We start from the raw sequence: 144,179 nt of genomic DNA, 5'->3' as shown, positions 1-144,179 counted from the left end.
GAACAACAATCAGACATTGAAGTTTGAATGATCCATAGCTGTTTTCAGGGTAAGACTTTGGAGAGTAGTTCACAAGATTAGATATCCCTGCACAAAATACACTGAGTTTGACGTTCTCCAAAAGTTTTGCCTGAGATTTAAAACAAGTTTACAATCGGCCAAAGGAATCTGTGGTACCTTTGCCAGAATGGACGTGTTTGTGGGATCTTCTCCCGCACCGCAACCGTCGACTACATACAGGCCTACATCACGAGGCGGAGATGTACGTGGGTGATCACCTTCTCCCTAACGTGGCAATATCCGGTCTCTGGTGCGGTGGATCCAAATTTTACCTTCCGTGAGTATTCGACCGATACTTGTTCATGGGTGGCAGGTTTTCAGGGTGATGAGTCATGATCATTGCTAATGGCCAATCCAAGCACCCTGAGCAATAGCATGAAGTGGTACCTTATGATTTGCCATGGAACACTTCCCTCTGCACTGCCGAGGATGTTCTAACATGATTGATTAATTTTGGGTTCCAGGTGAGATTTCTGTCCCGGCCACTGGTCACGTGTTTGATGTCTTGGTTTGTGTGTGCGTGTCAGGATACATCCTGTTTGAACCATCTGCGAAGGTTTCTAACCGGAATCCTGATATCGCTTCTGGACTGATACCACCTGCAGCTGCCACGTAAATCGGAGCAGTAATTTGAGTGAAATGTGCTCAGATTACAAATTTCAATGTTCAAGCGTACATCGATGGATTGCTTATTTTTGTAGTTGTAGACATTTGGCTTTGGTGCCTTAGATACACACAGACACACACACACACACACACACACACACACACAGAAACACATACACACACATACATACATATACATACGTACATACACACAAACACACACATACATACATACATACATACATACACACACACACATACACACACACACGTACACACAGACACACACAAACACACACACATACACACAGACACACACACACACACACATATACATACGTACATACACACAAACACACACACACATACATACATACATACATACATACACACACACATACATACATACATACATACATACATACATACACACACAGACATACACAAACAGAGCCACACATACATACATACATACATACACATACATACATACGTACAAACACACACACACATACACATACATACATACATACATACATACACACAAACACACACATACACATACAGACATACATACATACATACACACAAACACACACACACATACACATACATACATACATACATACACACAAACACACACATACACATACAGACATACATACATACATACATACATGCATACACACAAACACACACATACACATACAGACATACATACATACATACATGCATACATACACACAAACACACACACACACATACATACATACATACACACAAACACACACATACACATACAGACATACATACATACATACACACAAACACACACATACACATACATACATACATACATACACACAAACACACATACACATACAGACATACATACATACATACATACATACACACAAACACACACATACACATACATACATACATACATACATACACACAAACACACACATACACATACAGACATACATACATACATACATACATACACACAAACACACACACATACACACGTACACACAAACACACCCATACACATACATGCATACATACACACAAACACACACACACACATACATACATACATACATACACACAAACACACACATACACATACAGACATACATACATACATACACACAAACACACACATACACATACAGACATACATACATACATACACACAAACACACACATACACACACATACACATACATACATACATACATACACACAAACACACACATACACACACCAAGGGAAATGGAAAGTGCAAGTGCACTCTTTCTCAAGCTACTTACAATAAATTTGTGTGTGTATGTGTGTGTGTATGTTTGAGTTTGTTGTAGGTGCTGAAACATGAACAAGCAAGGGTGCACATGGTTTGTTTGGGTCAAACAGCTCTGATCATTTATGATAAAAGGGGGCGTTCAAGAAATTTCATATATGACATTCTTGCCATTTGAAATCCTATTCAGTATCATATTTAAGGTTAATAGTGCCGTGCTATGAGTGATGCATTGTGGAGCATGCTGTCCCTTTAATGGTGTCATAAAGCTGGATGTTACATCTGCATTTCCGATGTGGACATCTCTTTTGAAAAGAGAGACCATTGTGTTGTGGGCACCATGGCTAAATTCCCTCCTTGTGGTTCACTTTATTATTTGCACTAACGTCGATCGGCTCGCGGCGCTCGCATCACCAGCGTCACCACACGTCACTGCAGAGAGACAGGCTTGATTTAACTGAGGACAATGACCTGACTGTACTTGAGTTTCTGTGTTGACATTATTTGTTGCCAACCCTCTTCTGGTTAAACTGCCAAAATCTAGGCTCTCTGCTCACCTTCACTCTTTCATTCCTCTTTTCTCCCACCTCTGGAACAAACTCCCCCACTCCCTTCAATCCCACTCCTCCCTCCAGGTCTTTAAAACAGCTGTTCACCACCATCTCTTATCTTCCCCCATCCAAAACCTTGATCTTTTCGACCCCCACTAATTCACCCCAGATACACTTTTTTTGAAATTCCAACTTCTTTCCTGGAAGTCCTTGCAGTGTTCATATGTTTTATGCCTCTCCCACCTCCCCTCGAGCCCTCTCCCTCCCACAGTTCTCTCTGATGTCCCTGCTCTCAAATGTTGTGTTTGTGTCCTTCCCCCTCTATCCCCATCTTGTCTACCGCTCCCCTTATTTTGTGTTTTATGTGACGGTTTGACTTTTTGTGTGATTAATGTTAGCTCTTTCAGAGCCTCGATCTTGTATACAAAACATTTAATTTGCACAAATTTATTTGTAATATTGGTGAAATTATATATTTGTAATTTATTTGTAATCTAAAAAAGGTCCAAGTGGTGTAAAACTCTAAATGGTCAAGGGTCCAAACTGGTCTAATGGGTCTAATGGGTCTAATGGGTCTTTGGGGTCTTTCAGGTCTTTTGGGTGTTCTGGGTCTTTTGGGCATGCAGGGTCTTAAAGAGATTTGGGGTCTTCATGGTCTTTTGTGTCTTTAAAGTTATTTTGGGTCCTCTGGGTCTTTAAAAGTATTTTGGGTCTTTGGGGGTCATTCGGGTCTTCTGGGTCATTTTGGTCACCAGGGTATTTTGGGTCTTTGGAGTCTTTTGGATATTTTGGGTAATCTGCGTTTCTGGGGTCCTTTGGGTCTTCTGCGTCTTTTTGGGTCTTCAGGTTTTTTGGGTCTTCAAGGTATTTTGGGTCTTCAGGGTCTTTTGGGTCTTCGGAATCTTTAAGGGTCTTCGGAGTCTTTTGGGGATTGTGGGTTTTTGATATATTTTGGGTCTTCGGTGTCATTGAGGGTCTTCGGCATATTTAAGCATCTTTGGGGTCTTTTGGGTCTTTGTCCTCTGAAGGGTTTTGGGAGACTTTTAGTGTCTCCAAAGGCCTAAGAGGTCTCAGCAGTCTAAAGGGTCAAAAGGTATATTCCAACAGTATGTAATTAATAGACGTACATAATTAATAGACAGGTTGCTACGGAGTTTCAAACAGTACGTAATTAATAGACATATAATCACATGGCTTCACGAACGGCTCCACGGACTCACGGCTACCTGGCTTCTCGGTCCGTGTTTTTCAGTTTTATAGATAGAGATTACCTTTCATCGGTTAGTTTGTGCTGGGGCCTAGTTATAGTACAGGTATGACGGGCTAATAGGCCTCCTCTAGTGCCTAAGTTTCCTCGTATATTGCACCTCGTCGTGTGGGCGAATGTAAAGATGCTCATGGACTCTGTTCAAAGGAGGAGTCTAGACAAAGTGAAGAGATTTGAGACAAACCAATCCCATAATCAGCTGAATTGTGCACAGAATATATTGTTACGGATCCGGCCAAGGGAGGAAATGGAGCCTAGATTAGAATAGTTATTTAATTGTGCATGTCAGCGTAAGTGTGTTGTAATTCCTGTAATTAATGACCTGTTGTCGCGCAAAATGTGTGGAAAGCTCTTCCCTCTCCCACCAAAAAATGCCTGTTTTGAAGCCCCCATTTTCCCATCTCCTAGTGACGGAATGCCTGAGGTGTCGTCCAATCAGTGCACTCCATGAGTATGGTCCGAGAGCCTGACAGAGCGTATACAAGGAGTGATGCAGCGCAAGGTTCTCTGGTTTGTGTTCTGGACCCTCTGTGGTATCCGTGGTTTCCGTCTCTGGGCTGCTCATTCGCTCTTCCCGCTGGACTCACTGGAGCTGCACACCCTCTCTTTCCCTTGGCTGTGACTCCACCACTTCTCTCTGGATCCCACACTGCTGTGGTGTGCTGCAAACATACACGCAGGGGCGAGGCATATGGACAATCTGCATCGACCGCTAAATAAGGCCCCCACTCCTTGCCCCCCTAAAGGGTGCCAATCATTGCAGCGCGGTGCACTGAATGCGGTAAGGCCATATTTCTGAGTTACATCGAGGTCCCAAGGACGTGTTGGTTAATTATTTTTAGGATTCATTTGTTACCATTTTGTATCACCACATTCTTCTTCCCGATTCTATTTGGTAATAATAAATGCTATTTCTCAAATGAAAACCCATGTCTTGTCACCAGCCAGGGACCCCATAGCGTGTAGACAATTGGAAAGAAATCTGTTAGTCGGACAGTTTGGGGACCACACATAAGGCGCCATAAAAGCCGTTTGTGAGGGAGAGAGAGGTGTGGGAGGAGAGAGCTGCACTTTGTTGGAAGAGGGGAGGGGGATGCGGGGACAGAGAGAAGGGGTGGGGTGATGGGGTCAAGGAGAGAGAAAGGTGCGGGGAGGGGGGAAGGTTAGCATCGAGAATTAATGTTGTGTTTTGCTTTTTGACAGCGCGCGCACGCACGCACACACACACACACACACACACACACACACACACACACACACACACACATGAATATATATACACACACCTACACACACATACACAGACACACACACACACAAACACATGAATATATATATATATATATATATACAGTATACACACACCTACACATACACATACACAGACACACATATGCACACACACACACACACACACACACATATATATACAAACACAAACACACATGAACATGTTGGAAGGGAAGACGGAAGCCTCTCCTCAGTGAAAGACACATGAAAGCCCGTTTGGAGTTTGCAAAAAAGCACCTAAAGGACTCTCAGACTGTGAGAAACAATGCTGTGCAAACCCTACCCATCACCCACACCCTACGCACCACCCACACAATACCCATCACCCACACCCTACCCACCACTCACACACTACCCACCACCCACACACTACCAACCACCCACACACTACCCACCATCCACACCCTACCCACCACCCACACACTACCCACCACCCACACACTACCCACCATCCACACACTATCGACCACCCACACAATACCCATCACCCACACCCTACCCACCACCCACATCCTACCCACCACCCACACCCTACCCACCACCCATACCCTACCCACCACCCACACCCTACCCACCACCCACACCCTACCCACCACCCACACCCTACCCACCACCCACACCCTACCCACCACCCACACCCTACCCATCACCCACGCCCTACCCACCACCCACACCCTACCCATCACCCACACCCTACCCATCACCCACACCCTACCCACCACCCACACCCTACCCATCACCCATGTACTACCCATCACCCACGCCCTACCCATCGATTTTGCAAGTAATACACGTGACCATGTGAATTGTGAAAAATGGTATAAAGATGGAAATCGATGTCACCGTTCAGATTTTCATTGTATGACTTAGGTAAAGGTGTGACCCTATAAGGTGATGTTTCCAGAAGCTCAACTTGTAGCATTTCTTCGAAAAAGAGTGCTCATTGCCCAACGTTCCAGATTCCCCAATGGATGAGCCTCTTATCTTTTTCCCCAATCAATAACAACATCCCATTGAATGACATGGAAAAAATACATACATATTAAATAATGGAAACCATGGTTATAAATGTTGGGATGGCCATAATCGTGGATTTCCCTTCAAATATAATATATAGCTCAGTATTTGCATTAATTTGTCCATTGTCTCCAAATATTATTCATGCAAAAGTTCCACGGTACATGAACATCCTTGTGCCGTACGTAATATATGGACGAGCTTCTCCATACATCTTATAAGCCGAAAACCACGCGGACATTTTCCGTTGCTTCAGTCGTTTCAGGTGAACGGAAACAAGTGTTCATGAGTCGACTCCATGTGGGCACGCTGGCATCCGTAGGTGTGTGGTTTGCCAGCCACATAGATTGAGGGCAGCAATGCAGCAAAATACAACAACAACAACAACAACAACAAAATGAAATCCCAAATATAAATACTTGTGGAGTTTTACTACTCCGAATTTACATAAAACTCAGCAACTATTGGGGATGCCTCTTCGTGGTGGTTGTACCCTCCAACGCAAGTCCTGGGCCAAATCTTCCTTACAGGTAACTGGTGTGGATGATACCTGCCTATAAGGTAAGCCGTACTCTCCATTGGGCTACGGAACAGATCCTTGGAGACGAGGAAGAGTTCTGATTTGAGGAATGATGGAGAATACCCAGTGTGCGGCAGCTTTACTATATGGCTAGTCCGGAAAAGGCTGTGACTGATAGTAAGGCCTAGAAGTTCAAGAGATTGATTTTCTTCAAGTGGGTGGCAGTTGATAGGTTGGTTCATTTGATGATTCGTCATCGGTGGCAGCGGATTCGAAAAAGGTGCCACCATTCTGGCCTAATGAGCCCAATTCGACACCTGAAACATCACTTGACGTTGTATAACATTATAGTGGGGGGGGGGGGGGGGGGAGGGGGGCCTATGTACTCAATTTCAAGTTCGTGTGCAGTTCATGTTAATTTTGGCCAACCACTATAAATGTATTCTACTGGATCCTACTAATCGGAGAAATGATGTCGCCATTTTTTTCTGTTGACCTTTAGTGACCTTGACTCAAGGTCAAAGTTCAAACGTCATTACAGTGACCATACTTCATCCAAAGTATATCAACCTGGGCACCAAAATGTGGCAAATTTCACGAGGAACATTGCTTATGACATTTGTTTCGTCATTTGACCTTTCGTTTTTTTGCAATATGCAAATGAGCTAATTAGAGACAAAAAATATGCATAATTAGCATACCCCGTTAAACATATATCCCGGTTATACATATAATGGCTCGTACATCCCGTCTCCAGAAAATGTTAATTGTTAGTAATTAATCACAAATGTATCCTGGGTCCTATTAGCTGACTGATGTTGTCAATATTATTGTGACCTTGAACTAAGGTCAAATTTCAAAGAGCATATTTTGGCCACAATTCTGCATTACCATGACTGTGTTCCTATGTGCATCTAATGGTTATTGTTGACACACATTGTAAAAAAATTTGCACTGAGTAAACTGGAAACATGTTCTTGCTTTTAGATTAGCTTCTGATGTTGTTCACAACAAAGGATCTTCATAATCTTCTTCTTCTTCATCAATCCCAAAAGCATGTACGTGGTCATTGTTGGTACAGTTGTCATCATCTGCACCACACACACACGTCTCTGTGCAGTTCATATTCTGTGATCTGCTAGAGCAGTGAGAGATGCATTTTGGCATTTCACCTTGGGTCAAGGTAAGTAAAGTCAAGTACATGTCAAAGGTCAGTTAATATCAAGAACACGAAATGAAGTTAATATCAAGAACATGTCACCAGAAAACAATAAGCAACATATTTTTCCAGTTTAGGATCCAGCAGAACACATTTGAGATGGTAACTGATGATTGGCATTCGGTAATAATGCGAAGTGATGGGATTTACCTGTATGGTGAAGACTATATGTTAATTATGCATATTTTTCTCTAATTAGGTCATTTGCTTATTAATTTGCATATTGCAAACATCTGAGAGGGCAAATGACAAAACAAATGTCATAATCAATGTTCCTTGTGAAATTTGCCACATTTTGGTATCAAGGTTGATATACTTTGCATGACGTATGGTCACTGTAATGACGTTTGAACTTTGACCCTGAGTCAAGGTCACTAGAGGTCAACAGAAAAAAATGGCGACATCATTTTTCCGATTAGTAGGACCCAGTAGAATACATTTATAGCGGGTTGGCCAAAATTAACATGAACTGCACACGAACTTGAAATTGAGTACATAGCCCCCCCCCCCCCCCACTACCCCCTGGATGAGGACACCAGTGGTTCGAAATTGCCCACACAGACCCCCTTGGATGAGGGCACCAGTCGTTCGAATTTGCCCACACAGACCCCTTGGATGAGGGCACCAGTGGTTCGAATTTGCCCACACAGACCCCTTGGATGAGGGCACCAGTGGTTCGAATTTGCCCACACAGACCCCTTGGCACCAGTGGTTCGGATTTGCCCACACAGACCCCTTGGATGAGGGCACCAGTGGTTCGGATTTGCCCACACAGACCCCTTGGATGAGGGCACCAGTGGTTCTAGTTTTCCCACACAGACCCCTTGGATGAGGGCACCAGTGGTTCTAGTTTTCCCACACAGACCCCTTGGATGAGGGCACCAGTGGTTCGAATTTGCCCACACAGACCCCTTGGATGAGGGCACCAGTGGTTCGAATTTGCCCACACAGACCCCTTGGATGAGGGCACCAGTGGTTCGAATTTGCCCACACAGACCCCTTGGATGAGGGCACCAGTGGTTCGAATTAGCCCACACAGACCCCTTCGCACCAGTGGTTCTAGTTTTCCCACACAGACCCCCTTGGATGAGGGCACCAGTGGTGCTAGTTTTCCCACACAGACCCCTTGGATGAGGGCACCAGTGGTTCGAATTTGCCCACACAGACCCCTTGGATGAGGGCACCAGTGGTTCGAATTTGCCCACACAGACCCCTTGGATGAGGGCACCAGTGGTTCTAGTTTTCCCACACAGACCCCTTGGATGAGGGCACCAGTGGTTCGAATTTACCCACACAGACCCCTGGGATGAGGGCACCAGTGGGTCGAATTTGCCCACACAGACCCCTGGGATGAGGGCACCAGTGGTTCGAATTTGCCCACACAGACCCCTTGGATGAGGGCACCAGTGGTTATAGTCTAGTAGGAAGACTAGGTCCCCCTGCACCCCCCGGAGATATACTTCTAATCAGTGTTTCTAGATTGGAAAAAATGTGTAGAAAATGACTAGCTATGGCCCCAAGCTGAAAAAATGTCCCACATACCATTTTTATGCAAATTACTGCTGCCATTATCAAAAAAAGACTAGGTCCCCCTGCACCCCCCCGGAGATATACTTCTAATCAGTGTTTCTAGATTGGAAAAAATGTGTAGAAAATGACTAGCTATGGCCCCAAGCTGAAAAAATGTCCCACATACCATTTTTATGCAAATTACTGCTGCCATTATCAAAAAAACGATTTTTGACATATCTCAGCCAATATTGCAGATAATTGAAAAATGAAGGTGTCTAGACCCATGTTTTGAAGGGCATAGATCATGATAGAACTATTCATAACATGATTACATGTGTCTATGGTATACTAGTATGCTAATTAGTGCTTTATTTACAAAATAATCACAGTTTTACGAAATAATAGACTCATATTAAGGTCCGTCTACACAGACGTTAACACAAAGTTTTATTTTTCTAAATACCCTGTGAAATTCACCGAATGCCCTGTGAAACCTGGGATTCTTCTCCAGCTTTTTCAAGGGCCCGACTTTTCCCTTCCCTTTGAAGGCACTGGTGCAGTCTTCTCCGCTGAACACATAGTACCCCAGGAGAGTGGCACAGTAGTCCTCTCCCAGGGATTCTGCCAGCTCAGAGACGTTGACAAGTTGGCGATGCTTCCCTGACCCTGTATCCAGGTACACCGTCAGCTTGATGTTGTGGGCATGGTGGAGCAGGATCAGGAGGATGTCTGTGTCCGGTGTTCTGACTACAGCGTTCTTGTATCCGATGGTAGCAGCATGATGGAGGTACAGAACCACCCTGGTATCAGTCTCTTCCTGGTTGCTGTAGATCGTGGGGAGTTCACGTACCTCGACCTGAAACACAAAAAGGCACCGCATTTCAATCACCAGTCACTGCCAGTTTCAGTATATCTCCGGGGGGTGCAGGGGGACCTAGTCTTTTTTTGATAATGGCAGCAGTAATTTGCATAAAAATGGTATGTGGGACATTTTTTCAGCTTGGGGCCATAGCTAGTCATTTTCTACACATTTTTTCCAATCTAGAAACACTGATTAGAAGTATATCTCCGGGGGGTGCAGGGGGACCTAGTCTTTTTTTGATAATGGCAGCAGTAATTTGCATAAAAATGGTATGTGGGACATTTTTTCAGCTTGGGGCCATAGCTAGTCATTTTCTACACATTTTTTCCAATCTAGAAACACTGATTAGAAGTATATCTCCGGGGGGTGCAGGGGGACCTAGTCTTTTTTTGATAATGGCAGCAGTAATTTGCATAAAAATGGTATGTGGGACATTTTTTCAGCTTGGGGCCATAGCTAGTCATTTTCTACACATTTTTTCCAATCTAGAAACACTGATTAGAAGTATATCTCCGGGGGGTGCAGGGGGACCTAGTCTTCCTACTAGACTATTATAGTTTGCCCACACAGACCCCTGTGATGAGGGCACCAGTGGTTCGTATTTGCCCACACAGACCCGTTGGATGAGGGCACCAGTGGTTCGTATTTGCCCACACAGACCCCTGGGATGAGGGCACCAGTGGTTCGAATTTGCCCACACACCCCTTGGATGAGGGCACCAGTGGTTCGTATTTGCCCACACAGACCCCTGGGATGAGGGCACCAGTGGTTCGAATTTGCCCACACAGACCCCTGGGATGAGGGTACCAGTGGTTCGAATTTGCCCACACAGAACCCTTGGATGAGGGCACCAGTGGTTCGAATTTGCCCACACAGACCCCTGGGATGAGGGGACCAGTGGTTCGAATTTGCCCACACAGACCCCTTGGATGAGGGCACCGGTGGTTCGAATTTGCCCACACAGACCCCTTGGATGAGGGCACCGGTGGTTCGAATTTGCCCACACAGACCCCTGGGATGAGGGCACCGGTGGTTCGAATTTGCCCACACAGACCCCTGGGATGAGGGCACCAGTGGTTCGAATTTGCCCACACAGACCCCTGGGATGAGGGCACCAGTGGTTCGAATTTGCCCACACAGACCCCTGGGATGAGGGCACCAGTGGTTCGAATTTGCCCACACAGACCCCTTGGATGAGGGCACCGGTGGTTCGAATTTGCCCACACAGACCCCTGGGATGAGGGCACCAGTGGTTCGAATTTGCCCACACAGACCCCTGGGATGAGGGCACCAGTGGTTCGAATTTGCCCACACAGTCCCCTGTGATGAGGGCACCAGTAGTTCGAATTTGCCAACACAGACCCCTTGGATGAGGGCACCAGTGGTTCGAATTTGCCCACACAGACCCCTGGGTTGAGGGCACCAGTGGTTCGAATTTGTCCACACAGACCCCTTGGATGAGGGCACCAGTGGTTCGAATTTGCCCACACAGACCCCTTGGATGAGGGCACCAGTGGTTCGAATTTGCCCACACAGACCCCTTGGATGAGGGCACCAGTGGTTCGAATTTGCCCACACAGACCCCTTGGATGAGGGCACCAGTGGTTCGAATTTGCCCACACAGACCCCTTGGATGAGGGCACCAGTGGTTCGAATTTACCCACACAGACCCCTTGGATGAGGGCACTAGTGGTTCGAATTTGCCCACACAGACCCCTGGGATGAGGGCACCGGTGGTTCGAATTTGCCCACACAGACCCCTGGGATGAGGGCACCAGTGGTTCGAATTTGCCCACACAGAACCCTTGGATGAGGGCACCAGTAGTGTATATATGTTGCTTCTGGGACACTCTCATTTTCCCATTGACTTACATGTTAATTTTTCCCCTCCCTCATTGCCCCTAAACACCTCTATTTCTCTCACCCTGTTCTTTACGAACCTTCTAACCTTTTGACATGTTATCCTTATTCATTAGACCACTTAAACAATGGTCCTTCTGTGTGAACCTGTGATCCTTCTGACCTTATGGACCTTTTAACCTTTTACTCTTAATATCATCTGGTGAATCATCTTTGGCCCACTCAAACAACGACCCTACAAATATTTGTTTATGTGTGGGAAATAATTTAATTCTCCTACAACTCTCCTCACCGTCTAATACATTAACAAAAAATATGTTTGAGTTTGGTTCTTTCTCAAGATATTTTAACTGAGCTAAGATAAAATGGTAAACCTCCCTCAATGTTCTTGTTTGAGCGCCTCCAGTGCCACATACCATTTTTAAATTAAAGTATATATTTTCCTGGCAACCATCAAAGTTTTCCGTCCACTCAAAAATATTTCCATCTTTTTTACCCAATTCACCGGTATTTAAATTAATTCTCTTATTTGTTTTGTAAATTTTTTTACCAGTTGTCTTTTCAATTATACCTATTTGATATTTTTCACATTCGTTATGTTTACCATTTATATACCAAGGTTGATTACACCTCCACTCTTTAGTCTGGTTGGTACTTGGTTCTATCATTTATATAATAGTAAAAAGGCGGCGGTAGCCCGTTAAAATCCCTAACCCCCCTTTTTAACTTATCACTTATATATATCTTCTTTCTTTGTTGTTAAACAGTTATAATAATCCTTAAAGTTTATTGTTTCTTTAATGACATTTTTCTTTATGCCTTTTAACTTCTTATCAGTTTTTTCAACGTTATTCACAATGTATTTATAAGCACTAGGGCATGCCCGTACGTGGGTGCCCGTTCGGAAAAACATTCCAAACCGCGTGGCAGTAACGACCACAGAACCCCCCCCCCCCCCCTCTATTTACATGAAATGGTTTGGTCCATTCGCAAAGCCAAAGCGAACGACCACAGAACCCCCCCCCCCCCCCCTCTATTTACATGAATGGTTTGGTCCATTCGCAAAGCCAAAGCGAACGGCGAACGGCTAAATCGCCATAGCTCGGTAACTACTTCTCCGATTAATATGAAACCTTGAAAAGGCACATCCTCAGGTCCCCAGCAATATACGTGCCCGTACGTGGCGTACCCGTAACCGTACCGTACCCGGTACCGTACCCGTACCCGTGACGTGCCCGTAATGAATATGTACAAAATATAAATATGTATGTACTACAATCGATCGTACCTTACAACAATCAACACAGATTGCAACGTCAAATAAATGAATACGCTCTCAAATGTGCCGTCCGAGGCAGCGTCTGCTCGCCACGTTCAGCGTCACTATGACTATCCGTAAGTCCGGAAGTGACGTCCTCATTTGACTGTCCGGAAGGTCGCAAATCGCAGTTACGATGAATCGCAAATTAGTTTTAATTAGTTTTAAAACATAGTTTAACGGCAACATAGTTTTCCAACGTGAAATAAATGAATACGCTCTCAAATGTGCCGTCCGAGGCAGAGTCTGTTCGCCACGTTCGGCACACGTGATAGCTCGCTGCTCTCTGATTGGTTGAATCGTTTTTTGGACATAGCTCGGTAACTACTTCTCCGATTAATATGAAACCTTGAAAAGGCACATCCTCGGGTCCCCAGCAATATACCTGGCAAGTTTCAAGTATATCGGACCGGTAGTTGTCGAGAAACAGCGGTCACAGACAAACATACATACATACATACATACATACATACATACATACAAACATACAAACATACACACAGAGATTACTGGAATTATAGATAGATAGGCCTTAGACCTCAATCCCACAAATTCACTCATGACATTTCCTCCTAATTCATCCTTAAACTTTCCAATCACCTTTTTATTTTTAGAAGAGAACAACTCACTCTCTGGACTGTAATTACTAGTGTCATAGATATTAATGTCCTTTTTCATGTCTGAATAAACATCATCAGTATTAATTTGCAAAATAAAACTATCTGTATCCATATAAAGTAGATTAACATCATTTTGATATTTCTTCCTCAAGTTATTATAAAAGTAATCATACATTAATGTCTTTGATAAATCAAGAATTGATGTTCCAATATAAATAGGTTTGTTCATTTCAATACTCTCTTTAATCAAATGGATCGCACAAAAGTTCTCAGTAAAGACCTCAGCTCTTGTAAAACTCGGTCTATTAATTAATTTTGATGCTTGTTCCCAAGATGTTGATAGTCTGATATTTTGGCTTTTCCTCACATTCTCCATGGTCTTACCAAAGACCGCATTATTCATCAATTTATAAAAGTCTTTCTCAAAATCTGTTTTTGACTCTGTTCTTCTTTGTGTATTAAAATCAATGTACCCCTTAAACCAATGACTTTGATTGAACTTTAGAACCCTATGGATCTTCTCTACTCTTAGACCTTTTGATAAATATTGTCGCAAATTTCTTTGGTGTAGAACATAATTTTTCTTGTTATATAATGTAGTAAGTAATTTTTCTGTTGATTCACCTATATTAAATGATTGTTGATAATCACTTAACCACTCCTTCTTTGGACTTTCCTTTTCACAAGCAAATGGGAGATCTTTGTGTAGGTTATGAAGTTCCTCTGGATATTTCAAATCGACCTCAAAATAATAACCAACCTTTGAATCATCCAATTCTTTTTGTGTAGAGATACATACATCTTGTAAAACCTTTTTGTAATCTTTTTCCTTTACCCATCTAAATTTTCCATAAGGAAGAGCCTGAGACATTGCCCAGCCATACAGGTTGTTCGCATCATAATACATCAAGTAGGAGCTCTCTACCGATGGATCATAATTTGGAATGTACTTGTTATTTGCTTTAGCATATCTCTTTGAACAGACATGTGAAATTCCTCCTCTCTTTGCCTTTTCAATCATCAAAAGCATATCAACATCGGTTATCAAATCCAAAGCTTGTTTTGTCATTTTTAACATCGCGCTCCAAGCCAATCCAGGAGCAGTGTAATAGTGAGCAGGATCCAATCCATATCCAGAATGACAGATTGTTCTGAAAGCCTCAAACACATCAGCCAACAAAAGCACATCAGTTTTGAGGTACAAATCGTGATACTCACCAAGATTCTTAATGTTATATTTTTTCCAAACATTTTGTGCGTGTACATAATCTTTATCAGATATATGACTATTATTTAATTTGTTATAGAAATTTTCTTTTAAAGGAAGTTGTGTTTCATTGAATCTCTCAAATGAGTCCATATAGTCATAGGGGTAAATTCCCTTTTGTGTTAGAAAATCTTTATCTAAAAAATACTCTGAAAGACATGGAAACTCTTTTAGATTTTGAACCAAGTTAGCCAATGGACTTGCCATGAATTTAAATGTATCAAGAAATCTGATATGAGTAATAGGAGATGTGTGAATTGTTTTTGTGAATGAAATGTATTTCTGATCCGTGTTTGGAATTGCTGAGATACTTCCAGAAGTCTTTGAGAGTTCCTTGATAAATAGATGTGTATCATAATCTTGATAAATAGATGTGTATCATATCATAATCTTCACTTCCGTAAGCTAAACGCTCTTTCACCTACCTCATTCTCATCGACCCTCTCTGAAAAAATGTCCACTTCTCCCTTCGTTGACCTCCACACCCCTTCTGACCTCACTGACTACTACAACCACACTCTCTCCTCCTGCCTTGACCAACTTGCGTCTATAAAAACCAAAACAGTTTCTTTCACCCATTCTGCTCCCTGGTTTACCCCTGAACTCCGCCTGATGAAAACTCGTGCTCGCCAACTTGAAAGACTCCGCAATAAAACAGGTCTCACAGTTCACTCCCAGGCCTACAAGGACCACATACAACACTATAAAGATGCCCTCTCCCACGCCCGCTCCGCCTACTACTCTCAAATTATCCACTCTGGCTCCGGAAACCCAAAAGCACTCTTCTCTACAATAAACAAACTCCTCAGCCCCCTGAACACCACCACCCAGTCATTCACAATAGACAACTGCATCTCCTTCCTTTCATTCTTCCAACGCAAAATTGAAAACATCTACAACAGCTTGACCACCGCCGCACCCGCTCCCCCTCAAACCACCTGCCCCCCCTTATCCTGCCATCCCCTGTCTCAATTCTCCCCAGTCTCCCCTACTGACCTCTCTGAACTCCTCATCGGAATGAAAACTGCCACCTGCACTCTTGACCCCATCCCCTCCAGCTTTGTCAAGGCCTCCCTTCCTGCTCTCTCTCCACTTATCATTGCAACAATAAACTCCTCCCTGTCTACAGGCATCGTCCCACCATCCCTCAAAATTGCTGCTGTTACCCCCATTCTGAAAAAACCTGGACTAAACCCTGACACCCTAAATAACTTCAGACCCATCTCCAACCTACCCTTTCTGTCAAAGGTTTTGGAACGCGCTGTAGCCACTCAACTCAAACATCACCTCTCTGCCAATAACCTGTATGAAACATTCCAATCCGGATTCCGCTCCAACCACAGTACTGAAACTGCTCTCCTCAAAATCACCAACGACCTTCTCCTCTCCTCTGATGCTGGCAACCTCAACATTCTCATCCTCCTCGACCTCAGCGCCGCCTTTGACACCATCGATCACACCATCCTCCTCACCCGACTTGAAACTACCTTTAACATTACCGGCACTGCCCTCTCTTGGATTAAATCATACCTCTCTGACAGACGTCAGTTCATCTCCATCAATAACTGCAAATCCCCCACTGCTCCCCTCCCCCAAGGTGTCCCCCAAGGTTCAGTTCTTGGCCCCCTCCTCTTCATCCTTTACCTGTCCCCCCTCGGTCACTTAATCCGCCGTCATGGTCTCCAATTCCACTGCTTTGCTGATGACATCCAGCTTTTCATCTCCACCAAGTCCATCTCCACCGCCACCCACTCTATCCTGACAAACTGCATCACTGAAATAAAATCCTGGCTTCAAATCAACTTCCTCAAACTTAACTGTGATAAATCTGAAATAATCATCATTGGCCCAAAAACGCTCACCAAGTCCACCCATAACTTTGCCCTCAACATCGACGGTTTCCCAGTATCCACCTCCCCTCACATCCGGAATCTTGGCATCATCTTTGACCAAACCCTCTCCTTCGACAAATACACTAAACAGATCACAAAGACAGCCTTCTTTCACCTGAAAAACATCGCCCGTCTCCGTCCATCCCTCTCCTCCGTGGCTGCAGAAACCCTCATCCACGCTTTCATCACTTCCCGTCTGGACTACTGCAATAGCCTCCTTTATGGTTCACCCTCAACAATCACCAATAAACTCCAATACATTCAGAACTCCGCTGCCCGTCTACTCACCCATTCCCGGACCCGTGACCACATCACCCCCGTCCTTTACAAGCTTCACTGGCTCCCCATCTCCCAGAGAATCCAGTACAAAATCCTCCTCTTGACCTACAAAGCCCTCCATAACCTGGCCCCATCCTACCTGGCTGACCTCCTCTCCAGACACACTCCCACCCGCAACCTCCGCTCTGCTGGTACCAACCTCCTGACCCCCCCCCCCCCCCCCATCCGGACCAAATTTAGATCCTGGGGGGACAGGGCCTCTCCATCGCTGCTCCCACCCTCTGGAACTCGCTACCTCACACCATCAGAGACTCCTCCTCACTCACCACATTCAAAACATCACTCTAGACCCACCTGTTCAACACTGCATTCAACATTTAACCCACAGCATCTAACCCCTGACTATCTCCTCTCCTTCTCCCTCCTTTGTGCTTTGAATATTTCCCTATTGATTCTTCTTTTTTTGCAATTGTTTTTATGTTTTGCTATGCATTATGTTTTGCACTCTGTCAAAGCGTCTTTGGGCTTCCTGAAAAGCGCTATATAAAATAAATGCATTATTATTATTATTATAATGAGCGTTGTTATGAAGAAAGACAGGAATGAAAGAGGGGAGTTGATAATTAATATTACAACTTTGATGTGCCGGACCTCTATATTTACCAGTGAGATGACAATGGTCTCTAACCTTTCGACCTTTACCAATTTTCTCCTCACAAATATGACAGACATTGTTTTTTATAAATTCCCTTTTTTCTTTACTTGTTAAGGACATTGGTTTATTGGTTTCTCTCATTATCTTGGTTAATCGAACACAGTCTTTTTCTAGTCGTTTCACAAACTCCTCTGGGGTATTTGAGCCTCTATACATCTCTAACTTGTTATATTTATCACCAACGGATGATTTGATATAATAACAAAAACCACAAGGAGTATGTTTTTGATATTTATTTGTGTATGATTCTTTTGGATCTGGAGAAGCAGTATCAATTTTTTCTAAAATACTTTCAAAATCAGCATATATAACAAATGGATGTTTTATTGTTTTCTTTTCATCTTTGAATGTGATCTTTGAGTCTTTTTTAGGCATGTTGATTACCGTTGATTTATGTTCACCACAATAATTTGAATGTTTGTCTAATCTTTCTTGTGTATGGAAGAAGTTAAGACAACGCATACAAATATATATTTTATTTGTTCTTTTACATACTTGTGGTTTTATTAATTTTGTAATATCTTTGATGTATGTATAATGTGAATTTTCGTCTGAATTAAAATATAGAAGATTAATATGAGTTTGTTTACAATTGTCAGAAAGCTTTAAAACCTGAATGTTGTTTGTTTCTGTTAGACCATAAACATTAACTGATAAATTATTCAACTTTTCAAATTTAGGAATATCATTTAAAGTCATCGGAAACTTTAGATCTTTCGTATTTAATGTATTCTCATATTTTTTATAATGAGATACTCTTTCATCATGAAAATGTGGAGGATGTAAGTGTGCTAGAATAGACCAGAGAAAACATTTATTGTCTTTATTTTTGATATTGATAACTGCTTTTCTATTTTTGATAACACTGGGTAAATCAATGTAAGAAGAAGCTTTTAGAATTTAGAGGATCTGATTTAAGAATATGAATGTCTATGTAAATAATTTTTCCTATATTGAATCCACTTCCTACGATTGAATTATCCACATCTTGCTCTTGTTTAATAAGTTCATCATAGACTCCTGATGTTTTAAAATCTTGATATGAAGATATAAAGTGTGGCTCAGTTCTCATGTATGGTGTATCTATAACTCCTTCGTCCTTTGTCATTTCTAATTTTACTCCCATATAAAATTTAAGTGGTTTCATTTCTTTTAGTGTTTTTTCAATCAACGTTTGAACAGCAGGTTTAACTATTTCTACAGCATCAACTATAGACTCTGGTTCAGGAGGTTTGAAGTTAAAGACTCTTATTTTAATATGTCCTTTGAATGCACCATCAGAGTTTTTAATAGTAAACAATTTTGACAAGTGTTTGTTAGTTTTAAGATGGGCTTTAAACCCCTTCTTGAGGATGGTTGTTTACAGACCTTACAATGTTTTGTTTTAGGTGGAAGAGGGGAAAGTTTGTTAAGAATGTTGTATGTATGTTTTGCGGTGAGAATATGTTGTTTATAATATTTTACTTCCTTCTCGCAAGTATCACAATAAACCATATTTATAGCGTGAGAAAACGTGGTGTTTTATATATATCGCTGTGCTTAAAATAAAACACTTTTGAGCTTTACAGCTCCATTTTATATATATCGCTGTGCTTAAACTAAAACACTTTTTCACTCAGAATCATCGAAGTCATAACTATCACATGAATACTCAGAATCATACTCAGAGTCATCAATAAAGCTACTCTCATAACTATCATTTGAGCACAAACTATTAGTATCATAACTATCATCTGTGTTCAATGAAATACTATCATCACCATCGTCCGAGTTCAATGAAATACTATCATCACTATCGTCCGAGTTCAATGAAATAGTAAAATCTTCACTGCTGTAATGACTCATATTTAATTAGCAGAAAAAACCTTTCCATCTATACCAATATACTTTCTTTCATTAACGGATTCAATCTCTACATTTTTAATATCAAAAGTTATCTTTAAATAATCTCTAACTATCATAGAACGAAATGACATTTCACCAGAAATATTAACATCATTCATTTTACTTAGATCTACACCCTTTGGATTATTAAAGTAAATACAAATTTCTCCACGAGTATTGTTGATGGTCTTATCATTCTTTTTCAAAGTATCGTGGTCAATCACTTTTTCAAGCTTTGAATAAATTGCCAGGAGTAGAGGAGAAACTTTTGTTAGATTTACTTTAATGGATGTCTTTCCAGGTATAGTTAGAGCTCTTCCTTTAAATGAAATAGAGGGGCTCATGTTATTTTCCATAACTGGTTTTACCCAAAAATTTCCATATTTATCTTTGTTCAATTTAACATCTTTGACATATTTTTCTATATCTTCCACCGAAGTAGAGATTGATTGAAATTTGTCTTTTGTGCTTTGAAACATTGTATTTATTAATGAATAAACTTGCGTTTAGTTTAAGTAAAAATTTACTATATAAATATGATAAGTTCTGAAGGATATTTAGAATTTCCAGACTCTCCATATGATAAATTAGAGAATTGTCCGGCTTGTGATAGAATAGGGCTTAATAATGAGGGTTCATATAAACAATGTATTTTCTGTGATTTAATTTTAATTAATGATAATAAAAAATATAAAAATATATATAACTCTTTTAAATTAGAACCAAAAATGAATTACTTTACAAGATTATTAAGAGAGATGAATGTTAAGTATTGTGATGATAATACACCATTTCTTTCAAGGGAAGAGACTATTTGTATTGAGGAAATGTATAAGGGTTTAATGATATTTATTATTCAAAATAATTTTAATGGAAATGTTAATACAAGATACTATATAAATAAAATAATGAATTATTTTGAAATTAAACCCGAACTCAGGATAAAATATAGAGTTTCTAAAATAGCTCAAAAAAAGTTAGATGACTTGTTTTCCAAATATATAAATGAATGATTTTTTACCCGTTTGGGAAAATAAGATCAAATTTAATAACCATAAAAACATTCCAAATTCATTGAGATGTCTAATAGTTGGTTCAAGCGGATGTGGGAAAACCTGTTTACTTTTAAAGATGCTCCTTGGTCCTAATTTTTTAGATTATGATAATTTAATAATTTTTACAAAGTCAAGTTTTCAACCCGAGTATCAACTACTCTCACAGGGTTTTAATGCGGGTCTTAAAAAGGAAGACATTATCGGTTTATTTAAACTTCAAAACAAACTAAATGATTATAATATTGAAGATATAATACAATTATTTTGTGATACACAGAAATCAAAATCGAAACCAAAACCCATAACTTGTATTCTCAGTGATAATACGGATGATATACCTTCACCTCAAGATTTAGATAAATCAAAAAAGAACCTCGTCATCTTTGATGATTGTGTTAATGAGAGAAACCAAACAGTAATGGATAGCTACTATACAAGAGGGAGACATTCTTCTTGTAATTGTATATATCTTAGTCAATCATATTTTCAACTCCCTCGACGCTCAATAAGAAACAATGCCAATACTTTTATTTTATTTAAGTTAAATTCAATAGATGTAAATAATTTTTGGAGAGATAATTGCTCTATGTTATGTAGTAAAAAAGAATTTGAAAATTATATGAAACACACGATTGAAAAATATAAATATATTGTTGTGAAACAAGATGAGATATTAAAGGATGTATTTTTATTTTAAACATAATTACATATATAAATGACAACAATTATTATTAACCTTGTGGGTAAATCTGCTTCTGGAAAGAACTTTCATAAATCTAAACTCTTGAATAGTAAAAATGAAAAGATTGTAAGTTTTTTTTTAAAACACCCTATGATTCGTTTTGTGAGTACTACAACCAGAGCAAAGCGACCAGGAGAAGTAGAAGGGAAAGATTATTACTACATTTCAATGGAGGAACATATGCGATTGAGGAACGAAGGTCAAATATTTGAGGAGGTCTCTCTTGGTTCTACAAAATATTCACATTGTAAGAGTGAGTTAAATAAAGTAAAATCTAATGGTCTTGGGATTTTAGAAACTAATCCTGAAGGAATGAGACAAATTATTAAACAATTGTGTGGTGATGGAGTTAAGATTTTATCATTCGGTTTTGATATCGATGAGGAGACTCAACGCAAACGTATGAAAAGCAGAGATACAAGCATTAGTGAAGAAGAAATAACAACTCGTATTAATACCAATAAAGAATTTGATGAAATATTTAAAGAAAAGGATTTATTTCAACACATTTACTATAATGACAAAGAAAAGGGAAATTTTCCCATTGACCTTTACAATTCATTAAATGATATTTTTCAATAAATAAATACAGAAAATGAATACCGAAGAAAGAGCAAGAAAGTTTAAAGAACATCAAGAGTTGGTTTCAAAAGTTGTAAAGCAACAGGAAGAGATAAAGAAGAAACGGAGACAGAAACTAACTGGTGAAGAAGCCTTTGAAAGAAAACAAGAGAAATTTTTTAAACCGCTTTTAAAAACTCAACACCCTACAGTTCCCACGGTAGAATTTACTCCGAAAAAACATCAAATGCTCAAAGATTTTAGTCAGATAACAAAACAAGAACTTGGAAAATTAGAATATAATGATGAAGAATTATTTCAGAAACTTGAGGAGGTAAATCAACCCCCTAATTATGTAGTGGAAGCTCTTCAAAACAATGAATATTTGGCAGATTCAAAAACCAGAGCAGGTCTCATTCCAGCAGAAGAACCAGCAGTGTATCATCTTGTGGAAGAAAAGGTATTGATATTTAATGATGAATTGATGTTCTTGAGTTCTACTCAACCAAATGTTAAATTAACTCCAAGATTAATGTTTCTTCTAACAAACCCCGGATTCAGCGGTTCAAAATATTTTGAGGAACCACTTGATATGGAAAGAGAGGAAGATAGGGTATATATTGAGTTGCTAAATGCACTTGATTATGGAGTTTCTGTTGCTGGTAAAAGTAAGAAGAATGAGAAGGAGAAACATATTATTGATGCTTTAAGTAAGCTTGGTTCGGGTGTTAGTTTTCTTCCAAATGACCCATCACAATTAGTTAATAGGCTATTATTGTTGTTAGGTAGTAAGAAGGCTGGAAACAACAATTGTTTTAATGAATCCTCAGCCATTTTAGATCAGTTGATGAACATGAAAATAATTAATAAATGTCAATACAAAGATATTTTATTAGATATTAAATAAGATGAGAAGCACAATTCTTAGTTTTAATTTCACAACGAGCGATTACACAGCTTCATTCCCTTACCCACTACAACTTGACCCCCTTACCTCATATGAGGCATCTTTGTTGTCAATGGAAACTTACAATACCCTTTTTAATATCACAGAGAAAAACAACAAGTTTAGTTATAATCCAGGAAGTGGATATAAAACTATAACCGTTTCACCTGGAGCTTACGAGATTTCTCAAATATCTTCAGAAGTCTCTCGCCTTATGAAAGAAAAAGGTGATGAACCAAAAAATATTGTAATAGATATTCAAAAACACACTTCAAAATCAACTATTAAACTTAAAAATAATTATAAAGTTGATTTCACGATTGAAAATTCGTTTAGAGAGCTATTGGGTTTCTCTTCAAAAAAGATTGAAAATAACGGGACGTTTTACAGTGATAATGTTTTCCAAATATCCTCCGGTATAAATTCAGTATTAATTCATTGTGATTTGATTGATGGTGCTTATAACGATGGAATAAGAACAAATACAATATTTTCATTCAGTGCATACTCAACCCCGATTGGTTATAAATTTAATATGGAACCAAAAAATCTTGTCTATTTACCTGTGTCAGGAAAAACCATATACAGAGTAAATTTTAGGATAACTGACCAAGATAATCGTATGATATCCTTTAATGATGAAATTATATCCATCAGAATTCACCTACGTGAAGTTTTTCAATAAATAAATAATGGTTATTGTGAGAAAACATGAGTTGGGAAAATATAAAATAATTACAGGGGAGGGCATGTACCTTTCACCATACTATACAAGGTATGTGGGTAAAGGATACTATAAACCTAAGAGACAACGAGGTGTAGGTCATCAATTTCGAAATAAAGGAGATGGGATAATTGATACTCTAATGGGTATTGGTTCAACCATCCTTAAACATAAAGACCTAATTGGTTCAACTGCTTCTGCCGTGGGCTCCGTTGCGGGTGCTATAAAGAGTATAAAAGATGCTCAAAAGGAGTCTCATAAATTACAAGCAATCAAAGAAATAAAAAAAGGTAAAACTCAACTATCTTCACAAGAACGACAAAAAATCATTAAAATACTTGGGTCAGGGTTTCAACGATTTTAATACTACATAAATACAAGTATGGAAGCGATTGATAGTATCTATGATTTGGATGATACAATTATCATTTCAAACTCCACAAAAAAGGAAGACTATTTTAAGGTAAATGCTATAACAGGAACAGACTGGAATTCAAACGGAACAAAAAGTTTTGAAATAAATAATCAACAAACTTACTTGAATATAGCTGATAGTTTCTTGCTGTGTAAATTTAAATTCACTAAGGCTGCGAATAATACTAATGCTACACTCGTAAATGATTTCTTCTGGAAAATGTTTGCCAGTGTCCGCCTGTATATTGGAACACAAGAGGTTGAAGCGGTTGATTATGTCTCTGCTACATCTGAAATGATGAAATTTACACTATATTCGTTTAGTGATAGAATGGGTAAGGGAGCTGTTGAAGGTTTTATTCCTGATATGTCAACGGGAACAAATGCTGACCCCGGTTATAGTCAAAGGAAGGCAATGTATAATGATGACACAAAACCAGAGAATAGTTTTACCGTAGCAGTACCTCTGAAAGGTATATTTGGATTTTGTGATTATGACAAAGTTTTGTATGGTCTTAAAATTAGATTTCAACTACAAAGGAATGATAATGTAAATAGATTGCTTTTTGGGGCTCAAAATGCTTTTGGTGATAATAATAAATTTGTTATTAATGATTTGTGTTGGTATATTAGTGAATATACTCCTAATCTTAAAATGGAAGAGATGTTAAATAGAAGACAACTCAAAGAAACCACTAAATGTATCATACCTTAAAAGAAGATGTCAACATGTTAAACTGGAACACACTACCTACACTTGGAATTTAGGTGTTCTTCAAGGAAAGCCACGATACCTATGGCTCATTTTTAAGAAACCAGATGGAGATGAAGGCACTGATAAGAATAATGCGCTGAGTGATAATGCTAAGGTGAAACAACTTCGGGTTTCTCTTGATGGCACATTTTATCCGCGGGATAGATTGGAAATTGATTGGGAAAAAAATGATTATGCGGAAGCCTACAAGTCCTACCAAAAGGTGTGTGAAAGTAATGGTAATAATGATCCTATTTTGGATATGGTTGCGTTTCAAAAACTTTATACAATCTACGCAATTGACCTGAGTTCTCAAAAGGAAACTATAAAGTCTAATCGAGTGGATACTTCTCTATACATTGAAAGAGGGGAGAGTGAAGAGGTTAATGCATATTGTTTGCTTTTGGAGGAAACAGAATTACAGATTAATACAGATAATGGTGTTATGATTAATATCACATAGGTTTTTTCTCATAAATAAATGGTTGGGGTATATGTTAATCAAATCAATCTTAATAAATTAACATCTTGTATTCAAAATCAAAAGCCTTGTATTATTAATGTTAATACAATTCAAAGAAAAGGAGCTGTAAGAATTGATGTTTTACTCACACACACACAAGTAAAAACACTAAATGATGTTGGATCTCTTAAAATTAAAATGACGAAACCTATGTTAAAGAAATATTCAATAAACGAGTCAAGAGGAGGATTTCTCCCGTTTCTAATTCCTTTATTTGCTGGTTTAAGTGCGGCGGGAGCATTGACTGGTGGTATTTCAGCAGCGGTAAAAACTGCTAACGAAAGGAAGGCACAACTAAAAGCTCAAAAAGAATTGGAAAGACATAACAAGGAGTTGGAGAAACAAATTAGTGGAAGTGGTGTAATTGTAGATTTTGCTCAAAAACTTGAAAGTCTACCTGATAAAGCTAGATTGTTGGTTGGAGATATGCTTTCCTCTATCGCTCAAGCGGGTGTTAAACTAACTAAACGGGGTAATGGATTGTATCTTTCTCATAAATAAATGGATAAATGGTTTAAACAATTTGGAAAGAATACAACGTCAAATATAGAACTAGCTAAGTATTGTAAAACACTAAAAATTGATAATGTGGTTATTTGTATGAGAGATGAATTAATACATATAAATAAGAATACAAAGAATATTATTATGAATTTAGACACACAGAATGGTTCTCATTGGGTTTGTATTCATAATAGTCAGGATAAATATTATTTTGATAGTTATGGTATGCCACCACCTGTTGAAGTAATACAATTCTTACAGAATGGTGTTTATCAAACATTTCAAGTTCAAGAAATTAATTCTAAATGTTGTGGTCAATTATGTTTATATGTATTATTTCAACTCAACAATAATGAAAATTTTTATGATATCATTTTAAATCTAATATAAATGACTTATGTTGGAAAAGATGGTTCTATCTTTGGAAAATCTTCTCAGGATATTGATTTATCAAATTATTATACAAAGGCACAGGCTGAACGACAAAAATATAGTGTAAGTAAAAATATTAATATGAAGAATACTTATAAATTAATCAATTATCCAAACCCTACAGATGCGAATGACTTAATTAGATTTAGTGATTTATCACAATATATATTTTTAAAGAAAACAGCACGTTTTGTTAAACAAGTAAAATTTACAACCACAACACTTGGTTATACTGACCATACACCTTTCCTCATTGAATTTAACTACCTGCTTACAATTGAATTTTATAAAGAAGGACATATAGTTAATATGCGAATTAATAAATGGGGGTATGATATGCCTGATTTAGGGTATAATTGGTCTTTTTCAATAAACATAGAAGACCTACATGATTTAAATCAGTCTCGTAAAGAAAAATATTATCCACTTGGTGAAGATAAGGATTTATGTGGAAGTACAATTAGTAAACAACAAATACGTGATTTTAAGAAAAGAAAAATATATGATAGTATAGCGATGGTTCGCATGACAAAGAAGGAAGGTAATGAGATAAGGATAGAAAGCCGAGGAATACAAACCGATTTGGTAGTGGGAAGATGGGGTGGTATTACCTGCCATAATATTAATCTCACATATATTTCTGATACATAAATGACAGGAAGAAGACTACAAGAGAATTATAATTTTTGTATTCAAGGATACCTACAAGAAAAGGGTGCTCGGTATTACATACCTTATGATTTGGAGCATATACATGGGAATTTTGTCATAAAAAACTGGCCTTATACTGATATTGTTAAACCCACAAATAGAGACTTGTTTAAAGTATTAAATAAAAATGAACTTCTCAAAGTTATGAAATATAAAACTCTTTTAGAAATTGTCAACAAATCTTATTGGTATCCTATTATGAGAAAAATAATTATAGATACAAGAATATCTCAAAATCCAGATGAGTATATGTATAATATTCTTTGGGGTTTAAACTCAAGGGTAGCAAGGGATGAGGAAGGAGTTGAAGAAGAAAAGGAGAAAAGAGAGAAAAGAGAGAAGGAGGAGAGGGAACAAAGAGAGAGGGAAGAGAGGGAGATGGAAATCAGAGCGATTCAAAAAAGAGTGGATGTATTACAGCAAGAAGATAAATCTCAACTCACCGAAGAGGAAAATAAAGAAAGAATGAATGCTGTGAAAATATTGATATCAAAAATTGCTAAGATAAATGAGGAAGGAGTTAAAGAAGAGAAGGAGGAAAGAGAGAAAAAGGAGAAGGAGGAAAGGGAGAAAAAGGAGGAGGAGAGGGAGAAAAAGGAGAAGGAGGAGAGGGAGGAAAGGGAGCAAAGAGAGAGGGAGGAAAAATATAAAAAGATGGAAATCAGTGAGATTCGTAAAAGATTGAGTGTATTACAGCAAATAAATCAATCTCAACGCACCGAAGAGGAAATTAAAGAATTAACAACTCTTATGAAGATAATGGTTTCAAAAATAACAACGTCAATGTCTTCAATTTCAGGGAGGAGATTTAAACGAGAAAGTGGTGAAGAAGAAGAAGAAGAAGGAAAAGATTATGTGATTGATGATGTTGGTGTCATTGACTTTAGTTAGTTTTTATTTGTAAATAAATGGAGGAGAGAGTGAAGGCATTCCTTAGGATTCTTTATGTTTTAAAAATAAAGATTGAAATGTATATGTTGAAAACCAAAAAGGTTTTGATACTCTGTCGGAATTTTTCTGATAAATAAATATGAGTTATTGTCTCAAATGTAAAAAGAAAACTAAATCTAAAAATATCTCTTATGTTAAAGCTAAAAATAATAGAGTTTATCAAAAAGGAATATGTCAAGTATGTGGCTCTAAAAAGTGCCAATTCATCTCTCCTAAAAGAGGAGGAGACATACAAAAGTTTCTGTCAGGAAGTAAATTTACAACAACTGGAATTCCAGGGGAATTACACCTTCCAGGGTATTCTTTCTGTGGTCCAGGAACAAACTTGGATAAAAGATTAGATGAGGCTGACAATCCTAAACCTTGGTCCAGACCAAAAAATAGGGTTGATGAAGTGTGTATGAAGCATGATATTGCTTATGGGGATACTACCACATTGGATGAAAAACATGAAGCAGACAGAGAAATGTTGTATAATTTGTCTTTGATACGAAATCCGACATTGAGAGAGAAAGTTGATAGGTTTATTGTGAAAAAAATGACAAGTGTTAAATTGAAACTTGGTCTTGGTTATTTCCCAAAAAACTATTAAACTCCAATGATGTTATCAAGACTGAGGAGCTTTTGGCTAATGAATTACATAAACCTATAATCACAAAGTTTAAAAGAAGGAAAGTTTATTCTATACACAAAGAATTAAGTTAAGCACCCCCCCGTTTTGTTACAACCTCGCACATTACAAGTTTGTTGTCGTCAAAACAGTGTAATATACCCATGATATTGCTATATTTTCTGGAGAAGTGATATTATGGTCACATAAAAACATAACAATCATGCCGTTTTCAATATTTTATTCTGAATAATTTAAGGTGAAATTTTTTGGGAATTTTAGGCATATTTTCACCTCAATTTAAGTATGGAGCTATAGGTCCATCACGGACAGTGTGGATGACGTTTATGTTTTCTAACGTACAGTCATTGTTCTGAGAAGACCTCTAGCGATCTTTGCGTCAATAACGTGTGTAGGACCCACGTGATCGGATCACTGACTCAACCCTACGTCTCATAGACCCTGTAAGCCGTCGTATGCGTTGCTGTGGCAGGTTGTTCCATTCCCGATGTAATGCACGTTCCAATTCATCCAGATTGGCTATTGGAGGGACCATCTTCGCAATTTGTCGTCCCAACATGTCCCAAACGTGCTCGAGGGGGTTCAGGTCAGGACTGTACGCAGGCCAGGGGATGGTTGTCACAGCACCTTGCTCCATCCGATCATGTGGGTCCTACACACGTTATTGACGCAAAGATCGCTAGAGGTCTTCTCAGAACAATGACTGTACGTTAGAAAACATAAACGTCATCCACACTGTCCGTGATGGACCTATAGCTCCATACTTAAATTGAGGTGAAAATATGCCTAAAATTCCCAAAAAATTTCACCTTAAATTATTCAGAATAAAATATTGAAAACGGCATGATTGTTATGTTTTTATGTGACCATAATATCACTTCTCCAGAAAATATAGCAATATCATGGGTATATTACACTGTTTTGACGACAACAAACTTGTAATGTGCGAGGTTGTAAAAAAACGGGGGGGTGCTTAACTTAATTCTTTGTGTATAAATACACCGACCACATATGGTCCGCTGATTTAATCGAACTAAATAATGATAAGGGATACAGGTATGCTTTAACCGTTATTGATTTGAGGAGTAGATTTGCCTGGGTTGTCCCTTTAAAAAATAAAAGGGGTGATACTTTAATGTTAGCCTTTAAGCTAATATTTGATAGGGATAAAAGAAAACCAAAGAAACTGTGGACCGATGAGGGAACAGAGTTCTACAACAAAATATTCATGAAATTTCTTAAGGGGAAGGGTATTAAATTATACAGCACCTTTAATGAAGGAAAGGCAGTTGTTATTGAGCGTTTTAATCGTACTTTGAAAGAGAAATTATATAAAAAATTCACACAACTCGGTTCTCAAAAATGGGTGTATTTAATTCAGGATATTGTAGATGATTACAACAATACAGTTCATTCATCAACAAAATCAAAACCATCAGAAACATTTACAAAATTAGAATATGAAAAGGAGATTAATTTGAGAAAGCCCAAGTTCAAAGTTGGTGATATTGTAAGAATATACAAATGGAAAAGTCATTTTGAGAAAGGTTATACACAAAAATGGACTCGTGAATTATTTAAAATCATTGATGTAATGGATACAGTCCCTTGGACCTACAAATTAAATGATTTAAATGGAGAAGAAATCTTGGGTTCATTTTACTCGCAAGAATTACAAAAAACACAAGTAAGCAGATAATACCCTTGAAAATAATAAAGAAATAAATAAAATGTAATGGGGATACGTTTTTAAATCTGTGAACCCCAAACACAGAATCCCACAACTTTTTAGTTGGGGCTTAACTTTTGTGTGTGTATAATGGGGATACGTTTTTAAATCTGTGAACCCCAAACACAGAATCCCTCAACTTTCCAGTTGGGGCTTAACTTTTGTGTGTGTGTGTATGTGTGAGTGAGTCATAATAATATACAAACCCTAACCCAACCCCATCCCTAACCCAACCCCATCCCTAACCCAAACCCATCCCTAACCCAAACCCATCCCTAACCCAACCCCATCCCTAACCCAACCCATCCCTAACCCAACCCCATCCCTAACCCAACCCCATCCCTAACCCAACCCAATCCCATACCCAATCCCATCCCTAACCCAACCCCATCCCTAACCCAACCCTAACCCAACCCCATCCCTAACCCAACCAATCCCTAACCCTCACATTCAAAATCCCAACCCTAACCCAATCCCATCCCTAACCCAACCCCAACCCTAACCCTCACATTCAAAATCCCAACCCTAACCCAACCCCATCCCTAACCCAACCCCATCCCTAACCCTCACATTCAAAATCCCACCCTAACCCAATCCCATCCCTAACCCAACCCCATCCCTAACCCAACCCCAACCCTAACCCAACCCCATCCCTAACCCAACCCATCCCTAACCCTCACATTCAAAATCCCAACCCTAACCCAACCCCATCCCTAACCCAACCCCATCCCTAACCCTCACATTCAAAATCCCACCCAAACCCTAACATAATCTTTCTTTTCTTCTTTTTTTAAATACGTATTTCTTTTTTCTTTTTTTTCTCTTCCTCCAATTCTGTCTTTCAAGGCTTTCAAGTTTGAAGAAGTAGAAATGGGAAGAAAGAATTTTCCAGCATTTTCTTCCTCGAACTTTCTTGATATTGCTTAAATCAAGCGTCATTAAATAAAGAACATTGTTCATTGCTTTAGAATCCAAAGAGTCTCAAAGAGGAGTAGAGTCTCCAAGTCTCCAAGTTTCCCACAGGTAGAGTCTCCAAAATAAAACCAACTTTCCAAGTTCCCAAGGTATAACCACATTCCTGTTGAGCCTCCAAGATAGGTATCACATTCCGAGTCATCAAAACAAAACCCCCATTCCGAGTCTCCAAAAATATAACCATCTTTCCAAGTCCCCAAGGTAGAACCACAATTTTCAGAAATATTGAGGGTTTCCGTGATAAGCCTCACATAGTATAACTGCGGACCATCAGGGAAAACTTCCCTTTCCCAATTTTTTAGGGTTTCTATGATGTGTCTCACATAGTATAACTGCGGACCATCAGGGAGAACTCTCCTTGCCCAATTTTTTAGGGTTTCTATGATGTGTCTCATATAGTATAACTGCGGACCATCAGGGAGAATTCCCGTTTCCCAATTTTTTAGGGTTTCTATGATGTGTCTCACATAGTATAACTGCGGACCATCAGGGAGAACTCTCCTTGCCCAATTTTTTAGGGTTTCTATGATGTGTCTCACATAGTATAACTGCGGACCATCAGGGAGAATTCCCGTTTCCCAATTTTTTAGGGTTTCTATGATGTGTCTCACATAGTATAACTGCGGACCATCAGGGAGAACTCCCCTTTCCCAATTTTCAGAAATTTGTGGGTCTCCAATGTATGACTTGTATTCTGGCTCATCAAGGTAGAACTTGTTCAGTGGGTTTTGTTTTGATAACTCACAACAAGTATCATCATGGTAAAACTCTTTTTCAGGATTTTGTGGATCTCCAAGGTATAACTCTTTGGCTGGGTCATCAAGGTAGAACTCGTTCTGGGGGTCTTGGTTGTTCAAAATGTCTTCAAACAAAAAAATAACTTCATCCCAAGTTGTGTTAAAAGCAGAATTTTCATTTAGTATCTCAGATACAATTTCCTGTGAAAGAAAATAACAATGTATTAATTTAATACAATATTTTTTATTTGTATAAATCAAGCTCTATGAATATTAAAATAAACTTTGTTAACTCTTACATGAGTCTCATCTAAATAAAAAAATTAAAATAAATAATTAAATAATTAAATTAATTAAATAATAAATAAATAAACAAACTTACCTCCATTGAAAAGAGGTTCGAGTCCAGTTCATCAATCTGAAGGTTGAGTTCTACACAGGTAGTAGGACTCCAAGGAATAGCAAAGTTATCCCATTCCATTTCGGCATAGTAGTCCATTCTCAAGTGAAGCAGAAAGCGTGTTTGAAAAAGCCTGTGTGGTCGGTGCCTTTTATAAGGACTGGGTGTGTCATTTCCTGTGGAAATTCCCTGGGCGTGTCTTAACTGGAAATGATGTGATGGAAATTCCCTGAAAATGATGTAATGTATTACCTGGAAATGATACAATGCTAAAGAGTTTATAAAGTGGGTGGGGTTTAGCAGAAGTGGGCGGAGCTTAGCACAAGTGGGCGGGGCTTAGTAGAAAGTGGACGTGACTTAACAAAAGTGGGCGGGGCTTAGTAAACAGGTGGGCGTGGTTTAACAAAAAGTGGGCGTGGCTTACCAAAAAGTGGACGGAGCTTAACAAAAAGTGGGCAGAGCCTACCAAAAAGTGTGTGGCACTGGAGGCGCTCAAACAAGAACATTGAGGGAGGTTTACCATTTTATCTTAGCTCAGTTAAAATATCTTAATAAAGAACCAAACTCAAACATCTTTTTTGTTAATATATTAGATGGTGAAGGGAGTGGCAAGATAATTAAATTATTTCCCACGCATAAACAAATATTTGTAGGGTCGTTGTTTGAGTGGGCCAAAGATGATTCACCAGATGATATTAAGAGTAAAAGGTCCATAAGGTCAGAAGGATCACAGGTTCACACAGAAGGACCATTGTTTAAGTGGTCTAATGAATAAGGATAACATGTCAAAAGGTTAGAAGGTTCGTAAAGAACAGGGTGAGAGAAATAGAGGTGTTTAGGGGCAATGAGGGAGGGGAAAAATTAACATGTAAGTCAATGGGAAAATGAGAGTGTCCCAGAAGCAACATATATACACTACTGGCACCAGTGGTTCGAATTTGCCCACACAGACCCCTGGGATGAGGGCACCAGTGGTTCGAATTTGCCCACACAGACCCCTGGGATGAGGGCACCAGTGGTTCGAATTTGCCCACACAGACCCCTGGGATGAGGGCACCAGTGGTTCGAATTTGCCCACACAGACCCCTGGGATGAGGGCACCAGTGGTTCAAATTTGCCCACACAGACCCCTGGGATGAGGGCACTGGTGCTTCGAGTTTGTGACGATGTGTTTCTGATGCTTCTGTCCCTGTACCTGCTCCAAGCAGCAAATCATACACTCACCATTCTAATGGTGTTGCGCCTACTACTCAGTGCGCATCAAAGAATGTAGTCTCTACCACCGGATGTATTCCACTCGATGTGTCTCAGCCAATCAATTTTGAACCGTGGTTTTTATTTTTTTAGGGTGGACTTGTAATATGTATTGCTTCACCTGCGACCCCTATTATATGCGACCTGGGTATATATATGATATATATGACCATATGATCATATGACCATATGACCATATGACCATATGATCATATGACCATATGACCATATGATATGATCATATATATGATATATATATGATATATATGATATATATGATATATATGATATATATGATATATATATCATATATGATATATATGATATATATGATATATATGACATATATATGGTATATATATGGTATGGGTATGATATATATGATATGATATATGATATGATATATATGATATGGTATATATATGATATATATGAACCACCCACCCACGTTTTAGCAAAGCCCTCCATAACCTGGCCCCATCCTACCTGGCTGACCTCCTCTCCAGACACACTCCCACCCGCAACCTCCGCTCTGCTGGTACCAACCTCCTGACCCCCTCCATCCGGACCAAATTCAGATCCTGGGGGGACAGGGCCTTCTCCATCGCTGCTCCCACCCTCTGGAACTCACTACCTCACACCATCAGAGACTCCTCCTCACTCACCACATTCAAAACATCACTAAAGACCCACCTGTTCAACACTGCATTCAACATTCAACCCACAGCATTTAACCCCTGACTATCTCTTCTCCTTCTCCCTCCTTTTGCTTTAAATATTTCCCTATTGATTCTTGTCTTTTTGCAATTGTTTTCATGTATTGTTATGCATTATGTTTGCCACTCTGTCAAAGCGCCTTTGGGCTTCTGGAAAAGCGCTATACAAAATAAATGAATTATTATTATTATTATATATACTAGGGCATGCCCGTACTATATATATATCTAAAATTATATCCCCCCCCTCTATTTACATGAAATGGTTTGGTCCAAAGCGAACGGCTTGCGAGTACGGTGACAATCCCCCCCCCTCTATTTACATGAAATGGTTTGGTCCAAAGCGAACGGCTTGCGGAGTTTGGTAAAGAAATCGCCATAGCGTGCACAAACGCGCAGGAAAGCGAAAGAATCGCAAATTAGTTTTAATTAGTTTTAAAACATAGTTTAACGCCAACATAGTTTGCCAACGTGAAATAAATGAATACGCTCTCAAATGTGCCGTCCGAGGCAGAGTCTGTTCGGCACGTTCGGCACACGTGATAGCTCGCTGCTCTCTGATTGGTTGAATCGTTTTTTGGACATAGCTCGGTAACTACTTGTCCGATTAATATGAAACCTTGAAAAGGCACATCCTCGGGTCCCCAGCAATATACCTGGCAAGTTTCAAGTATATCGGACCCGTGGTTGTCGAGAAACAGCGGTCACAGACAAACACACAGACATACACACACACACACACACACACACACACACACACACACACACACACACACACACACACACACACACACACACACACACACACAGATTACTGGAATTATAGATAGATATATGATATATATGACCTGGGTATATATATATTATATATATATGAGGTTGACTGCACGAGGCTGCCGTATGTGTTTCTTCTTCTTCTTGCAAAGGTCACTGCATGTGTTGGTGGACAGGACGGTTGGAATAAACGTATGAAATCGTTTGCAATCCTTGTCATCGATCAAGTCGACATCAATACTTGACAATCAATGTAAACTTCCCAGCACGATATTTATGAGAACATATTTTTCTTGTTGATCGTTTATTTCTTTTTACTGTGACTTTTTCTTCTTCTTTTTTTACATTGACAGTCTGAAGGATGGGTCATAAATCCCAGGACACCGTTTTAGCTGTTTATTTTTTCGGGAGGGATTGCCGTAGTCATTAGGCGCCTATACACCGCCCAAATAAGAGTATGTGTCATAAGAACTTGTTGCACGCTTGGAACGAGATGGGCGGCCACTCTGCTCGTACAATATACAATGCATGTTGTATTTTGACTTTCTTTTCGTAATATGTGAATACGCTTTCCGCTTGATTTGACGGGTTTCCCGGCACGTCCCTCCCTCCCCTGCTCCCCCATTTGCACCAATGAAATGAGGTCGTTTTGACGGATTTATTTAATTTGGTATTGGTGTGACGCAGGCATGATGGGCCGAATGGCCTCCTCAGGCCCGGAGCTCCATCTAATATCCTTGTTATTACATAGAAGATAACTCAACTGACGAAGTTAATGTCGTAAGGGGTAAATATTTCCCCCACGTACCAAAAAAACCGACACTGTGAGCCATTCCGGCAACGCCTTCCAAACGGATTGCTATGGAATGTGCGCGCCGGAAGTCTCGCGATATCGACGGAACTGTACGGAGGAAGAAGATTCCGCTTTACGGAAGGAGAATGAGGACGGTGAGAGGCCGTTTCATGGAGTGCTGGACAACGTAACAAAAAGTGTAATGGCTGAGAAACAAGGTTGGTGTATGCATTGGAATTGTTATTTCATCTGAAGAATTTGCTGGGGTTGAGGTAAAATTAATGCTGAGGAAAAACTTGCGTTGCTAATGAGTAATGAAGAGAACATTTCGTTCAAGTGTTGTCATTGAAACACCAGAGTTACTTAGTCAGTAACGGCGGATGCAATGAAGACGTTTTAATTCCTGTGGTGTGAAAGAGACGACACTCCAAACATCGTTTCACTTGTGATGAATGTCGATACACTTTTACTATGCCGATATTAACGTTAATGTATAACGCCTCACGTTCGTAAACTTAGTTTGCAGGACAGCCCTGAGATCCGCTTCATGTAACGGTAACAACAACTATCGAGTATTCTTATTGAGAATTGTTGGAGGCTTCTGAAATTATCTTTTTCATTTAATAATAATTTAGTAAGTAAGTCGTAATTTAATGAGAACAGCCCGCTTTACAGTCCTCTCTCCCGCTTCCGCGAATATACGCAACAACACCCACCCACATACCCAACAACACCCAGCCACATACCCAACAACACCCACCCACATACCCAACAACACCCACCCACATACCCAACAACACCCACCCACATACCCAACAACACCCACCCACATACCCAACAACACCCACCCACATACCTACCCAACAACACCCACCCACATACCTACCCAACAACACCCACCCACATACCTACCCAACAACACCCACCCACCTACATACCCAACAACACCCACCCACCTACCTACCCAACAACACCCACCTACCTACCTACCCAACAACACCCACCCACATACCTACCCAACAACACCCACCCACATACCTACCCAACAACACCCACCCACCTACATACCCAACAACACCCACCCACCTACCTACCCAACAACACCCACCCACCTACCTACCCAACAACACCCACCCACCTACCTACCCAACAACACCCACCTACCTACCTACTCAACAACACCCACCCACCTACATGCCCAACAACACCCACCTACCTACCTACCCAACAACATCCACCCACCTACCTACCCAACAACACCCACCCACCTACCTACTCAGCAACACCCACCCACCCTACATACCCAACAACACCCACCCACATACCTACCAAACAACACCCACCCACATACCTACCCAACAACACCCACCTACCTACCTACCCAACAACACCCACCCACCTCCTTACCCAACAACACCAACCATCACCCACCCACCACCATCACCACCATCCACCCACTGACCACCGCCACCACCCATGCCACCCACCACCATCACCACCACCACCACTACTACCACCCACCCACCAGCCACCACCAACCGAACAATGCCTACCCCACCCACTCACAACCGAACAATGCCTACCCCACCCACTCACAACCACCACCCACCTATCCACCCAAGAACACCCACCACCACCACCACCACCACTACTACCACCCACCCACCAGCCACCACCTACCGAACAATGCCTACCCCACCCGCTCACAACCACCACCCACCTATCCATGCTACATCACCACCATCCACCCACTCACCACTGCCACTACCACCCACCCACTCACCACCACCACCATTATTTTCAAGAACTGCATGATCCACAATGCAGCCATTCCTAGACTTGTGCCATCTTGGCTGGTTTTGTGGTTTTAACAACTTTTGTTTGTGGTTAAGGTGGGTTTAGGGGTGGATGGAAAAAGGAGGGAGAATGAATTATGAACGGTAAAGGCAGGAGTGGCCAAAATTTAATGTGCAGGTTGCAGTGGAGGGGAGTTGGCAAATACTTATTGCTTTGCATGTAATATGTAGATGGCTCCAAATCCCCCAAACCTCCCGAACTCTGATAAGGCAAGACTACAGGAACCTGTCACCGTGGTGCTCAGTCCATGCTGACTTGGGGTAAGGGTGAAGCCTCAAGTTCAAACATGTAATTCAAGGTGTATTTCCTCGACATTGAGATTGCAGTGAGTTATAGGTGCTCATAAGCCTGGTGTCGGTTAAGGTGGCTGCCCAAACATCTTCGGGTCTTCAGTTTGAGCCCCTGTCGTGCCGTTAAATAACACCACGTGGGTTTACTCGGCCTGTCATCCTTCCGAGGTCGGCTAAATAAGTCCCAGTTTATTGGAAACGGCCACTGCATCAGCAGCATAGCCACGCTTCCAGAAAAATGATGCAACCAGCCGCAACAAGCTACATACGAAACAACAACTGACCATATTGTTTGTTACTTATTGTAGTCATACCACGATGGTGTTGCTGCAAATATGACTGTGCGGGAGTGAAATGAATGTCCAATTGTCCATAATGGCTTAATATATCTCTTCCCTCATCTCGAACAATGCATTTTTACGATCTTTTGTTCTTTTTCAAACCTCTGTAGTATTTATTTATTTCCTGCCAGATTAATATTTCCTTTAATTAGCAATCAGACCATGATGCTCTTGCGTTAACCTTTTCAGATAACTATATTGCCTAATGTGGCAACAGGTATCTTTTTATAATGGAGCAAACATATATGGTTATGTATGTATATTTGCATGTATGTATGTATATTTGTGACCAAAATATCTTCTTTCTCTTCACACATATATATATATTGTCGCGATCCCGTCTGTGGAATGTATCCCAGCACGGAATACGGACGTAAATGTCCGGGCTTCAAGTAATCCACGTAGTGAACCAAAAGAGACGCAATAAACACAATTGTGTTTTAATCGGCCTTCTAGGGGTAAAGCACGATTATTTATTGGCTCGATCACAAAAACCATGAAAGGTAACAAAAGGTAATATGCTGCACAAGCCGGCAGGAACTGTCGGCCACAGACGCTCCAACTGGACGCAGGTAAGATCCTCCGGCTCCAATCGACGAGCTCCGGGACTCGAAGGATACCAGGATGGAATACCACCCAAGGCCGCCAGGAACGGTCGGCCAGGAGCTCCAACACGAAGCAGGCAATATAGGACTCACAGTTCCAATCTACGATCTCCGGGAATCACTCGTTCTCTTCCGGAATCACTCACTCGTACAATCCATAACTATAAACGATCAGCACAACTCGCTGTCGTGAGGCGTAACGAAAGTTCCCTCGCCTCGAGGCCTCGAACCTCCGAGCTGCGTCCGTATCATGAGATGGCGGCCGCGCTCTCTGACCCTCCACCAATCACGTGCCGAATCGCCTCCCAATCGCGTGAGGCTCCCAGCAGGTTACGTCACGTTGTGGTCGGGGCACTCATTTGGGTGAGAACAAAGGTGGTTTCACCGGGGTTTTCTCACAGTCCTCCCCCCCTAAGTAAAAACCCCGTCAAATAGACGGCGTTTTTAAAACCAGTATTTGTAGTAGGTGCAAATCACATGGCAAGATGATGGCGGTAATTGCTAACAGGCAATTAACGCAATTAACAATTACTAACACTTATTAACAACAATAACGCAACAACGCAACAATACAACGCAACGCAATAGCGCCACACAATAGCGCAATTATTAACGCAACAGGCAATTAACAGGCAACAGGTTAACAGGTAGGTTAACAATGACCAAGTTTTTTTTTTTTTTTTTTTTTTTTTTTCTCACACACAATATTAAACACCAAACACCACATTACTATCTACCCCACAAGAGTTACCCTTCACACAAAGCACAATAGAGAGGCAAGGGCCAAACTCAAGGGGGGGAGACATTTACAGGAGGGAAACGGACCGAGGAGCAAGTCTCTTTCGGGAGGAATGGAGGAACACTACAATCGGTATCCCCTCTCCGCCCGTGGGCCCCGCTTAACCTTGGGGCTCCTTATCTACTAGGTGGCGACTAAGGAGGTCAGCTAGTCTGTTCTCCACTCCCTTCACGTGTTTGACTGTGAGGTCGTATTCGGAAAGGAGAAGCGCCCAGCGCAGGATACGCTGGTTGGAGGTTTTGGCGTGGCTGAGCCAACCGAGCGGGTGGTGGTCGCTGTAGATGGTGATAGGTCCATGGCCAATGTAGACAGCGAATACCTGGATTGCCGCCATGATAGCGAGGAGCTCCTTCTCCACGGTACTGTAGTTCCGCTCCCTGGGCAACAGTTTGCGCGAGTAGTAGATGACGGGTTTCACAACCTCATCCTCGTTTTGCGTGAGCACAGCTGAGATCCCGAGATCGGATGCATCGGTGAAAATTTGGAACGGCACGGAGAAATCGGGTGCCTTTAGAACCGGTCGGTTTGCAAGGCTTCTCTTCAGCGCATCGAACGCCGCGTCGCACTCTGAGGTCCACAGAAGAGATATGGATCCCTTCTTACTGCCACGGAGAAGGTTGGTTAAGGGGGCAGCGATTTCCGAGAACCGCGGAATGAACCGTCGGTAGAAACCGGTGACTCCCAAGAATCGTCTGAGATCCTTTTTGGTGGCGGGCGGCGGGAAATCCACTAAGGCCTCCACTTTGGCCTTGACCGGAGCTAATTGCCCACTGCCCACTTCATAACCGAGGTACTTCACTCGGCCGCGCCCCATATGGCATTTGACGGCGTTGAGAGTCACGTTATGCTCCGATAGTCGTGAAAAGACGGCCTGGAGGTGCTTAACGTGGTCTTCCCACGTGTGGGAGAACACGGCGATGTCGTCGATGTAGGCCACGGCGAAGTCGTCGAGCCCAGCGAGAACCCGGTTAATGGCTCGCTGGAAGGTGGCCGGGCCACCTCTGACTCCAAACGGCATAACCATGAACTCAAAGTGGCCAAACGACGTGCAGAAGGCACTGACCTCACGTGCCCGATCTGTGAGCTGGATTTGCCAGTAGCCCTTCATGGCATCAAGGACAGAGATGAAACTCGCGGTCCCTAGACGATCAACCAGGTCGTCAAGACGGGGTAGCGGGTACGAATCCCCTTTTGATACGTTGTTGAGGCGACGGTAATCGACGCAAGGTCGCCAGGTGGCGTCGGCTTTCTTGACTAAAATGAGCGGAGAGGCCCACTCACTGTTGCTGGGTCAGCAGACACGCAAATCCAACATCTTGGAGACTTCTTGTCTCATGACGGCAGCTTTCGCCGGGGACACACGGTAGAATGATTGACGTATGGGCGGGTGGTCACCGGTGTCGATGTTATGGAGGACACCCTTCATGGTTCCAATCCCGCCAGAGAACAGACTAGGATAGCCCCGAAACAACACCTGCATATCTTTTCTCTGTGGCTGAGTCAAAGTCTCCAACTGCGGCAACTGATCCTCCGCGGGTCGTTGATCCACCCAATATTGGGTTGGGTCATAGGACACCTCGAGGGGAGTTGGAGTAATATACTCCGGGAGGCATCCTGCGTTGCCTCCGTCACCTAAGAGGTCGCGGCTGTGCTCCGCGGCACCTATTAGGGCGATCGTGTGCGGCCGCCCCACCCATGGCTTCAACGCGTTGACATGGGTGATGCGTTTTTTTATCCGCTTATCTGGCATGTCCACCACGTAAGTATGGCTCCCGACCTTCTCACGGATAAGATAAGGCCCCTGATAAGAGGTTACCATGGGCCGTCCGGCATGGGGCAGGTGGACCAAAACCGGATCGCCAACCTTGAAACTCACCGCCTTCGCCTTCCGGTCGTAACGGAGCTTCCGCTCCACGGCTTGATCCGCCAGGCTGATACCGGCAGCCTTCAAGGCCTCGTGGATCCTTGAGCAAGTCTCGTGGATGTGGTCCGGAAGAGAACGTTCAGTGGACGGCGGGGATTCCACCCAACGTTCAAAAAGGAGGTGCAAGGGCCCTCGGGGCTCTCTACCATACAACAAGAAAAACGGAGAATACCCGGTACTCCGATGTGGGGCACTCCGGTATGCAAACAAGAGCCAGGGAATCACCTGATCCCACTCACCACCTACTTGCTCCGTCACCGCCTTGATCATTGATTTGAAAGTCCCATTGAACCGCTCACAGGCGCCGTTGCATTCAGGACGGTACGGACTGGTGGTCAGGTGCTGAACCCCTAGCTCGGTCAGGAATCCTTCAAATACTTCCGACAAGAACACACTGCCTCGATCCGTAAGGAATTTAGTCGGAAGGCCATGCCGACTAAACAAATCCTTGAGAGACTCTACGGCATGGGCGGAGTCAGCTTGCTCCAAGGGATAAGCCTCTGCATACTTGGTAGCTTGACATATGACCGTGAGCAAATAGCGTTTCCCGGAACTAGTTTTGGGCAAAGGTCCGACAAAATCAGCGGCCACAAACTGGAAAGGCTGACTGACCACGGGGAGGGGCTTTAGGGGTGCCTTGAAAACCTTCACTCCTTTTCCGAGTCGTTGACAAATGGGACAGCTAGCGCAATAGCGCTTGATGTCTCGCGACATGGCGGGCCATATGAACTGATTCTTGACCTTGGCTAAGGTCTTGGCCGCTCCGACATGACCCGAGGAAATATTGTCATGGGCCAATTGCATGACTGACTGACGATGCCTCCCTGGTACGACAACTCGGTGTCGGACCTTCCACGTCTGGGTGGAGGACATGTTCTTTGGGGAATACTTCTGCATCAGCACACCTGCACCATTCACATAAAAGCCTGTTCGTTCCGGCTCGGAGTCTTCTCCCATTTCCCAGAGGATGGCAAGGGTGGGATCGAGGTGCTGATCCTCCACTAAACTGGTTACCGCAGGCAATGCGGGAGTAACTTCCGCCCCAGAACTGAGGTCGCTAACCGCCTTGGAGGACTGATTCTCCTCCCCGGATTTGCCGACCGGCGAACACGTAGCTGGGGTCCCTGGGTTACAGGCGGAAGCGGTCCCTGAGGAACACGGCACCTGAGGTTGGCTTGACGGGAGGCTCGGATGGGCTTCAGCTGACGCAACGTCACCATCGGGAACTGGAGTCGAGGCGCTAGGCTCCTCGGGCCAGAGTGACGATATGTCGGACTCCGCCACTCCCTCCGCCTGTTTACTCTGGGATCTAGTGACCACCCCACAGGTCAGAGTCAATGACTCCTCCCTGGCCATGGCATCATTGCCAATCAACAAGGAGACCCCGGGTACCGGGTAGTAGGGTACCACCGCACAGGTCATTGGACCTGTAAAAATGTCACTCCGGACCTCGAGGAGGGCAAGGGGGTACCGGCCAGGAACCTGGTTAATGCCCCGAAGGATGATATACTCGCCGGTATAGCGCATCTGAGAGGCCGGAACTACCCCCGCCCGGAGAACACACAGTGTCGCCCCAGTATCCCGAAGGTATTGGGCCTTAAACTTCAGCATCGAATCAGGGCCGCCCACTAAGGCTGTCCCTGAATAATCCTGATACAACGGATGAATGGCATTAGCCTCGGGGGCAGTGACCTCTGTCACCGATGCCACCGTCGGGTGCGAGGGCTCAATTGATGGCCTCCACTGACCTTCCTCCGGTTTAACAGCAGGGTTGCCTCGGTAGGCCGGACTAGCGGGGTTAGAGAAGCAGCGGTCTCCACCGTGCCCCACGCGTTTGCAGAAATCGCACCAGGACCGTGCCCTGGCCTGCAGCTCGCGACCGCCACCAGTGGAGGGCCTCGGAGAACCCTTCCCCTCAATCCAGCCGCCGGGCAGACGGGGGGCGGGCTTGATCGCATGATCCTCCGTCTTACGACGCGACTGCGTGACTTGCAGCATTTTGCACGCCAAAACATGTTTATCAATAAGGTTGACGCAGTCTGCCAAGGAAACAGTGTCTTTGTCGACAAGAAACAATGCTAAGTCAGGCGGAAGCTGTTGATCGATACGGTAACGCACCAGGAGTTCCGCAACCGCTTGAGGTAACTCCACCTTGCTCCCCTTGAACCATCTCTGCAGCTGTTCCAACAAGGCCCGCGAATGTTCCTCATAGGTTTGACTGGACTCACGAGTCCAGCTGAAAAAATTTCTCCTATAAATACATGCGGACACCGCATAGGCATTCAAAATCTCGGCCTTCAATGCCCTGTATTTGTTTGCGTCCTCGGTTGCCATCCTCGCATATACCTCCCTCGCCTTCTCAGATAGATGGCTCACAAGATGGCCGACCCACAAGCTCTCATCAATGCCACCGGCAGCCAACAACTTCTCCGCCATCTCCAGATACGCTTCTGGCTTCGTGTCTCCCGTCCAGTCCGGCAAACGAACATGAACAGTTTCCGGGACTCTTGCAGCAGACCCCTCTGCCCGCAGTCGTTCAGTCAACATTCGCAACTCATGCTCTCTGACGCGTTCAGCTTCTGCTGCCGCATGCTCTCTCGCTGCTGCCGCACGCTCTCCCTCTGCTGCTGCCGCACGCTCTCTCTCTCTCTCACGCTCTCTCTCTGCTGCCGCATGCTCTCTCTCTGCTGCCGCATGCTCTCTCTCTGCTGCCGCAGCACGCTCTGCCTCTGCCCTGTCATTCTCCCTGTTATACATGTCAAGTTGTTGAACCGGAGTCAGCCCGGTCCAGAAGGGCGAACGCATGCATTTAGTCATGATGGAATCGCTTCCTAACATCTCGGGTTGAGTGACCGGGTCAAGGCTGCTTGCGTCGCTCACCTCGCCACCCACGTGACTGTCAACATGATCAGGTTGAACTCTCACTTCCCTGGTCGACATAGCTTGGCTACGAGTTATCATACGACCAGGCACAAAACACAACCTCAACACAACGCTCAAACACAACGCTCTGTTGGGGAAATACGACACAACTACGCAATATCACCCGCACATCAAATTGCCAATGAGAAAAATACCACGTACAAATACTCACGTTTTTTTTTTTTTCGGTTGTTTGGAGGGATCCGAGGCTATTCGCTTATTCTTTGTCGGTTGTTTGGAGGGATCCGAGGCTATTCACTTCTCTGCCCAAGACAGCGTCCTACGGCGAGAAGGTTCCTCCCAGACGGCGTCCGCTGGTGAGAAGGCGATGAACAGATGCCAGAAGATGTCGTCCACTGCAGAATTCCCGTCTCAATCGAATGGCTCTTACTTGAATGATCCTAGGACGAGCAACCCATTTGTCGCGATCCCGTCTGTGGAATGTATCCCAGCACGGAATACGGACGTAAATGTCCGGGCTTCAAGTAATCCACGTAGTGAACCAAAAGAGACGCAATAAACACAATTGTGTTTTAATCGGCCTTCTAGGGGTAAAGCACGATTATTTATTGGCTCGATCACAAAAACCATGAAAGGTAACAAAAGGTAATATGCTGCACAAGCCGGCAGGAACTGTCGGCCACAGACGCTCCAACTGGACGCAGGTAAGATCCTCCGGCTCCAATCGACGAGCTCCGGGACTCGAAGGATACCAGGATGGAATACCACCCAAGGCCGCCAGGAACGGTCGGCCAGGAGCTCCAACACGAAGCAGGCAATATAGGACTCACAGTTCCAATCTACGATCTCCGGGAATCACTCGTTCTCTTCCGGAATCACTCACTCGTACAATCCATAACTATAAACGATCAGCACAACTCGCTGTCGTGAGGCGTAACGAAAGTTCCCTCGCCTCGAGGCCTCGAACCTCCGAGCTGCGTCCGTATCATGAGATGGCGGCCGCGCTCTCTGACCCTCCACCAATCACGTGCCGAATCGCCTCCCAATCGCGTGAGGCTCCCAGCAGGTTACGTCACGTTGTGGGCGGGGCACTCATTTGGGTGAGAACAAAGGTGGTTTCACCGGGGTTTTCTCACAATATATAACCAAAAACACGGTCCATGAGGCGATGAAGCCTTGTGATTATATATCTATTAATTATGTACATAATTTACAGACTATTGGAATATACCTTTTAGACTGCTGAGACCACTTTGACCTTTGAAGACCCTTTATGTCCCCCTTGATCTTTAAGATCACCAAGTCCTTAAAATACCCAAAAGACCCAGAAGACGAGGTGGAGAAGTTTCTGTCAAACCTCGACTGATTCTGCAACTGGACCAGACGGCATCAGCCCACGGATCCTAAAATCCTGCACTGCCGCTCTGTCTCACACTCTCTCTGTTCTCCTCACCCTCTCTTTTGCTTAAGGTCCCACCCACCTCTTTACCCAACAACACCAACCATCACCCACCCACCACCATCACCACCATCCACCCACTGACCACCACCACCACCACTACTACCACCCACCCACCAGCCACCACCAACCGAACAATCACTTCCGTTTCCGGTCTTGCTGGCGACGGTTCGTTTTTTCGCAGGTCTCCACGCTCTCCATCGAAATCGAAGTTAAGTCATTGTTCCAATTTGTATTTTCGTTATAACTGTATTTCTTTTATGGTGTATGTACGTTTATTGTCCCGTCAAAGATTTTCGGTGCAAATCTTTCATACCTGTATTGAAAATCGCGTTAATTCGTGTCGTCTCGAGGTCTTGTACAGTGTACACTGTACAACCTTGAGGCTTTGTTTTTCTCTCAGCGCCTGTCGTTTGTGATCCAATAACTTTCGTTCTCTGTTTTCGCAGTCTTTCCACCCCAAAGCCTACTTCCTTATGTAAATCTCAACTCAAAAAAAACAAAAAAAAAAGACTACCTTCTCTGTGCTCATTCGTTTATTCATTCTTATTCGTTCGTTCGTTCTTCGACCACGTGTTTCTCCCCCATTTCCCCAGATAGATTGTCAAATTTCAATTCGTTATTTTATCATCCATGTGATATTGTTTGATTATAGTTAGTTTTGGTTTGAATTTCCTGTAACTCGTAATTAATTAATCGTTTTCTGCCCTCTGGAATTCACTACCTCACACCATCAGAGACTCCTCCTCACTCACCACATTCAAAACATCACTAAAGACCCACCTGTTCAACACTGCATTCAACATTCAACCCACAGCATTTAACCCCTGACTATCACTTCTCCTTCTCCCTCCTTTTGCTTTAAATATTTCCCTATTGATTCTTGTCTTTTTGCAATTGTTGTTTTCATGTATTGTTATGCATTATGTTTGCCACTCTGTCAAAGCGCCTTTGGGCTTCTGGAAAAGCGCTATACAAAATAAATGAATTATTATTATTATTATTGTGTGTGGCCTTGTAGTTGTACCCCCGTCGGTGTTTTGTTAACTTAAGTGTGTTTTGCTTGGCTCTTGGTTTTTTCCCTTCTACCCCGAACATAATACTGTCTAACGTTCTAATTCCCCACCCCCCCCCCCCCCCCAAAAAAAACAAAAAAAAACAAAAACATTTATTTTATTTTCTCCACGTGTACTGTTGTCTCATCCTGTATTTTCTGTCCAGGTGTGCTGTTCGCCCCACCCCCATTATCTCCTTGCCATCCACCGTTTGCCCTGTTCACGTGACTCGTGGTGGTCCCTCTTGGCTCTCCCCCCGTTGGTATTTTTGTGCATATAAGATTGTTCATAGTTCTGTTTAAATATTTTTAAATATGTTTAACCTTTCCCCTTCTGTTTTTTATTCAGTGGTATATTACAACACGCTGTTTTTCTTCCTATTTAAAAGGCTTTTCTCAATTTCCTCTCCAACTCATTCCACTTCAAAAAAAAGAAATTCAATATCTTATACGTCTCCCTCACTTCCATCCCTCCTCCATCATCCTGAACCGGATTGCTAACTTGAAAATCACAACAAACCCAATTTGTTATCAATGTTCATCTTTCATTAATCATCCACTTTCTAAACTCCCCTCTTGCCCCTCCCATCCAAATCCCCCCCCTTGCACCTACACTCCGAAACTTCCCCCTTGCCCCTCCACTCTTAAACTCCCCCCTTGCCCCTCCACTCCTGAACTCCCCCCTTGCCCTTCCCCTCCTAAACTTCCCCTTTGCCCCTCCCCTCCTAATCCCCCCCCTTGCCCCTCCACTCCTGATCTCCCCCCTTTCCCCTTCCCTCCAAAACTCCCCCCTTGCCCCTCCCCTCCTAAACTCCCCCCTCACTCCTCCCCTTCAAAACTCCCCCCCAATCCCTCCCATTCAATTCTCCCCCCGTACCATTCCTCTCCAATTCTCTCTCCTCCACCCTCCTCCTCCAAGCTGCCTCCTCCCCACTTCGTCTCCCTTCTATCTCATACCTCCACCCCCCCAAACCTTCTACTTTCCTCTGCCCCCCCTCAAACAACCCCTCACTGTGCCGCATCCCTTCACCAGCAAACCTTTCATCCTCCTCATCCTTCCCTTTCTTGGAACTCTTCTGCAACATCTGAAACACTATCAACTGCTCTCCCTACCTCCCCCTCTCATCCTTCATCTTACCCTACTCCTCCCCTCCCCTGTCCTGTACCCGATGCTCCCCCTCTCTCTTCATTAACGGTATGGACCTCAAACATCCGGGGCCTTCGCTCAAACCTGACTGATCTCTCCATACAGGTTGCTTCTGACAATCCAGACTTGATCTGCTTAACAGAGACTTTCCTCCTTCAAGATGTCTCTGATTCCTTAATATCTCTTCCTGGTTACTCCCTCCTCCGGTATGATAGACCTGAGCCTCGGCCTGGTGGTGGGGTGGCTATCTTTGTCAAAAACTCTCTTCCTCACTCTCCTTGCACTGCTCTCTTTCCTCCTCACCCGCAGGAGTACCTCTGGTTACGGCCTCCTCTCCGCTCCCACCTTTTGTTCATATGTGTTCTGTACCGTCCCCCAAACAGTGATGACTCCATCTACATTTCAATGTCTGACAACATGGACCAACTTCTATCCACTCATCCCAACTCTCTCTTCCTCATATGTGGTGACTTCAACTGTCATCATGCCACCTGGTTGGGTGTGGGTTCCTCTCTCACTAGTCATGGCACCTCAGCAAAGGACTTCTGTGACTCACTGGGATTGACACAATCTGTCAATTTCCCGACCCGGATCTCAGCCAATGGAGTATCTTCTCTTCTAGACTTGGTTATGACAAACTTCCCTGCTAATGTCTGCTGCTCTTCTTCTGCTCCAATCGGTTCTTCTGATCATGTGCTTGTCAAAGTGGACATCTCTCTGGCCATTCTCAGAGAGCCTCCTCAGCGTCGACGAGTCTGGCATTTCACTCAGGCTGACTGGGACGGTCTTCAAGCAGCCATCAATCGTCTGGATTGGTCTCCCATCTCCACTGCCTCTGACATCAATTCTTCCTGGGAATTCTTCCAAAGCAAACTGATCTCTCTCATGCACAGATTTATCCCATCTCGCCTTCAATTGTCTTACCCTTCCTCCCGTCCATGGTACACTGAATCTTGTGGTGAGGCAGTTGCCCTGAAACAACTAGCCTCTGCCTCTTGGAAGGCTAATCCAACTGAAGGAATTCTCAGTTCCTTCCACCAAGCTCGGAACAAGTGTGTGTCTACCCTCAGGAGTGCCAGGAAGCACTATCTCTCCTCACTCAAGAATGAACTCTCAAACCTGTCTCCTTCCTCCAAATCCTGGTGGCGTCTGGTCAAATCCGTTTCTGGTGTTTGTTCCCCCTCCATCCCCTCCCTTACCTCAAATGGCCACACAGTTGACACCGCACGTGACAAAGCCGAATGCCTCAACTCTGTGTTCGCCTCGAAATCCTTAGTCCCAAACCCATCTCTCTCTGTTCCCACCTTTCCCAGTCGAACCCAAATGCTCCTGGACTCTGTGTCCTTCTCTCCTGACAAGGTGGAGGAGTTTTTGTCAAACCTCGACTCTGATTCTGCAACTGGACCAGACGGCATCAGCCCACGGGTCCTAAAATCCTGCTCTGCCGCTCTATCTCACCCTCTCTCCTTTCTTTTCACCCTATCTTTTGCTCAAGGTCATCTGCCAGCATCCTGGAAATCAGCTAACATTACCGCTTTACACAAAAAAGGTGCAAAAACAGATCCTTGCAACTACAGACCAATCAGCCTGCTCCCAATTATCAGCAAAGTCATGGAATCCATCATTGCTTCGGATATGAAATCTTTCCTCTTCTCCAATGGCTTGATCTCTGATCATCAATTTGGTTTCAGACCAGGTCACTCTACTCTGGACATGCTGCTTCTGCTGTCTCAACAATGGATGGAGGTCCTGAATGCCAAACAGGAAATCAGAGCTGTCTCCCTTGACATATCAAGGGCCTTTGATACGGTCTGGCACCCAGCTCTGCTCACCAAACTCTCCTCCTATGGTATCCATGGAAATCTCCATGCATGGCTTGCGGACTTCCTCTCTGGTCGTAGTCAACGTGTGGCCCTGAATGGATTTCTCTCATCTCCCCTTCCTGTTCAGGCTGGAGTTCCCCAAGGAAGTGTGCTGGGCCCTGTGCTTTTTCTGGTCTTTATCAATGATCTCTCTGACTCTCTGGAAAATCCTCTCTATCTCTTTGCTGATGACTCCACTCTCTGCCGCTCCATTCCTCTTCCCTCAGATAGGCAGTCTGCAGCCTCCTCACTCTCTGAAGACCTGCACAAAATCACAGACTGGTCAAACAAGTGGAACATGTCTTTCAATCCTGCCAAATCTCACTCTCTTACTATGTCTCTCCGAAAAGATCGACTGGACAACCCTCCCATCTACTTTCTCAACAATCCTCTCCAAGAAGTTCTGTCACTCAAGCTTTTGGGTCTCACTATCTGCCATGATCTTTCTTGGGAAAACCACATTTCCAAGCTGGCCTCCAAAGCCAGTCGCCGACTGGGCATCCTCCGTCGTGCGAAGTCCTTCCTCGGCACACCTGAGCTCCTCACCACATACAAGGCTTTCATCCGCAGCTCAATGGAATACTGTTCTCCCCTATGGGCTGGTGCTCCTGCCTCACACCTGGCTCGGCTTCACGCTGTTGAATCCAAAGCTTTCAAAATCATTGGAATCTCCCGCGATGAAGCTATCTCTGAGGGCCTTTCACTCACTCACCGCAGGCAGGTAGGTGGTCTTTCTGTCTTCTACCGACTCCTCTCCGGCCTTGCTCCCCCAGCTCTCTCCGTGCTCTGTCCCCCAAATATTCCTACAGGTCGCACAAGATCTGCCAGCAACCCTCTGATGGTTAAACTGCCGAAATCTCGGCTCTCTGCTCACCTTCACTCTTTCATTCCTCTTTTCTCCCGCCTGTGGAACAAACTCCCACACTCCCTTCAATCCCTCTCCTCCCTCCAGGTCTTTAAAACAGCTGTTCACCACCATCTCTTATCTTCCCCCATCCATAACCTTGATCTTTTCTACCCCCACTAATTCACCCCAGATCCACCTTGTTTGAAATTCCAACTTATTTCCTGGAAATCCTGGCAGTGTCCATATGTTTATACCTCTCCCACCCCCCCCCCCTTCACATGCCTCCCCCCCTTCACATGCCTCCCCCCTTCACATGCCTCCCCCCCAAAGCCCTCTCCCTCCCACAGATCTCTCGATGTCTCCATGTCTCTCGGTCCCTGCTCTCAAATGTTGTGTTTGTGTCCTTCCCCCTCTCTCCCCATCTTGTCTACCGCTCCCGATGTTATTTGTTTTATGTGTCTGTTTGTCTTTCTGTGTGATTAATTTTCGCTCTTTCACGAGCCTCGATCTTGTATACAAAAAAAAAAAAAAAAAAAAAAAAAAAAAAAAATTTATCTGCCATCAGCTTGGGAATCGGCCAACATCACAGCTTTACACAAAAAAGGTGCAAAAACAGATCCTTGCAACTACAGACCAATCAGCCTGCTCACGATAATCAGCAAGGTCATGGAATCGATCATTGCTTCGGATGTCAAATCTTTCCTCTTCTCCAATGGCTTGATCTTGGATCATCAATTTGGATTCAGACCAGGTCACTCTACTCTGGACATGTTGCTTCTGCTGTCTCAACAATGAATGGAGGTCCTAAATGCTAAACAGGATATCAGAGCTGTCTCCCTTGACATATCTCATGCCTTTAATATGGTCTGGCTCCCCACCCTGCTATCCAAACTCTTATGGCATCCATGGAAATCTCTATTCATGGCTGGTGAACATCCTCTCCTGTCGCAGTCAACGTGTGACTCTCAAGATAATTATCTCATCTCCTCTTCCTGTCCAGGCTGCAGATCCTCAAGGCAGTGTTCTGGGCCTTGTGCTTCTTCTAATCTTCACCATTGATCTCTTTGAGATCTTTTTGATTGATCTTTTTCTAATCTTCACCATTGAGTCTCCATCTTGACCATTTGTTCCTCATTTGTTCCTCTCTGTAAAATACTCTATATTTTTGCTGATAGCTCCGTAAATTTAAACTGTTCAGCCTGGCAGAGGTATGCACTCTACCGAGTACCATTCTAGTTTTTCAAGAGATTAATGCTGTAAAGTAGACATAAGTAATCATTTTATTACCTCCGCCACCGATGGTGGATGAGGTTATGTTTCACCCCTGTCTGTCTGTCTGTTTGTTTGTGAACAAGATATTTTAAAACGTTGTGGACAGATTCGGACGAAATTTGGCAGAGATGTGGCGTATGTGACAAGGATTAAATGATTGGATTTTGGTGAAGATCCGGATTCGGATCCGGCTACTAGAATTTTTTAAGTGATTCTTCACCATTGAGAGATTGGGTGAAAAGCGATTATATAACACGATCTTTAATAAATAAAAAAAATTCTTTCAGAAAGCAGATAATAAGCTTGTTACATACACGTCAGGTTGGTCGACAACAACCGTTGACTACCTGATGGTGCGTAAGCGATATAGGGGGCACCTCCGGGACACAAAGGTGATCCCGGGGGAGGAGGCTGTTTCACTGCACCACTTGGTTGTCTGCGACATAAGGGTGAAAGGTTCGAGGAGAGCTCGGCGGGTGAAGTACCAACCGAGAATGAAGGTGTGGAGGTTGAAAGAGGTGACAGTAAGAGAGGCATTAAAAGAGAGGCTGAGTCGGGTCGAGGATGATGTGGTTGAGCTTGAAAGTGGTTGGATGTCAATGAAAGCTAGTCTGTTGGGAGCCGTTGGTGAGGTATGTGGATGAACAAAAGGACCACCGAGGCACTCGGAAACATGGTGGTGGGATGATGAAGTTGGAAAGAGGATAGACGAGAAGAGGAAGAAGTTCAAGGAGTGGCAGAAGGCGAAGTGTACGGGGGCAGACGAGGCAGAGCATGAAAGTTATAAGGCAGCCAAGAAGGCTGCAAAGAAAGAGGTAGCAAAGGCGCAGGAGGCATGTAGGAAAATGTTCGGAGAACGCTTGGATTCGGAAGAGGGTCAGTCATGATTGCAAAGCAGATAGCGAAAGAGAGGTGTGATGTGATGGGGGTGAGTTGCTTGAAGGATGAAGTGGGACAAAATCGTTATGGACCCAGATGGAATTAAAGGAAGATCGAAGCGATATATGGAAATTCTGTTGAATGCAGAGAATGAATGGGATGGCAACGTAGAGAGTAACCCAGTTTTAGGACCGGCAGAGAAGTTAACTGAGAAGGAAGTTGAGGAAGCGATAAAAGCAATGAATAGTAGAAAAGCGGGAGGGCCGACGGGAGTTGTGGGAGATATGTTGAAGGCAGTAGGAAGTTGGGGTGTGAAGAGAATGACAGAGATCTGTAATTTGGTGGTGAAAGAAGGCCGCATTCCAGTGGATTGGGAACTGAGTACCCTCGTCCCTCTATACAAGGGGAAAGGTGACCCTCTGGACTGTGGCTCGTATCAAGCGATAAAGTTATTGGAGCATGGAATGAAGGTATTGGAAAGGGTGTTGGAGAGGAGGATAAGGAAGAAAGTGAAGATTGACGAAATGCAGTTTGGATTTATGCCAGGAAGAGGAACGACAGACGTGCTTTTTATTGTAAGGCAGTTGCAGGAGAAGTACATGGAGAAGAGGAAGAAGTTGTTTCTTAGGTTTGTTGATCTGGAGAAAGCATTCGATAGGGTTCCACGCGAAGTAGTGACATGGGCATTGAGGAAGTTAGGAGTGGAGGAATGGTTGATCAGAGTCGTGCTGGCAATGTACGAAAGAGCGCGCACAGCTGTAGGACGGGAACGAAGGATGGGAATGGGAACAGTGGTGAGTCTGAGGTGAAGGTGGGAGTGCATCAGGGGTCAGTACTAAGTCCACCACTATTTGTAGCTGTGATGGAGGTGCTGGCTCGGAATGTAAAGGAGGGTTTACCGTGGGAGTTGTTGTATGCAGATGAGTTGGTGTTGATTGTGGAAAGTATGGATGGACTGAAGGAGAAGATGAACAAGTGGAAGGAATGTATGGAGACAAAAGATCTGAAGGTGAATATTGGAAAGACAAAGGTGATGGCAAGTGGTAAAGCATGTGATAAGGTGGAAAGAACTGGGAAGTGGCCGTGTGCTGTGTGCAGGAAGGGTGTCGGAGTGAACTCCATTCAATGTACAATGTGCGCTGAGTGGGTTCATCAAAAATGTCGTGGTCTGAGAGGGTCATTAAACAGTGTGGCGCTACATTCAAGTGTAAGGTGTGCACAGAGGGAGCTACAGATGGAGGAAATGTTGAGTTGGATCTTGGAGATGGCGTGAAGCTGGAAGGTGTGAAAACATTTTGCTACCTAGGAGACATCTTGAATGGAGAAGGTGGATCGGTCTCCGAAACAGTTGCTGAACTGAGACGTGCATGGAAGAAGTTTCGGGAACTGAGTGGCGTGCTGAGGAGGAGGGGAGTGTCGTTGAAGCTGAAGGGAAAGGTGTATGCTGCATGTGTGAGAAGTGTTATGTTTTATGGGAGCGAGACATGGGTAATGAACGTAGAGCAGCAACGAAGGCTGGAAAGGGTGGAAATGCGAATTGTTCGGTGGATGTGTGGAGTATCGTTGAGAGAGAGGAAGACAAATGGGGAATTTCGAAAGATAATGGGAATAGAGCCTGTGATTGATGCTGTGAAGAGGAACAGGTTGAGATGGTTTGGTCATGTGTTGAGGAAGGATGAAAGTGACTGGTTGAGAAGAATGATGGAACTGAATGTTGAAGGAAGTAGAGGACGGGGAAGACCGAGAAAGACTTGGCTAAAGGTGGTGGAAGAAGAAATGCGGGCAAGGGGGTTGACAAGGGGAGATGCAGAAAATAGGGCAAAATGGAGAAGATTGTCTTGGGGCCCGCAAGGCTAACCCCCGCTCTAGCAGGGAAAATGGCCTTAAAATGCCTGTTGTTGTTGTTGTTGTTGTTGTTTATTTAATAAAAGTTATGGACGAGTTATGACTGGACTTGGTGGACGACTTGCTTCGGTGACTAGAACAAGCCGATTAGGTTTTGGTTCAGGTCTGAATCCAGATCCGGCCTATCGGTGGGATACAAAATGTGAACTGTTCAGTTTGGCCGGAGGTATGCGCTACCGAGTGCCCTTCTAGTTCAATCATAGAATTAGGCTAGCAGGATGGCCCAGAGGCCGCACATTCACCTCTAAGCTCTCTAGCCTGTGTTTGAATATCAACCCATCTATAAACTGTCATCCTCGTGTTTCACAGGCTGGGTGTATCATCATTGTGTGTGCCATCCCTAGGATGGATGATAAACTGGGCGTCCAATCTCACGGCATTAGTTGGTGGAAGTTAAAGATCCTACGGTGTCCTTCGTGAAAAGTATGTGAGCTGTTGCTGGCACCATGGCCAACTTCCAAAATCCTGCACCAACTACAGTCAAATCCTTATGGAGAAACCGCTCAAGGGAAACTGAAAAAGTGGCCTTTATAGACAGGTGGTCTTTCTGTACAGGTTTGCGGCCGCCATCTCCTGTCATCCTGTCATGCAGCCACCATCTTGATCGCCATTTTTCTGCAGTACAGTGACGATATATTCAAGCACAAGTACCAAAATGTATACAGTAAGCAAAGCTGCACTGATGACCTTTATTTGCTCTTTAAGTTATTTTAATTAATTAATATCCTACTCGGTGTCATCTTGACAGCCCGGAAGCAGTGTACTTTCTTGAAGAAGTCCAGCAGTGTTGTCTATTTACATGTTTGGCGCAGTTTGAAGAATTTGGCCTCAACCTTTTCCTCCATCTCCATGCAACTCTCCAGCAAAGCACTGCAACCCTTGCTCACTGCAAAGGCCTTTATGTCGGCAAGGCTTGCAGCAAACACATGTATGCTCTTGATCTTGTTCGCTGCAGGTAAACTGACATCCTCCTCCTCATCTTCGCTCATCATTTATTTCTCCTCCTCATTGTCAGCCAGCCTGCACTGCAGATCCTCGATGGTAGCTGCCAGCAGATTGTTAGGTGTAGTTGCGATTCCAGCATCTACAGCCACAAGTTCGCTGAGAGACAACTGGATAGTGTCTGAAGTCCAGTTCCTCATCCTCATCTTCGTTTGCCTCGATGTTATTGGCATCTGAAACTCAAACTCCAAACCTCTTGAAACACTTCTGGGTGATCTCCTCATCCACATCCCTACATGATTCATGGATGCAGTAGATGGCTTGCAGAACATTAGCTTGTCTCATCAACTATGGTCGAGTCAAGTCTCTTTCGGTCTCACGTTTTTGCAAAATGCCTCACAGCTGTCTCTTTCTGAACTTCTGCTTCAATGACTGAATGATCCCTTGATCCATTGGCTGTTTTTTTGAAGTCGTGTTCGGGGGAAGAAACAGAAGCTTCATGTTCTTCAGTTAGATGTCAAACACGTAGAATATGTCTTTCAATCCTGACAAAACTCACTCTCACTATGTCTCTCCAAAAGGACCATCTGGCAATCCCTGTCCCCGATCTACTTTCTTAACAACCTCTTGAGGAAGTTCCGTCATTCAAACTCCTGAATCTCACTATCAGCCATGATCTTTCTTGGGCAAACCACATTTCAAAGTTGGCCTCCAAAGCTTCTATCCACAAGCTCCTATCCAAAGCTGAGCTTGTATCCACCCACAAGGCCTTCATCCATAGCTTGATGGAGTACTGATCTCCCCTCTGGGCTGGCTCCCCTGCCTCGCACCTTGTTCAGCTTGACACACCTTCTGCTCTTGCCATGCTTTGTTCCCCACCCCCCATCCCCTAGGTACGTTTCTGCGGGTCACACACGGTCCACCACCAATCCCCATCTGGTTAAACTACCTTAATCCAGGACCACTGCTCACCTCCACTCATTTGTTCCTTTTTTCCCCACAAGTGGAACCAACTTCCACATTCTCTTCAATCTCATTCTTCTCTCCAGGTCTTCAAGACAGCTTTTCACCACCATCTCAGATCATCCCAAATCCAAAACCATGATCTTTTCAACCCTCGTTTGCCACCACACCTCCCCCCCCCCCCCAACCCCATCAGAATCCCTCCTCCTTTCAAATTTCCTGTTCCGTATCCATCTCTCCACCCCACGCATCCTCTCCTGCCCCTGGTTCTTGGCCTTCAAATCTGCTGTTGGTGTTCCCCCCTTGCTCAAATGCTCCTCTATCCCCCCCCCCCTTTTTTTTTTTTTTACCGTTCACTGTACTAATTCAAGCTCTTCCACGAGCGTCAACTATGTACACGCAAAAAAAGAGGTGAGGATGCATGGGGCATTGTCCAGCATCAAGACCCTCCTGTGCTGGCTTCCCATTTTCTAGTCAAATTTCTTCATGTACACTTCAAGGATGTTACTCATCATCCATGCTTTCTTGTCAGCATAGTTATCCACAGGGAGGTCCTTCCTTTCCAGCTTTCTGAAACAACGTGGCTTCATGGACTTTCCAATGATGAGAGGCTTATGTTTCTCACCAAGAGTATTGGTGCACAGCATCACAGTCAAACATTCCTTGGAACGTTTCCCACCGGAGCAGTCCTCACCTTTGATGTTTAGCGTCGAGTCCACCGATGCCTTTATGAAAAGGCCTTCCTCATTCATGTTGTAGATGTTACATAGGTGGTAACCAGCATGAAGTTCAGGAACCTTGACTATCCATTCCTCGACTGTAGTATTGTCAATGCCGCCACTCTCACCACTTATTTATCTAAAGACGATGTTATGTCTCCTGAAAGCTTCCAGCCACCCATTGGATACCTTGAAGTCGTGAACCTTGACCCGCTTGGCAATTTTGAGGGCTTTGTCTTGGAGCAAAGGACCAGAAACAGGAAACGTTCTTGCAGTTAATTCCTTAAACCAATCAAACAGCAATGCATTTATCTCGTTGTGTCCTGTCTTCCGAATTTTTATTTCCATTCAAGAGGAACATTTTCCTCAAACTTCCTTCCAGTCTCTCTTCCTCTTCATGATGTTTTGGATCTGCGTCATTCCGGATCTTGATCTTGCATTCCTTCATCTTGCATTCCGTCATTCCGGATCTTGCATCATTGCAGATCTTGCGTCATTCTGGGTCTTACACGCATCTTGACCTTAATTTTTTTTATCTGATTCTCCAATATCTCCAATGATATCTGATTACGCGATAAGTTCCTGGGATTCACGAAAGAAGACATTGCCCAGCATTAATCAGAGGATGAATTTCAGAGTTTGTTATCGCACTGAAAACAGGGTCTAATTTGAAGATTGAAAACGCAATCCAAATCGGACCAGATAGTCGTGAGCATACTCAATCGGAGTAGATAGTAGTGAAAACGGAGCAGATGGTAGAAAATTATAGCAGTTAGCGTACAGAATTGATGAACGAAAAAACGCAAATGCACTGAAACCTGGACTCGAAAGATCCGTACACCGAAACGCATGTTTTTAGGTCATCTCACCTCGCAACTTGGAGAGATGAAGTTATAAAATGGGTTGTGATTGCCAGATGTCCATTAGTGCGTCTGTCTGGTCGTTCGTTAACTTTTTGCTATTTTTTGCTACTCCTCCCTTATTACCTGGCTGATTGTTCTGAAACCTGACACATGAATACAAGACAGGAGGCCACACAATCACCTGGTCTTAGATTTTACGATTTCGTCTCACGGGACTACCAGGGCGGTCCCCCTAAATCAGCAGAGGTCTTAACTACAACCTCGAGATGACCCTCAGCCCACTCGGGGAAATTTATTTTAATATGATCTACGGCTTGTAATGGAGCTGCCATTCACACATGTTACACACATGGATATACAGACAAGACAAAACAGGACCATTCAATGAGAAAAGCACAGCCACTGGGTTGCGGGGAAATGTCGTCACTTCCCGCGATACTCGAGGTATCAGCGAAGTCACAAAAATGACGCTGCTTTTCTCACCGTTTATACTGGGTGGTTTGTCATTGCCTTCCCGGCATTGTTTGAGGTATATCCATTTAATTTCTGAGCATCAAGCAAGGAAGGGAGCAGCATGTACCATTTTTATAAAGTATTTGGTATGACTCAGTCGGGGTTTGAACTGCTGACCACCCAGACGTGGAGCGGATGCTCTAACCATTGCACCACTGAGTCTGGTATGGATCAGTTGGTCGCTGCTATGAACAGGTGGTCGCTCAAAAAAGGTGGTCGCTAAGACAGGTTTGACTGTACATAGTCAAATGTCAGGCGTGCCAGCCGGTTCGTGAAATACTTGGGCCAAAAACTTCCCCTGAACAACCCCAAAATAGTGTTACAGACGTGGCTTAGATGTTAGTTTACCGAGCGGTTTTGGTATGACCACGTCTGCACAAGTTACCGATTATACTCGACGTTGACGAAGCCGCGCCACGCTGGCTCAATAAGAAAAAGAAGACACCCGGCTGGGTTATAAAATGACGACACCAGGGATACGGTTCTCAAGACCTCCGGAGGAGATTATATTCGTTACGGAAAAGGTTAGATTACAGGGGCTAGAGGTACAACATAGAAAGACAAGCACTTAGACACAATCTTATATTATTCCCCAACAGACGACAGGCAAACGGGACAAGGCTGACTCACACGGGGGTTGATGGCAGGAAAGCGGTTGTCGATGGCTCCAGGTTCTCCTGGGCTCAGGGCAGGATCGACCCGGTCCGGTCCAGAGATGCGGGGAGGTCTCGTCGCAGCGCTCAGAGGTGACGTTCTTTCTCAGGCGGGTTCTCTTCCTCTCAGCGGTCGTAGGCAAGGCAACGTTCTTTCTCCAGCTGGGGGCGCATCTCTCGTCACATCCGGCGCGTGGCCGCGTATATCCGGCGGGGAGTGACACGCCCTCGGCTCGCCAGCTCCGCCTCGTGGAATCGGCACGTTGCTTCTCATTGGGTGCGTGCGGGGGGTTTACCAGGCTCCGCCCTTGACGAGGAGCTGACAAGGAGCCCCTTCGTGGTAACCCCGTGGAGCGCATGGTCTGGAGCGCATCGTCTGGAGCGCATTGTCGATGGCGGCGAACCGAGCCGGTGGGAGGACGCACACTTCCCCCCGCGCAGCGCCGTGCCCCTTTGTTGTTGTAGACGGGGAAGAAGATGGGAGGAGGTATGGAAAAGGTCCTAAACTCACTACTGATGCCATATAATCACATTCTGGTGCAACGAAGAGTCATAATTAATGGAAACGAGGCCTTAACTGACATAGACTAAGAATAACTAGCAAGATGTCCGAAAGTTGTCTACGTGTGGTGCGGTGGACCTGGGCACGACATTTAATGGGGGAATAAGGGGAAGGTCGGCTCTACTGATTGTTATTTACATGCAATGGGACTAGGGAATGGGGGATTGGGGAAAGTTGGGGAGTATTGGAGAAATAGGCGAATATTTACAAGCGGATATGGAGGCCAAATTCCATATTCGCAACATTGCACCCTTCTCTACCCTCGGGGCGTCCCGACCCGATAAATTTTTACCTACTTTAGTGTGGCACGCAATGTAGTTCCCTCTACTATTAACTCTACCCTGAGTGCGACAGTTTTACAGATATTCACAAATGAGTAAATATGTCCCCCTGCGACGTTGCACCCTTCTCCTCACAGAAACACACCCACAGGATAACCGAATCCGGAAAGAATTCGCAAACTAAACATACAGCCGGTAGGGAGCATTATTTACAAGATTACGCTGATATCTACACTACGATCCAGGACCTGTTTTTGGAGGAACACATGCAGATGTTATGCATAGAGAGAGCGCGCTTGCCAGCATCGATACACCAACCCACGAGTGCTCTGTGGCCGACGGCCTTTAATAACGTGCAGAGCACCCTTTCCCAGCATCAAAAGCACCACCCCACCACCAATCGGTGCAGTCACCATTGTTCATTGGAATAAAAATAAATTCGACAACCCCTAACCCTGCAGGTGTCTCTTGCTCTTCTTGTGGTGCACTTGGTGTTAACTAAAAGTGGTTCACCTGTATGGCATAGGTGCCACGTTGACCCATAGGTCCATCCCCGGGTGGTGCTTGGCCGCAAACGAACTGCGGTCCATTGTGGGTGGCCACAAACATTGCGGTCCATATGGTGTACCGATCCAGGCAGCGAACAGCGAAAGTGCAGGCCCACAACTGCGTAGCCAGCACCTCTCTCTCCTCTCTCTCTACCCCAAAGCCAGATCCTCGGAGGTGGGAGACAACAGAAGAAACAAGTGAGTAAGGTGGTAAGGGCGCAAAAGTGCACGCAATATAAGGTAATGCACACTGGGGGCACATGGGAACCAGGTGAGACAGGTACGTTCCTATCGTACGCCCCCCCCCCCCCCCCCACCAGGTAACCTACATGGCCCCTCCCTTACCCCTTACTGTATCCACAAAACACAACACTACCCATAAACATCTACTTTACAAATCAACAAACATCCCTACTGTCTTCCCCGTTCCTCCCATAAACCAAATTCGTCTTCTCTCCCTCCTAACCAATCAAATTTGCCATTTTCAACTCTCATCAAAATTTGCCATCTCCAACTGCACATCAAAATTTGCCATTACCAATTCATCATCAGTCCCTCCTAGGGAGGGAGAGATGGAATCACCCCAATGTCTCATCCACGTCGTGATGCGTCTCACAAATCCACAGCAATCTCATTTCCTGCAACAAAACAAAGAAAACACAGGTGTGGAGTCATCATCATCACCACAGGTAAGTGGCTGCGTATGGTGCGACAGGTTCATCAATCCTAACTATTTCCTAAGTGACTTTAACAACTTTACACTACCCGGGGTCTTTCTCCGGCCAAACCATTGGCCCTCTTACACTATGGGTTCTAAAAAACCAATTCCCATTGGCCAAACTGTGGTGCTTTTCAATTTGGGGTCTCACTCCCCCGATTCATCTCCCGGTGCCCTCGTACAATTTCTGGGCTGCGACGTGTACCTCTCCCAGCGGGTCTACCCACCTGCACACCTCCACCACTGCAGTTGCCACCCGAGCTTACCTAGCTCCTCACCCTAACCTAACTAACTGGGGCAGGCCCTCTGGCGCTCTCCCCACTCGGTGCCCTCTCTGGCACTGGGCTACCCGATCCACACCCGGGATCCTCAGGCACCCACTCACAACTACCGGCTCCCAGAGCCCACCTGCGGCCTCACCTGGCCGACATCCTCACAGTGGTGGAGTGCCCAACCAACTACACGCACTAACAGGCTACACGCCCAGCCATTTCCACAACACTAATGCACCCATTCACAACACCATTCTGCAACCGCACCACAGATGCCAATATCCAACCACAATTTACCTGTACCCTCTACCTAACACTTACACTACCCGCCCCGGGTATCCGTGATGGGGTCCACTCTTCCCCCATTCACACCTTCGCACCATGCACACCACTCCGTACCACTTACTCCCACTCTCTCCACACACCTGTACCTGCACACCTGTGCTCTCACACCTGGTGCCACCTGCACCCTTCTCTCCCCAAGCGCATTCGCGCTGATCCACACACTCACTACTCACACACTGCTCCACACACCTGTCCAGTTGCACACCTGTGCAATCACACCTGTTCAGTTGCACACCTGTGCAATCACACCTGTTCAATTCTCACCTGTTCAATCCTCACACACACGGCATCATCTCAGCTAACTACTCCCCTCTGAAACTTGCGCTTCCCAGTCGTCCCTTTAAACTATTGCGCTCCCTCGTCATTATCATCCATACTAATCTACCTGCGTCCCCACTACAGGTATCAGTCACTAACTAAACTTAACGTCACCTAATGTCATCTTCGCTAGATCCCTACAATATAACCTAACCCACCCGGGCTAGTTTTCACTGCCATACACCCCATAAACTATTGCTCCTTTGCCCCCATATGGGAAAGGTGGCAGGGATGCCATCCCACCCCATCGGGGGTCTCTCACTACCAATTTTGCACATCAAATTGCAACAAATTAAAAATTTGCCAATCACTACCCATCATCTGCCAATCACTACTGCCAATCCCTTGCCAATCATCAAATTTTGTTTTTCTCTAATTTTGGGTCCAAAACACTAACCTCATCACCCAGTCTACTCACTACTGCCTCTCGGTGCGCCAATTCCTGTCCAAAGCCCGGCTTCGTAAAGCCAAGCAATGGATGCTGGTTGTTTTGTGCCAGCGGCTGGATGCGTCCGGCACTCGGTGCAGGGACGGGGGCTTACCCGGGCCGAGATCCCACGCATCACCGCGGCGTGGAGCCATCCAATGTCCCGATCTCGACCTGCCGGCACGTCTCAACAAAACGTGGTCGCCATAACGACCCTTCCTATCGGGCTGCCAGCTCCGCCTAGTGGAGCCTGGACGCGGCCGTTCAAAGCGAGGCCCGGCACGCACCGAGGGCCTGCTTCGGCTAAAAGTCGCTCTAACCTCTAACCCGTCTAACGTCGATGCTTCACCTGCATGCTTACACCCCGAAGCCCGTTCCTTGCTCACACATCCAGCCGTGCTCATGCTCCTCGTACCTTTCCTTACACACCCAGGTACACCCATTCCACTCACAGCCTTGGTCACACACCTGACCACCGAACACTTTGGCACACATTCGTTGCTCGCACACCTCACCAATACACCGCTTCGCGCCCCCTCCTCGGTCACCTCCTCTGTGACAATCACAGGTGTGCCCTCATTCGCACACCCAACCATGTGCCTCACCACCAACTCCAGCGTGCATTCCCACTCACGCTCTACCATTCCAGGTGTGCATCCTCGCTCACCTGTCACAACCAACTCACTCTCCTTGTCACTCTCAATACTCTCACCACCACTCTTGACAACGCACTCACCCTTACTCTTGACAGCGCACTCTTTCCTCGTGCACCTGTCCGTCACACACCTTTCTCGCGCACACTCTCCCGTTACACCCTCTGTAACACTCACCACAGGTGGACACTCTTCCTTACTTCTGACAGCGCACTCTTTCCTCATGCACCTGTCCGTCACACACCTTTCTCGCGCACACTCTCCCGTTACACCCTCTGTAACACTCACCACAGGTGGACACTCTTCCTTACTTCTGACAGCGCACTCTTTCCTCATGCACCTGTCCGTCACACACCTTTCTCGCGCACACTCTCCCGTTACATCCTCTGTAACACTCACCACACCGCGCTTCCATGTGCCCCCTCGCACACGCGCTACGACCGACTCACTCTCGCCAGCACCCTCACTCCTTGGCACGCACTTTTTCCTCACACACCCCAGAGTCGGACTTTCTCGCACACCTCCTTTTTCGCACACCAGACCTGTCGCACACTTCACCAACGGCCTCTCACGAACACCCGGGTCCATCTCGACCCCCAAGCTTATTAAATCCCCTGGCGCATCATACGCACGACCATATTGGTCACCACTTACACCGGGTCCTCTTCCTCTTCGCTTCTCCTCCATCACCTGCGAATCCCTCATCCGGTTAATGAGCACATCATCACGATCCAAACACAGACTTTGGACCAATTCTTTTATCTCCTCTTTTATTTCTTTCTTATCCCCTCTCCGTCGCTTCTTAATTTCGCTCATCCCTTCTTCCACTTCTTCTAGTTTCTGCTTCACCTCTTTCATTCCCCGGTACGTCTCCTCAAGCTCATCCTCTAAGGCTACCTTGACCGTTTCCAGGTGCGTCCTCACCTGCCGGTCCTTCGTCTCCATTACCTCTACCACCTCGTCCAACCTCGTTGTCAGTCCCTCACGTACCATCTGACATTCCCTCTTTGTCGCTATCACGTCGTTTTTTATGTCGTTTTGTGTCGCTTTTAAACCTCCTAATACCGCAGTGTTCCTTTGAACCTGCTCCACTAACTCCGTCTGTCCCACCGTCAGCTGCTCCACCTCCTGCGTCAGGTCCTCTATGCCCCCTTGTAACTTTACAGTCCCCTTTCTCACCTCCTTTTCCATGTGCTCCTCACAGTGCCTCACCTCCTCGCGCACTCCTCCGACCTCCTCACTCACTCCTCTTCTGATCTCCTCTCCCATCACTTGCATCTCCTGCCCAGATGCCACCCTCATCTGCTCCATTTCCTCCCTGTGAGCATCCAGTTTGGTTTCTACCCCCATTCTGACCCCCTCTATCTGCTGCTCCATTTGTTTAACTTCCCTTTCCGCTTGGTCCCTCATGTCCCTCAATTTGCCTTCCATACTGTTTTCTAACCCCTCTAACCCATTTTTCACTCCCTCTATCTGATTCTCCTGGGCAGCCATTCTATTTTCTACCCCCTCTAACCCCTTTTGCATCCCTTCCATTTGATTCTCTTGAGCGGCCATTCTGTTTTCTACCCCCGTTAACCCATTTTTCACTTCTTTTATCCCGTTGTCTAACCCCTCAAAATTATTGTCTAACTTCCCAAATTTATTGTCTAACTTCTCAAAATTATTGTCTAACCCCTCACTGGTACCCCTCGCTTCGTCCCTCATTACCCCCATTTGCTCACTCAATCGCTCAATTTGGCTCCCCATACTCATCTGTACAGCTGCCTGTAGCTGCGCAATGAGGGCCTGTATGTCAATCGGCTGCATGTTAAAGCCCGTTGATACAGCGGGCTCGGCTACCGCGCGCTCTTGCGAGGCGCCATTTTGCGTGCCTGCTACCCTCGCTGTTTCGCTCTCCTCATGTCCCTCAATTTGGTCCTGGACCGACCCTGCTTCACTCTCCCCTACCGGACCCCAGCCGTCTTGATCCGCCATAGCGCGACTTTCAAAATTCGAGTTTCGTAACACCAATCCAAATTTTGCTGTTATAATTTCGTCGAGCGCAGTAACCGCGGGACCGCGCTCCGGATCGATTTGGTCGAGCGCCGTACGCGCTCCGGCTCGATTTTCCCTCCCAAAATTTGGGCCTAACTAATTTAGTCCCGGGTCCGAATCTCACTCCTCGACACCAATTGTTACCGTACTAACACAATTGGTGTCCAAAATTTGGGCTAAATAAATTTAGTCCCAGGTTCGAATCCAACTCCTGACAACCAATTGTTACAGACGTGGCTTAGATGTTAGTTTACCGAGCGGTTTTGGTATGACCACGTCTGCACAAGTTACCGATTATACTCGACGTTGACGAAGCCGCGCCACGCTGGCTCAATAAGAAAAAGAAGACACCCGGCTGGGTTATAAAATGACGACACCAGGGATACGGTTCTCAAGACCTCCGGAGGAGATTATATTCGTTACGGAAAAGGTTAGATTACAGGGGCTAGAGGTACAACATAGAAAGACAAGCACTTAGACACAATCTTATATTATTCCCCAACAGACGACAGGCAAACGGGACAAGGCTGACTCACACGGGGGTTGATGGCAGGAAAGCGGTTGTCGATGGCTCCAGGTTCTCCTGGGCTCAGGGCAGGATCGACCCGGTCCGGTCCAGAGATGCGGGGAGGTCTCGTCGCAGCGCTCAGAGGTGACGTTCTTTCTCAGGCGGGTTCTCTTCCTCTCAGCGGTCGTAGGCAAGGCAACGTTCTTTCTCCAGCTGGGGGCGCATCTCTCGTCACATCCGGCGCGTGGCCGCGTATATCCGGCGGGGAGTGACACGCCCTCGGCTCGCCAGCTCCGCCTCGTGGAATCGGCACGTTGCTTCTCATTGGGTGCGTGCGGGGGGTTTACCAGGCTCCGCCCTTGACGAGGAGCTGACAAGGAGCCCCTTCGTGGTAACCCCGTGGAGCGCATGGTCTGGAGCGCATCGTCTGGAGCGCATTGTCGATGGCGGCGAACCGAGCCGGTGGGAGGATGCACACTTCCCCCCGCGCAGCGCCGTGCCCCTCTGTTGTTGTAGACGGGGAAGAAGATGGGAGGAGGTATGGAAAAGGTCCTAAACTCACTACTGATGCCATATAATCACATTCTGGTGCAACGAAGAGTCATAATTAATGGAAACGAGGCCTTAACTGACATAGACTAAGAATAACTAGCAAGATGTCCGAAAGTTGTCTACGTGTGGTGCGGTGGACCTGGGCACGACATTTAATGGGGGAATAAGGGGAAGGTCGGCTCTACTGATTGTTATTTACATGCAATGGGACTAGGGAATGGGGGATTGGGGAAAGTTGGGGAGTATTGGAGAAATAGGGGAATATTTACAAGCGGATATGGAGGCCAAATTCCATATTCGCAACAATAGCATGGGAATAATTGTGGCCATTAAAGAAGTAGAGGATTCAGTCATTGAACTGAAGTCGTGAACCTAATGCTTTACGAAGCAAATCACTTTGGGAAACACGAGCTGTAAATAGGAATTTAAATGTCCAACTTAGTTCTGTGTTGGCTTAGCCTGGATGTACTGTACATAACCATAACCCAAACAACTCGGTACCTGATGTACTGACGGGCTGTTTGTCATGATATGTGACTCGATGTGCTTCAGATGTTCTGTAGGATAATGAGTGTTTTTTAAGCACATTTTTATTGAAAGATGCTCGGTCTGCACGTCAAACTCACACGGTGGATACTTTGAGACCTGGGAGGGCTCCGTTCCACCTTTTGAAACGCATGTATGGAGATAACAACAAAAGACACACACCCCACTTTTTACAGAGCGCCGGTTCTGCCAAAGCAGTTTCTTGGCCAGGTGTTGCAATCCTGAACGGGTCACCACTCCCTCCAAGGCAGGATACTCGACGCAGGATGCAATAATTTGTAATTTGTTTAGGGTGCCAGCCATAACTCCCCCACTCTTCAGGAAAGACACATTGGAATCTTTAACGTACACCAAGTAATGTTAGCACATGTGACACCCAGTATGTCATCCATCCGATGAACGGCACCCACATTGATAGTGCCGATCCTCTTGTCGACTAAACTCCAGGTGTCCATGGTGATAGTTTAAAGCTGGGCTGAGATTCAAATCCAGGCTAGACATATTATATAGCTGCGTACCTCTAGTTCATTAAATATGATGTCAATATAAGAACGAAACAAGGACAATTTTATTTAATAATCCATATGCAACGAGCTGTTGTGCAAAACGATGCAGACGATATTCACAGAGGAAGGACAAGCAGGTACTCCTTAAGGAAATGGATTATACTTGCTCTTTTTACTTACATTTCATATCACAATAAAAACTAAAACGGCCACAGACAAACAGACAGACAATAGTGAAAACATAATCTCCTTCCACACTTGGTGGGTGGAGGTAACAAAGCAGACATACCTGTATTACATTTACAGTTTTAATTATTAATCCACATATAGCCAGCCGGCTATTGTGCATCACAACACTATGAACATTAAGATGTATCACAAGCAAGTACTTTCTAAATCGAAAATAATCATCCCAAACTCTTCACATTAGAGAACCTAAACTCACCTTAAACGTTAAACAACCAGCCAAGACGTATTTGATGCGTGGATAAACGAGTAGATTCCTCAAGATAGATTAACAAACCTCAAGCTTATTGACACACATATACACACACATACAGTCATGTGAAAAAGGAAGTACACCCCATGTAAAGTTTTGACTTTTTCAACATATTTCAACATACAGCTATTTGATCTTCATTTCAACAATATTGAGAGATAAAGGTGATATAATATAACAAACATCATGAAACATTTACATTTTGTAGTCCATTATATAATTTAAATAAACATAAATGCAAATTTCGCATGTGGAAAAAGTAAGTACACCACATGAAATGTTTAAAAAAAAATCTTTTTAACATATGTGGACATATCAATATTTGTTCTTCATTTAAACTGTCGAGAGATAAAGGTGATCTAATTGAACAAAAAAAAACAATGAAAAATTGACTTTGCAATAATTTATTCAACAAAAAATTAACAGAGGTGCCATTTCCTTCTGTGGAAAAAGTAAGTACACCTTGGCTGTAATAGGTCGTATTGCCCCCTTTGGCAGAAACAACCTCAAGTAGGCGTTTCTTATAACGGTCTACCAATCTCTCACATCGACTGGGAGAAATTTTTGCCCACTCCTCCATGCAGAATTCTTTCAGCTGTGCGATGTTTGAGGGGTTTCTTGCATGCACAGCTCGTTTCAAATCCCCCCACAACATCTCGATGGGATTTAGATCCGGGCTTTGACTTGGCCATTCCAGAACCCTCCATTTCTTTCTTTTCAGCCATTCCTTGGTGGATTTACTGGTATGTTTAGGGTCATTGTCATGTTGCAAGGTCCACCTTCGGTTGAGCTTCAACTTTCCGACAGATGGCCTCACATTATCCTCAAGCACCCTCTGGTACAATGAAGAATTCATAGTGGATTATATGATGGTGAGCTGCCCAGGCCCTGATGCAGCAAAGCTGCCCCAAACCCTAATATTTCCACCACCATGCTTTACAGTTGGAATCACGTTCTTGTGGTCAAATGCTGTCTTTGGTTTTCGCCAAACATGTCTTCTGGTACTGTGGCCAAATAGCTATACCTTTGACTCATCTGTCTAGAGCACATTGTTACAGAAGTGCTGGTCTTTGCATCGGTGTTCATTGGCAAACTTTAGTCTTGCCCTGATGTTCTTTCTGGACAGCAAAGGTTTCCTCCTGGCATACCTCCCATGTAGATCAAATTTGTGCATCCTCTTTCTAATGGTAGACTCGTGCACTTTGACATCAACAGTGGCCAGAGCTACCTGTAGGTCCCGTGATGACATTCTGGGGTTCTTAGAGACTTCTTTCAGCATCTTGCGGTCTGCTCTTGGGCTGAACTTGCTGGGGCGGCCTGGCCTGAACAAGTTGGCAGTTGTTGTTGAATCTTCTCCACTTGCAGATGATCTTCCGGACAGTCGAATGATTGATTTCAAATTGTTTGGAGATCTTTTTAAATCCCTTCCCAGACTCGTAGGCATCTATAACCTTCTTTCTGAAGGCCTCAGAGAGCTCTTTTGATCTCGGCATGGTGATGCCGCACACTGCAACAACAAAGAGTAAACCAAACTAAATGTCTGAGGTTTAAATAAGACAGGTTCCTCCAAGATCCTCTCCAACGATGTTCTAATCATTTGCACCTGAGCTTGTGCACCTGATGCTAATTTTAGGTATTTGAAGTAGTGATAAATGTAGGGGTGTACTTACTTTTTCCACTTGCGAAATTTGCATTTATGTTTATTTAAATTACTAGGGCATTGCCCGTACGTGGGTGCCCGTTCCTTGCCAAAAAAAAAAAAAAACGCTACCCGTACGCTCTACCCCGCCCGTACGCCCGTAAACAAAAAATAACAACGCTCTTCGCTTCCGCCCTTCGCTCTGACTGAATTGGGAGAAATAATGCGCATAAGAAATCGAATTACGTACCGTAATGGCGGTCAGCTCGTAACGCGCACACTGTCCGGAAGTTCGCATATCGCATATCTATCTATCTATCTATTAATGCCCATTTATTCAATTATCGCCAACGTATTTTGGCTTTTTGCAATTTAATCGCAAGGAAAAGTAGAAAGAGAAGAGGGAAAAAAAGAAAAGCCTTGCCTTGCTGCAAACAGCTGCTGCAAACAACAACAACATGGAAGGCTGCACTGTCCGGAAGTTGGCATATCGCAGTTACGATTATTTTAGTGTTAATGGCCAATTATTCAATTAGCGCCAACGTATTTTGGCTGTTTGCAATTTAATCGCAAGGAAAAGTAGAAAGAGAAGAGGGAAAAAAAGAAAAGCCTTGCATTAACGCATTAACGCTTGCATTGCATTAACGGTTCGGCACACGTGATAGCTCGCTGCTCTCTGATTGGTTGAAGCGTTTTTTGGACATAGCTCGGTAGGTACTTGTCCGATTAATTACAAACCTTGAAAAGGCACATCCTCGGGTCCCCAGCAATATACCTGGCAAGTTTCAAGTATATCGGACCCGTGGTTGTCGAGAAACAGCGGTCACAGACAAACACACAGACACACAGACACACAGACACACAGACACACAGACAGACACACAGAGATTGCTGGAATTATAGATAGATACAATGGACTACAAAATGTAAATGTTTCATGATATTTGTTATATTATATCACCGTTATCTATCAATATTGTTGAAATGAAGATCAAATAGCTATGTTGAAATATGTTGAAAAAGTCAAAACTTTACATGGGGTGTACTTACTTTTTCATGTGACTGGACACACACACACACACACACACACACACACACACACACACACACACACACACATACATACATACACACACATACATGCACACACACACACACACACACACACACACACACTCTCCCTCTCTTCATTTATTAATTTATTCGTATATACACATATAGTCTTACGTGTGTACAATTTTTACATAGTAAGCCCTTCATGCCAGCAATTCCCCCAGATCTCTCGTGCCCCCCCCCTGAAATGATATCATGCCCCCCATTAGGAGTGTGCCCCCCAATTTAAGAGCCACTGCTCTATACAAAGTGTCGGTGCTGCTGATGCAGATTATATGGCTATGGTTACAATCCTGGACTGGTCGCCCCTCCAACAAAGACTGTTAAACTATAATTTTCCGAATTTATTAATCATATTCTAACATGTATGATTCATCAGGGTTTAGTCTGTCGCTTGCTAAATATCCAAGAATACAAATTGTGGAATCTGGTGGATTGTTCGTATTGTAAATTCGCCATAAAGATAATTCAGGGGAGACATATTGAGTATTGCATCTACGCATACACAAAGTCAATGCCGCACACCCATACGGTTAATGTTGAAGCACAAACATGCTGCACACTTGCGGTTATTTTCTCAACTCTCCTGAAAAAAAATCATCTTGTGGGCAAACCTAGTGGAATCACCCCATAAACCCCCTTAATGAGCACATATTTTGATGCGGTCAATACACCTTCGTTAGGCATCAGATTATAAAGCTTGTGGCCAAGTTTCATCAAAATCGTGTGTTTGGTTCAAGCCATAATGACTGAAGTGTTTACAGACTCACTGACTGATTTACATATGGACACTGCTCGGTCGCATAAACTCACTGGACTAAAATCTGATAGGTATATTGCTGGTGAAGTAAAAGTCTAGTATGGTGAACAAAGACAGCACAGATTGTTCATTTTTATTACATAACATGAACCAGCCTCATAACATGAGCATAACTCAAGATCGAAGCAAAACAAACGATTCAATTTCGATAAAGTAACATGACACTTGCGGAAAAAGAGAGCTCTAACCTTTTGGAATGGTTTACATTTTACAGTATTGTTACGTTTGTGGGGGTAGGCATGAAATACCTTCGGAAAGTTAGGAATGTGTAGATTGGCATGGACCGTATGATGTGAAGAGGAAGCCCACCTCGATGTAACTAAGTAGGGAATCTGTATAGAATAAGATCGTATATGTGTCTCCATATGAGGGGTGGAGCTATGCTAATTAGGTAGGGCTTAAGTATAACCTCCAGTGTGTAATTGCCCCTGTGATTTTTCCATTCATTTTTATTTCATAAAAAGGGCCGCCATTACAGCAGCCTTAATCACCCACCCCATGCGTGTCACTACCGCCAAGTTGGGTAAATGCCTCGTCGTTAACCGATCAGCTATTCGTCATCTTGGGGTGTTAACCCCAGTGACACGATAGTATTTTTATTTGTAAGCATTTTAAATGAAACTGTAATGATGTGCATTCGTGTTTGTAGATTTTTAAAATTTCTCCTTATGAATCACGAACCGCTGGGAACCGATCCCCCTTTATCCCACTGAAACATTGCCCCAACATTCGTGGCATTTTCCAGGAACGTATCGCCTGCAAATCTTCATCTTCAATCCCAATAAAATTATTCTTGATCTTCATCCTGATGAAGCAGCACTTACATGGAAGGAAGGAATGTTGGGTTCCGACAGTATAGCACGATGTCTCAAAACGTGGACGGATTATGGCAAAACTTGGTGAATGAGTCGGTTAGGTGACTAGAACAAGCTGATTCAATTTTGGTCCAGATCTGTCCCATCAGTGGGATACAAAAGGTAAACTGTTCAGCCTGGTGGAGGTATGCGCTCTACCGAGTATCATTCTGGTTAACCATGCAACTGAGATAGAAGTAGCCTTGTTTAGTTATACTAGTAGCATGTTTTACTTATATCAGTAGCATGTTTTAGTTATACCAGTAGCATGTTTTAGTTGTACTGTAGCATGTTTTAGTTGTACTGCAGCATGTTTTAATTGTACTGTAGCCTTGTTTAATTGTCCAAGTAGCCTTGTTTAATTGTCCAAATAGCCTTGTTTAGTTATACCAGTAGCATTCTGTAGGAAGGCTCAAAATGTGCATGGGGTGCCTCTCACCACTATTGCATGCTTGTTTCTTTAATTTCTTGTGTTGGTTTTTTTATCCTCCTTGTTGCTCCTCCACAACCACCTTTTCAAGAGAATGAGGATTTGTATGATTTAAAAAAAAAGTTATTTTAATGCAAATGATATTGTGGAACTATTTAATATCCACAAGCAAATCATGCTGGCAGACGGTTCCCCAGCTTAACGTCCCATCTGGCCACACGCTCGTTGATGCAAGGCTTTCCTGAGAAACACCAGGGTGAACTGGTTGTACTTGGGTTGAGAATCAAACTCAGATTAGACATGTCAAAGGCAAGTACACTCACTATATCAGCTATCCTGCCATCCACCTCTCCCATTCCATACACTGTATTTGTGCAGTTGCAATCTGTTTTGCTGAAAGCTGGCAAAAGAGTATTTTATATAAATCGATGTGTGTGAAAATTTTCAAGGAAATCATTTGTTTGTGATGTGCAGCTCTACATCAACGCTTACGGGGGAAGCTCTTGCCTCGACGGACATTTTCACTACGCTGGCCCACCAGCAAGACCGATGGGTCGAGTGTTTATCCCAAAGGATTGTCAACCTCTTCAGATAAGGTATTATTGTGGGAATGACTTTTAGGTGCTAATGTTGCAGATTGTAGCTTAGTTATCTCCTGTATTAAATGTATTAGCATAAGCATCAGAAGTAATTTACTTTTGATATTAGATTTACCATTGTTGTATGTGTAGAAAGATGTCTACCACCCCAATGTTTGTGTCTAAAACTAGCTTCCCTTCAAACCCCTTTTTTATGTCCTTTCCTTTGTAATCTCTCTTTTGTGTTCTTTTAAAAAGCTTCTTGGTAAGCTATCAGGCGCAAGTTTGGAGGAGGCAGGGACGTCAAGGCGCCACAGTGAACCTCAGCAGTGTCTGTGTGACAAGTCGGTGGGTGGCACCTTGACCCATCAAACCGGGCCACAGCCAATAACGGCCGAGAGGGGAAGGGCTAAATGTATCATGGCTGAGGGTGGGGGCAGCTCTATAAAATTGGTCCAACCAGTGTGGGGGAGGAGAGAAACCTGGAACTTTGCATGTGGGATTTGCCCCCTTTTTAGAATTTTACAAGAATTTTTATGCCTCCGCCGACAAAGTCACATTATGCTTTTGGGTTCTCCGTTCAGCTGTCCGTCCGTGATAGTTTTTCTTTTCCGTGATAACTTGAGAACGGCTGAAGGGATCTCAGTCAAACTTGGTGCACGTATGTATAATGACGCAAAGATGACCTGATTTGATTATGGGGTCAATAAGCCAAAAGTCAGCGGTCCCTTTCGGTATAAATTCTGTTACAGAGATAACTTGTGAACCAGTGATGGAATTTTAACCAATCATGGTAGAAGTATATATTGTTACGGACACGACTTAGATGTTGCTTGACCGAGCGGAATGGCCGCCGTGTTCGCACAAGTTACCCGATTACACTCGAACGTTGGCCAAATCGCGCTATGCTAAATCAATGAAGGAAAGGACACAACGGCTGGGATTAAATGACACGACACAAGGGGTACAGTTCTCAAGACCTCCGGAGGAGGATATAATATGGGGTATGCAGAACGTTTAGATTACACGGGACAAGAGGTACAGCACAGAAAGGTGGGCACTTAGACACGGTCTTATCTTAGCCCCGACAGACCACAGACAAACGGGACAAGACTGACTCACACAGGGATTGATGGCAAGGAAGGGCAGGTAGTCGATGGCTCAAGGTGCACCTTGGCTCAGGGGCAGAATCGACTCGGTCCGGTCCAGAGATGCGGGAGGTATCTCTCAGCGCTAGGAGGTGGCGTCCTTTCTTCTTCGTAGCTGAGGCGCATCTGACGTCACCTCCCACGTCCTGCGCATGTCCAGCGGGGAGTGACACGCCCTCGGCTCGTTAGCTCCGCCCCAGATGGAATCGGTCCGCCGCTTCTTATTGGGTGCGGGGGGTTACCGGGCTCCGCCCTTGACGAGGAGCTGACAGTCAGCCCCTGAGTGGTAACCCCGTCGGAGCACATGGTCAATGGCGGCTAACCAAGCCGGAGTGAGGACGCGCACTCCCCGCGCCGCTGTTGTTGTTGTTGGTGTTGTTGTTTCATGAGGAAGAGATGCGGGGAGGTATTGGGAGGTCCTAAACTTACTAATGGTGCCATACAATCACATTCTGGTGCAACGAAGAGTCAGAATTAATGGAAACGAGTCCTTAACTGACATAGACTAAGAATAACTAGCAAGATGTCCTATAGTTGTCTACGTGAGATGCGGTGAACCTGGGTGCGACATTTAATGGGGGAAAAGGGGGAAGATCGGGGCTACAGAGTGTTGTTTACAGACAATGGGACTAGGGAATGGGGGATTGGGGATAGTTGGGGAGTATTGGGGAAATAGGGGAATATTTACAAGCGGATATGGATGGAGGCCAAATCCCATATCCGCAACAATATTATGATGCAAAAATGAATTGATTGGATTTCGGCATGACATATGACATCATAATTATCACTACTAAATTCGACCCGAGAAGAAGCGTACGATGGTGAAAAGTTAGTCTTTCAGACCAACGGTTGCCGAGATATTGAATTTATACAAGATGGCGACCATACCACGTGACATATGACGTCATAATTACCACTAAAAAATATACATGAGTAGATGCATATTATGGTGAAAATTTTGTGTCAATTGGACCAAAGGTTACCGAGAAAATGAATTTTTAAAATGCAGACACTTACGGCATATGTACGTACGCCATACGTATGTACGCGACGGATCGCTTATCCCCGCTTTCCGCTTCGCAAGCACAGGGTAATTATGTGCAGTATCCAGTAATACAATAATATGGATATACAGGGTGTCTCAAAATAGATGGAACCCATTAACATGATAATAATTTATTACTCAGACAAGAAACTCCAAAAAAAATTACATTTCCTGGAAGCTGATACGATAACAATTAAAAAACTGAAGATTTGAGGTCTCTCGCTCAAAGGATACATTTATTAGAGCACATGTTCCAAATGACCGCCTTTGCGCCTTAGACACACTTGAAGCCGACGAGCGAAGTTGTCAATCACCCTGACACACTCTTCCTTCCTGATGGCACGAATCTTCTGGGTGATGGCCACTTTCAGTTCAGAAATGGATTGAGGACGATTCTCATACACGTGGTCCTTCAAGAACCCCCAGAAATAAAAATCTGGGGGGTTCAGATCGGGTGAATGCAGAGACCACTCGGGTTCGCGGCGCCTGCTGATCAGCCGATCAGGGAATCGGTGGTCCAGCCACTCCATCGTGATGTTGGCTGTATGTGGAGTTGCCCCATCTTGTTGGAACCATTGCACATCTCGATTCACGCCACGACGTCTCCCAAGTCCCCTCCAGAACATGTTGAGCACCACAATGTAACGCTCCTTTGTGACAGTGACTGCCTCCTCGTCTGCGTCTTCAAACCAAAACGGACCGATTATGCCATGTTTTGAGATGGCCACCCAGCCGTGCATTTCACAGAGTGCAAGGGCCTCTGAAGCACCTCGTCTGGGGCTTGTGTGCCCCAGAACACATTGGTCTTGCTATTGTCATGCCCACAGAGCAAGAAGTGTGCTTCGTCGCTGAACCAAACATCATCAAGAAAGTCAGGATCCCCTTCGATCTTGTTCTCGAACCACCGGCACATCACAACACGTTTTGCCATGTCAGCTGGTGTGAGTTTATGCTTGATCTGAATCTTGTATGGGTACAGCTGAAGATCAAGATTCTTTGCACTGACGCACGTGAAAGACCCAGCTCTTGGCTACGTCTTCGGATGGACTTTTTCGGGCTCCTTCCGACAGAATGTCTCACCGCATTCACATTGTCAGGAGATCTTGCAGTCAGCTTCCTGCCAGAACTGGGTGTTTCTGCCTTCTTGTTGAGGTTGTTTACTGATCCAGTGGCTTGAAATTTGTGTGCCCAATGATAAATTTGGTTTTTCTGGGGATAGTTGTTGAAGTTGAACTTCCTGCGAAATTATGCTTGCATCGTTTTGAATGATTTCGTCTCCAAATAAGTAGTGACGCAAAATATTTTTCCTCCTTTGTCCAAGGCATTTTGATTGATAATTATTAGTTGTTATGGTCTCCTCTCTTCAAATCTGAAAAAAAAAGAACAAGAACATTAATATTGGCAGAATTATTAGCAGTGACATGGGTTCCATGTATTTTGAGACACCCTGTATTACATTTACAAGGACCTGATGAACATTGAAGCTTTCAGAAATGTGGGCAGTTTAGTACGAGGTAGAAGTGGTTGCAGAAGATGGTGATTTGTAAAGATGTTGTGTTAAATGAGACACTGGAGTTATATATTCAATAAGCAAACACTTCAAGAACAAAGTGGCAGCTCATTCGTTTTTAACCAGGCATCGCTGGTGTGGCATGGTCAATACAAACTACCTTTTAGGCATTGGCCATTTTAGGCATCAAAACCATTGTACCTCTTCATCTCGCAGATGTCAATTCAAGGAGGTGGCTCTGGTAGACTGAGCCTTTCGGTACAGAGAGATACTGTATTGAGCGCTCTTCGATACTGCTGTGCTGTGGCAGAGAGCGGGGTCAGTCACCTCCTCCCGTTGACCATTTCTCGTGTCATAGAAACTGTTGCTGCTCTACTTCCAAGTTTGCAGCAGCACCAGCCAAGGCAGGTTTAAACTACAAAGTTGGGATGTATTACAACAAGCATTATCACTGTAATTGTGTGCCATGTTGTTTTTAATGTGTACTCTGCTAATTCTGTGTGGTCTGTCATTGTAGCAGTGTAGTGGCCATTACCAAGTTATTTGAAGCACTTGCAGAGTTGACTGCCTGGGCAGATGCAGCACTTGTTGTGGGTGGACCTGGTCCTGATCTGGCATCTGCTCCAGCCTTGGTTGGTGCAGTCAGTGAGGCACTCAAGGTACAGGAAAATGTGGCTAGTGCAACCCCTGGGTAGCTACACCAGATATAATTATCACTGTTAACACTTTATTTATGGTAGTAGAGTTTGAAATGGCAGAAGTAGTCCATCAATGTTTCACTTTGTTTCTAAAAATGGAAATAATAATCATTTGTATTTGAATGTGTTTCCTGTATAAATTTTATCCACCCCATCTCCAATCTACTCCTCACATCGCCCTCATTTCCCCCTCTTCACTTGTACTTCTTTGTTTTACCAGTACTTGCCCTGATTAGCACTACAGCAAAGGTACAGGAGAATATTTGGAGGAGAAAATCTTGCTAATTTTGTCATGTAAACATAGACGAAGAAGACTCTTTGGAATGGCTAAGGAGAAGTCAGCTCAACGGGGATGGAGAACAAATCATAATAAATGCCCAACACCAAGGACACTACACCAATGACTTTAAGAAAATGGCAGGACTGGGTCAATTGGGAAAGTGTAGGTTCTGCAAGGTAGAAACAGAAAGTACGAGCCACCTCCTATCGGGATGTAAAAAAAAAAACCCTCGTGTTGGAACAGCTGTACACACAAAGGCACAACAGGGTATGTCGAGTAATCTAATGGCACATCTACAGAAACTTCAATATCCCATCCCAGAAAACTCATGGAAGCATAAACCAAAAGCAATAATTGAGAACAAGGAAGTAACGCTCGCATTTGACCTGATGATCCCATCGAGCGTGAACATAGAAAACAAAGCATTGCAACCGGATATAGTACTTAGGTTTACAAAAAAATGAAAAGAAGGATTTGCTAATTGAGGTGTCACTTCCCAGCGATTTTGGCCTCAACCATGCAGAACTCAAGAAGATAACCAAATACCAAAACCTGAAAAATGAAGTGAAAAGATCCTGGAATCTGAAGAGTGCTGAAATTGGACAGTGTTTATTGGAGCAATTGAAACGATGAAGAAGAACCTTACAGATATCTTCAAAGCCATGCCTGGGACTATTACTACAAACTATCAGCAATTGTAAGCTGTCCGGGGCTCAGTGACGATCCTGAAAAGAGCCCTCAGAACAAACTTTTGAGAGCTTCACAAATTCGTCCATGAATCCTGACCCCCCCTACCGAAATGGAGGTGGATACTTCGAGACCTGGGAGGACTCTGCTCCACCTTCTGAAACCTGCATATGGAGATAACAACCAATAACACATGTCTTTGTTTGTTCTATATACGTTCTAAACTGCTGGGCCACTTTCCCTGAAATTTGCTGTATACTGTATTATTTTCACATGCTAAAGTCAACGTCTACCAGTTTATATGAAATGTTGGAATAAAACATGAAATAACGACCGGTGCTTTGGGCGATCAAGCATCATATGTCTGGTGACCCTCAGTAGGGAGAGGGGCAGAGATTGGCTTTTGCCTGCGCTAACAAAACACATTCACAACATGTGAAAAAGGCTCCAGCCAAATGTTAGGAAAATATTATTTTTTAGCTTTTTAAAAACATCATGATAACTGTCAGAAAATATTGCATGCTTAAAACTAAAAAAAAACATTTACACATTTGTGATATCATAATTATGTTAAAAAGGTTACAAAAAAAAACGTTGTTCAATAACATTTTAATGCTGTTTTTAAAACCTTACAAAATAATGTTTACACATTGTTTGGCATAATATTTCCATGATTTAATAACATTATTGGATTAGCTGGGATGGGATGCTCTGTCAGGAATCGTATGGATTTGCATTCAAATATTTATATTTTTTATGCAGAATATACAAGGGGGCCGCAGGGGCTAGGAATAACAGATAAAACAGACAAAGATAAATTAGGCCATTTGTGTCATCGTTGCCTTGTTGCACTCCAGAGTTAATTTTTGATCCAGCTGTAAATACCAATCTTCTTGATGTCTCGCTAAAGTCGAAATCACCTGATCATGATTGGGTGACCCAACTTATTTCTGATAAAATTAGTCTGCAGTAACTTTTATCCTTTTTGGCGACATTTCTCATTCTTCATGTGGCCCCCTACAGGAGATCCTCGATGGTGCTGAAAACGAACGTACCCAGAACACATTGCTTCCTGGTTCACTCAGACCTGTTGTTTCTCTCGACCAGATCCAGTAAGTTTACTCTGCTGTTCATTCCCCGTGTTTTGGATTGGATTTTTATTTTGAAATATTTGTTTTTACCGTTTATGCAATACTTGCACTGTGTTGTGCACTTGAGGTGAATTATTTAACCATAATCTTTCTGAATTTTAACTTTATTTGGCAAACATTTGGCACAGCCAGTTGGGTGGTATGAATGGTCCTCAAGCAACCCACCTTAATTTATTTTTGGAAAGTTTTTATTCATTATTTATTTTGCTTTATCTAATGTTATGTTGATAAGTTGAGTCCCTGGTGTTGGGCTAGCGGCTAGGGTGCCAGCTTAGGATCCAAGGATCCTGGGTTCGAATCCCGGTCGATTGCTGAATTAACGCCAGGGGGGTTGACTCAGCCTGTCATCCTTCCGAGGTCGGCAAATTGAGTACCAGTACACTGGTAATTCCCTGTTTATCGTAAAAAGGTGACAAACAGGGTTGGCGGCAGGAAGGGCATCCGGCCGTAAAACATTGCTTCAAAAAGGGGACCAAAAAAACAACAACAACCACGGTCCCCGAAAAGGCCAACCCCCGCTTTGCGGGGAAAAATGGCCTCTAAACGGTGGTTTTAATGTTATGTTGATATAGTAAGTATGTATTTAACATTGTTATGTGTATGGGTAAGAGTGGGAGCCCACAGTGGTCTAAAACTTTAATAAAGAACCACCCTCTGTTTCCTGTTCTGTTGGCTTGGGGCAGGGCTTCACCTTGATGTGCATAAGGTCACTTGTCAATCTTGCAAAGTTGCAGTCCCCAACCCTGCTCTCAATCCCCACCATGTCGTTTGGGCCTGGTTTGTCCAGCACAGAATTTGAGGGACTATTCTGCCTGCGATGAGGGATATGCTGTCACAAGCAGTGTGATTCTTTACTTGCATGGGCGGGTTTGCAAGAGGAAGCCCATAGGCACTGCATGATCTATCTATAATTCCAGTAATCTCTGTACGTTTGTACGTTTGTCTGTGACCGCTGTTTCTCGACAACCACGGGTCCGATATACTTTTAACTTGCCAGGTATATTGCTGGGGACCCGAGGATGTGCCTTTTCAAGGTTTGAAATTAATCGGACAAGTACTTACCGAGCTATGTCCAAAAAACGCTTCAACCAATCAGAGAGCAGCGAGCTATCACGTGTGCCGAACGTGGCGATCAGACTCTACCTCGGACGGCACATTTGACAGCGTATTCATTTATTTCACATTGGAAAACTATGTTGCCGTTAAACTATGTTTTAAAACGAATTCAAACTGCGATTAAATTAAAACGATTCATCGTAACTGCGACGATTTGCGAACTTCCGGCAGCCAATCACAGAACGCTTTGTTGCGTAGGCGTGGCCGATGTGAGACGAGCGGAGCTGAGCGCGTTACGAGCTGACCGCCATTACGGTACGTAATTCGATTTCTTATGCGCATTATTTCTCCCAATTCAGTCAGAGCGAAGGGCGGAAGCGAAGAGCGTTGTTTTTTTTGTTTACGGGCGTACGGGCGGGGTAGAGCATACGGGTAGCGTTTTTTTTTTTTTTGGCAAGGAACGGGCACCCACGTACGGGCAATGCCCTAGTTAAAGATTAAAGAGGACAGTGAGAATTGAGGAAGGAGTCAGAAAGAGAGAGTTATGAGAGTTGAAAGAAAGAAGGAGAACGATAGAGTAAGACTGAGTACAAAGTGAGCAGTGAAAGTGGAGACTGTGACATAGGAGATGTAATGGTCGCTGGTGTGACGTGAGACACAGCATTGTGCTTAGCACCAACTGAGTGCAGTGCCCTCACCTCAGCACCAACCACCCGCAATAAGACCAAACAGGAGCCTGCACTTAGGGATGTTTCGTGACTCGTTGTGCACTTCCCACAATTACCGTCTACATGTCCACATACATCTCCATTTTCCCCAATTCTTTTATCTTCCCCCCTTGAATTTTCTTTTCTTTTTTTTGCAAATCCCACCATTTCAGCGCAGGCTTGATAGGCCAATTGGCCTCCTCATACATCGTGGTTTAATATGTATCCTTGTGTACCTCATCCTTCATATGCAACCTGTAATGTCTTTGTTATAAAGATGCGTACACGCAGAGAGGATCAAGCACCATCTTTATTCCAGGCAATGGCAACACAGGCCTCACTCGGCCCCGCCTACAGCGGCCTCACTCGGCTCCACCCACAGCGGCGTCACTCGGCCGTACACGGCACTAGACTCCTCCCCCCGTAAGTCACATAGTCTTTCAGATATGCTGGTCGCACAATGCGTCTGGAAAAAACATGCGGGCATTAAGCCATGGACACGACCGGCGACGGTGAGGCATTGGAAACAGATGACGGCTCCCCATCAGACACCAAACTAGGCTCAACCGAAACCGGAGGAACATCCACACGACTATCACTGCCCTGAACATCCGGATCCACAGATGGATGGGCAGCTGGCCGAAACGTGGTCATATCGCATGGCTGAACAGAATTGGTTGTGTGTGAATGACCGGACCTGCGAGCCAACAATTGATTCACATGACGTTTCCTGATAAGCCCGGCCGAAGTACGAGCAAGGTAGTTAGCCGGACCGAAAACTCGGACCACGACACAACCAGGCCTGCGATAGCTAGTTTGGTTGAATATAAAATCCACTTTGAGTGTGCATCTTGTCAAGGATCCTTGTAGGATTTGTGCCCTTGTTGGAATATAATTAAGTATAGGGGGAGGCTGATACCTGGTGTAGGGTTGTTTGGACAATTGGTGCCCCCAATTTTGAAGGTACCTCAGAGTTTCTTCATCCCCAAGGACTACGAAACCAACTTTTAGGTTTTTTGTTTTTTTTCTGCCAATGTTCGAGCCGTATCTCTTTTTCTTTTTTGCGACACTCGGAGCATGCTAATCTACACATTCTGAACTTTCTCAAAGTATTTCATCCCAACCTCCACAAACGTTATAATAAGTACTGTAATTCACTGGGACTTGTAATCAAACGGAAGACCAAATACTGAATTGGAGTCATCAGAAGGAACCAGAATCAGTAAAGAGCAAAGATGGAGTCATCAAGAGGAATCTGGATAGGATTTGGGTTTCAGCTGCTACTCCTCTACCCTCAAACCCATCCAGGCACAGCCCAGGCAAAAATTTCTGCAATAATTTACTTCTCCTAGAGACCTAAGCAAATTGACAAAGAAAGATAAATAAAGAGTAAAGGAGGTAGAATAAAAGAAAAAGCAATAATTTGAATGAACAAGAAGAAGAAGACATAAAATGTCATAGCCCCCGTCGTTTTAGTAATTTTGCTGTACGGAGTTAAAGGCTGTCAGTCGGCCATCTCTGGTTGGATTACAAAACAAAATCTGCATATGTATACTCTCATGTATCGTCTGTCAAGTTTGAACAAAATCGGTCTATGCATGTCCCAAAAATGGATGGGGACACGTTTAAGTAACAAAATATCCACCAGTCGACCATCTTGGATCTGATCTCGAAGAAACATGACGTCCATATGTAACCCATCATTCATTAATTTTATCTGTGTGCCAAGTTTGAACAACATTGGTAAATGCATATCCAAGAAATGGTTGAGAACGTGTTCAGCTTTGGGTTTTTTACAACTAAAATGGCCATCAGTCAGCCATCTTTGATCGCATCGCGAAACAAAATGATGTGCTTATGTATATCATCATGTATTGTCTTTGTACCAAGTATGAACAAAATCGGTCCATACATCTCCGAGATATGGTTGCGGATGCACGCACGCACGGACGGACACACAAGACCCAATCCGTAAGCCTCCTTTTCGGAGTATTTCCAATGGGGACTAATGAAGATCAATGTGAAAAGTAGAAAGAGGTGTGAAAGGAACACAGAACAAAGATGCCAGGAAGGACCCGGATAGATAGATTTCAGCAGACGCTCCCCAGGCTCAAACACAGTAACATGTAAAGCTCTCCCAGATTTAATACATTCTCCCACCAGGTACTTACATTTACAGTCTTGGCATTTAATATGGAATTTTTTTTTGTGGGGGTGAACTTACTTTTCAAGATGACTTAGAACCAAAAGTTCATTGGAATTATGTTGAAATTATTCTAGATTTTGTTAATGTGGCCTTTAAAATAAACAAAAACCACATTTGACATTTCAAAGCAAATAAGTTGATCCTTGAAAGTGATGTAAACTGATATCGAACTCAATTCACGGACAGTACTGTGTTAAACTTCTGTACGTTTTCCAGAAGTATCTCTTTATTTTACACATGAGCCAAAAAAAATTTCAACAAAAGCAAAAGTTAAATTAGGGATGGGATTACGGACAGTAAAATTACAGTTCAGTACTTCGTGTAACCCCCACGAGCATTCAGGAGAGCACGCACACGTCGAGGCATGCTGTTCACGAGATTTGCCAAGGTTTGGACAGGAATCGCTTGCCATGCAGTGACAATAGCCTGCTGCAATTCACTCATAGAGGTCTGCTGCTGGTCCAAGTTGTCGATTTGACGCGTTAATTCTGCCCACAAGTTCTCTATCGGATTCATATCCGGGGACATGGCAAGCCACTCCATATGCTCGACACCACGGTCAACAAGAAAGTGTTGGATCATGTGAGCACGATGAGGCCGTGCATTGTCATCTTGGAAGACAAAGTTTCCTCGAAAGGCTGCACGAGCAAATGGAAGCAATGTTTCTTCCAGAATGGCCCTGTACTTGAACTGGTTCAGGTTTCCATTCAGAACAACTAGGTCAGTTTTTCCCCCTGCATGAAAAGCAGGCCAAACGGTCACCCCACCACCTCCAGCTTGGACTCTTGGCACTATACAATCTTCGTTGTAGGCTTCATGCACTTGTCTGCGCACTCGGACGTGGCCATCTTGACGATAGACCAGAAATCGAGACTCGTCACTGAAGATCACGTGATTCCAGTGTCCTGGCGGCCATTGCCGGTGCTGTGGCCCACTGCAATCGGCATTGGCTGTGTTGTCTGGTCAGGCGTGGCTTTCTCAGGGGACGCCTGGCACGATAGCCTGCTTGAACCAGTCGTTGGTTGAGTAGCCTTCTGGATACAGGCACATTTGTCAGTTGCTACCACTCAGCCCTAAGCCGATTAGCTGACTTGGTACGACCATTGCGGACTAACCAGTGCAGCTGGCGATCATCCCTCCTTGTGGTTCTGCGGGGACGTCCTGGCCTCGGTATTGGAGTAGGGACACCCCTCTGAGCATTTCGTTTCAGGATCTTTGACACCTGACCTTGAGTGATGCCATACTGCCGAGCAATAGCACGCTGTTTCATGCCAGAATTTCGTTAAGACACCACTCCATGACAAACAGCATTGTTGAGTTGATGGACCATCTCCAGAGGAAGCGGCAATAACTTTTGTAGACGTGCAGCAGTTGTTTTCCACTAATACAGAACGCAACAACCTTTATATACCCGATTGTGAAGCCAATCGTCAAATGTACCTCTCCGTACATTTTGTCACGCCACCTGTGATATAATCCTGTTATTGACTTCTTGCTGCGAAAGACAATCAGTGACATGGTTCTTTTAACAAAGAAATCGCTGAAGGGTAAAAGAAACTCACCAGATTGATATACTGAATTCAGAAAGTAAACCCAAGTCAAGAAAAAAAAAATTCCATATTAAATGCCAAGTCTGTACATTGAGAACTTAAATATGACTCGATGAGCAAAAAATCCCTTTGATACAATTTGGTGCATGTTTTTTATTCAAACCCAGTGTAATTTGATGAATGCAAGCTATGCTGAAGTAGAAACTCTAGCTGTGCTTTGCCAAGGACACAGTTCACGTGGTAGCAACACTTCCGGCCATATTTTGGGCTGGTGGGGTTCAATACTGAACACTTTGCCTCTTGGTCTTGGTCTTTATCTGTCTAGCCTCTGGGTGTCAGCTGTTCCACAAATTGTCATTCACCGTTCCTCCCCCCTAATTCCGACCCTCCTAAACCTTCCCCCCTAACACGTCACCCCTCTCCATCTCGCTGTGCCATCGGCTTTGTTCTATATATTTAAACGCTGCTCTGGTGATGAGTATTTTATTTGAAGAAGAAGAAGAAGTCGTTTTGGTCACAAATGTGGCACATTGCTAAGTGATGCATGTGGTTTCTTTCTTTAATATCCCTGAAGCAATCTTCATTCCATAATCATTTTATCCATTCCTTTAAACTCTCTTTTCTTCCAACCCTCATCCGTGATTTGTTGCCCTCTGACTTAACTGAATTTTAAATGTCTGGTCCATGTGGTTGTTGTTGCAGTAGGCTTGGTTTGCTGCCATCATCCTGTGGAAAAAATGTGTCATCTTTGCTTTCCACGAGTTCTTCATTGGAACCAAGTCCACTTGTACTTCCTGAACACAGCACAGATCCCCCACCCAAGCCACCACGAGGTCTTGGCCCCCTACCTTTTCAAAGCCCCTGCACGGGCTACCGGTAAATATTGAGAGAACATTTTGCTAAAATGGGCATTTTAAATGGATAAAGCTGGGCTATGTATTAAGTTTTCTAACAATGTACTTCTACATAAAATCTTCTAAATTTCTCAAATGGAAATCTGTGTTCTCCAAGGATTTGGCCTGTGTAATCAAATAATTTGTGATGGGGAGTGGGTGGAGGAGATGCATGCACTCTTATGGTCAAAATGTAGTGGTTGACATGGAGGTGGTAGAGCTGACATGATGCTAATGGTGACAGAGGTGACACTCTTGATTAAAGTGGTTGGTTGTGGGTGAAGAGGCAGAGATTTGACAACCGGTTTGTGTTCTCAGGAAAGTGTCAGCAACCCGTCCACCTGTAGCTGTTGTTACGCCATTTGGAATGTCGGATAACGTGAGTTGTGTTTTCAGTTTGCTTCCACATCTTTGCTTTGCTTTTGACATTATTACTCCCTCCAGGAAGTAATGCATTCTCTCGTGTGCGTGCGTGCGTGCGTGCGCGTTCGTTCGTTCGTTCACAAGATATCTGGAAAAGTTCTGAACGGATTTGGATGAAAGTTGGTGGGATGATTGCCCTTGGGATAAGGAAGAATTGATTAGTTTTTGGTGAAGCTCAGGATATTATTCCGGATCCAGGAATTTTTTTGGGGAATTTTTTACCGTTGGAAGATGGGGCTCATTTTTTTTGAACATTATCTTCTATATATTCTATATTTAACATTGTGATATGAAAATAGTTTTCATATTTGTTGTAAATGTAGTTTAAACTCGTGGTTATGCGTTAGAGCGGTGTATTGTTTAGCAGCATCGTCTTCAATGTTTTTTTGTTTTTTTTCTAATAAAGACATATTCTGTCATTTTAAAACCACCAAAGTGTGTATTAGGTTTCCCCGTTTCATAAAATGTATCGGTTGATCTTACTATAATTCACAAAATGTCTGTCTGTCCGTTCGAAGGTACCGTAAAAACTGCTGAACCAATCGCAAAGATATTTTGGGTGGGTAATCCTGGGATCCCCAGGAGTAAAATAGGCTATTTCGTTTTCCCAATTTCAGCTTTAGTCTCCAGAATTCTCAGGTTTGGACTCCCGCATAACATTCGCGTTTGCATGACGTTCATTGTGACATCTTCTTACGTCGAGCAACGGTACCCGCCCTATGGGCAGGGCTTCAATTGGGAGGCCCAAATGAAAAGGCTAAATATCGGAAATTGAAGGCTTTTTTTCTTTTAAACAATTTATATAAACATCCGTTAAATCTCGATCGGTGCAGCCGTTTGTGCGGCACCCGGGAAAATAACGTTATGCGGGAGCAAGTATCAGCAGGATGTGGCAGTGTGGGAGTGCACGTTTGCACCGATCGCTGCACCATGTGCCGCGCAAACGGCTGCACCGATCGCTGCACCGTGTGCCGCACAAACGACTGCACCGATCGCTGCACAGCTGCATCGATCGGATGTGGCATAAAGGAGGATCTGCACTTCGGCATGAAGGAGGATCAGATCTAACACATCGCTGTCTCCATCGATCTTGCCAAGGCCGTAACACCTATCGGCTCAAAATCCTTTTAACTGTTGATTTGGTATAGTTACACGTATCGGAAATTTGGTACACGTATCGGGAGTACATACGACATAGCAATTGTGAACACGATTATCGATCACGATTATCGATCACGATCATCACGATCATAGTGTATCGATCACGATTTGAAACACGATGGAATAATATTTACCGATATGAACAGTGATGTGGCTTTTATTGAAATTCTAAAGATACTGTTTAGATTTTGATGATTTGCGTGTAATACGATTCAACGAATGTTTATATGAATCGTTAAAAATAAAAAAAAGCCTTCAATTTCTGATATTTTGCCATCGCCATATGCAGATTCGCCACGGACCCACGATCGATGTTTCTCGATGTGAACGTACCCGTTTGTTTGCGAACAAGTACGTTTTTCATGGAAGTCCTTCACGAACTTGCTGTCCATGGCTGACGTGCGACTGAAGGAGCTACAGGAATGTGGAATTTATTGGTTTCATGCTTTAGCATTCACCATATCTGCATTGCCTGTTTGCTTTTGGCCTCCCACCCGTGCATAGCACGGGTTTTTCTCTACTATGTATAATGCTTTAAAACTTTTTTCTTTTCTTTTTTTTTACCTCAGAAGAGATATCAACATTTAGCTCAGCGAATGTCAATCGCGGTGTCAGTATTTGATGAACTTATAAAGACTTCGGTGAGTTATAAGTGTGACCAGCATGTGCACGGGATTCTTCCCAGAAGAATGAGTGGTCGCATTAGCTTGTACGACTTAAAATGAGCGAGTGTTGTTTTGACGTTTGGGCCAGTTTTACATGTTGTATCCCTAAGGAATGAAACGAACGTTTTCATGGCTTACAATTTTATTTGAAGTCACACATGCCTCAAAATACACTCACTTATATAGAATTGAACGCTGAATCCGAAAATGTAAGTGAAATTGCCTTGTTTTTTTTGTTTTTTTACATTATCTTCTATATATTCTAAATATATAATATATCTGTGCAGTGTCTGTCTTGTGTTGTCACTGAATTGCTCCCTCAAACTTTGGTGAAATCGTACTATTCCAACTCGACCCACGGTGGGAGTATGCGCTCTACTGAGTGGCATTCCAGTTAATATTTTGTTTTTGGTATTTTTATACCACAAGAAAATAAATAGCTGTTAGGGTGCCGGCTTGGAATCCTAGGATCCTGAGTTTGAATCCCGGTTGATCGCTGAATTAACACCAGGGGGGTTGACTCAGCCTGTCATCCTTCCGAGATCGGTAAATTGAGTCCCAGTTCACTGGTAATTACTCCCGCGAGGGAGTAATGCATTCGATCGTGTCCGTCCGTGTGTGTGTTCGTGTGTTTGTGAACAACATATCTGGAAAGGTTCTGAACGGATTTGGATGAAAGTTGGTGGGATGATTGCCCTTGGGATAAGGAAGAATTGATTAATTTTTGGTGAAGCTCAGGATATTATTCTGGATCCAGGAATTTTTGAAGGATTTTTTACCATTGGAAGATAGGGCTCAGCAGCGGCCACAGCGGGAGTAGCAGCGGGAGTATGCGCTCTACTGAGTGGCGTTCTAGTTATTTTGTTGTAATACCCACAAATGTCTTTTCATTGGGAAAAAAGTCAGGTGTCTGGGATGCCTGTTTCTCAACTGTCACTACAATGAGTGTATCTACCCTTGATGTGCTTTTATCCTAGAGCCAGATTGTGTTCACCGTACCACGTTGGTTTAAAAAAAATGTCTGTGTATTTGTGTGTAGTGCAGAAATAATGATGATCATGCCGACAGTTTACCTGTTAAGGAGAAGAGTCGTCAGCGCAGTCATTCTGAGGAGTCTTTGCTGCGTTCAGGCAGTGAAGCAAGCTGGCCTAGCCCGAACGATGCCTCGTCTATCGGAGCAGATGTCTTCGGTATGCATCAAGATTATTTGGTTATATTGAGGAAAGAAACTAGTTTGCTGCTTCCATCTCTTCCAACCCTCCCCCTCAACTACCTTTCTCTCTTCTATTTCTTTTTTCTATTACTCCTTTATTTTTACCTCCACCACCAAAGGTGGATGGAGGTTATGTTTTCACCCCTGTCTGTCTGTCTGTTTGTTTGTGAACAATATATCTCAAAAAGTTGTGGACAGATTCGGACGAAATTTGGCAGAGATAATAATAATAATAATAATTCATTTATTTTGTATAGCGCTTTTCATGAAGCCCAAAGGCGCTTTGACAGAGTACAAAACATAATGCATAACAAAACATGAAAACAACAATTGCAAAAAGACAAGAATCAATAGGGAAATATTTAAAGCAAAAGGAGGGAGAAGGAGAAGTGATAGTCAGGGGTTAAATGCTGTGGGTTGAATGTTGAATGCAGTGCTGAACAGGTGGGTCTTGAGTGATGTTTTGAATGTGGTGAGTGAGGAGGAGTCTCTGATGGTGTGAGGTAGTGAGTTCCAGAGGGTGGGAGCAGCGATGGAGAAGGCCCTGTCCCCCCAGGATCTGAATTTGGTCCGGATGGGGGGGGGGTCAGGAGGTTGGTACCAGCAGAGCGGAGGTTGCGGGTGGGAGTGTGTCTGGAGAGGAGGTCAGCCAGGTAGGATGGGGCCAGGTTATGGAGGGCTTTGTAGGTCAAGAGGAGGATTTTGTACTGGATTCTCTGGGAGATGGGGAGCCAGTGAAGCTTGTAAAGGACGGGGGTGATGTGGTCACGGGTCCGGGAATGGGTGAGTAGACGGGCAGCGGAGTTCTGAATGTATTGGAGTTTATTGGTGATTGTTGAGGGTGAACCATAGAGGAGGCTATTGCAGTAGTCCAGACGGGAGGTGATGAAGGCGTGGATGAGGGTTTCTGCAGCCGTGGAGGAGAGGGATGAGCGGAGACGGGCGATGTTTTTCAGGTGAAAGAAGGCTGTCTTTGTGATCTGTTCAGTGTATTTGTCGAAGGAGAGGGTTTGGTCAAAGATGACGCCAAGATTCCGGATGAGAGGGGAGGTGGATACTGGGATACCGTCGATGTTGAGGGCAAAGTTATGGGTGGATTTTGTGAGCGTTTTTGGGCCAATGATGATTATTTCAGATTTATTACAGTTAAGCTTGAGGAAGTTGATTTGAAGCCAGGATTTTATTTCAGAGATGCAGTTTGTCAGGATAGAGTGGGTGTCGGTGGAGACGGACTTGGTGGAGATGAAAAGCTGGATGTCATCGGCGAAGCAGTGGAATTGGAGACCATGACGGCGGATTAAGTGACCGAGGGGGGACAGGTAAAGGATGAAGAGGAGGGGGCCAAGAACTGAACCTTGGGGGACACCTTGGGGGAGGGGAGCAGTGGGGGATTTGCAGTTATTGATGGAGATGAACTGGCGTCTGTCAGAGAGGTATGATTTAATCCAAGAGAGGGCAGTGCCGGTAACGTTAAAGGTGGATTCAAGTCGGGTGAGGAGGATGGTGTGATCGATGGTGTCAAAGGCAGCGCTGAGGTCGAGGAGGACGAGAATGTTGAGGTTGCCAGCGTCAGAGGAGAGGAGAAGGTCGTTGGTGATTTTGAGGAGAGCAGTTTCAGTACTGTGGTTGGAGCGGAATCCGGATTGGAATGTTTCATACAGGTTATTGGCAGAGAGGTGATGTTTGAGTTGAGCAGCTACAGCGCGTTCCAAAACTTTTGACAGAAAGGGTAGGTTGGAGATGGGTCTGAAGTTATTTCGGGTGTCAGGGTTTAGTCCAGGTTTTTTCAGAATGGGGGTAACAGCAGCAATTTTGAGGGATGGTGGGATGATGCCTGTAGACAGGGAGGAGTTTATTGTTGCAATGATAAGTGGAGAGAGAGCAGGGAGGGAGGCCTTGACAAAGCTGGAGAGATGTAGCATATGTGACAGGGACGAAATGATTGGATTTTGGTGAAGATCCGGATTTGGATCCGGCTACTAGAATTTTTAAAGTGATTCTTCACCATTGGGAGATGGGGCAAAACGATACACAGCAGGATATCTCAAAAAGTTATGGACGGATTTGGACGAAACTTGGTGGACCGGTTGTGTGTTTGAGAAGGACGAATTGATTCGAATTTGGTGAAGATTCGGATCCAGCTCGTATAATTTTTAAAAAGTGATTCTTCACCATTGGGAGATAGGGCCAAAAACGATACAAAGCAGGATATCTCAAAAAGTTGTGGACGGATGATTTTGATTAAATGTGATTGTGTATTGTGATTTTCTGGTCTACTCTGGGATACAAAACATAAACTGTTCACCTGGCGGACGAATGCTCTCTACTGAATGCCGTTCTTGCCTTCTTCTTTTTTTCTTGCAGACTTTCCGGACGTTCAAATTGGGTGCAGTTTGGAGCAGCGTCCTTGTGTACCATGGAGCCGGGACTACCAGGATGTTTTCTTCCAACGAGTTCTCAACTCTTCTTCATCTCCAGTTGACCAATTTGCTCCTATCCTGCCTGTGAAGCAGCGCCATAACACGATTCGGGAAAATAAAACGCAAATGGTCTCCCTGCAGCTCTCACCGAGGCAACCGTCGCATTGGCAGCACCCCAATCCGCCGCGCTATTCAAGCCCTTGGCAGCCATTGGCCTATGGGCCGTGGCCTTGGCGGACCTTGCCTGGATCCCACTACACGGCTCGAGCAGTCACACAAACTCCACTGCCATTGGGTGAACCACGTTCGGCAGGAATACCAACAACGACCGAAGGGGTGTTCGAACGGCTGTCGTATCTTTCAGATGTTTCCGGTTCACCGCCTCCTTTACCGCAGAAGAAAAATAAATGTAAATCTCGGCTGAGTAGCATTGTGGTACCAGGACTTGCTTTGAGTGATTGTGATGCTTGGATGAAATAGATTTGAAATGTGAATGAAAGGGAATTTTTGTTTTGTCAAAAGGATCTAAGGCTCGTAGTGGAGCTGAGACACACACACACACACACACACACACACACACACACACACACCACACACACACCACACACACACCACACACACGACTTCCCAGGGCACTCTCAATTTCATTGTTTCCTTTATATTGATTGAAATACAAATATACATGTCGCAAAAAGCTTTTTCTCTTTCTCATGTGCACCATCATAGTCCAGGCATACATGCAGCTGCTCGGAAAAGGCCGGCCTCACCCCGAGTGCAGCTCACCACCTGCCTTGCCTCCCAAACAACGGCACAAGGTCTGCTCTGGCAAACACGTGAACTGGTTTGATCGCTGCAGTGAAAGATACTTTTTATTATTTTACTTAACATGCAGAGCGACCAGTTCCATATTAATTGAGGCACATGGTTTGTGCAGGATGTCTGTGCACAGCTTGGTGTTCGACAGTTAACGGATGATCTGGAAAACAGTCAAACACCTGAAACGACAAACAGCAGGTACTTGCCTGTTTTGCGGGTGACATCTCTTCTTCTTTTTCATAGTTATCTTGTTTTACATGTATGGGGGAACTGCTGTGGCATAGCCCATTGCGGTCGGTGTTAGTCTGCTGCGCTGCTGACTGTGTTTTTCAGTGTTAGCGAGCTGGAGGATAGTGGATTGAATGAGGAGGAAAATGGGACGGATGATGAACTCGTTGAAACGGAACGAACAGCAATTGCTGCTCATCTCGTGTTCTCTTGCAATGTGAGATGATGAGAAATTCCTGTTTTGACTTTGTGCGAAAAGGCCGTGTTATCAACAGGCCATTACAGATGTTATTTTGCTAACTCTTGCCTTTGGTTCATATACAGAAATCAGAAAATCCAGGGAACCCAGAGCTTCGGGCCGGTTCTGTGAACAGCCTCTTTGCGTATGCTTCTTTGCAAGGGAATGGTACATGACGTCATATTATTGGGGCTCAGAACCCTGTCTTATTTCTTTCTTATTGATCACTTAATGACATTACCTTTATCATTGCAGGTCTAATTGGAAAAATCACTTTTTAAAATAATCTCATTGTATTCACTGGTCATTTCTAGCCTTTCTATTGTACTGACTGGATGAATATGTTTCTGTTTCGAGAGAGGGGTTTTGTAAATATGGCATTGGTTGCTTGAGATTAGCCACATTCCAGAGCTTACATTTATGAAGGTGCTTTCTTTTGTTTATTTTGCACGTATTGTCCAACCCGATAGGGCCTAGGTAGCATCCTCACTTTTGAACTAGCTATCTCATCCAGGTTCAATTATCGACCCTACTATAAACTGTCGGATTGGTACTTCACAGGCAGGGCATTGTATCTGCGAGTACGCTGTCCCTGATTGATACAGATGTGAAGCTTGGTGACTCCGTCTGCAAACATTATTTACTGGACGTAAAATATCTGACAGCGTCTTTCACGAAGAGTAGGAGGGTTATCACTGGCACTCTTTTTTTTCTTTTCTTTTTTGTATACATAGTCGAGGCTCATGGAAGACCTAGTACGTGGAATGGACCTGGATGTAACAAACAAAAACAGGATGCAAAACACGCATTCATGGGGTAGACAAGATGGATGCAGAGGATGCATTAGAATGTTAGATGGACAAGATAGATACAGAAGGAAGCTCCCAGGGGGGGAAATTGGAAGGGGGAGCCATTTGGGTGGGGTTAACGAGGGCAGAACTATCATGGTTTTCGATTGGGGATGATCGATGATCTGAGATGGTACTGAACATTAGTCTTGAAGACCTGGAGGGAAGAATGCGATTGAAGAGGATGTGGAAGGTGGTATCACAGGCATGAGAAAAAACAAAGGACCAAATGAGAGGTGAGCAGTGATCCTGGATTTAGGTCGTTTCATCAGAAGCGTCAGGAAGGGCATCCGGCCATAAAAACATTGCCTCAAACAGGGAACCATGATTGTCATGGGGCCCGCAAGGCTAACCCCCACTCTAGCGGGGAAAAATGGCCTTAAAACGATCATTCATTCATCAGAAGGTGTTTGATGGTGGACCAGGTTTCTGCAGGAGAGGGGGAGACAAAGCACAAAGAGAGCAGAGGGTGCAAGACCAGAAAGGAAGCTGTAGAAGACAGACCACCGACTTGATAAGAAGTGATAAGCCCATAGAGTCGGTTCTTCATTACGAGAGGTTCCAATAATCTTGAAGACCTTGGTTTCCATGGCATCCCGCTGAGAAAGGTATGAGGCGGGGTAGCCAGCTCAGAGGGGAGTGCAGTATTCCATCAAGCTGCGGTTGAAGGCCTTGTGGGTGGATGGGAGTTCAGGTGTGCCAAGGAAGGACTTTGTACTATGGAGGATGCCCAGTCAGCGGCTGGCATTGGAAGCCAATGTTGAAATGTGAATGGCCCAAGAAAGATCATGGTTGATAGTGAGACCCAGGAGTTTGAATGACCGAACTTCTTCAAAAGGAGTGTTAAGAAAGTAGATGGGAGGGTTTGCCAGACGGTCTTTTCAGAGAGAGAGGTAGTGAGATTTGTCAGGATTGAAAGGCTTATTCCAAGTGTTTGACTAGCTTGTGATAGATATTTTTTCAAGGTCTGAAAAGAGGGTTGCAGCCTGCCTGTCCGAAGGATGGCAGCTGTCATGACAGAGGGTGGAGTCATCATCAAACAGATGAAGAGGATTTTCCAGAGAGTCAGAAAGGTCTTTGATGAAGATCAGGAATAGAACTGGGCCCAGACACTGTCTTGTGGCACTCCAGCCTTAACAAGGAGAGAAGATTAAAAGATTCCATTGAGTGCCACATGTTGGCTACTAGAGTAGAGGGAGTTAGTAAGCCATGTGTGGAGTTTACCTTGTTTTTGTTTGAGAGTTTGGAGTGTAAGGCAGGATGCTAGACTCTATCAAAAGCACAAGATATGTCCAGAGAGACGGCCCTGATCTCATGTCTGACATCGAGGGCCTCCATCCATTATTGGGTAGGAGCAGGAGCAGCATGTCCGAGGTGGAGTGACCTGGTCTGAAACCAAATTGGTGATCTGAGATGTGAGATTGTTGGGGAAAAACAGGAAGGATTTCATATCAACTGTGATGATGGATTTTCCATGACCTTGCTGATGATTGGAAGTAAGCTAATAGGTGTGTAGTTAAGGGGATCAGTTTTTGCATCCTCTTTATGTAGTGCAATGATGTTGGTGGATTTCCAAGCAGATGAAAGATGAGAAAAAAAAATCATATTCCTGCCATCTTCAGTCGAATGTCTAGCCCCACAAAGTGAGAATAATCGGGCCATTAAATAATAAGTAGTAGTAATTGTTGTAGTAGTAGTAGTTTCCTTTACGCATATCGTACCCAATTCTGCTTCTCTCTGAACTTCCTGTCCTCTGTAGATTATTTTGGTGCATGAGATATCCTGTTGCAATTCTTCCACAAACCTTGATTTGTGGAGAAGTTCTTGTTTTATTTCTTTTTTCTTTTTTACTCGCAGATCCCTTTCGCCGTGCGTTCCTCGCTACGTACCGGACATTTTTGTCATCTGCTCAGGCTGTGAGCAAACTTCTGCTCAGGTATTGCATATCGGGTTATGGATTGGGTGAGAAGGATAAAGTTTGGCTTTGAGGAAACTAATTTGGAATAGTGAGGGAATGTACATGAGCTGGATGATTATGTTTGATGGATGTGAATCTCACTTTTGTCTTGACAGACTTCAGCGACTGGGCTGGCCTGGTGGTTCTGTGTATGACGGAACACAAAACATCCTTCCTGAGAATGTACGGGGAACCTTTCTGCTGCTGTTGCACGTGATCAGTGAGCTCTGGTCAGACCCCCACCTTTGAATGAAGAAAAGTTTTAAAAGACTCCTCCCACATCTCCCCTTCCCTCTTCTCCCTTATTCCCAACCCCCACCCTCCCCCACATGTTGGTTGCTGATGCTATGTTGATGATGTTGCTTGGTAACATGGTAGTGGTGAGGTGGGAGTGGTTAAGGGAGGTGGTAGTTGAAGATTCTCATCTGGACAGGAGCATAACTGCTAAACATCGTTTTGGAGAGCAAAATTCATTCCTCCCCCTTCTTTCCTCCACACCTTTCAGTCATACAGAACTGACCTCAAAGGTCGTGGCCCCATTGGTAGGCTTCACCCAACACCTCTTACGAAGAGGAGAGCTAAGCCAGGTGAAGCTGGTTCGTGACCGCCTTATTGCCCGCATTCCTCCACATAGAATCTGTACACGTCCTGTAGTGCGGAACCATTCAACCACCGATGGTGACGTCGATGAAGCCTTGCATTCTCATGCAATCTCTCGATTTATTAGTTCCAGGTAACACTTTGGTAAACAGAACACCAAAGGATAATTGTTTGGCAGGGTTGTTATGCTGAACCTGTTTTACCAAAGGCATTTCAATTTGGATTCTCAGGTCCCGGAGCCTCCTGGACTTCTCCAGTCAAAGCATTGCTGAGCAGATCACATTGAGCGATGCAGAGTTTTTCTACAAGATCGAGGTTGTTCTTTGTCCACCCCCATTTCGCTCATTTCGTTTCAAATCTTGTTCTTTTCCAATTATATTTGCTAATAAAGACTTCTACGCATACTACCTATTCTGTGCGCGTAACCTTTTTGTTGTACGCTTTTCCTTTATCCTTTAAATTTGTACACCAAAAGTTGCACCCAAATGTGGCTTTAAGCGAACTCGATGTACCTGCCACTGTTGCTGTCTTTGCCATGCATTTTCACAATTGCCTGTGAGGCCTGCACAACTGGCGCTCTTAGCGACTCTTGGACCATGTGCCATCCAGATCCCAGAGCTGCTGCTGTGGACTCAGGAGCTGGCAGAAGAGCAGAGCCCAAACCTGGCCAAATTCACAGATCATTTCAACAGCATCTCGTGTTGGTGTGTACTGCGTTTACCACAAGTGTACACAAGAATTCATCTTACACATTTGTAAGAATTGTATTCATTTTGTGGCATTCTTTCTTTACACTGTATAAATAGGTCATGAGAAAGGTGATGTTAAAAAAGGAATGAATATTGCTGTTATAATGGATGAATTAAAACGTTTTTACATTTTTCCTTTCCTTTGTACCCGTTTTACCTTTTGACAGTCTGTGCTCCAGAATTTTTTGCATTTTTAAAGGAAATCGTAATGGGATGTCTGCATTCCTCCACACTCGAGAGCAAGGCGTGTTGGTGAAAAATGGAATTGGTGGACAAAGGAGACAGAACAAAAATATTACTACATAAATATGGCTGGCAAACCAGGTATCGATGGTACGTTTTCGTTTTTGCTTTTTTGTTAATGGAGGGCTTGTTTTTGTATCTCCCTCCCTTCCCCTTTATTCAGGGTGCAGACACTTATTGTACGATTGGAGAAACAAGCAGAGCGAGAAAAGCTGTTTTTGAAACTGCTCAAAGTGTTGAAAGTAAGAACCAAGTATTTTTAAATCTTTTTTTTTTTGTCTTTTTGTATGCATAAATGTAGACTCACGGAGGAGTGCAACCACAGAAGGCAGCACTTTCCCAGACCGATAGAAGATCAAAGGGGAACAAGGAGACAAAGATGTCACATGAGTGGCTAAAAGGAAAGTGAGGAAGGGGGAGGGGAGGGTCAGCATGAGTTGACGAGAGTATGGATGAGTGCAGGAGAAAGCACAAGGTAATCATGGATGGTATTCTTGAAGAATGGGAACGAGGGGCACAGGGAGTCTGTTTCAGCCAGATACAAGCATTTATTAACTAGGCCTGCAATTTTGAAGCCCAAGTCCAGCATAGGGTCACAAACATTGCAACCAGACTGGAAGAATGGATTATAAAATTCCCATAAGAATTTTTTTGGGGGGGATTATGCATAAGATTTGAGTTTGGTGTTGGCAAAGTAACACAACAACAACACAACATGCATTTTAAAAGGCCATTTTCCCTGCTAGAGCGGGGGCTAGCCTTGCGGTCCCCATGACAATCTTCTACATTTTGCCCTATTTTCTGCATCTCTCCTTGTTAACCCCCTTGCCTGCATTTCTTCTTCCACCATCTTTAGCCAAGTCTTTCTCGGTCTTCCCCATCTTCTACTTCCTTCTACATTCATTTCCATCACTCTTCTCAACCAGTCACTTTCATCCTTCCTCAACACATGACCAAACCATCTCAACCTGTTCCTCTTCACAGCATCAATCACAGGCTCTATTCCCATCATCTTTCGCAATTCATCATTTGTCTTCCTCTCTCTCAACGATACTCCACACATCCGTCGAACCATTCGCATTTCCACCCTTTCCAACCTTCATTGCTGCTCTACGTTCATTACCCATGTCTCGCTCCCATAAATCATAACACTTCTCACACATGCAGCATACACCTTTCCGTTCAGCTTCAACGACACTCCCCTCATCATCAGCACGCCACTCAATTCCCGAAACTTCTTCCATGCACATCTCACTCGAGCAACCGTTGCCGAGTCTGATCCACCTTCTCCATTCAGCATGTCTCCGAGGTAGCAAAATGTTTTCACACCTTCCAGCTTCACGCCGTCTCCAAGATCCAACTCAACATTTCCTCCATCTGCAGCTCCCTCTGTGTACACCTTACATTTGAATGTAGCTGCCACACTGGTTAATGACCCTCTCAGACCACTACATTTTTGATGAACCCACTCAGCGCACATTGTACACTGAATGGAGTTCACTCCGACACCCTTCCTACACACAGCACAGGACCACTTCCCAGTTCTTTCCACCTCACCACATGCTTTACCACTTGCCATCACCTTCGTCTTTCCGATATTCACCTTCAGACCTTTTGTCTCCATACATTCCTTCCACGTGTTCATCTTTTCCTTCAGTCCATCCATACTTTCCGCAATCAACACCAGATCATCTGCATACAACAACTCCCACGATAAACCCTCCTTTACGTTCTGAGCCAGCACCTCCATCACAGCTACAAATAGTAGTGGTCTTAGTACCGACCCCTTATGCACTCCCACCTATACCTCAAACTCACCACTGTTCCCGTCCTTCATCCTTACAGCTGTGTGCACTCTTTTGTACATTGCCATCACTACTCTGATCAACCATTCCTCCACTCCTAACTTCCTCAATGCCCATGTCAATACTTTGGGTGGAACCCGATCGAATGCTTTCTCCAGATCAACAAACCCAAGAAACAACTTCTTCCTCTTCTCCATGTACTTCTCCTGCAACTGCCTCACAATGAAAAGCGCATCTGTCGTTCCTCTTCCTGGCATGAATCCAAACTGCATTTCGTCGATCTTCACTTTCTTCCTTATCCTCCTCTCCAACACCCTTTCCAATACCTTCATTCCATGCTCCAATAACTTTATCGCTCGGTACAAGCCACACTCCAGAGGGTCACCTTTCCCCTTGTATAGAGGGACGAGGGTACTCGGTTCCCAATCCACTGGAATGCGGCCTTCTTTCACCACCAGATTACAGATCTCTGTCATTCTCTTCACACCCCAACTTCCTGCTGCCTCCCACAACTCCCGTCGGCCCTCCCGCTTTTCTACCCTTCATTGCTTTTATCGCTTCCTCAACTTCCTTCTCAGTTATCTTCTCTGCCGGTCCTAAAACTGGGTTACTCTCTATGTTGCCATCCCACTCATTCTCTGTATTCAACAGCATTTCCATATATCTTTTCCATCTTCCTTTAATTCCATCTGGGTCGACAACGATTTGTCCCACTTCATCCTTCAAGCAACTCACCCCCATCACATCACACCTCTCTTTCGCTATCTGCTTTGCAATCCTGAATACTGCTTTCTGACCCTCTTCCGAATCCAAGCGTTCTCCGAACATTTTCTGCATGCCTCCTGCACCTTTGCTACCTCTTTCTTTGCAGCCTTCCTGGCTGCCTTATAACTTTCATGCTCTGCTGTTTCTGCTCCCGTACCCTTCGCCTTCTGCCACTCCTTGAACTTCTTCCTCTTCTCGTCAATCCTCTTTCCAACTTCATCATCCCACCACCATGTTTCCGAGTGCTTCGGTGGTCCTTTTGTCCATCCACATACCTCACCAACGGCTCCCAACAGACTAGCTTTCATTGACATCCAACCACTTTCAAGCTCAACCACATCATCCTCGACCCTACTCAGCCTCTCTTTTAATGCCTCTCTTACTGTCACCTCTTTCAACCTCCACACCTTTATTCTCGGTTGGTACTTCACCCGCCGAGCTCTCCTCGCACCTTTCACCCTTACGTCGCAGACAACCAAGTGGTGCTGTGAAACAGCCTCCTCCCCCGGGATCACCTTTGTGTCCCGGAGGTGCCCCCTATCTCGCCTACGCACCATCAGGTAGTCAACGGTTGTCGTCGACCCACCTGACGTGTATGTAACAAGCTTATTATCCTCTTTCTGGAACTGAGTATTACAAATCAACAAATCAGCTCCATCAGCAAACTCCAAAATCCTTTCACCTTCTCCATTTCTCACACCATATCCGTAACCCCCATGAACTCCGTCAAAACCATCCATACTCCTTCCCACATGTCCATTTAGGTCTCCTCCTACCACAACAACTTCCTCATCTTTCACGTTTCCCATCAGCTTCTCTATCGCACACCAGAACTTGTCCTTCTCTTCATCGCTTCGACCAACCTGCGGAGCATATCCCGAGATGACGTTCACCAAGAGCTTTCCAATCATCATTTTCACCATCATCAACCTATCACTCACTCTAGTCACACTCACCACACTGTCTACAAACTCCTCAGAAAACAGGACACCAACACCATTCACGCCCTCCAGGCACCCTTGCCACACAAACTTCTATTTCTGTCCCTCCCTACCCTTCACCATTCTCACACCACTTCCCTTCCATCTCGTCTCTTGCACACAACATATGTCCACTCTTCTTCTGACCAATACTTCCACCACTTCTCCTGATCTCCCTGTCATTGTCCCTACATTCCATGTCCCAAACCTCAGAAACCGATCTCCACTTCGGGCTGTACCCTGCCCACATGTAGTTGTAATTGTCATGGTTCTCTTTTTGAGGCAATGTTTTTATGGCCGGATGCCCTTCCTGACGCCAACCCTCTTAGTCGCCTCTTACAACACGCATGGATATGGTGTACCTATTCTTATCCAGGGTACACACTGGGAGAGGGTACACATCCAGGGTACACACACACTGTTGGCAAGGTAAGAAAGAAGTAAAATAGAAGTAGGTGCAAATCCACCAAGAGTGAGATGGGAGGGCAGGGAACAATTGGGTAGTTGAATCCAAACAGAAGGGGAGATGTGTGCCTTTACATAAGATCCAAACCCAACATGTTAGGACAGGTGACTTTTATCCTGTCATTCTCACCACTCCTTTCCTTCTGCCAGCATCTGCGAAAGCTTAACAACTTCAACTCCTACTTGGCCATCCTGTCTGCTATCGACTCGGTGCTCATCCGGCGCCTGGGATGGCAGAAATCTCTGCTTGATGTGAGTTGCCCACAAAGGCCTGCCTTCCATAATCCATACCTACTGCACTTTGATCACATCTGCAGCACTTTGCTGGACAATTTATCTGTTTGAACATAAACAGTTGTTTGCAAATGTATTTTGGACTGGGTTATTCCATTACAAATCCATCCTCCTGGTTGCATCCATCACTGATATGAGGTGCTGCTGTGCCATTGATACAGTGTCCTTTTATATTGATACGTATATGGGGGTAGGTAAGAGAATACCGTAGGAAGGTAGAATTGAATGAATGGGAAATAGCATGGACCGTGTGACGTGTAGGAACATTTTGATGTACTAAGTAGGGAAAATGTAGCTTAAGGTTGTGTCTAAATGTCATCATACGAGGGATGATGCCGTGTTAATTAGTAGTCAGGTTTAAAGCTAATTCCCCTGTTTGTGATACCCTCTGTGTCCATCTCTAACATTTATAACAACTGCCGGCCAAGCAAAACAGCAGCCGGCTAGAACTCACGCTCCATGGACACATACGGCAAAGACCCGCCCAGGAGAGGCGGGGCAAAAATGGTTCAATAGGCGGGGAACGGGACCAGCAGGCCACACTACTTCCCCCCCCCCCCCTCCCCCTCAACGTGGCCGGATGACGTGGGCGGGCGAACATAATCCTCGAAGGTCCACGTGCCGGTTAGTTCGTTTAATTTAACTGTGTCGCTGAAAGCCAAGCTTCGAGGATTGACATTTTTGACAATTGAGGACATTTTTGACATTGAGGATATTGACAACAACTGATTTCTCTCTGTCTTTGATAACAGCTGATCTGATCTGATCTGATCTGATCTGCGTGTGTGCACTTGTCATTACGTTTTACCATTTGAGCTTTTGTCATCAAATTTTCAACAAAGCTTTATTATGAGAATATGGAGAAGAAAAATTAATGATTTGGTCCAAAGTCAATGTCACATAAAATCATCCATTTTTATCCAATTGATCTGAAATTTAAAGAATCTGCATGTTGGGTCACTGAATTGGTTCACCAATCAAAAGCTAGAAGACAATTGTTTTGTTTGGTTCTTTTTTTAAATGAAAAAGTCAAAGGTCAAGGTTCCATAAAATCGTCAATTTTCATCCGATGGACTTGAAATTTGAGCAGCCTGTGTATTGGATCACTGAAGCCTATTGCTTTTGAGGTCAAAAGGTCAAGTTCACCTAAAATCGTTAAATGTTTCGGTTTTTTTTTCAGCAGTTTTGTGATGTTGAGCATACAGAAGTCTGAATACAAAGCGGACGTGGACGGGCTTTGCATTTTCAGATGCTTTCTAATTTTCAGTTTTGTTTGACTGCTAGACAGACAGACAGACACAGACAGAGTAAAAAATTTTTTATTGGTTCACGAGTTATCAAACAGAGTGACCACTACATTCGTCATGGGTGTGTGTCTGTCTGTCTGTCTGTCTGTCTGTCTGTCCACAGCATAACTACCCGATGATATCATTCGGTCTTGATGAAACTTGGGTGGGAGGTTGATATCATGATCTAGTTGTGTCCTGCCTAGAGTGGGCGTATTGTGCCCATTGTGGGCGGTGCCACACCCGAAAAAGATGTCTTTTTAGGGGGTAATCGATTTCAAGCTACATCTTCTCCGAGGGGTTTGGTGGAATCTGACAGCGGTTTTGGTATTTGGTTAGGCCAATGTCATGTGTCTAGCCCCACGGAGCTCGATTTTCCATTTTCGCCCCAAGGTCAAGGTCACAAGGTCACGAAATTTAGAAAAGTCGATTTTTGATGGTTTTATTACATTGTTCGCTTCCTGATAGGGTGAAATGTCGTACATGATCTTATATTATCACATACATCATGAAATACAAGTTTTCCAACAAATTTCAGAATCTTCGACCTTTCACCTTTGAAGGTCACAAAGGTCAAATTTTCAAAGTTGTCGGAATCGAACCGAATTTTCGGTATTGTGTAGCTAACTAACCTCATAACTGATTATACATTATTTTCTATCTCATTTCAAGGTCAGTGACCTTCGTTTTGACATTTCCGGGCCAGCACCACACACAATTACGTACAGCTGGCTCTTAAAGGCCTGCGCACGCAGCGCATTGGGGCCCTTTGTAAATAGGCATGTACACCGCATGTCGGGGGCCGACACCTGCCGTTTGGGCCCCCGACCCCCCCAGTCCGGGGCTGTTTCGGTTATCGTCCGTCCTTTGTCATTGAATACCGCTCGCTCGTGAACCGTCGTCGTCTCCTGACTTGTCTCACTCCTCTCTGCGCATGTGCGATCAGGATGAATTCAGAGACAAAGTACTGTTAAACGACAAGTTTGTTTTCCAATTCACCTTCAAAATATAACGTTCAATTTGAACAAGTTGTTCCTCGATCATAAACTGACATTTGTATTTGTAGACAGACAGAGAGATAGACAGACGGACATGAACCAATTACTTAACCCAGCTTTTCGCTTGTCGTGTGCGGGGTAACAAAAGGTAATACCTTCGAGAGGGGGAACAATGTTTAGTTGCCATTGTCTAACCAACATTCCAAAAATACCATGTTCAAAAAAATGTTATTCTTGCATTAGAAGATAAGTACAAGGGAAGTCAAAACATGGTTTTCCCAACCATTAAGTAATTAATGCTCCTGCACCAGCAAAATTCAGCAAGGATGTTCAGCCCTTTTGGCGTAGCTTCCAAACAGTGTTGCACATTTTCCCAACAGCTAGTCGGTTTCCTGATCCCACTGGAATAGACATCATGCAATTGGCTCTGAAACGTTTTGAAAAGGGAAAACCTTTTTGACTTCCCCTTTGCATCATTTAAGGATTACCAAGCGTTTTTGGTTGCATTTTTGAACCTGCATGGTAAAGGTATCCTTCATCTTAAACTCAGTCGGAAAGTGGATGTAGCGACGCGCTGCTCCGGCGCATGGTCCCATACCTGACCTGATCTTAAACTGAAGCACAAATGTGAAATCATCCAACTTTTGCAAGAAATTTAAATCAAATAGACTCTTCCATGAACCTCGTTCTCTGAGGAAAAAAAACAAAATAATTTAATCTACTCATTTTATATATAAGATTGGTGCCAAATCTGTTTGTTTCTTCTGTTCTGTTTTTAGCGTCTGGATGAGCAGCGTGGCATACTGGACAGCACTTCATCTTTCCGTGCCTACAGAGCAGCACTCACTGCAGCACATCCACCTTGCATACCCTACCTGTGAGCATTTCCTTTGTCAACAAATATCACCACACTGAATAGCCAATTTTGAATGACATGGGGTAGAGGATGTGCATAAATTATGTAACTCCTAAAATTGAGTTTGTATAAAATATCATCCAGAGTTGCATGGACCCTCCAGGGCCGTAAAAAAGTGGATATAGTCGTGCTCTGAGAAGTTGTGTGTTGATCAGCAATGGGGTACCCAGGGGGTTGGTGTTGCAGGACCTGACGTTTGGACATCTTGGAAACCCAGACTGTATCGATGGAAAAGTTAACTTTGCCAAACGCTGGAAGCAATTCGCCATCCTTGATGGAGTGAAACGCTTCCAGAAGTGGTAAGAAGAATTGCATCACAGTGGAATTGCTTGGGAGCAGTGTGGGATTGTCTGTAAAACCTGAGAGCAGTATGATTTCCAATACACAATGGAACGTTTTATAGTGTATACAATATATATATATATATATATATATATATATATATATATATATATATATATATAATATATATATATATATATATATATATATATATATATACACACACATACATACACAGACACACACACACAGCATTCGGAAAGTATTCAGACCCCTTCACTTTTTTCACATTTTGTTATGTTGCAGCCTTATGCTGAAATCGTTTAAATTCATTTTTTTCCCTCATCAATCTCCACTCAATACCCCATAATGACAAAGAGAAAACAAGATTTTAAAAAGTTTTGCAAATTTATTACAAAAAACAACTGAAATATCACTGACATAAGTATTCATACCCTTTGCTATGACACTTGAAATTTAGCTCAGGTGCCTCCCATTTCTCTTGATCATCTTTGAGATGTTTCTACACCTTGATTGGAGTCAACCTGTGGTAAATTCAATCGATTGGACATGATTTGGAAAGGCACACACCTGTCTATATAAGGTCTCACAGCTGACAATGCGTATCAGAGCAAAAACCAAGCCATGAGGTCGAAGGAACTGCCTGCAGAGCTCAGAGACAGGATTGTGTCGAGGCACAGATCTGGGGAGGCCTACAAAAAAATCTCTGCTGCATTGAAGGTTCCCAAGACCACAGTGGCCTCCATAATTCTTAAATGAAAGAAGTTTGGAACAACCAGGACTCTTCCTAGAGCTGGCCACCCGGCCAAACTGAGCAATCGGGGGAGAAGGGCCTTGGTAAGAGAGGTGACCAGGAACCCGATGGTCACTCTGGCTGAGCTCCAGAGATCCTGTGTGGAGATGGGAGAAACTTCCAGAAGGACAACCATCACTGCAACACTCTGCCGATCTGGGCTTTATTGCAGACTGGCCAGACGGAAGCCTCTCCTCAGTGAAAGACACGTGAAAGCCCGCTTGGAGTTTGCAAAAAAAGCACCTAAAGGACTCTCAGACTGTGAGAAACAAGATTCTGTGGTTTGATGAAACCAAGATTGAACTGTTTGGCTTCCGTCCGGCCACCCTGCCATAAAGCCCAGATCGATGGAGTGTTGCAGTGATGGTTGTCCTTCTGGAAGTTTCTCCCATCTCCACACAGGATCTCTGGAGCTCAGCCAGAGTGACCATCGGGTTCATGGTCCCCTTTCTTACCAAGGCCCTTCTCCCCCGATTGCTCAGTGTGGCCGGGCGGCCAGCTCTAGGAAGAGTCCTGGTTGTTCCAAACTTCTTCCATTTAAGAATTATGGAGGCCGCTGTGCTCTTGGGAACCTTCAATGCAGCAGAGATTTTTTTGTCGGCTTCCCCAGGTCTGTGCCTCGACACAATCCTGTCTCTGAGCTCTGCAGGCAGTTCCTTCGACCTCATGGCTTGGTTTTTGCTCTGATATGCATTGTCAGCTGTGAGACCTTATATCGACAGGTGTGGTGTGTGCCTTTCCAAATCATGTCCAATCAATTGAATTTACCACAGGTGGACTCCAATCAAGGTGTAGAAACGTCTCAAAGATGATCAAGAGAAATGGGAGGCACCTGAGCTATATGTGAAGTGTCATAGCAAAGGGTCTGAATACTTATGGAAATGTGATATTTCAGTTTTTTCTTTTGAATAAATTTGCAAAACTTTCTCAAATCCTGTTTTCTCTTCGTCATTATGGGGTATTGAGTGTTGATTGATGAGGGAAAAAATAAATATGAACGATTTCAGCATAAGGCTGCAACATAACAAAATGTGAAAAAGTGAAGGGGTCTGAATACTTTCTGAATACACTGTATAATAGTACTGTCCCTTAAAAATACTTAATACTTTTGTAGTGCATACAATATGACACATACCATAAAATAAGAAGTGTTTTTTCCTACTACATCCATGTACTTCGAAGGCTCTGACATTAGTGGCGGTTTTGACAGGGTTGATATTTTAGGTCGGGTTTAATAAGAAATAACTGTGTGGCATTCTTCTTCCTTCATTAGCCATTATGAGTTCCAGAAGGACGAACAGCTGCACGGCTTCTTTGGTGCCTTCGCCGATCATTTAGCCGAGGATGAGCTATGGGAAGAGTCGTTTGTGCTGAGGCCTCGTAGTAGCGGACAAAAGGCCGATCTTTGATCCCTGTTCAACCATAAGCTCTGTCATTCAGCATTTCATCTTCAGCACTGATGTCGTCCGATGCCAATTGGGTAACGGTTTTACTTACTGGCGTAATGCCCGTCTTTGTGTTTTTTTTTCTTAATGAATGTTGAATCGATATTTATTTGTTGACTAACATTTCCGAATGTATTGCAAAGGGTTTTCAGTTCTAAGAAAAGATGATTCGAGTCAGGAGTCATTGCTGGAACAATCGAACAAAGGTTTAAAAAAAAATTTCATGTACTCTTTGAAATATTTTACTCACTTTGCACATTTTCTGCAACCTACATCCAGCACCCTGACTTTATTTATTTTGCACATGTATACCTAATAACCCTTGAACCAATAAGGAGCCACAATTTACACTGGGATGGAATATTTAGTTTTGCAAGGAATTATATTTTTGTACTGCATTTGCTTCGTTCACGACGCATGGTAATTGTGCTGCTGTACATGCGCCACTGTTCGTATGTTTGTATATTTAGCTATTCATTCGATAAGCTTGTTGTTGGCACGTGATGCTGGTTGCAGTGATGACAATTGCCTGGAGTTATAAAATGCCTTATAAAACTGAACCTGGAATTTTTCATGCAGTCTCTTTTTTAAAATCTTTTTTTGGGGGGGGGGCAAAACAACTGTTGTTCATCATGATCATATAATCTCAATCATCCTCGGTGTACCATCCTCTTGATGAGTGCTGGTGCTCATGGCAAGGGTTATGCTTGGAGGTTTGTCATCGCCTTCCCAGCTTAGGATCATAGTTTGGGTAGTAATTTGCTTTTGGGTCGGGGTAGTAATAACCATTCCTTTCATGCCGTGAGGGGGCATAGGGCTGCCGAGACAGTTTCGTTGGTTAAGAAGTACAATCCCGGACGGATCGCCACTCCGACGCAGGATAGTCAAATGGCTTATTGGTCCAGTCAGCTGGTACTCATTTTGCCAACCTTGGAAGGATGACAGGCTGAGTCTACCCACCTGGTGTTATTTCGGCGACACGACAGGGGTTCAAACTCAAGACCCTAACATATTAAGCCAGCCACCTTAACTGTTAAGCCAAGACCAGGATTTTTGGGTTGTAGTACTGGCACTTAACGGCATACTCTTGTGAAATACACAGTGTAATCTTTAACGTCCACCTTGAAATGTTATCAAACAGGACACCATCTCACTGAAGGATGACGTACTCATTGCCACATGCCGCTTGTGAAGTACCACGTTGACATTGTATAGTCAGCTGGCAGGATGGCCTAGGCCCTAGAGTAGAGATTCTTAACCGCCTGTCCGTGCGGAAGGAGAGCTAATGGTGCATGGAGTAATGCAATAAATAAATAATATATGACAACCTTTAGAGGCCATTTTTCCCCACAGAGCAGGGTTTGGCCTTTTTCAGGCACCGTGGTCCCCTTTTTGAAGCAATGTTTTATGGCCGGATGCCCTTCCTGCTGCCAACCCTGTTAGTCGCCTCTTGTCACACACATGGAATTACCACCAAGCTGGTACTCAATTTGCCAACCTCGAAAGGATGACAGGCTGAGTCAACCCCCCCATGCGTTAATTCAGCGATCGACCGGGATTCAAACTCAGGATCCCAAGCCGGCACCCTAACCGCGAAGCCAACACCAGGCTAAATAAATAATATATATATATACAGTCACGTGAAAAAGTAAGTACACCCCATGTAAAGTTTTGACTTTTTCAACATATTTCAACATACAGCTATTTGATCTTCATTTCAACAATATTGATAGATAAAGGTGATATAATATAACAAATATCATGAAACATTTACATTTTGTCATCCATTGTATAACTTAAATAAACATAAATGCAAATTTCGCATGTGGAAAAGGTAAGTACACCCCGACATTTATCACAACTTCAAATACCTAAAATTAGAATCAGGTGCACCACCTCAGGTGCAAATGATTAGAACATCATCACAGAGGATCTTGGAGGAACCTGTTTTATTTAAACCTCAGATATTTCGTTTGGTTTGCTCTTTGTTGTTGAAGTGTGCATCGTCACCATGCCTAGATCAAAAGAGCTCTCCGAGGCCTTCAGAAAGAAGGTTATAGATGCTTACGAGTCTGGGAAGGGATTTTAAAAGATCTCCAAACAATTTGAAATCAATCATTTTACTGTCCGGAAGATCATCCACAAGTGGAGAAGATTCCAAACAACTGCCAACTTGTTCAGGCCAGGCCACCCCAGCAAGTTCAGTCCGAGAGCAGACCGCAAGATGCTGGAAGAAGACTCAAAGATCCCCAGAATGTCATCACGGGACCTACAGGTAGCTCTTGCCACTGTTGATGTCAAAGTGCACGAGTCTACCATTAGAAAGAGGCTGCACAAATTTGATCTACATGGGAGGTGTGCCAGGAGGAAACCTTTGCTGTCCAGAAAGAACATCAGGGCAAGACTAAAGTTTGCCAATGAACACCCAGGCAAAGACCAGCACTTCTGGGACAATGTGCTCTGGACAGATGAGTCAAAGGTAGAGCTATTTGGCCACAGTACCAGAAGACATGTTTGGCGAAAACTAAAGACAGCATTTGACCACAAGAACCTGATACCAACTGTAAAGCATGGTGGTGGAATTATTATGGTTTGGGGCAGCTTTGCTGCATCAGGGCCTGGGCAGCTCACCATCATAGAATCCACTATGAATTCTTCATTGTACCAGAGGGTGCTTGAGGATAATGTGAGGCCATCTGTCGGAAAGTTGAAGCTCAACCGAAGGTGGACCTTGCAACATGACAATGACCCTAAACATACCAGTAAATCCACCAAGGAATGGCTGAAAAGAAAGAAATGGAGGGTTCTGGAATGGCCAAGTCAAAGCCCAGATCTAAATCCCATCGAGATGTTGTGGAGGGATTTGAAACGAGCTGTGCATGCAAGAAACACCTCAAACATCGCACAGCTGAAAGAATTCTGCATGGAGGAGTGGGCAAAAATTTCTCCCAGTCGATGTCAGAGACTGGTAGACAGTTATAAGAAACGCCTCCTTGAGGTTGTTTCTGCCAAAGGGGTCAATACCACCTCTTCGAGCCAAGGGTGTACTTACTTTTTCCACACGCGAAATTTGCATTTATGTCTATTTAAATTATACAATGGACTACAAAATGTAAATGTTTCATGATATTTGTTATATTATATCACCTTTATCTATCAATATTGTTGAAATGAAAATCAAATAGCTGTATGTTGAAATATGTTGAAAAAGTCAAAACTTTACATGGGGTGTACTTACTTTTTCACGTGACTGTATATATATATATATATGTGAATAATTTGTTTTCTTGTTTGTTTTACTGCCACTCACATGCTAGCGATGCCAGGCAAATCTATATATAATGGAGAAAGTGTATATATGTATTATGTATTCTGGGGACCGATCCAGGATTTTTTTGAAGGGGAGGGGGTCCAGAAATAAAGGGAATAGGGTGCATACTTTGCACCTAGATGCTGCAAGTGCAAAGCCATGTAGGTGTGTGGGGTTCGGCTGACACCACTTTTGATTAAAGTGACACCGCTTACAATCCTTTTGTAATTTACTCTGGAACAAAGCTTGTTTATTGTAGGAATTAAATTGTTGTACGTATCTGAATTCGTTCAGGAACTCCATGGATGGATTGTTCATGAATATTCATGAGTCGTTGAACTTATGTAGCAGTCGGAAACGGATCCCCTTCATAAGGCGTATGTTCGTGAATATACGGAGAGCGGTTCTACTAACATTTTCCATGCATATCTTTTTCACACACTAAGCAAATAACCCACTCCGAACCTCTAACCAAGCCTAAGAAGTAATTTCATCAGACACTTCATGTGTATTTGAAGGTGGGTGACACCAGATACAGCTATAAACTAGGCAATTTCAACCAACAGTGCAAAGACCTTACTTCCACTGATAAACCTGTACCCACTGAGCTGTATATTTAACTGGAGCGCACCTGCAGCACGTGCTCTTGGGGCAAGCAGCCGCCATGTTGGAATACCCTTCCCTCATGAGAATGCGAGAGGTACAGGCATAGCTGAGAGTGTGAGAAGCGCTTTACTTTATCGGGTTCCGTTGACAAAGATTGATTCACATTTGTTTTCCTCTTTTGTTTGTTTTCCTTCGGAGCCTTGTAATAGAGAGCTATGAAGGTGACTGACAAAACTAAGTCTGATTTTAGTAAGTCACAAGTGTCAGGTTGAGTTGGTCTGCGAGATTAATTGAGTTCAAGTGCCTCAATAAAATTGAATCAAATTGGGGTAGGGGGTTTAAACTACAAATTGATAAATCGTCCAGAAACAATTGCCACTTTGACTTTTTGAAGCAATAAGAAAGAAAGAAGACACGCACACATATACACATACATATATGCGCACACATACATAGATGCACACACACATATACACAAACATATATGCACACAACACATATATAGATGCACACATATATATAGTCACGTGAAAAAGTAAGTACACCCCATGTAAAGTTTTGACTTTTTCAACATATTTCAACATACAGCTATTTCATCTTCATTTCAACAATATTGAAAGATAAAAGTGATATAATATAACAAATATCATGAAACATTTACATTTTGTAGTCCATTGTATAATTTAAATAAACATAAATGCAAATTTCGCATGTGGAAAAAGTAAGGACACCCTTGGCTCTAATAGGTGGTATTTCCCCCCTTTGGCAGAAACAACCTCAAGTAGGTGTTTCTTATAACTGTCTACCAGTCTCTGACATCGACTGGGAGAAATTTTTGCCCACTCCTCCATGCAGAATTCTTTCAGCTGTGCGATGTGTGAGGGGTTTCTTGCATGCACAGCTCGTTTCAAATCCCCCCACAACATCTCGATGGGATTTAGATCCGGGCTTTGACTTGGCCATTCCAGAACCCTCCATTTCTTTCTTTTCAGCCATTCCTTGGTGGATTTACTGGTATGTTTAGGGTCATTGTCATGTTGCAAGGTCCACCTTCGGTTGAGCTTCAACTTTCCGACAGATGGCCTCACATTATCCTCAAGCACCCTCTGGTACAATGAAGAATTCATAGTGGATTATATGATGGTGAGCTGCCCAGGCCCTGATGCAGCAAAGCTGCCCCAAACCATAATATTTCCACCACCATGCTTTACAGTTGGTATCAGGTTCTTGTGGTCAAATGCTGTCTTTGGTTTTCGCGAAACATGTCTTCTGGTACTGTGGCCCAATAGCTCTACCTTTGACTCATCTGTCCAGAGCACATTGTTCCAGAAGTGCTGGCCTTTGCCTCGGTGTTCATTGGCAAACTTTAGTCTTGCCCTGATGTTCTTTCTGGACAGCAAAGGTTTCCTCCTGGCACACCTCCCATGTAGATCAAATTTGTGCAGCCGCTTTCTAATGGTAGACTCGTGCACTTTGACATCAACAGTGGCATGAGCTACCTGTAGGTCCCGTGATGACATTCTGGGGTTCTTAGAGACTTCTTTCAGCATCTTGCGGTCTGCTCTCGGGCTGAACTTGCTGGGGCGGCCTGGCCTGAACAAGTTGGCAGTTGTTTGGAATCTTCTCCACTTGCAGATGATCTTCCGGACAGTCGAATGATTGATTTCAAATTGTTTGGAGATCTTTTTAAATCCCTTCTCAGATTCGTAGGCATCTATAACCTTCTTTCTGAAGGCCTCAGAGAGCTCTTTTGATCTAGGCATGGTGACGCCACACACTTCAACAACAAAGAGCAAACCAAACGAAATGTCTGAGGTTTAAATAAGACAGGTTCCTCCAAGATCCGCTCTAACGATGTTCTAATCATTTGCATCTGAGCTGGTGCACCTGATTCTAATTGTCCCCTGTCGCACCGCAGAGCGAAAGGGGGACTATGGTTTGTGCGTGCGTGCATGCGTAAGCGAAGGACCGCATTCGAATTTGGTGTGTGGGTGCAAGCCACGTCAAAATCCAAGATGGCCGCCACCATGTATGTCTGATGCCATGTATGTCTGAACCTTGTGAGCGTACGTAATATTTTGAAAAATAACCGAAGTACCAACTTCTAATCTGGTGTGTGGGTGTACCTAGGCATAAGGAAGAACCCTATTGAAAATTGGGTCGCCACGTCAAAATCCAAGATGGCCGCCACCATATATATGTCTGAACCCTGTGAGCAAAATATCTTAAAAAATAAACGAACTACTAACTTCTAATCTGGTGTGTGGGTGTATCTATGCATAAGGAAGAATCCTATTGAAAATTGGGTCGCCACGTCAAAATCCAAGATGGCCGCCACCATATATATGTCTGAACCCTGTGAGCAAAATATCTTAAAAAATAAACGAACTACTAACTTCTAATCTGGTGTGTGGGTGTATCTATGCATAAGGAAGAACGCTATTGAAAATTGGGTCGCCACGTCAAAATCCAAGATGGCCGCCGCCATGTATGCCTGAACCTTGTGAGCGGAATATCTTGAAAAATAAGCGAAGTGCCAACTTCTAATCTGGTGTGTGGGTGTATCTACGCATAAGGAAGAACGCTATTGAAAATTGGGTCGCCACGTAAAAATCCAAGATGGCTGCCTCCATGTATGTCTGAACCTTGTGAGCGAAATATCATATCATAGCATGTTTTCTGCGTCTTTCACTTTGTCAACTCAAATCACTTCCCCGACGGGGGACCTAGGCATAACGCTTGTTTTAGGTATTTCAAGTAGTGATAAATGTAGGGGTGTACTTACTTTTTCCACATGCGAAATTTTAATTTATGTTTATTTAAATTGTACAATGGACTACAAAATGTAAATGTTTCATGATATTTGTTATATTATATCACCTTTATCTATCAATATTGTTGAAATGAAGATCAAATAGCTGTATGTTGAAATATGTTGAAAAAGTCAAAACTTTACATGGTGTGTACTTACTTTTTCACGTGACTGTACACACACACACACACACACACACACACACAACACACAACACACAACAAACAACACACACATACACACATACACACATACACACATACACACATATATATTGTTGCGGATACGAGGATTGTGTTTTTTTATTGTGTTGTATTGTATAGTAAATTGTTGTAAATATCACCCTCTGTAAAATGTAATGATTCCTTGTAAATACCTCCGTAGTGTAAAGGTCAAAGGGCGTCCCATAATTAGTCCATAAAGCATACACGTCAGCCAATCATAGAATACCCCTGTTCGATAGTTATATCTTTATTATGTGTATTAGGGTAAGGCCTTGTCTTCCATTAAGATGACACTCCATTGCACCAAGTGAAATAGATAGATTCCCTTCATTCTTCATTCCCATTCCCAAAACCTCCATTTCCCCTTTCGTCATTGCCAAGCCTCGATTGCAAATTACATCCCCTCCAAAACCACCATTGAACATGTGCTCGGGTCGGGGGAGACGGGCGTGCCCGCCCGTCGTCATCAAGGGCGGAGCCAGAGGGTCGCGCGACCAACCATGGCCGAGGTGAGCACACCGATGGGCGTGTCCTGAAGGCCGGCGGCTTGATCGCCGGAGGCGTTATAAAGGCGCGCGCGCAAGAAGCAAGGTAGTTGTGTGGTCGGTGGTCGTCAGTTGGGTCGTCAGTGGTTGCGTTGAGTGGTTGGTCCAAGAAGCAAGTTGGGTCGTCAGTGGTTGCGTTGAGTGGTTGGTCCAAGAAGCAAGTTGGGTCGTCAGTGGTTGCGTTGAGTGGTTGGTCCAAGAAGCAAGTTGGGTCGTCAGTGGTTGCGTTGAGTGGTTGGTACAAGAAGCAAGTTGGGTTGTCGATGGTGAGGAGTTGTTGGAGAGTGAGATCGTCCAGGGAAGCAAAAGCCTGCTATTCGTCGCCTTGCTCGCCGAAGTTGGACCAAAAAGAGGAGTTAAGCAAGAAGCCTGGAGAAAAGCATGCGACATCCATGCAGCAAAACAGCAGCTTCAGTGACCGCAGCTTGGGGCCGCGAAGGAACGGCGGCTGCCAACGCGCCGATCGTGCTGCAGCATCCTTGGACCTTCCTCTCCCTCCAGCCATCCAGCTCCCGCCAGTCCTATCATCATTCCCCGCGTGAGTCTGTCCTTGTTTGTTCTGTCCCTGGGTTAATTAAGACTGCATAGATAAGCTAGCGATTTTCACTGTGTCCTTCTGGTCCATCCCTCTGTCTATATTATTTTCTTATCTTTCCTTCTCCTTGGTTTTTTTGAGCGTGTAAATAGTAAATAAATTATATTCGTATTTCCAACCTTTTTGTCTTCTTCTTCTTCACATCCGTGTCGCCTTAGTCTTTTCCCTATTGAATATCTGTGGCACGATCTGGCCAACGTTCAGGAATCGGGTTAGTCGGGGTAACTGTTAGGGGCTGCGGTGCCATCCGCTCGGCAAACACAACATCTTATCCGTGGTCCGTAACAATATATTAGGGTGTCACTCGTAATAGTGGGCGGAAATTTAAAGATGGATTTTTTCAGTCTCATCCCGTAATATTATTCCACTTAGTGTAAAAACTGAGTTGAAGAAATTTGGTCCTGATTAGCCATCATTTGGAGGTCGCCCATTCAACTTTAAATAATGTCCGTTTGTTCACATCACTTTCTACTTCTTGGAAACAAACCAAATAACCATTTTCCTTCATTTCATGATTTCGGGTTTTTCTTGCTTAAGAGCAGGCTTCCTAGTATTCCATTAGACGTGTCACTCGTAATAGCCAATGGGCCTTTTAGTGTTGGGAGGATGCCGCCGTCCCAAACAACCAAGTAAGCTTCGCCGTCGTATAATAATATTTTAACCAAATACCATAATGTAAGTCGGACATTGAAAAAACGCAAATTGCACGAACATAATATTTATTGTAAAAATGTAAAAATAAAAAAAAATCACGAGGTGATACGTTCAAAAAATGGCAAAGTAACAAAAGTGGAACTTTGGATAAACGCAAATAATGCGAATATCGATGCTCATACGCTGATACTTCCTTCACATCTTCATCAATGCTGATTTATTCGGAGCTGGGTGTCGCTTTCTGTGCTCGGTGACAACTTGGACGAGGAACTGGAACTGTTCCTCTTTCAATGTCAACTTTCCATTCAGCTCCTGTACCAGAGCCACAGCCCGTTCGGCTCTGTCACCACCGCAAGTTTGGAGACCAGAGCCCGAGATCGCACGTAGTCAGGGTTTGACGTCCACGAACTGGGATGGTGGAGTAGGAAGTCTTTTGACAATTGAAGTTTTGAGAAGAATCCACAGGTGTTCTTCGTGACCAATTGTACTAGTCCCTTGCTGTCGTTGAGGAATGTAGCTTCCAAAATACGAGGGTTTGATCTGTCGGGGGCTTCCTCGTCCAACGCTTTGACCATGTTGCACTTCATTTCCGTCGAAATCCTCTCGTCAAAAAATGCTAGACCCACTGCCTCTTCCGAAAGGTACCATAGGTGCGCAGCTAGCGTCTTGGTAGTAGCATCAGAGATCTTATTGTCCGAATATCGAATGAGCGTCCTCATCAATTCCCAATCGTTCAGCGGTGCTTCGATGGATTGGGAAGCTGTTGTCCACACCTTCATGTACACAAGAATGGAAAAGAGAGTGAGATCTCGAATTCCGCGTGCCTCAGTGTTTGTCATTTGGACAAAAACATCGCAGGGAGAGGAGGGCGAAGAGAACGTGTTCGAAATCATATCAACACTCATGTACGGTTTTCCACCTGGACTTGGGTTCCCAACATTATCGGCCATCATTTCAGACAGGAGTGCAAAATGGGCCAACCCTGAAGATTTAAAATGGGCCAACCCTGAAGATTTAAAATAAGCCAACCGTGAAGATTTAAAATGGGCCAACCCTGAAGATTTAAAATGGGCCAACCCTGAAGATTTAAAATGGGCCAACCCTGAAGATTTAAAATGGGCCAACCCTGAAGATTTAAAATGGGCCAACCCTGAAGATTTAAAATGGGCCAACCCTGAAGATTTAAAATAAGCCAACCCTGAAGATTTAAAATGGGCCAACCCTGAAGATTTAAAATAAGCCAACCCTGAAGATTTAAAATGGGCCAACCCTGGAGATTTAAAATAAGCCAACCCTGAAGATTTAAAATAAGCCAACCCTGAATATTTAAAATAAGCCAACCCTGAAGATTTAAAATGGGCCAACCCTGAATATTTAAAATAAGCCAACCCTGAAGATTTAAAATGGGCCAACCCTGAAGATTTAAAATGGGCCAACCCTGAAGATTTAAAATAAGCCAACCCTGAAGATTTAAAATGGGCCAACCCTGGAGATTTAAAATAAGCCAACCCTGAAGATTTAAAATAAGCCAACCCTGAATATTTAAAATAAGCCAACCCTGAAGATTTAAAATAAGCCAACCCTGAATATTTAAAATGGGCCAACCCTGAAGATTTAAAATAAGCCAACCCTGAAGATTTAAAATAAGCCAACCCTGAATATTTAAAATGGGCCAACCCTGAAGATTTAAAATAAGCCAACCCTGAAGATTTAAAATAAGCCAACCCTGAATATTTAAAATAAGCCAACCCTGAAGATTTAAAATAAGCCAACCCTGAATATTTAAAATAAGCCAACCCTGAAGATTTAAAATAAGCCAACCCTGAAGATTTAAAATAAGCCAACCCTGAATATTTAAAATAAGCCAACCCTGAAGATTTAAAATGGGCCAACCCTGAAGATTTAAAATGGGCCAACCCTGAAGATTTAAAATGGGCCAACCCTGAAGATTTAAAATGGGCCAACCCTGAAGATTTAAAATGGGCCAACCCTGAAGATTTAAAATGGGCCAACCCTGAATATTTAAAATGAGCCAACCCTGAAGATCTAAAATAAGCCAACCCTGAATATTTAAAATGGGCCAACCCTGAAGATTTAAAATGGGCCAACCCTGAATATGTAAAATAAGCCAACCCTGAAGATTTAAAATGGGCCAACCCTGAAGATTTAAAATGGGCCAACCCTGAAGATTTAAAATGGGCCAACCCTGAAGATTTAAAATGGGCCAACCCTGAAGATTTAAAATGGGCCAACCCTGAATATGTAAAATAAGCCAACCCTGAAGATTTAAAATGGGCCAACCCTGAAGATTTAAAATGGGCCAACCCTGAAGATTTAAAATGGGCCAACCCTGAAGATTTAAAATGGGCCAACCCTGAAGATTTAAAATGGGCCAACCCTGAAGATTTAAAATGGGCCAACCCTGAATATGTAAAATAAGCCAACCCTGAAGATTTAAAATGGGTCCAACCCTGAAGATTTAAAATAAGCCAACCCTGAAGATTTAAAATGGGCCAACCCTGAAGATTTAAAATGGGCCAAACCTGAAGATTTAAAATAAGCCAACCCTGAAGATTTAAAATGGGCCAACCCTGAAGATTTAAAATGGGCCAACCCTGAAGATTTAAAATGGGCCAACCCTGAATATGTAAAATAAGCCAACCCTGAAGATTAAAAATGGGCCAACCCTGAAGATTTCAAATGGGCCAACCCTGAAGATTTAAAATGGGCCAACCCTGAAGATTTAAAATGGGCCAACCCTGAAGATTTAAAATGGGCCAACCCTGAAGATTTAAAATGGGCCAACCCTGAAGATTTAAAATAAGCCAACCCTGAAGATTTAAAATGGGCCAACCCTGAAGATTTAAAATGGGCCAACCCTGAAGATTTAAAATAAGCCAACCCTGAAGATTTAAAATGGGCCAACCCTGAAGATTTAAAATAAGCCAACCCTGAAGATTTAAAATGGGCCAACCCTGAAGATTTAAAATGGGCCAACCCTGAAGATTTAAAATGGGCCAACCCTGAAGATTTAAAATGGGCCAACCCTGAAGATTTAAAATGGGCCAACCCTGAAGATTTAAAATGGGCCAACCCTGGAGATTTAAAATGGGCCAACCCTGAATATTTAAAATGAGCCAACCCTGAAGATCTAAAATAAGCCAACCCTGGAGATTTAAAATGGGCCAACCCTGAAGATTTAAAATAAGCCAACCCTGAAGATTTAAAATAAGCCAACCCTGAAGATTTAAAATAAGCCAACCCTGAAGATTTAAAATGGGCCAAACCTGAAGATTTAAAATAAGCCAACCCTGAAGATCTAAAATGGGCCAACCCTGAAGATTTAAAATGGGCCAACCCTGAAGATTTAAAATGGGCCAAACCTGAAGATTTCAAATGGGCCAAACCTGAAGATTTAAAATAAGCCAACCCTGAAGATTTAAAATGGGCCAACCCTGAAGATTTAAAATGGGCCAACCCTGAAGATTTAAAATGGGCCAACCCTGAATATGTAAAATAAGCCAACCCTGAAGATTTAAAATGGGCCAACCCTGAAGATTTAAAATAAGCCAACCCTGAAGATTTAAAATGGGCCAACCCTGAAGATTTAAAATGGGCCAACCCTGAAGATTTAAAATAAGCCAACCCTGAAGATTTAAAATAAGCCAACCCTGAAGATTTCAAATGGGCCAACCCTGAAGATTTAAAATGGGCCAACCCTGAAGATTTAAAATGGGCCAACCCTGAATATGTAAAATAAGCCAACCCTGAAGATTTAAAATGGGCCAACCCTGAAGATTTAAAATAAGCCAACCCTGAAGATTTAAAATGGGCCAACCTTGAAGATTTAAAATGGGCTAACCCTGAAGATTTAAAATGGGCCAACCCTGAATATGTAAAATAAGCCAACCCTGAAGATTTAAAATGGGCCAACCCTGAAGATTTAAAATGGGCCAACCCTGAAGATTTAAAATGGGCCAACCCTGAATATGTAAAATAAGCCAACCCTGAAGATTTAAAATGGGCCAACCCTGAAGATTTAAAATGGGCCAACCCTGGAGATTTAAAATGGGCCAACCCTGAATATTTAAAATGAGCCAACCCTGAAGATCTAAAATGGGCCAACCCTGGAGATTTAAAATGGGCCAACCCTGAAGATTTAAAATGGGCCAACCCTGAAGATTTAAAATGAGCCAACCCTGAAGATCTAAAATAAGCCAACCCTGGAGATTTAAAATGGGCCAACCCTGAAGATTTAAAATAAGCCAACCCTGAAGATTTAAAATAAGCCAACCCTGAAGATTTAAAATAAGCCAACCCTGAAGATTTAAAATGGGCCAACCCTGAAGATTTAAAATGGGCCAACCCTGAAGATTTAAAATGGGCCAACCCTGAATATGTAAAATAAGCCAACCCTAAAGATCTAAAATGGGCCAAACCTGAAGATTTAAAATAAGCCAACCCTGGAGATTTAAAATGGGCCAAACCTGAAGATTTAAAATGGGCCAACCCTGAAGATTTAAAATGGGCCAACCCTGAAGATTTAAAATAAGCCAACCCTGAAGATTTAAAATGGGCCAACCCTGAAGATTTAAAATGGGCCAACCCTGAAGATTTAAAATAAGCCAACCTTGGAGATTTAAAATGGGCCAACCCTGAAGATTTAAAATGGGCCAACGCTGAAGATTTAAAATGGGCGAACCCTGAAGATTTAAAATGGGCGAACCCTGGAGATTTAAAATAGGCCAACCCTGAAGATTTAAAATGGGCCAAACCTGAAGATTTAAAATGGGCCAACCCTGAAGATTTAAAATGGGCGAACCCTGAAGATTTAAAATGGGCCAACCCTGAAGATTTAAAATGGGCCAAACCTGAAGATTTAAAATGGGCCAACCCTGAAGATTTAAAATGGGCCAACCCTGAAGATTTAAAATGGGCCAACCCTGAAGATTTAAAATGGGCCAACCCTGAAGATTTAAAATGGGCTAACGCTGAAGATTTAAAATGGGGCAACCCTGAAGATTTAAAATAAGCCAACCCTGAAGATTTAAAATAAGCCAACCCTGAAGATTTAAAATGGGCCAACCCTGAAGATTTAAAATGGGCCAACCCTGAATATGTAAAATAAGCCAACCCTAAAGATCTAAAATGGGCCAACCCTGAATATGTAAAATAAGCCAACCCTGGAGATTTAAAATGGGCCAAACCTGAAGATTTAAAATAAGCCAACCCTGGAGATTTAAAATGGGCCAAACCTGAAGATTTAAAATGGGCCAACCCTGAAGATTTAAAATGGGCCAACCCTGAAGATTTAAAATAAGCCAACCCTGAAGATTTAAAATGGGCCAACCCTGAACATTTAAAATGGGCCAACCCTGAAGATTTAAAATAAGCCAACCCTGGAGATTTAAAATGGGCCAACCCTGAAGATTTAAAATGGGCCAACCCTGAAGATTTAAAATAAGCCAACCCTGGAGATTTAAAATGGGCCAACCCTGAAGATTTAAAATGGGCTAACGCTGAAGATTTAAAATGGGCGAACCCTGAAGATTTAAAATGGGCGAACCCTGGAGATTTAAAATGGGCCAACCCTGAAGATTTAAAATGGGCCAAACCTGAAGATTTAAAATGGGCCAACCCTGAAGATTTAAAATGGGCGAACCCTGAAGATTTAAAATGGGCCAACCCTGAAGATTTAAAATGGGCCAAACCTGAAGATTTAAAATGGGCCAACCCTGATGATTTAAAATGGGCCAACCCTGAAGATTTAAAATGGGCCAACCCTGAAGATTTAAAATGGGCCAACCCTGAAGATTTAAAATGGGCCAACCCTGAAGATTTAAAATGGGCTAACGCTGAAGATTTAAAATGGGCCAACCCTGAAGATTTAAAATGGGCTAACGCTGAAGATTTAAAATGGGCCAACCCTGAAGATTTAAAATAAGCCAACCCTGAAGATTTAAAATGGGCCAACCCTGAAGATTTAAAATAAGCCAACCCTGGAGATTTAAAATGGGCCAACCCTGAAGATTTAAAATGGGCCAACGCTGAAGATTTAAAATGGGCGAACCCTGAAGATTTAAAATGGGCCAACCCTGAAGATTTAAAATGGGCCAAACCTGAAGATTTAAAATGGGCCAACCCTGAAGATTTAAAATGGGCCAACCCTGAAGATTTAAAATGGGCCAAACCTGAAGATTTAAAATAAGCCAACCCTGGAGATTTAAAATCGGCCAACCCTGAAGATTTAAAATGGGCTAACGCTGAAGATTTAAAATGGGCGAACCCTGAAGATTTAAAATGGGCCAACCCTGAAGATTTAAAATGGGCCAACCCTGAAGATTTAAAATGGGCCAACCCTGAAGATTTAAAATGGGCCAACCCTGAAGATTTAAAATGGGCCAACCCTGAAGATTTAAAATGGGCCAACCCTGAAGATTTAAAATGGGCCAACCCTGAAGATTTAAAATGGGCCAACCCTGAAGATTTAAAATGGGCCAACCCTGAAGATTTAAAATGGGCCAACCTTGAAGATTTAAAATGGGCCAACTCTGAATATTTAAAATGGGCCAATTCTGAAGATTTAAAATGGGCCAACCCTGAAGATTTAAAATGGGCCAATTCTGAAGATTTAAAATGGGCCAATTCTGAAGATTTAAAATGGGCCAACGCTGAGGATTTAAAATGGGCCAACCTTGAAGATTTAAAATGGGCCAACGCTGAAGATTTAAAATGGGCCAATTCTGAAGATTTAAAATGGGCCAACCCTGAAGATTTCCCAGAACATTTCGTCCGCTTCCAACATTGAACTGTGAAGTTAAAGCTCACAGTAAGCGTCGGATAAATGGCCTGTTTCAAAAAGTGTCCTTGTCTCCACCTAATGTCACTCCAGGGAGAAAGCTATAGCACAAATATGTCTGCGATTGTGTCTTTTCAGCAGTTCACCCAACACTACACTTGAAATATGCCATATCTAGTGTACAATGGGGAAGAAATGCATTTCCTATTAAAAAAAAAAAAGTATTTCCTCGCCAGAGCGCATACCTCCACCAGGTTGAACAGTTTACCTTTTGTATCCCACTGATAGGACAGATCTGGATTCAGACCTGAACCAAAATATAATCGGCTTGTTCTTGTCACCTACTCAACTAATCCACCAGGTTTTGTCATAATCCGCCCACACCTTTATGAGATACCATGCTATATATCATTTTCGGCCCCATCTCTCAATGGTGAAAGAACACTTTAAAAATTGTAAAACATTTTCATATCTTTTTTTTTTTTTTTTTTTGTTGTATACTGAATCGAGGCTCGTGGAAGAGCTAACATTTATTTCACAAACAAATCAACCAGACAAACAAAATATACAAAAAGAGGGAGCGGAAGACAAGATGGGGAGAGAAGGGGAAGCACACAACCACAACATTTGAGAGCAGGGAGAAGTGTGGGAGGGAGAGGGCTTGGGGGGAGGAGGCGTGGGAAGGGGAGGGGGGGGGGGGGAGAGGTATAAAACACAAGGGGACCGAAATTAGCGGGGATAGAAAAGATCAAGGTTTTGGATGGGGGAGGATAAGAGATGGTGGTGAACAGCTGTTTTAAAGACCTGGAGGGTGGAGTGGGATTGAAGAGAGTGAGGGAGTTTGTTCCAGAGGCGGGAGAAAAGAGGAATGAAGGAGTGAAGGTGAGCAGAAAGTCTTGATTTTGGCAGTTTAACCATAAGAGGGTTGCAGGCAGATCTTGTGCGACCTGTAGGAATATTTGGGGGACAGAGCACAGAGAGAGCTGGGGGCTTCATGGAAAGACAATATCCCTACTCCTCCAATATGATTATTTCCAACTTAAACCAATTATACTCAAACTCGACGTCACTCGGCTTGTTCCAAATCTGGATCCAAATCTTCGCCAAAATCGAATCAATTCGTTCTCGTCACACACGCAACCTGCCCACCAAGTTTTGTCCGAATCCATCTCGAACTTTTTGAGAATCGGTTTTGCTGACTTTTTCTTTCAATGAGATAAAGGCCAAAATACCTTACCTGTAATGGTTGACCCGGAACTGGAAGCAACCTAAAACCTTGCCACCATAACCGAATTCCCTGTCCTATCATGACTATTATGCCTATCATGATATCTAGCATAATACCTATCATGTCTAGCTTTCATTTTGTCCTGTAACACTTTCAAGTTGTCTTGCTATTCCCTCACATGCCTTTAACAGCCTATATCTAAAGGCAGACACACAATCATCATCATACTAAAATACGCCATTTGTGTCTGTCCGTCTGTCTGATGAATTTTTGACCCCAATACATTCTGTTGTTACTCAACCAATCTCAACCAAACTTGACAGGATGACGAAGGGTTACATAATGAAGGTTATAGCGCATTCATTTGCCCCCCTCCCCAAGGGGGTTTTCTCCCCCCGAGGAAGTTTGCCTGCCATTGCCGTCAATGGGGTTGCACGTTGAGGTGTATATCAATGTTAAATTAGCTTTATCTTGGTGTCTTTCCAAAGAATAAGATATATCGCGGCGTATTTCCAAAGACGCTTTTAATAACAAAATTAATGATAATCGCAGATTGTTGATGTTATTACAAAACAATATTAATACTAATAATGTCCCACTTCCCCCAAAGCGTTTTTCCTGCAGTGATAAAGTGTATAAATAGCTTATAGTTATAATGACGTTTCCGTGGGAGCATGGCTTCTGCAGGAAGTAAAAATATTATAAACCACAAACACGTATGCTTAGCTTTTTAAACAGTCGCTAATGCTTTTTATAACACTAAATGAAGAAATTTGGAGGAATCGACATCCGTGAAGTAAGGTTTACTTACAGAATTGAGCGAAGATCTACTGTACTCTATATAATCCACAATGTTGGGTTAATAACATGGCCCTTTCTGGTGCTATCGTGGCATTTTTCATAGCTAACTTTTGAAACTCGCTCCTGCTGTTTTATACGAGACTGAAAGGGAGAAGCTCGGGTTGTGCTCCTTTACCAAGCAGCTAGCTAGCGCTTGCCAAGCCAGCCGTTCCTTAACGGTTTTGAATGGAGTGGTTGCTCGAATGCTTAAACCACTTGGCGATCACTTCACAAGAAACTTGGTAAATGAACACACACCCAATGTTCTTGAGACCCGACCATAGATCGACTGTAATCTATATACCCCAAAGAGGAATGACCCTTCCTGCCCCTCCCGGAGTCTGCCGGTGTACTGGTGTTTCAAAATTCTGCTTTGGGAATAACAGGGATAATAGTGTTGACAGGTTGACAATATGATTATGATTGAACCCTAACAATATGATTGGAAACAAGAGGTAGGCGGGACCAATCAGCCATGGTGGGGGCGGGGCTGCGGTGACAATTGCCCGAGGGAAATCACACCTATGTTGTTGGCCTTGATATCTCAAAAGCCTTTGACAGAGTTTGGCATTGGGGTCTGAATCCAAGCTTCCCTCTTTCGGCTTTCCTCCTTCACTCTGCTCTCTCATATCGAGCTTTCTCTCTGACCGCTCTATCTCTGTAATTGTCCATAACTCAACATCTCCCTCCTTCCCTATCAACAGCGGTGTTCCTCAGGGTTCTGTTCTGTCTCCAACACTCTTCCTTCTTTTTTATCAATGACCTCCTTTCTTCTACAAATAACCAAATGCACTCATATGCACCACCCCACCAACAAATTATTACCACCATTCATTACCACCATTAAAACAAATCATTACCACCGCCGCACCCGCTCCCTCTCAAACCACCTGCCCCCCCTTATCCTGCCATCCCCTGTCTCAATTCTCCCCAGTCTCCCCTACTGACCTCTCTGAACTCCTAATCGGAATGAAAACTGCCACCTGCACTCTTGACCCCATCCCCTCCAGCTTTGTCAAGGCCTCCCTTCCTGCTCTCTCTCCACTTATCACTGCAACAATAAACTCCTCCCTGTCTACAGGCATCGTCCCACCATCCCTCAAAATTGCTGCTGTTACCCCCATTCTGAAAAAACCTGGACTAAACCCTGACACCCTAAATAACTTCAGACCCATCTCCAACCTACCCTTTCTGTCAAAGGTTTTGGAACGCGCTGTAGCCACTCAACTCAAACATCACCTCTCTGCCAATAACCTGTATGAAACATTCCAATCCGGATTCCGCTCCAACCACAGTACTGAAACTGCTCTCCTCAAAATCACCAACGACCTTCTCCTCTCCTCTGACGCTGGCAACCTCAACATTCTCATCCTCCTCGACCTCAGCGCCGCCTTTGACACCATCGATCACACTATCCTCCTCACCCGACTTGAAACCACCTTTAACATTACCGGCACTGCCCTCTCTTGGATTAAATCATACCTCTCTGACAGACGTCAGTTCATCTCCATCAATAACTGCAAATCCCCCACTGCTCCCCTCCCCCAAGGTGTCCCCCAAGGTTCAGTTCTTGGCCCCCTCCTCTTCATCCTTTACCTGTCCCCCCCTCGGTCACTTAATCCGCCGTCATGGTCTCCAATTCCACTGCTTCGCCGATGACATCCAGCTTTTCATCTCCACCAAGTCCATCTCCACCGCCACCCACTCTATCCTGACAAACTGCATCACTGAAATAAAATCCTGGCTTCAAATCAACTTCCTCAAACTTAACTGTGATAAATCTGAAATAATCATCATTGGCCCAAAAACGCTCACCAAGTCCACCCATAACTTTGCCCTCAACATCGACGGTTTCCCAGTATCCACCTCCCCTCACATCCGGAATCTTGGCATCATCTTTGACCAAACCCTCTCCTTCGACAAATACACTAAACAGATCACAAAGACAGCCTTCTTTCACCTGAAAAACATCGCCCGTCTCCGTCCATCCCTCTCCTCCACGGCTGCAGAAACCCTCATCCACGCCTTCATCACCTCCCGTCTGGACTACTGCAATAGCCTCCTTTATGGTTCACCCTCAACAATCACCAATAAACTCCAATACATTCAGAACTCCGCTGCCCGTCTACTCACCCATTCCCGGACCCGTGACCACATCACCCCTGTCCTTTACAAGCTTCACTGGCTCCCCATCTCCCAGAGAATCCAGTACAAAATCCTCCTCTTGACCTACAAAGCCCTCCATAACCTGGCCCCATCCTACCTGGCTGACCTCCTCTCCAGACACACTCCCACCCGCAACCTCCGCTCTGCTGGTACCAACCTCCTGACCCCCCCCCCCCCCCCCCCATCCGGACCAAATTTAGATCCTGGGGGGACAGGGCCTTCTCCATCGCTGCTCCCACCCTCTGGAACTCGCTACCTCACACCATCAGAGACTCCTCCTCACTCACCACATTCAAAACATCACTCAAGACCCACCTGTTCAACACTGCATTCAACATTTAACCCACAGCATCTAACCCCTGACTATCTCCTCTCCTTCTCCCTCCTTTGTGCTTTGAATATTTCCCTATTGATTCTTCTTTTTTGCAATTGTTTTTATGTTTTGCTATGCATTATGTTTTGCACTCTGTCAAAGCGTCTTTGGGCTTCCTGAAAAGTGCTATATAAAATAAATGCATTATTATTATTATTATATATATGCTGATGACTCGACATTACATTCTTCCATGTTTTTCCCATCTGCTCCATCTTCCCTCACTCAATCTACATATCGTTTGATCACAGCCACCTCTTTAAATTCGGAGTTGGACAAGATTTCCCAGTGGGACAAATGTAACCAGGTTAAGGTTAATTTTTCGAAAACTCAATTTCTTCCCATCTCTCACTCTAAAACTCCTCTAAACTCTCCAATCTCCTTTGATAGCACCGCAATTATACCTTGTGATACAATAAACCTACTAGGTATTACCCTAACATCAAATTTATACTGGAATCCACACATAACACAAATTGTTAAGTCTGCCTCGAATAAATTATGAGTCCTGTTCAGATGTTGACCACGGAATAGAAACTATGAAGTACCTCCGCCATTAGCAAGACCTTGGAATACTCGACAAGCCGCTACATCTCATGATTATTGTGTGGCCATTGGCAACTCAAGGGTGCATCGTTATGATGTTTGTTTCTTCCTCTCCACTGTTAAACTCTGGAACTCTTTACCTTCCCATGTATTTACAAACACTTATAATCTTCCCGTTTTTCAAAAAACAGATTTTTTTGACTTTTTTACTCCAAAACTCTTAGACTATTCTCTCTTTCTTCACTTTTCTGTCAATGCAGCTCTTTTATTTAAGGCCTGGCCTCGATGAGGACTATATAGTCTGTGACTGGAGCCTTAAACATTAAAAATAATAATTGGGAAACCAACTACTTTTGAAGTCAAAGGTCATCTCAAGATCAAATTTCTAAAATCATCAAATTTCATCTGAAAAATCACCAATTTTAATCCAATTGACCAGACGTTTGATTAAAGTCGTCAATTTTAATCTTAATGAAATGGACAATTTGATGAATCCATGATATCCTTTTGGGGAGGGGTGGATTTTACAAGTACCGTATTCTGCATGACATATTTCTTGTTTTTTACTTGCGGAAATCGAAGATTTTTCAAGTACAGTATATTCGTTGGTCTTGTGCGTTACTCTGTCTGTCTGTCAGTCATCTAAACGTCACAATTTTCAACTGATCTTCACGAAACTTCACCAAATGGTAGAGATAGTCATAAGCAAGAAGTCTATTGTTTTTGGGGGTCAATAGGTCAACATAGGCCAAAGGTCACAAACTTTGTCAAATTTCTACAATCCTCAATTTTCATCCGATTGGTTTGAAATTTTAAGAGGATTTGCATATCTGGTCACTGAATTCAACCACCAATTATTTTTGAGGTCAACATAGGCCAACAACTTATTTTAGGGATTTTGCAAGTATCGTGCTCTGCACGACATATTTAATTGCCGGAAAAGATTCTGGCAAGTATGTTGATCTGTTCGTTTGTCTGTTTGTCTGTCTGTTTGCAGCACTGCGTTTACACCGTTGCACGTAGAATCGCCAAACTTTGCACAAATATTGGTCTTGCCCTGGAATAGACTGTGCCCAATTGATGACGTCATTGGTCACGTGGTTCGGCCGCCATCTTGGAAAAACCGAAAAAATTTGCACGTCTATATCTCCGAAAGTACTGAACAGAAAAAATTGAGACATGGCTCATTGTAAAGAACTCTCCATGTGGAATAAAATATGTTAATGATGACGTCATCAGTCACGTGGTTCGGCCGCCATCTTGGAAAAACCGAAAGAATTGCACCTCCATATCTCCGAAATTGGTGAATAGAAAAAATTGAGACATGGCTCATTATAAAGAACTCTCCATGGGGAATAAAATATGTAAATGCTGACGTCATCAGTCACGTGGTTCGGCCGCCATATTTGTCCTAAATTGCCGATAAAAAAGTAAATTCCGGCAAGTCCTCGGTCTCTGATTTTTCATTCATGTTGTTTGTCTGTCTTTGCACAAGATATCTCAAAAAGTTATGGGGGAATTCCGACGAAATTTGGTGGAGATGTTGGGTATGTGACAAGGAAGAATTCATTCAATTTTGGTGAAGACCCGGATATGGATCTGAGAATTTTAAAGTGATTTTTCACTATTGGAAGATAGGGCCAAAAACCGATATATAGCAGATCTCAAAAAGCTGTGGACGGATTCGGATAAAACTTGGTGGGCAGATTCGGTGTATGACAAGGAAGAATTGATTCAATTTTGGTGAAGATCGGGATCCAGCCAGTAGAATTTTAAAGTGATTCTTCACCATTTAGTCTACTTGCCAGCAATGTGAACCCGGAAATGTTGAGTACCCAAAAGTTTTAAGTTAGAAATGTACAGTATGGGTCCCCAGCACTTAGAAACTGCCGGATGCTAACTTGCATATGTTGGGCAATTAGCAAAATTAGCATTAATAGCATTAACCCTATCAAACATAGGCCTGGGACACTGAAATTTCTGTTTCGCTCTATTGCTCCACTTTTATTCACAGGTATTAGAGGTAACAAAGGCAAGTACCATACCAAACTAGAATAATATGACTATGGGTAAATAATATCCTCAAAATTAAAACACAAGTATACCCAAAATTATCAGAGCTGAAAAATATGTGCACTAGTTACACAACATAAAACTTCCATCAAGAAAGAGCATCTTGCACTTCTACTACTCTGCACTGTTATAAAGCATATCCTCATCATAAAACTCATCCTCATCGTCTTCATCTTCTTCTCCTGACTCTACATTCTTGTCATATTGCTCTTCTTGCTGTGTGTGTTGCAACATGTACTATCAGAGCCTTTGCAGAAGCAGTAGCTGGTACAGGCCAGGCCTGCAGATACGCACTGCACTTTGCTGTTAAACAGGGCTTTAACCCAGCTTTGCAGCTACAGCTGATCATATCCAACACGGCAGGAGGAGCAACGGGGCTTGCATCCAGGATGGGCATGATGACTTCCTCTCCCTTCTCGCCTTCCTTCTTATTCCATACAAACTCTGTTATGTCCACAGCTGGTGGGTCAGGGCAGTCTGCTGCTTTCCAAAGCAGCACCTGTAGATGGGCACGCCGTCCATGGAGGAGAGCGTTGCGCTCTGTAGGAGGCAGTGTCTTCAGTGCTGGGGGGGTTTTGCGCTTTCGGTAGATGTCATACCTGGCGACGTTCAGAGATGCAGACTCCCTCTCGTTGTACAGAGCCAGGAAGAAACCACTCACTGCCTCTGTAATCTGTAAATCAGTAGCTCCCTCCTCTCCGATGAAGTGAAGCAGGTCACCAGGTACTACTCTCATGGCCTTGAGTGCGGACACCTTCCCTTTCCCCGCGGGATAGGAGGTGGTGTCACATCCGGAGAGAGCATGCAAGGCCAGGATGGAGCGACACTGCTCACCGAGATTCTCTACTGTCGAATTGATGTTGAGAATAGTGCCATCCCATCTCTCCATCTGCAGGTTACATGTGATACCCACCTTCCAGCACCAATAGCCATGAGTACGAAAACATCAGTGTCGTCGCTGAGAATGCGGACAGTTTCAGCTCCGCGACTGGCTGCATCCAACATGTATGAGATGAGGGAGACGTCAGCCTCGTCATGAGTGACAATACTGTCTGCTTTGCTGACCATCTTGATGTGATCTCCTATGCTGTGTGTGCACAGGAGCTCACCCAGTCTCCGTTTGTTTGTCTTGTTCTTCATCACTTTGTCGCGGCTAGGTAGAGGGGTTGTCAGTGAGAGTCGGTACTCTGTTGAGCTCTCCCCAGCTCTTCTCTGCCTCTCGTGGTCTTTGGCAGAGTCTTGCTCATACCGGTCAAAGATGACAAATGTTTCGGTGATGTAGCGATTAAGCCGGCGCCCCATGCTGGCTGCGAGGTCAGCCACAGTGCCTGACGATGGCCACACCACGTGGTAGATGAGCTGCGATGCATCAACGAGTACAACATGTGGTGGGTGGGGATTGGGGGCAAGGATTCCAAGACGCTGGACGATCACAGACTTGTTACCCTTCCTGAGGCATCCATACTCATCGATGATAGATGCAGGGACCGGGCCGAGCTCGTAGTCAAAGAGGGCAGAGAGCTCCATTCTTCTCTTGCTCCCCACCACCAGCAGCCGAGCAAACAACGCCTCAAGGTCACATATGATCTTCGCATTGACCTTCACTCTTTTTTTGGTGAATGTCATTGTCACCACCTTATTTGAGATGGGCGCATGAAATCTCTCAGGAAGTGATGAAGAGAACAGTGTGCTCATGTCCTGTCCGATCTTCAATGCATCTTGCACATTCACCTTTTCATCTGCCACCTGGCCATTTATGATATGGTGGAGGGTCGCGGTCTCTATGGTGAGTGGATGGGAGTTTTCCTGTAGCACTCTCAGGATTTTAGCCCGGTCCTCCGCGTCCAATTCCCGCCGTCCTTTACCCTCTTCTTTGTGTCTGTTGGGCTTCATTGTCTTATCCGGTGCTTCAGCATCGTCGTAAATCTCATCCAATGACTTGGAGAGATAGGAGCAGATGCCGAAAGATTGGATCCACACGGCGACCTGCTCAGGGTTGGTGGAGATGCCCTTCATGCCTCCTACTCCCTTCCCTTGGTTGATGCATGTCTGCTCCCCAAACATGTCTGCACTCACTGCAGCTGCACCATTAGAGTGGCGGCACACATGGCTTCCAGCGTAAAGGTCATCCTTGGCAGTAGCAGGAAGGTAATGCATGTCACGCAGATGCCATGTGATCCAGCTTGCGTAGTGGTGATGACCGGCAGCAAAGAAATAGGGCAGCATCTCTTCAAGGCAGTGTTGTTGCAGCATCCAATCACCCTCTCTTTCTGCTCGCCAGAACCTGTGAGCTATTAGGGTAGGGGTGATGAAACAATCCACCCATAGCCGGCCTGTGGGGTGCTCTCTGGCTTTCTCCAGGAATGCCGTTATCTGCTCGTGAGTCTTCTCTCCCTCCTCTAAGAAGTCATGAAGAAGAGCAGACACAACCATACGGAAGGCTCGCATAGCCTTGGGCCAGGCCTTCCCGTTGAAGATGGATTTCAGGCCTCCAAATGATGCACCGACTAGCTCCTCCACACCTGTTGAATTCATCAGTTGTCCGATTGAGCCGATGAATGACATGAGAGTGTGCATCATCCCAGGTCTGAGAACCACTGATGACCATCGCTGCAGATCACTCCACTTGATCAGGCAAGCGATCACGTACAGCTGCATGTCAAACGTGATATGACTGTGGCTCATGCCAAGCTGCCTCAGTGATGTGTCTAAGTAGGCAATGGTACTGTATCAGGGTGGGCAGGGGGCGAGTCAAGCAGTGGTCCAAAGACACTTATCGTCTTCAGCTTTGGAGCACGGTCATCACCATTGCGATCTTGCACAACATTGTCGGCTGCCCAGTCCAGGGGACCAAATTTCATAACTGTCAGACAGAAATTATGTGTGCACCTATTGGTACTGCAAATTTTGAATACTCAAAAAAAACCTAAAAATTAATCTAAATACTCAATATCTCAAAAACGATAGCAGTTAGCGAGATGGGGCTTAGTGCGTTGAACGTGCCAGGTTACTATCTGTTCAAATAAACACTAACATTGAAACTGTAGCTCAACACGAGAGTAGGGGCACTAACCGCGCAAAAAAATGTTGGGTGAAAAAAAATCCTCGGCTTTTACATCCCTTTTTTCACATGAAATTTTGATCGCAGGACATTTTTATAAGAACACTCACGGAAAGCATATCTGTCTAAGTGTATTATGTCCAAATTTCATACGGATCCTTCAAATAGTTTGCTCACACGAAGCATTCAAACGGAGCAATAGAGCGAAACAGAAATTTCAGTGTCCCAGGCCTATGTTTGATAGGGTTAATGCTATTAATGCTAATTTTGCTAATTGCCCAACATATGCAAGTTAGCATCCGGCAGTTTCTAAGTGCTGGGGACCCATACTGTACATTTCTAACTTAAAACGTTGGGGTACTCAACATTTCCGGGTTCACAAGAGGGCTCTATAGGCTTGGCAAGTAGACTAATTGAGTGATATGGCATTGAGTGAAATTTCGTCCGAATCCGTCCATAACTTTTTGAGATTTCGTGCTCACAGACAAACAAACGGGGATGAAAACATAATGTCCGTCCACCTTCGATGGCGCAGGTAATAAGGTCCTTGTTCGCCGCACGTCACTGTTGCTGTAGTGGGGGGGCCAATGTAGCAGATTGAAATGCCCGGTGAAATTGCTTGTTAATTTTTGGACACTGGTTGGGCTGTCTTTAGGGATGATATAAGTTCTAGAAAAAATATGTCTCCAATTGTTTCAAGTTCTTTATGGCGGCCATTTTGGATTTTCAAAATGGCGGATGGCGAAAACGTAAAATTCCATTATCTTGGCTTCTAAATGACCTAGAGTTTCGATTCTGGTGTCCAGTTGTACATTTTTGGGGATAGAGAATTGAATGAAACCTTCTTTAATAACCTACAAGGGATAAAAATAGGTTTTTATGGCACAGCCGAACCAGTGTCCAAAATCTAACTTAATGCACATCTATCTTAATTGTTATTTGTTATTTGTATGTTCCAGATTCGTGACCCTGAGCTATGATGGAGCCAAAAAGCAAGAAAACCAAGAAAGAAACTGATTTCACACTTTGCATTCAGTGCCAGGATCCCCAAGGTGCACTAGTGACTGAGCCAGCACTGGGCTCATATGCAAAGTTTCTCCAGTTCATCCAGGAGAGGGCACGATATGGTGATGCCGACTTCAAACAGATCAGCGAACGATTAAGCTGTTTCACTGCCACTGACTTGAGGAACAATAAAGCAAAGTGGCACCGGGCATGTTATGGATCTACATGCAACACTGCTCACCTGGAGCGTGCTAGAGTTCGCCACCAGAAAGCCTGCGAACATGGCGACACCCAGCATCTTCATAAGAGGTGTGGACGTCCTTCTTCTGCACCTGCCGCTGCAAGTACCTCAGGTTCTACGCAAGACGAGACTCTTCGCTTCACACGTTCATCATCAACTCCATTCAACAGAGACCTTTGTTTCTTCTGTCAAGAGGTCACTAAGGAAAGTGTACATGTTGTATGCACGTTCAACGCAGGTAAACAGCTGAAGAAAGCTGTTGAAGAAGGCAGCAACCACAAGTGGAAAGTTCAGCTGAGTGCTGCCATCAGTGCACATGATGCTCATGCGATCGACGTCAAGTATCATCTCCCATGCTGGGTGCAGAATGTCCAACGTGCTCCCAAGAGTGGGACATCAAGTGATGACAAAGAACACATACTGCAAGAAACTAATGTTATCAAAATAGCCGCAGACATTGAGTTTGTCAGCCTTGTTCGCTCTCTACTCCAAGCTGGTGAAATTCTCAACATGTCTGACCTGAAGTCGGTTTACTCCAGGATTCTTGACAATAATGGTGTGCACAATGTCCCATCACCTACTACCCAAGGCATGAAGGAGAAAACCAACTCTCACATTGATGACGTTCACTTCATGAAACCAAAACGTCGAAACGAGTCAGACTGTGTATTCTCCACTGCCGTGCGTGATGCAGCTGTCGAAGATGCAATGACGAAGACAAATGAAAAAAACATCGAACAACTGTTTGAGAGTGCCTCTGTTCTCCGCAGTGCCATTGCTTGTCAGAACAAGCACCCATGGCAATTTGAAGGAGAAATGAACACTGATGATGCTGAAAAGCATGTACCCAAAGTACTCTATGCTTTCCTCCGCTGGCTACTGGAAGGACCAGCCACGAGCATTGAGCCAGAGACTATGCGCTCAGCCACTATTCATCGAGATGTTATAACCATCAGTCAGAACATCATGTACGGCTACAAGTCAAAACGCCAAGTCACGTACAAGCCCAAAGAGCCAGATGCACCATTCCGCCATCGCTTAGAATGGCCACAGCAGCTTGCCGTTGCCATTGTAGTCCATCAGTCCACCAGAAACAAGAAGCTTCTGGATTTCCTGCATGGGTTCGGTCTGTCTGTTGATTATAGTCGGATCTTGCGGTTGGAGACACAGCTGGCCAACTCAGTCATAGAGTCTACGACAGAACAGGGTGTATACTTTCCAAGAACCATGCGCATAGGGACGTTTGTCTTCTTTGCAGTGGACAACAGTGACTTCAATGAAGACACACCTGATGGGAAGCGGACACTCCATGCTACAGCCTGGGCACTCTACCAACGACGGGAACATGCACCCTCCACAGATGAACATAGAACACTGACACTACATGACCGAAAGGCCAGACACCGCTCACTCAAGGTTCTGACTGCTCCAGACTTTGTTCCTTGCCAAGCACCAAACAAACAATCTGCCACAGGTACCACGTATAGCTTGAAGACACGGTCAAACCCAGATGTCACCAAGCCGTACTCTGCGACGGACACAGTGTGGCTACTTTCACGCACAATCATGCGAACAGCTGAAGCTGAGGACGTACAAGACGACATCATCCCACCAGATGACCAGCTGCAAGCTGCAGAACCCCAGCATGCTGACCCTGTTGGGTCACTCGTTCACGATCCAAAACAACCACCTGGCAGTAGGATCAAGCATCACGATATCCCAACTTGGACAGCCTACAACTCACTGCTCTCCTCTTCGAAGCCTCTGACAGAGGTCAACGCCCTGCCATTGGTAGCAGCACCAGCCCATGAATGGCAAACACTGATAACAGTCTTGAAACAGACACAGCAAATCAACTGCATGGTCATGGGTCCCGATAGGAAGACAGTGATCACCTTAGACATGGCCCTGTATGAGCGAGCCAAACAGCTGGAGATGACCAGAGATGACTGCAAAGGCAAGTGGGTACTGCGACTAGGGGAGATGCACACTGTGATGGCTGCACTGAGGGCTGCTGGGAATGCCATAGAGGACAGTGGTCTTGACGAGGCTTGGTCTGAGGCTGATATCTATGGCCCAACAACGACCAGACAAATACTGGAAGCCAAGCACATGAAGAGGGCTTTGGAGGCCCACATCACCACTGTCCAAGCCCTCTTCGACCTCTATGTGGACGAATTCTTCCAAGAGCATCCCCATCTGAGGGGCCCATGTACCCAGTCAGCACAACAGGTTGCCCAGAGCTGTCATCTACACAACCGAGAGGAGATGACAAGCGCGCAGAACAACATGCTAGCTGTCCTCGAGTCAAACGAAGTCCTGGAGGCCATGGCAAAGTTTGATGAGAGGAAAGAAGCCAAGAGTCCACTGTTCAAGTTTGTGCGACGCTACATGCGGATGATAATGCTGATATACACATTCATCCGTGCCACCCGTGATGGACAATTTGAGCTTCACCTGTCTTCACTGGATGAGATGTGCATATACTTCTTTGCACATGACAAACAGAAATATGCCAGGCTGACTCCCCGGTACCTTGCAGAGATGAAGGCCCTGAAGATGACAGATCCAGGGATCTACCAAGAGTTCATGGATGGGAACTTCAGTGTCCATAAGAATGAAATCCCCTTCTGTGCTGTAGGTGTGGACCATGCACTGGAGCACATCAACAGGATCATGAAGGTGACAGGGGGTATTGTGGGCATTACCCAGAATGCCAGTGCCCGCGAAAGGTTCTTTCTGACAGCACCAGAGCTGAGTAGGCTTGCTGAAGAAGCCCGTCAGATGGCTGGCTCACAATCAGCTACACGCAAGGAGCACCACGACCTATCAACCACAGTCTGGGCTCGGCAGGAAGACAGCATTCGTCGACTGAAGAATGTGATCAGAGAGTCCATGAATCCCATGACGCATGAGGGTGAAGACCTGACGACTATCATCACCAAGGTGGTGATGCCAGCTGAAGTACAGAAGGATGTGTTGGCATAAGTGCGTGAAAATCCAAGATGGCTGCCATAAGAACCCTTTTGATCATATGTAGGTGTATAAATGTGTGTTTATTGGATTAAGTATCCGCAAATATGTACATTTGGACACCAAAATTAACACTCTAGGTCATTTAGAAGCCAAGATAATGACAATTTCGGTTTTCAACAAACGCCATTTTGATAATCCAAAATGGCCGCTATAAAGAACTTGAAAAAAATGGAGACATATTTTTTCTACAACTTCTATCATCCCTAAAGACAACCCAACCAGTGTCCACAAATTAACATTTGAATTCAACGGGAAAACATTGGCCCCCCTACTACTGGGTGAGGCTCGATATAAACACATTTCATGTGGCTCAGCAACGACAATAAGTCTCACATTCCGATTGCGGTCGATGACGGACACTGCACCCTTTCCGGAGGTGTGACGTATGCAGCAGTTCCCGGCAGAGCCGCTGCTGTCAGAATACATCCGCCAAGAAATAGTCCCAACCCGACGCGAGACGTTGAATACAAAAAATGGATTAATTTAGAATCTTTTTTACTTTGTGCTTCAAATGCTTGAAAAAAAATCATGTAAACGTAGCTAGTTGTGACCTGTCTAGTTTGCCATGATCGTGCGGATCGGTGTTGGTCCTCCGTGTTGCACCTTGTCCTTTGTCTTTAGCGGTGCGATACAAAACAGTCTAGGATTCGTCAATGATATCCGAACGCTTTTTTTAATCCTCTAAATCAATTTTATCCTTCTTTCCACTTAATAATTTCGCTTGTATTATATTACCGCAGTGTGTGACTCAATGCCTTTTCCGCGGGCTAGCTTTCCATAAAAGAACAACAACAACAACAACAACGTACGTCATCAGCTTTGAGCGGAGTGCTCTGTGCTGTGAGGAGCTCGTGAAGTAGTTCTTCCCCGCTCCATCTTTATCCGGTCGTCTGAGGAGCTGCTCGTGCTTTGTGGCTCCGCTGTACAAACTTCACCGAAGAACTCAACATGCCTGGGTACGGAAACGACAGAGACCGCGGTCGAGATCGTGTGAGGTAAAATTGAATCACGGATTGTTTTTAATTCCGATTTTCAGTTGGGATCGCAGGCGCCATTTGGCTTTGAGGAGATGAGCCGGTTTTTGGGAATAAGTAAATAATTCCGTTTGCGATCAATCGGTAATGGCCATGAGTGACTAAAAAGAAAAACTAACAAGGTTTCACTCTCGAGATTTTCGGTAAAGGGATGCCAGGTGGGCGACTTAGTTTGCGATGTATTTCTAGACACCGGCTCCGCCATTCCGTGATCGGTCCGCCATGTTGTGTGCACTGGGTGCAGCTCCTGCGCTTTGTGTCGAATAAACACCGACACACTTCGTCGAAAACCCAAAATGAATCGTTAATTAAAATTTTTGTTGGTGAAAAAGGTTTTTTTTTTGTTTTTTTTAATGTAATGGGCAGGTGATTGTACCTCATGCGATGCTGTAGGTAGATTCGTACGCACGATGTAAGGTTTTTTTATATTTCCTTAAAATTCGTAGCACGTCTAACTTGCTACAGTCGTAACTTTCCTGCATGTGAATATGCAAGTCACTATGAGCACGAGTCAAAGCCTTGTCGGGCCGCCATTGTGGCCACGTGCAACCCGAGACTGACAGGCTGTCCGCCATTTTGCCATTGTCACGTGCTTTGATGCACCATACAGTTTGTGCACAATATTTCCACCTTGCCTCCTTTCCACATTCCCCCAGACCCCTCCCCTCCCCATATGCACCCTTTCTCCCACACCCCCACACCACTCCCCCACCCCTACCACTCACTCCTGTCCCACAGAACCCCCCCATCTCCCACAAGACCCCCCCTCTCCCACAGAACTCTCCTCTCCCACAGAACTCTCCTCTCCCACAGAACTCTCCTCTCCCACAGAACTCTCCTCTCCCACAGAACTCTCCTCTCCCACAGAACTCTCCTCTCCCACAGAACTCTCCTCTCCCACAGAACTCTCCTCTCCCACAGAACTCTCCTCTCCCACAGAACTCTCCTCTCCCACAGAACCCCTCCTCTCCCACAGAACTCCCCCTCTCCCACAGAACTCCCCCTCTCCCACAGAACCCTCCCTCTCCCACAGAACCCCTCCTCTCCCACAGAACCCCTCCTCTCCCACAGAACCCCTCCTCTCCCACAGGACCCCTCCTCTCCCACAGGACCCCTCCTCTCCCACAGGACCCCTCCTCTCCCACAGGACCCCTCCTCTCCCACAGGACCCCTCCTCTCCCACAGGACCCCTCCTCTCCCACAGGACCCCTCCTCTCCCACAGGACCCCTCCTCTCCCACAGAACCCTCCCTCTCCCACAGAACCCTCCCTCTCCCACAGAATCCCTCCTCTCCCACAGAACCCCTCCTCTCCCACAGAACCCCTCCTCTCCCACAGGACCCCTCCTCTCCCACAGGACCCCTCCTCTCCCACAGGACCCCGCCTCTCCCACAGGACTCCTCCTCTCCCACAGAACTCCCCCCCTCTCCCACAGAACTCCCCCCCTCTCCCACAGAACTCCCCCCCTCTCCCACAGAACTCCCCCCCTCTCCCGCCCCACATCCCCTCTCCCGCCCCACATCCCCTCTCCCACCCCACATCCCCTCTCCCGCCCCACATCCCCTCTCCCGCCCCACATCCCCTCTCCCGCCCCACATCCCCTCTCCCGCACCACATCCCCTCTCCCGCCCCACATCCCCTCTCCCGCCCCACATCCCCTCTCCCGCCCCACATCCCCTCTCCCGCACCACATCCCCTCTCCCGCACCACATCCCCTCTCCCGCACCACATCCCCTCTCCCGCACCACATCCCCTCTCCCGCACCACATCCCCTCTCCCGCACCACATCCCCTCTCCCGCACCACATCCCCTCTCCCGCACCACATCCCCTCTCCCGCACCATAGTATATTTAGTTCTAAGGACGTTTGTGAGTGCAACTTCCTGTATTTCTGTTGGCAGTTACTACTCTTCTTCTTCACGCTATGGGTCGGGTGGTGGTGGTGGTGGTGGTGGTTATTCCTCTGGTGGTCATGGGTGAGTGATAAGTCACGGTCCTATTGAATTTTACTCTGAAGTTTCAGGATGTAGGAATTTATTTTGGTTGGTATAAATTGTACGTTGAGGATCTTCCTTCCTTCCTTCCAGGCGGGGTGGGTTTGGTGGGGCAGGAGGTGCTCGAACTGGTAAGTTTGGCCAGCCAGGTGAACGTCTCCGAAAGAAGCATTGGGATCTCCGTGAGCTACCCAAGTTTGAGAAGAACTTTTACAAAGAGTGTATGGATGTCGCCAAACGCTCCATGGTATAGTTCTTAGTTTTGCCTTTGACTTTTTTGTTGTTGTTGTTCTGTCGTGTATCAGATGTTATTATTTGTTTGTTTCCTTGTTGCTTGCAAAATCGAAGATTTTTCAAGTACAGTACATTGGTCGGTTCCGTTTGTGGTTTTGTCTGTCACCGGTATAGGTCACAATTCTAAACCGATCGTTACGAAACTTCGCCACGTTGGACAAGTCGTCCAAATTGAGAAGCCCATTGATTTTGAGGTCAAAGGTCATCTGGAGGTCAAATTTCTACAATCGCCATTTTAAATCCGATCGACTTGAAAATTGAATAGCATTTGTATATCAAGTCACTAAATTGGGAAACACCTTTTGAGGTCAAAGGTCAACTTGAGGTCAAATTTTAAAAATCGTCAATTCTTAACCGATTGACTTGAGAATTGAACAGCATTTGCATATCAAGTCACTAAATTGGGAAAGATACTATTTTTTTTAGGTCAAAGGTCAACTCTAGGTCAAACAGCCAAAATCATCACTTTTTATCTTAAAAACCGTCAATTTTCATCCGATTGACTTGAAAATTGAACAGCATTTGCACATTGAGTCGCTAAATATGGAAACCAACTATTTTTGATGTCAAAAGGTCGACTCAAGGTCAACCTTCCAAAATCATCATTTTTCATCTGTAAAATCGTCACTTTTCTTCCTATTGACCCGAGCTTTGATCAAGATTGTCAATTTTAATCCTGATGAAATGGACAATTTGCTGTATCAATGGAATTTTTTTTCCTTGGGGAGGGGGGGGGGGCGGATTTTGCAAGTATCGTGCTCCGCATGACGTCTTGTTTTACTTTATTGCATTGTTTTTGTTTTTATGCCTCTGCAGCAGAAGGCTGGATGAATTGTGTTTTTGAGACGTTAAATCGGTTTTTGTATATATATATTTTACCTTGCGATCAAAAGCTCTCTTGGACACTGGTTTGCCGTGATTTCAGGCTGAAATTGAAGATTACAGGAAGAGGAGGGACATTAAAATGAAAGGCACTGAAACACCAAAGCCTTTGTTTTACTTCCATGAGGCTGGGTTTCCCTGTAAGTTGCGCACCCTGCGGGCACTATTCTGACTACCATCAGCTGTTCTTTGGGATCGTGTGCATTTTATTACCTCCGCCACCGAAGGTGGATGGAGGTGATGTTTTCACCCATGTCTGTTTGTTTGTGAACAAAATATCTCAAAGTTGTGGACGGATTCAGAAGAAATTTGGCAGAGATGTAGTGTATGCGACAAGGACGAAATGATTAGATTTTGGTGAAGATCCGGATCCGGCTACTAGAATTTAAATGATTCCTCATTGGGAGATCGGTCCAAAAACAATACATAGCAGGATATCTCAAAAGGTGATGGACGGATTTGGACGAAACTTGGTGGACCGGTGGTGTGTGTGACGAGGAAGAATCAATTAGATTTTGGTGAAGATCTGAATATAGATTGAGGTAAGAGAATTATTTCATTTTAAAGTGATTCTTCACCATTAAGTGATCGGGATAAAACTGGTACATAGCAGGATATCTCACAAAGTTGTGGACGGATTTGGATGAAAATTGGTGGATGGATTGGGTGTGTGACAAGGATGAATCTATTCGATTTTGGTGAAGATCTGAATATGAATTCGGATACGAGAATTATTTATTTTTAAAGTGATTCTTCACCATTGAGGGATCGGGCAAAAAACGATGTGCAGTATAACATGATATTTAAATAAATAAATAAAAAGTTATGGACGACTTGTGACTAAACTAGGTGGACAAGTTGGTTTGGTGACAAGAACAAGCAGATTAGATATTAGTTCAGGTCCGAACCATATCCAGCCTATCATTGGGATACAAAACAAACTTCAGCTTTGTTTTCTTTTGCA

The 144,179-nt window shown here is 44.0% G+C and overlaps 3 protein-coding genes across 12 annotated transcripts in view; all 3 read left to right on the top strand.

Annotated features, from left to right (window-relative positions):
- Positions 1-36,242: 36,242 nt before the first annotated feature.
- LOC137438591 (uncharacterized) lies at positions 36,243-109,471 on the top strand. Of its 2 annotated transcripts, XM_068133762.2 has the most exons (24): positions 36,243-36,589; positions 74,251-74,372; positions 74,613-74,702; positions 78,277-78,464; positions 78,578-78,719; positions 80,749-80,837; positions 87,098-87,271; positions 87,607-87,667; positions 90,577-90,727; positions 93,115-93,579; positions 93,897-93,985; positions 94,105-94,184; positions 94,320-94,431; positions 94,539-94,620; positions 97,158-97,236; positions 97,374-97,487; positions 97,763-97,990; positions 98,088-98,172; positions 98,467-98,561; positions 99,013-99,091; positions 103,015-103,116; positions 106,222-106,319; positions 106,529-106,657; positions 108,728-109,471. In XM_068133762.2, exons 1-24 carry the CDS (start codon positions 36,445-36,447, stop codon positions 108,861-108,863), a joined length of 3,135 nt encoding a protein of 1,044 aa, XP_067989863.2. In that variant the 5' UTR covers positions 36,243-36,444; the 3' UTR covers positions 108,864-109,471. The 2 variants fall into 2 exon arrangements, with proteins under 2 accessions (XP_067989863.2, XP_067989864.2); XM_068133763.2 differs by lacking the exon at positions 74,613-74,702 and having other exon boundaries at positions 36,248-36,589.
- Positions 109,472-139,833: 30,362 nt separating this feature from the next.
- LOC137438590 (putative ATP-dependent RNA helicase DDX17) overlaps positions 139,834-144,179 on the top strand; it is a 19,919-nt gene continuing 15,573 nt past the window's right edge. For 2 of the 9 annotated variants that reach the window (XR_013621153.1, XR_013621152.1), the window contains exons 1-4: positions 139,862-140,008; positions 141,947-142,021; positions 142,133-142,286; positions 143,259-143,355. Coding sequence is in view for 7 of the 9 variants with exons in the window: in XM_068133756.2 (XP_067989857.2) it covers positions 139,962-140,008; positions 141,947-142,021; positions 142,133-142,286; positions 143,259-143,355 (373 nt within the window). In the remaining 2 variants the exon portion in view is untranslated. Of the gene's footprint in view, positions 140,009-141,946; positions 142,022-142,132; positions 142,287-143,258; positions 143,356-144,179 lie in introns of all 9 variants that reach the window. The other 7 variants (XM_078767070.1, XM_068133757.2, XM_068133756.2 and 4 more) reach the window with 7 other exon arrangements.
- On the top strand, positions 140,608-141,933 carry LOC144888592 (uncharacterized; the record flags this gene model as incomplete). The annotated part of the gene is made up of 1 exon (XM_078767072.1): positions 140,608-141,933. A coding segment is annotated over one exon (1,284 nt), but the record flags the coding sequence as incomplete, so codon positions are not given.

Source organism: Myxine glutinosa, chromosome 13 (assembly GCF_964187855.1).
Source record: "Myxine glutinosa chromosome 13, kmMyxGlut1.1, whole genome shotgun sequence".
NCBI lineage: Eukaryota > Metazoa > Chordata > Myxini > Myxiniformes > Myxinidae > Myxine > Myxine glutinosa.
The sequence above is the reverse complement of the archived record's forward strand: the minus strand, read 5'-3'. Positions and strand labels throughout refer to the sequence as shown.

Coding starts and splice junctions, on each gene's coding strand:
- LOC137438591 (XM_068133762.2), top strand. CDS start 36,445: ATGTGCGCGCCGGAAGTCTCGCGATATCGACGGAACTGTACGGAGGAA. Junction 78,720..80,748: donor CAGTCAGTGAGGCACTCAAG/GTACAGGAAAAT, acceptor GGCCCCCTACAG/GAGATCCTCGATGGTGCTGA. Junction 98,173..98,466: donor AGTTTTTCTACAAGATCGAG/GTTGTTCTTTGT, acceptor TGTGCCATCCAG/ATCCCAGAGCTGCTGCTGTG.